Source organism: Ochlerotatus camptorhynchus, unplaced genomic scaffold (assembly GCF_037179485.1).
Source record: "Ochlerotatus camptorhynchus isolate MF236.1 unplaced genomic scaffold, CSIRO-AGI_Acam_v1.1 ptg000055l, whole genome shotgun sequence".
NCBI lineage: Eukaryota > Metazoa > Arthropoda > Insecta > Diptera > Culicidae > Ochlerotatus > Ochlerotatus camptorhynchus.
This window is the reverse complement of record NW_027040545.1, coordinates 4,782,002-4,904,712: the sequence shown is the minus strand read 5'-3', so window position 1 is coordinate 4,904,712 and position 122,711 is coordinate 4,782,002. Positions and strand designations below refer to the sequence as shown.

Sequence of the window (122,711 nt, the reverse complement as noted above, 5' to 3'; positions counted from 1 at the left end):
CGGTGTTTATTCAATCACCGCGTAGTGAGTGGTGATGTTCTCCAGTACACAACGAAAGGCTCCCCGCAAGCAGCTAAGATGAAATTAGGGCGTAACAGCTTTTGTAAACAATGACTTCTTTCGATGATGTCTTGAAAGTCAAGGCTCGCCCACGCAAATCAACATCAAAATCAGGTAGGATAAGGCTTCCCTTACCCGATGGTAATGTTGGTTTGCGTGGGCGTGCCTTGAATTCTTAAAAATCAACAAGAGAAGTCATTGTTTACAAAAGCTGTTACGCTTAATTCCAGATTTATCTAGATATGTTTAAATCTAACATACCATGTTCTTGAAGGCAACAGTGGGAGGTGCAATTTCAAAAACCAAAGTCGGTCGCGGCATGAAAGTGGTCTGATTTTGATCCAGAGAGAATGGATTTCAATACTTAATACGCCAATCGATAGGAATTTTTTCTACGAATCTGTTAAAATTAAGACTTTATCATTTTCAAAATGTCACAATTGAAAATTGCACGAATGTGCAACTGTTGTTATGATAATTAATTCCATCCGGTCTCACCGGGTGGTGAATTCCATCCGGTCTCACCGCGTGGTGAGTGGTGGCGTTCTCCAGTACACAACGAAAGGCTGCCTGCAAGCAGCGAGCTGTAGTCAACATGAGCATCCATACAAGGAGGAAGAAGCCGCACCGCTAATGATCAGAATCAGTAGATCTTCGTGAGTCGCTGCGGGCCATCTAAGTCAAGTGCGTTATACTTAAGAGTATAAACAGAGAGAACCCCGCTCAAATTCCTATTCCCACACAAAACACAAGCTTCTGCTGCAGTTAACAAATAGCCCTACGTCACCATTGCGTACAACCACATAGGGCTGTCCCTTGTAGTTTTTTTGCTTACTTCTATTGTACGAATGGTTTGGAAAAGTAGGTAGATCAGATCGGTAGAAATTTACTGCAATTAAATTCTCAATGCGCAACACAATTATGCAATTTATAATTGTGTTGCGCATTGAGAATTTAATTGCAGTAAATTTCTACCGATCTGATCTCATGGTATGCCTTTGGAACGCTAGGCATTTAAAATATTTTAAAATAATTCACTGAAGACTCAAACTTAAAGCTCGTAATTTGTTTTACCAACATGAGACATCATCATAGTATCGTAATTCGAATGCCCTCGATGATATTATAATGCTAGTATTTTCAATATTTTTTATTGCAAACACCAGGAGTTATATTCCCGGAATTCGCTATATAATTTAAAAAAACATGCTGGTTGATTCAACCAAAACAGGTTAGTCATTTCCAGCATTTCATTATTTATTTGAAGCTACAAAATAGTTGATTAAAACTTATTTTGTTTGGAACAAGTTGTGCAGTTTGTTTGAAATTATGATTATTTCTAGTTGTAAACCGAATTAAGGCTGAAAAGTGATCAAAAAGAACCTAAAATTTTAGTTATTTTCAAACAACACAATTTGCTGAAGTAAACCATAATTAATTTTTTTTATTTCTTAATTAAGAAGAAAATAAAACAGATTTTTTTATGTACAATCTTCAACATATAAATTTAGTTGAAGCATCCTAAAATATGGTTGTTTTCATGATACTTTTCTCTCCGTGTAGGTATAGATTGGCTGGTTACTCTGGGTATTTTTGCATCAATGAACCACAACGATTTTCACAATTTTACACATGACGAACACGGAGATGTCGGTAGGAATGTGCTTATTTCTAAAGGTGTTGTGTGGACAAACGATGAAGACAACGATAATTTGTGCTCAGTTAACGGTTTGATGGAGTTTATTATGCTACGATTAAAATCATCAAAGGATTATAACCCCCTAGTGTGCATGGTATTGAAAAAGAAACCCGTTTGTATCATAGGAGGATGATGCGATGTAAATGTGATCATTGATTATCATTTCCATACACGTCGAAGGGGCACAAGGATAATCCTTAGTTAGGGTTGTCTATCTAACACAACCCTTTATCTTCTTCTAGGCTTATTACGCTTCTTCTACGAATGTTTTGCTGGCTCTCAACTTAGTGTTTTTGATGCACTTCCACAGTTTTATAAGCAATAAACGCATATAAATATCTCAATTTATTGAGAGATTTATATGCATTTATTGTATAGTTGAAAATGCTAAGTTTTAAATAACAGACTTAAAGTGGTCATTTTATACGATAGATGAGGAGATGAAAGTAAAGAGTTGATATAGATTACTATCGTATAAAATGTCTGTTATTTGAAATTTAGCATCTTCAACTATGTAAAATCGTTGGCCTATGGATCTAAGATTGGGCCTATCCCTAGAAATCTGCTATTTATCAATTTTATCTAGTTGAACTGCTATTTATCAATTTTATCTAGTTGGACGGTACTAATGAATATTATGGTCGCTTATAGTCGATTGCTGAATTTATGTATGGGCCCAAATTAGGGGCATTTAGGCCAACATTACATCCATTTCCCCTATCAAAACAACATTTAGGCTTATTTTTTGCAGGGCTCTTTGATTTTACACGCATTCATTTTTTTTTAGTTCTTTGTTAAGAAGATTTTTAGACTATGGCTAGTTCATCTCCGGAGCTTACACGAATTCATTATTCCATGAGATTTTGGAGATATAGATCATTATGTTTGATAATGTAAATCTTATCTCGTTTTTTTAGGACAGTTCTTTAGAAAAAATATATGACTACCTATAACCTTTTCTGTTTAAGACAGGGCTGCCTTTCGATTGCCGTCAATAGATGGCAATCGATGTCCGTCGGTGATTGGCACTAAAATGCGGAACATAGACCGACGTTAAATAAAGGAATAACGAATAAATTATTATTTATCTTTATTAGGGAGGCTTTCAGCCTTGGGCTGGTTCGCCTTCAATAACGAATAAAGTGGATTTAGGTAATTTCAATTTTTTGTAAGTTTCCATATTGACAAATCAGGATTTGCATTACGTCCATACAAAATCTGCTTCCATACGTGTTTTTCATTCATCGCCATCATGTTCAAGAACATGGAATGTAAACACTAATAATAGTCTTTTTTCATCAATGACTGCCAGCTATACCTCAGCGAAAATTTTCATATCTACGTACAATATTTTAAAAGTTACAGTGATTTGAAGTTGTCTGGATTAATGTGGATACAGACCTTAGTCACGTTTACACTCTTGGGTCATTCGTGATTTGTCTGGGATGAGTTTTTAACACGTGACATTGGCGTTAGAATTATGGATGTTGACCGTAGTGGAGCCGTCCCCTAACTTAACTGCAAGAATTTTCATCTGCCTAAAAATGGGGACTGTTCATTAACTGCATAAACAGTTTTTAAATCTTAACCTCCTTCCCCCCCCCTCATCACCTGCGTAGACAATTTTCCATACATTTTTTTTTAAGTTAGTATGGGCCGTGGATAATTGCCAACCCCCCGCCCCTCCTAAACTGTCTACGTAGTTTATGAACAGCCCCTTGGTACTACCCATATTTTTGAACGAGGATGCACCTCTTGTAGCCTGAAATAGCATCACGATATAATGAAAGAATTCAATGTTCTCTACTATTTGAAGCAGTGTCTTTTGATTGCAGTTTTTGTTTAACATTTTATTCAAGTAACAGTAACAGTAGACAGAAAGAATCATTATAAGCCCATAATCGATCCCACATATTTGAACGTGTATGCATCTCTGCTGGATGCTAGCAAAAGCCTTTGTCGGTGCACTGCAAGGATTTTATTTATACAATTTTGAAATAGCCATGAAGATGACGCCATATGCATACTTGTCTAAAAACCTACATCAAGAAAATAGATTGAGAACTCTGCAAACTGAAAAACAATTAATAATGTATGCAAAACTAGTTTTGGTTGTGGGTTAGCCACCTCCTATTTGTATATAAACACGATCGGTTTGAATAGCTGGTTGAGTTTGATTCTATCGATTGGTTGAAACATACTTGTTGGTTTGTAATCGGTTGTGATTTTTATTTGCTCTCTAAGCGAGATGGACGTCGTAAATATGAACCTTTGGAAGATTTCGACAATACTCCGATCACTAGCTGTTGGAGTGATAGCATTGAGTTTATGTCAAGCTGCTCCTGTGGATTTGGTAGGGGAACTGATAAACGAGATCAATCCAGATGGCTATGATTTGATGTAAGTAAACTTTTCAATACATAACGTTTTTTTTTTTTTTAATAAATGTACATTGTTTCTAACTACTGTTCAACAACTCAAGCTGATTGATAAGTGAACCTGAAGTTGCGGGTCAGATCTATGAAATTATCAAAAATAAAGCACTTAGGTTGTTGAACGAATGTTCGTCCTAATAAATTTAACCCGGGCACCATCTTTATTTTATAATTAACAGAGAAAATAATGCGTCTTCAAAGAATGACTTATGCGAAAGCTTAAAATATGTCTTTGATAATATTAAATATTTTTGTTCAAATTCGTCTTAAAGCTTCATATCTATTAGATTTCCTTTATTTTGCTATGAAGGTAGACAAAATGGATTCGCTTTTTTGTTTTAAAATAGTTTGAAGGAAGAAATGTGTACGCGTGCTGCCCTGTGTTATTTGTGTGCATCGGTCATAAAATTAATGCTTGTGGATCAAATTTGCATGAATAATGCAGTCAACTCCCCATAAGTCGATATTTTCTATGGCCCGACTCTCGCACTCTCTATAAGTTGATGTTTTCACAAGCCGATGCTCTTTTGGTCGATGTTTTATGCAGCGTAATTTTGATTATACAATTCGATAGTTCAAAGGCAGAGGTTCTGCATTCCATGATTCTGATGTTCGGCCACATTCGATCATGCTGATGGTGTCTATGAAAAAATGATACCTACATACCTGTAATTCATACCAACAACTTTCCATGAGATAATCAAAGTGCTCAGGGCGATAGTGTGGTATCTAGAAATGGTTCAGATGTCCTCAAAGAAGTGATCAATGCGATAGAGCAAATCTCAATAATTTGTAATTATATTGAAAGTCTAGTACAACTGTAGACGCATTCGAAATTGTTTCAACGCCCTTGGGTTAACTCAATTCAATCAATTGTTAAGAACATTCGTAAATGTATTTGTTAAACATTTTCGAATTCTTTTGTGTAAATAAGGTCAGACAATACACTATTCGATTATTTTTAATTATGGACGAACGAATTTTGTAGTGTGCTATAAGTCGATAATTCTGTAGCTCTATACTTGCTTCAACACGGAGTTCACGGTACTATATATAGTACACGTTCTACCATACCGCCGATTTATTTTATACTTTTTTGATCTATTAATGAACTCATATTTTTAACTTATAGGTACAGTTTAACAAACGGAGTAACACGTAGCGAAGTAGGACTCTTAACAACAACACTGGATGGAACTCTTAGCATGACGGTTAAAGGAGCCTGGAGCCAACCGTACGAGAACGATTTATACTTTGACATAGAATTCAGCGCTGATGAGAATGGATTTCGACCACGACTGATACTGCAGAAAGATCTCCGAAGAAAAGTGAAAGGATGATTTTAACATTAACACAGCTTTTTTTTATAGATTTAATGAAGAATGAAATTAAACCACTTTCTTCTTTTTCTGTCGTGAAAATGTTACCACTTTCAGGAAAACACGCACTTATTCTTATATACGGTTCAATTCTTCGCATCTAAACTAGTCTTAAATAAAGAATTAAAAAAAAAGTTACCATGTGCCAAATCAGAATAGGAAATCGGATGAATGAAATTGAAAGTGAGTCTGTTATATCATATCTCAAAGAAGGTTATAGTGATCTCATCGTGGTTGGTTCAAAACAAATTTAAGAAGATATAAAAGTCAGTCAATTCTGTTGTTATGACTAATCTAGTTAGTCATTGACTATTTATTCTAATTTTCGTTCGATGATCAACATAATCTACTCTCAATGCTGTTTATAAAGTCATTTGAATAATAAACGCGACACCTTCAAAAGCAATAGCTTTATGCAAATTTCTGCAGTTCGACTTTTATTAATATAAAGCGACTTTGATTTAACGGCGTGTTTTCTTATCAATATTAAAATATATAAATTTGGTTGAATAGTCATTGATCGAGGAGCTAGCGTGAATGGAATGAATATTCTTGCACTCATATAGCAGTCTCTTTGGTATGCGTATTCATGCATGGACCCAGCGGATGGTGATGCGGTGTGATTTAGAGCAATAGATAAAGTGTATAAGCATGAGTTAACAATAATTTTCATACGTATTTGGTTGACCAACTCCTGCCTAGATAGCGTATCGGATATCGGGATACTCTTCTAATAGCTGTTTTGCCTTTGATATTACTATAACGCAGCATAGAAGGATAGGTTGCATATGAAATATCTAGAAATTAATTTTTCTTTGATGTGATTTTCGTCACGGTATTCTGACGTTGCTTAGTGAGCCGTGGAATTACTGGTTGATTATCCGTGAGGATACTTTTTACAACGACAGTGTCATTTTTATTGGTTCTGGTTGTACACCTAAAGTGCACAAAAAGGCACGACGATACGCTTTAACCCTTCATGCTTTATAACTATGCTGTTTCACAGACAACGCATACTGTTTTGCCACGGGACGATGGAAATAAAGTGAAACCGAAGACCGACCGGTGTACGGTGATTGGTGTAAATTTATGACCGCGTCCTTTGTGGGTGGTTGTGTGAATTGGTGTTCTCTTTTTCAATTTATTGATCCACCCTTGTATATACGTCGCTTTATCCAAATGGAGTATTAGCTGGACTGGGTGGTTGCTACGAAAATACACAAGATATTAGAATGTCCTCGATGTGCTACATCTGTAAACGAAATTCATGGTTGAGATGCTTCAGTTTACCCATAATGCGACTAAAACCATAATAATTAGGGTAGAGGTATCAGTTATGGTTATACGTTCCTATTATGGTGTGTTCCAATTATGGCCTATGGAAATCCCTTATGCCATAATTGGAACGTATCCCTAGCAATAGCTTTGTCACTAAACAGTTTTGATTACTTGTATTAACTTATTTCAGTCATAATCAAGTTGCAGCAAACTGTTTTGAAGAACGTGTGCTGGTTAGGATAGTCATAACTGGTACATATACCCTATGTTGCATTTGCTTACCTGGTTGCACAATACAAAAAAATCATCGTTTAAACAAAATCTCTAACAAGCGATTTAAATCTACAAAATTTTGCTGGAATTGCACTCGTGTAATAACATATTTACTGAGCCTCTTTTTTTTTTAAACTGTCGATAATAAGTTTCCAACTGATCCAGTTGGCAGAGGTCTAAACTTGCAATGTTTGACGGTATGACAATGACGGTAACTTGCAATGTTTATATAATAAAAAAAAATCTTTTCAGTTATTGGACAAATTGCAAAATGATATTGATATTCATTGAAACAGTATCTACCAGATGCATCGAAATTAAAAAAATGTTTCTTTGTATTATTAAATTTATAACAAAGAATATATATAATTAATATCGTCCATAAAATTCATACAGTGCATACAAAACAACCGGGAACATAATGCGTTTAACATTAGCTTTGGAAGTAATCAATTCAGGCGAGAGGGCGAAAAAATTACACTTCGATGAACCAACACCTTACAGCTCCTTTCGGGTGGCAAGCACGGTAGGAACAGTTTACTCACAGTCAAGTTGTGTTGATTCCAGGGACTTATTTTGATTCTTGAACATTTTCATGAACTGAATGTAATCTTTTAATGTATCTGATTGCATCAAAAACTCAAACATAATAAAACTTAGTTTTTCAGATTTCATTTTTCTATGTGGTAGCTACATCCCTGTCTTTTGTGGCTCATTATGGCGTGAGGAGATTGAATTTGTTTGAGCTCAATTATGTAGACTTGATTAATTGATACGCATGGTAGAACGTTTGAAAACGATGTATTGTATTTTTTTTCATGCAATAAATTTGTGTTAGCATACGCATCATCAAAACACTGAATCGCCTTTTGAATAAATGAGCACGCCTGATAGGTAAATAAAGTGCATATCAAAATTGGTCGTCATACCAAAAATGGAGTAGCAGACACATTTAACCAGAATGTATTCACGTTCATGCCTGATTTTTTTACAGTGTTTGTACTACACCTGAAAAATGAAAAGTAACTTTCAAATATTATTGCAGATTTGGAAGATGAGAATGTTAGCATACGAATAGGATAGATTAAATTATTTATACAGAGTCTAATGTAGCAGTTTATGAGAAGGGGTAAGTAAAGTTAGTGAATTAAAGGCTTTTCAATATATCAAATAAATGGTCGCACCGCTAAAGTACCCCACAAAAAAAGCCTCTTGTGATGCAATTTATGGGTAAAGCCATATACATTTGGCGTTTTTGAATAGACTACACGAATGCACAGCATGCCGAGCAGGAGACAATAAAATCCTTGGCTACTGGACCGATTTAGTTCAAACCACTATAAATATTGTAAATATTCCATACGTTTACAAACATAATAAAAAGGAAGTTCATCACTCCGAGGAAATAAAAAAAAATCACATTTTTTCTATTTTTTTTAAAGACAATTCACATCCAAAAACATGTTTTGTAAGTCATCATGGTATAAAGTTGGACTAAAAAAAAAACACAAAATATCGACCTTCCGGTTTTGCTGAGGGTTCCAATTTTGTTTCACAGGGCTGGTAGCAATCACTGCTGTCAGAAATAGTGATTTTAGTGACCATGTTGAGTAAATAAGCGACCAAATAGTGACTTATAGTTGTAAAAATAGTGACTAAAAAGTGACCTATCAAATAAATGTGTGATGTTTCAAACTTATTCAATTATTATCTCATAAACACTTTTGTACGATATGAACCTTTAAAACGAAATATTCAATAGAAAGTTTATAACCAAACCCACTGTTTTAGTCACGGTGTCTACTAACTTCAAAAATCTGGGAAATCGGGAATACTCAGAATTTTTTTTTTCCTTAAAATACCTGGAAGTCTAAAAGAATAAAAAAACTTACTAAGTTTGTTTTAAAGAAAACAATGAATTTTAAAATACAACCATTTAATTTTTCTCGTTATTCTCATCCACACTTTGAACTTTAAAGATTCACAAAGGATTAATCTTCAGTAGGAAACATTTTTTTTATTTTTTTTGGGTTCTGAAGACCACTGTCCTTTTGTGAAGTTTCCGAAATTTTTCTAAATATATGGAACTTTTATGCTCCCTCAATTTTCATGGAATTAGAACGAAATAATTAATATAGTCCTATGATTTTCACTGAAGTTGTCAAGATTTTTCTGAAGTTCATAAAACTTCCCTTAAATTATCGGCACGTATTTAAAACTTCTTCAATAGCCTAAAATTTCCTGGTTAGGCACAGATTACTGAATTTCTTAAAAGTTCTCTAGACTACCCTGAAGTTTTCAGTATTTTATAAGAACCAGCAACTTTACTGAAATTAATTAATTTTCATTGAAGTTCCGAAAATGTTCCTCAAGTATTATTACCATTATTAACCCTCGCTTTTCGCTGAACTTATCTATGCTTACCTAAAGTTCTCTAAATTTGTTTAAAAATTTAGCAAATTTTCTGATATATATTCATAATTCCATGACGCTTCTGACGTTTTAGGATCAATCATAGAATTCTTGTAATACCCTATAATTCCTTGCAAGTCGCTGCAAATTTGCTTAAGTCAATGGGATTATTCTGAAGCAATCTGATCGTCCTCAAAGTACTCGGAACTTCACTGAATATCATTAAACTATATAAAAATATCTAAATTGAGTTCTCTGGAATTTCTTGAACATATCGCTGCTTGCTAAAAGTTCTCGCTTTTTTATTAATGGAACTTCTTTGATGTTCTATTATCAACTCAACTAAATTTTCGATTTTTTTTAAGTTCTTGAAATCTCCATGATATAACCAACAATCAATACGAAACTAACGATTTTGAATTGGTTCACCACTTTAGTAGCCTATTGGTCCCAAGCAAACAATTAACGTACCCTATTCTAGTTGAAATTCTATTACTACACTATGTTTGTTTTGATTCGCTATGAAAGTTTGACAGATAACATCAGGGGTGTGTGAATTCATGCAGAACATGCAGGGGTGAGTGAAATAGCTTGGGACTGCTTGGGACCGTTGTTCTGGTACTGAGTGAGCCAAAAATAATAATGATTTTCTTCGGGACCCAGTGGTCTTAGAGTTACCTCTATGATATAACACCCTTAAAATACTCTCACGTTTTCCGGATGTTCATAAAATTTTCAACATTTTTCTCGGAGCTTTGCTGAAGTTTTCGGAAATTCACTGAGTTTCTCGAAACTTCTTTGAGGTTTCAAATATTTCCTTGCAATTATTTGAACTGCCCTTTGGTTCTCTAACCTGCCTTGATGTTCTCGAAGCTTCCATAAAGCTCTTAGTTCTATTGAAGATCTCGGTTCTGCTCGAAAATAAATAGAATTCCCGTAAACACCTTCAAACTTCCCTGAAACTCTGTGGACTTCTGTGAAGTTTCTGAAATATTTCTGAAGTTTTCATAAATTCTCTGAAGGTCTGTGTACTTCCCTAAAATTCGCGGAACATCTTAAGGGTTCTCGATTTGTTTTTCAGCACATCATGGAACTATCTTGAATTTATCTCAATTTACGATTATGGATTTTTAATCTATCTAGCTTTTCTTTGGTGCTAAGAACTTCTTAAAAATTTGCACAATACCCCTTAAGTTTTCCAAATTTGTCAAGTTCGCTTGACACCTGTGAAGTTCTCTGAAATTTAAGGAACTTCATAAAAGTTCCTGAAAAGTCTCGGATGCTAAAAGAACCGCTTTGAGGTTCTTATAGCTTCCAGTAAGTTTCCCATATTTTCAGCGTGTAAACTCCCCTTATGTTCTTGAAGTTTATTTATAGAGCTTCACTGAAATTCTCAGCATTTCCTTTCATTCCTCAGAACTTCTCCAAAGTCCCTGCAATTGTTGTAAAGTTAATAGGACTGCATTGAAGATCTCTAATCTATAAAGTTAATTACGAACTTGAAATAAATCTTTTTTTTACTTAATTCAGCCACTTTTATTATTTTCAATATCTTGAACTTGTACATGGAATACGAAACTTCAAAACATTGAATATTTTTAGATCTGGGACTTACTTACTTGCAAAACTCAGGTAATTGAATCCAGAAAAATGAGTAGACATCCTGTATATAGTGAAAGACGATTAAACGTCACAACGCAAAGAATAGTCAATCTTGAAATAAATTCACGCTAAAAAAAGTTGAAAATAGTGACTTATTACAAGAAAAAGTGACTTTAGTGACTTGGCCTTAAAAAAAGAGACTTTTTAGTGACTGACTTCAAAAAAGTGACCAAGTCACTAAAAAGTAACTCGCTACCAGCCCTGGTTTCATGATGAGATAGAAAAAATATGTTTATATGTAAATTTTCACAAGAATCTAGAAAATAATGTTTACCTTGGATTTTTAATATTTTTTCCCATTATTTTTTGAAAAATGCAAGCGTGTAGTGTTGTATAGAACTTTAACAGACCAAAACTGCTCAATTGAGTTTGTACTACTCAATTAAAGTAAAACAACTATCTTGAGTGTACTTTTTATCACTAATTAAATTACCTCAGTTGGCATATTGATGTTATCCCAAAACCTTTACAACATAAAATTAGTAAAGGAAAATCTGTTTGTGGATGCGATGATCTTAATTTTCAATCATTTAATGATACTTAGAACATTTGTTGATTTTACTGACTTTTAATGTGATTTGTGTAACAGAGATATCATTTTGTAACCACTTTGTATTGCTTTTTTGTTGTTTTAATAATTTTCTTTTATTGAAGGATGAGGTTTTGCGACTTTGCTTCGAGGATAACATATAAGTAATGTAAGCCCGGGAAAAAAAATTGGGGCCTGATGCTTATCCTACCAGATTTTGCTGCGTACATTTATTAATCATAACTTCTTCTTCTAAGCATTCTTCTTGCATTCTAAGCTTATTGGTAATCGCATATTAGCTTATTGCGTGCTCTCAACTTAGTGTTCCAGATGCACTTCCACAGTTATTAATTGAGAGCTTTCGATGCCTGTACCATTTATGCATTAGTTTAATGTGTGACAAGTACAATCATACTCTATTATGCCCAGAGAAGTCAAGAAATGTTCCAACCCGAAAAAAAAATGTACTGAGCAGAACCCAGCCTCATTACACAACTGACTTCATAGGGTCGCATCGTTTGCATACCATGCTCGAACTAACGATCATTTCCCTCCCTGATGACCGTAAGGACGTGGCTGGCACCGTTATTGACTTTGGAAGTATAGATACACCGGGATATATATGGTTCGCGCCGGGTGTCCGGATATGCAGCTTCCATATGAGAAACACGGTGTAGATTAGAATTAATTATATGATTTGAGTAGTAGCTATACTAAAGATCCGAGAGATGTCGCCCCTTCAGTGGTAGGGAAATATTTTTTGCAGTATGGAGAATATCAGAAAATCCACGATTTGTGACTAAGCATGCTTTCACAGAAGGAAACAAATAAACGAGTGTTTACCTTATCACCATATTAATGTACTCGTGCAATTTTTGTGCATCTAAATCTGCTCATAAAGACGATACTGAATAAAAACTGAAAATTTTCATGCATTTCCAAATGGTTTCCTACCATTTCCATACATTCGAAAGTGAATGGCCCTCTGAATGTGGATGATGTCAAAAACAACAAAACATGATTAATTCTTCACGCACGGGAGGGTTATAGCTAATTTAGCTTAAAACCTTATCTGCGGGAGGAATGGTTAGCTTTTTACTACACCGTGTTATCAAATGAAAGCTGCGTACTCGGGTACTCCGTTGCGCAAATAACGGTTAAAGCTTTTGCCAAAATACATGGCATTGCTACGGGAGCCGTGATCAATACTCTGTGGCTTTCCTTGAGCCAAGAAAAAATTAAATTAAAATTTCATATTTTTTTGCAATAATAAAACTATTTAATGATTAGGCTAGTTCATAGAACCGCGGAAACCGAGTTTTTGTTTGATAGAGTATTTTAATTCTACTAACATTGTTGTTGGGTTGTTTGCTGCTATTCTGCGGGCCGCCGGAGGTGAACCAGCCCAAGGCTGAAAACCTCCTTAATAAAGAAAACCTAACCTAACCTATTCTGCGGGTGGACACCGTCACGAGGGCCGACGGCTCATCCCATGTGGCATTCCACCGCCTGCTAAGGCTGTTGAGTACAGCCTTCCTGGCTCTTCATAGGAAGTTAAAAAGAACATTTTACATTAAACTGAACGAGACGGCACCGTGACGAGGTCCAAAGGCTCATCCCGTGCGGAACCGTTCCGACAGCCGGAAGAAAACTTACAAACAGAAGAAGACAAGGTACTGACTACCAACAAAAATCCGAACAAAACAGAGCTCAGCTGAATGGGTCCAATAGGGGGCTACCATCCAGCTAAGATGTCCCGACGGCCGAAAGAAAATCTGCTATACTAAATGGTATAAGTTTGCTTCTTTGAGGAATGTGAAGAGAGCTGCGGATGCCGGAGTGTCGTCCCCAAGCAGGTCCCTGATGCTGGAGGTGAGATCGAAGGAAACCCGAAGATCCTGGAACTCTGGACAGTTGCACAGGATGTGTTCCACTGTGTAGGGAACACCGCAGATGACACAGCTTCTCCGGAACGGAAGCCCACCGTAGTTGTAGTACAGCTTGGTGTGCCCCGTCCGCAGCCGCGATATAACCCGTTGGTCTCTCAAGCTGTCCATTTCACTCCAGGCCTCGGTTGTCGCCTTGATCTTTCGGATGAAAGTGGTCCTGGACTGGTATCACTCAGCTTACCACGCTTCTCGGAAGGTTTTTGCGATCCACCGTTGTAAATCCTGCAATGGTAAAGGGTGTCCACGATGAAATTGCCACACTATGAAATTGCTCTTACTACTTTTTAACTTTTTAACCGTTGGGTAGAATTTAATGAAAATTTGGGTGGATTTAGTTCATAGTCCATTATTTACTTCCTGCAAGTTTTAAAGTCCTGTGATCAAAACTCGCGGAAATGGAGTCGAAAGAACAGCTCGTGCGTGATAAAATCTTGCGCATTCATCACGAGAACAAGGATCTCTCGCATCGTTCCATCGCTAAAACGTTGGGAATCGCGAATTCCACGGTGTCGCGAGTGATTAAGCGGTTCGAGGAACGGTTGACCACCAATCGGAAGCCCAGAAGTGAAGGAAAAAGTATTCCGTACAACACCAAAAATCACAACCGCGTAGTTGGGGCCTTCAACCGAAATCCGAACGCCTCCGTTAGGGATGTGGCTAAGAAGCTGCACCTAAGCCGAAGTTTTGTCCAGAAGGCCAAAACTAAGGCTGGGCTTCGAACGTTCAAGGTACAAAAGGCCCCTAATCGCGACGAGAAGCAGAACAAGTCCGCCAAAACCCGTACCAGGAAGTTGTACCTCAACATGCTGACGAAAGTTGAATGCTGCATCATGGACGACGAAACATATGTGAAGGCCAACTTCAAACAGATCCCCGGCAACCTGTTTTTCACGGCCAAGGATAAGTTCAGCGTTCCGGAGCATGTCCGCACTCAGAAGATGTCCAAATTTGCGAAGAAATTCCTGGTTTGGCAAGCCATCTGCACGTGCGGGAAGCGGAGTGCACCTTTCGTGACCCAGGACACGATGAACGGACAGGTGTACATAAAAGAGTGCCTCCAGAAGCGGCTGCTTCCTCTCCTGAAGGCCCACAACGTCCCAACAATCTTCTGGCCGGATTTGGCCTCATGCCACTACTCCAAGGACGTGCTGAAGTGGTATGCGGACAATAAGGTCAATTTCGTGCCGAAAATGTTCAACCCTCCCAACACTCCGGAGCTCCGCCCCATCGAGAAGTACTGGGCGATTATGAAGCAGCACCTTCTTAAACGACCTAAGGTAGTGAAGACAGTCGAGGAACTGAAGAAAGTATGGGTTTACATGCAAAAAACGGTTGATTCACAGGTTGTGCTAAATCTTATGGCCGGGGTTAAGGCCAAGGTGCGGGCATTTGCGTATGGACTGTAAATAAAATACGAGTAAAATGGTAAAATGAAGTTTAATAGTTATTTCTCAATCCCTGAAAATTTGATGGCAATCGGATGAAAACTCGAATTTTGCGAATCAATTTTGTGTGTGGCAATTTCATCGTGGACACACTTCACCTTGTCGGAGAAACCTAGACCCGAAGGCCCTATTCCGGCAAGTTGATCTGCTGACTCATTCCCAGGAACTCCGCAATGTCCGGGTATCCATGTGTAGACCGTGTTCTGTGGTGCATATTTTATGATCGCCTGAATCCAGGGATGTTTTGGTGTTTCCGAAGCCAGAGCTTGGATGACACTGTGCGAGTCTGTAAGAATCAGGATGGGCTTGTAGGCCGGTATTGTTGCAGCTCGGAAGATAGCGGCAGCCTCAGCCGAGAATACCGAGCATTGCGGGGGAAGACTGCTGCTTTCGTTGATGTTTTCTCCGAATATTCCGATTCCAACTCCGTTTCTTGACCGTGAGCCATTAGACTGATGCAAAATTTAAAATTTTTGCTCCACAGTGCTTAAACGGTTCCAAATTGGGTCCTGCTTAGCCTCCCATAATTTGAACTACTTTAGTAAGAAACTGACTTGGCACATATATGGGAATTACTATGGGTAAACCTATTTTTTTGTTCATATCTATCTAACAATTCACCACATCACTATGCTTTTAAAAATGATTGCAGTGATTGTAGAACATTTTCTCAGCTACAACTTTGTTGAAAACTACTTTTCAATCAAATGTAAGGAACAAAAGTTATGAATGATTCAAGTCACTGATGTCTTATGATTATGCTCATTCAACTGTTCTGCAGGCAACATTGGTGTTTCTGGTGCGAAGAATAGAGCACAATATCATGGCTACTATGTCACACTGCAGAATCCAGTGTTGCCCACAAAACAGCTGCTTGATCATGCCATAAGATTATCAATCTCTTAAACAATTAATAACAATTCAATTTGACATTTGACTGAAAAACGATATTCCGCAAAGTTGTAGCTTAGAAAAGTTATAGAAATTTTTTTAAAAAGCAATATGGAAAATACGTAGAAGACAATGAACAAAAAGTTTGGTTTTCCCATAGTAATTTCCATATAAACTTCGAATAGTTTGTGGCAAGTTAGTTTCTTACCAAATGAATTTAAATTTCGGGAGGCTAATTAGGACCTGATTTGAAACCGTTTGAGCACTGTGGAGCAAAAATTTCAAATTTTGCATCAGTCTAGTGAGCCATCTGTGTATCGGTGAGTGTGATTGGCATAGTTGGTTTCAAGTAACTCCACCACTGATCGGCGGAGTACTATCGACGTATCCCCTGCTCTGAAACGTTCTTTAATTCGATTGTCCAATATAATACGCGGAGAGTGCCACCTTATCTCTTCATGCCAATGGACTTTGGCCACTGGGGGAAGGTCGGTGTTGGCGGCCGTGCGGAGGACTCTATTCCCCTCCTCGAGGAGAAAGACCCTTTGAGATCCGGAGGTCTTTGCAGAAAATGCAGTGGCTTTCGTGGCTATGTTTATGTGTAGACGGTACCGGAAAGGGAGGAGACCTGCTTCAACACAGGCAGCGTCTGCTGGAGTGGAAGGCAGGAGATCAGATACGATCCGGACGTAGTTATTGTAAACCGGCGCTAAGGTTTTTGTTAGTTTCTCCGAGGCGATACATGTGATTTCGGTCCCGTAGAATAACCTACTATCAATGGTTGTTCTCGCCACGCGGAAACGGATTTCCCGGTTGTTAGAGTGCTGGGGACGGGAGATGGTCTTGATTAGGCTCAATCTGCTGCGGCAGTCAATTTTCACCTGTTGAAAGTGCTGAGCGAAAGAAAGCGTTCGGTCAAGCAGGACACCAAGAACGCGCACGGTTTTCCTGGTCGGTACCGCTTGATCATGGATCATGATTGGGGTACTGTTGACTCGGTGTTGAGTTGGGCAGAATGTTGTTGGCATCGAATGCTTTTTCTGGCCGACAGCTGGAAACCCACTGCTTCAGTCCATCTGACGACGGCAGATACCGCCGCTTGCGCCTGCCGTTTTGTTTTCACGGGTGTGGGTCCGGTGGTTACCAACACGTCATCGGCGTACACGAATAGGTGGATTTGCCTGGCCAGCCGTTCAAATGCCCCATTCATCGCCACCAAGAAGAGGGTAACCGCTATCACGGACCCTTGCGGGACCCCGGTTTCCTTGCCAAACCTTCTCGATTGCGTGTTTCCCACCGTGACTCGGAAAGATCGGACAGTTAGGAAGTTCTGTATGAAGTGCAGGATGTGCCCCTTCAAACCCCATCCTGCTAACTTGCTGAGAACGGCTGGTGTCCAAGTGCGGTTGAAGGCTTTTGAGATGTCCAGAGAGACGACTTCAGCGTGGTGTCATTGATCGTATGCTTCTTTGAGAACGTCCCCCAAGGTTGCGAAGTATGTGGACGTTCCAAAGCCATGCCGAAAGGCGTGTTGTCGGTGATCGAGCAGGCTGTTTGACTCGAGGAAAGTCTTGAGTCGACGGTTGTCCATGCGTTCGAGGACCTTGGCCATACAGGACGTGAGGGCAATCGGACGGAACTTGGATACGTCCCTGGTTTTTTTAAAGCAATGCACGTACTAATTATAAGATTTTAAATAATTAGACAGCTGGCTACGTTGTATTAAATTGGCTGGTGCGTGCCTGTCGAACAAACAGCAATAAGCAGAGATAGATATAAATTTACATTTTTGCATTCGATAGCTTGAATGTTCGGCGGTAATCTAGGCGGTAATATTTTTTTTTTTGCTATGGGTACTCAGGTAGGTAAACATTCCTCATATTCATATCGTGTGTACGCGAAAAGTTTGTGAATGAAAAGTCAAGCTTCACACATGCATACAAACCATTGGGAATAATTGGAATAAACAAGGAGAAAATTTCAAAGTTTCTCACTACTTTTTGCAAGTTTATCTCACGGTCGTGCTGATTTCCATTCAGATGCCTGATCTGATGGAAACTTAGTTCCTCAGTTCCATTAGTGTGATGTTCAACCGCAACCCAAAATAGCATCAATTTGGGAAAATATCAAAAATATTTCAACCATTTTTCCGCATCTCATGTTTTAAACTGATGTGACAGATTGACGGCCAATAAGGAGAACGATGCATGGGCAAAGATTGCACAAAATCGAAGCTCTCTCGTTTATTGAGTCCCATACTGATTTTACCCTACGCCCATTTCACCTCATTTCGGATTTCCGATACTGTTCACTGTATTCAGACATGCGCATGGTAATTCTTTAACGAAACCACATATTTGTACCTGGATAGTGGGATATTGGATCGTATAAATAAAAAGAGTTTACCCTTCCGTGATTTTCTGGAGAGGAAAATAAACTAAACTCATTTATTCATACCACCCATTGTTTTTAAAAACGAAAAATATACTTAACAGTTTTGTACATATGCATCAATTAATGCATGAAAAAAAAAACTATATTCGTCAAAGTTTGTAAATACCTATGACGATTATTTACAAATATATAGAAAAGGGTCCTTCAAGAAAATCCGTATTTTGAACAACTTAGAATATATTTTTCCTTCAGTTCAATTTAAAGTCACTTTTCCTCTCAGTATTTTGTTTTTAATCATATTCGAATGAAAAATGAAACCTTGGCTTGCAACAAACATGCAAAATTTATTCAAATTGGATGTCTTTTTTAGTAATTTCATGAGAAAATTTACAGAATGCAATACTAGTAGGTGATTTTTTCTGTAAATTACAGAATAGTCCTAAAATTACTTTAAAAAAATGCAAGTGTTAAGGTTAACACAAACGTCGAAGAAACATTTACAAAATATTCAAAGAACCGTGTAATTAATACAAAATGTTAATCGGGATTTGTTTTTTCTTGATATTTCATTTTTTTATGAAATGTATCAAAAATTGAATGTTAAGCACTGTGCCGGTATCCTGAAGAAACATTCAGGGGAAAGTCATTTCCCCTTGCACGTTGCCGAAGTTTTCCCGAATGGTGATAAGCAGGGACATCATGTATAAACCCACCATCATTAGGTGTAAAAGCTCATTTCGCACGTGTCATCTCAGATGAACGGTCATAAGTTTTGTTCGAAGACGTGAATACATACACATTGTGATATTGAATTCTAGATGGACATTTATAGAAGGACTAACAGTGCATTGCTGTTTCTCTGCAAGTCTCTAAGAATCGTCAGTGCACTTCTAGCCAGATGCGGATTAGATTAGATTATGATTAAATATTTACTAACAAGAAAACAAAGTACAATCACCGCCAACAATTCTAAGTGAATTTTCCGAGATAGATTTTCCTAAGTGTGTGTATTGGTGAGTGAATCACGAATCCAGACCCGAGTTTGTAACGATGATTTGACGAATGTGGATGGAGAAATTCACTGGTTCACGAAATTTTCATCTACAGTTCTTTATTTGTCGTTCACAAGGTCGGAGGCAACCTGTTTGTCAGAATTGAACAAGGGCGTGAAAATTTTATAAGATTTTATGTGATTATTTCTGAAGCATAAGAAGTATCTGGGAACTTTATTTCACATATATTTGCAGTATAGTGACAAAACATTAAAAGAGACATTACTATGTAGGCAAAATGAAGAAAATTATCTGAAGTGGTTCGAAGTGAAAAAGTTTTCCCTGAAAACTTTGAGGGAAGGGCCTGATGGAAATTTTCCGTTCACTGCCCAGTTACCCGTTTGGATGTTTTAATTACGTGGTAAAAGTGTGTTCATCAATTCGTGGTTCGGGAAAAACTAAAAATTTCTTCAGCACCTATTTTGGATTGTTCCTACGTGTGCTTCTACATGCTGGAATAAAACAAGAATAAGCACCTGCATGTATAATTGATTGAAAAGTTTTTGTTTTATACGAGAGCGATTAATGTCTATGAGCTGCTGCCATTCTGCTCTGGCTAACAAAAACACCAGCTTGGTCAGATAGAGAAAGAGAGAGTGATAGAGAGAAAAAAACAAGAGTGGAAAAAGTTTTCGTTTTCCGAACAAACCAAGAGGATACAAGCAGCGTGAATGTGTGAAAATGCAAAAAGAGAGGAAAATATCTTCAACGAGAGGAAAACTTTTCATTCTTTGTGTGTTTATGCAATCCAATTTGATGTGAAAACATAGCCATAAACTATTTAATTTGGATGACGGAGGCTTTTCTCGGAACACACCTTTTTGTGGGTAAAACAAAGGCGTTAAGACAAATGAAAAGTTTCAATTACCCTAAAATGTATCAAATAGTGTGTATTCAAGAAGAACGAAATGAAATAGTATATGCGTAAGTTTTCAAAAGAAACGTTACCTAAAATGTTGAAGCATTGCAACTGTATGCTAGATACATCGGAAAATAATTAAACAAGTAAGTAAAACTTCACTGATTATTTTTATATGACTGCCTATTGATTGACTACATTAAATTCAATCGAAAGATTTGTCGACGAAACGCAAAAAGGAGATTTTAAATAAATAATGCTAATCTTATTTTATTTCTAGCCATACCCTAACTCCAATCACATGTTTAGCAAAGTCTAATAATTAAACACATTATAGACCATGCATAAATTATGTATGTTACGTTGAATTGTTAAATTGAGGACAAATTTACGACCCCTCCCCCTTTCGTCACAGTTTTCCTACACACTTCGAAAAATTCATGTAAATTTAGGTGCTCTGAGAGTGACATATACGAGCGTCAATTTTGACATAAATTTGAGTCATAACAGACGCGAAATATAGATCAATCAAACGTACTTTTCGTCGAGCAACGAATTTTTGAGTCTCGGAGCGTTTAATATTACATGACATGTTTGTTTACGTCTCAAAGATCGATTCAGTCACGTGTAAAATTAGTAATTTCTAAGTGCGTATACCTAATGCATTGCTCTCCCCTCTTAGGACATGACATAATATATGCATCACCCCTTACGTCTTCTGAGTCACACCATATTAATAATTTACATGGGTTATATCGACAGTGATATTTCATGAGGGTCTAAGTCACAATCGTAAACAATTACTTTTTTTTCGCAATCTTGTCGAGAATGAGAAGCATCATCGTAAAGGGGAAGAGTAGAAGCGACGGAAATGAGGCCTTCCGAAGATAGATTTTGATGTATGCGAAATGTTCAAAAATAACGGCACCGGTGGTGTAGTGGTAAGCGTGATTACCTCTCACCCCAGCAGGCCTGGGTTCAATCGCAGTCGGCGCCGCCGGGATGTTCTGAGGCATAACATCTCTGATCACGCCTACCTTCGGATGGGAAGTAAAGCCGTTGGTCCCCGGTTCATGAGTTGATGGGTTGATAGGTAGGGTCCAGGTGTGGGCTGCCTTCCTGGCACGTCGGTAGCATTGGTGCTCAGCACGGAAAACAAGATCGACGAAAAACAACCCAAAGGAAAAAAAAAGAAAAAGAAAAAAAAGCATATATTGTAAGCTTTCAAATGAAGATAGAGTTGTTATGCTTATACCATAGAGGTAATTCTAAGACCAGAAGGTACCGGATAAACGTCCTCAACTTTTTGGCTCTGCTCTGGTGCTCTATTCGGTCCCAAACTAATCGATGCACCCCTCCTAACATAGGAAAATCCACGAACCCCTCATTTATCTGTCAATCTTTCATAGCGAATCAAAACAAACATAGTGTAGTACTAGAATTTCGACTAGAATGGGTTACGCTTATAGATGTACTTGGGACCAATAGGCTAGTCAAGTTAGTTTCCACCGGTTGGTAATACCAACAATCAATACGAAAGTAACGATTTTAAATTGGCTCACTACTTGACTAGCCTATTGGTCCAAGCAAACGATTAACGTACCCCATTCTAGTCGAAATTCTAATACTACACAATGTTTGTTTTGATTCGCTATGAAAGTTTGACAGATAAATGAGGGGTTAGTGGATTTTCCTATGTTTCGAGGGGTGAATTGATTAGCTTGGGACCGAATAGAATACCAGAGCTGAGCCAAAAAGTTGAGCACATTTCTTCGGGACCTACTAGTGCTGTCGAGGCCGAAGTATCATTCCCGAGCAGATCGCTGATGCTGGAAGTTAGACAGAGTGACTCCCGAAGATTTTGGAACTCCGGGCAGTTGCACAGGATGTGTTCGACGGTGTAGGGTACCCCACAGATGATGCAGCTTCTGCGGAACGGCAGGCCACCATAGTTATAGTAGAGTTTGGTGTGCCCGGTTCGAAGCCGCGAAATCACGCGTTGATCCCTCAGGTTGTCCAGTTGTCCTATAGGGGTACCTTGTTGGTGAGTCTGGGACCCGATGTCCCGGCTCCGGCAAGGTGATCAGCAGACTCGTTACCTGGCACTCCGCAGTGTCCGGGAATCCATGTGTACACGGTGTTCGGTGGGGCGTACTTGATAATCGCCTGGATCCATGGGTGTTTTGGTGCTTCCGAGGTCATCGCTTGAACGACGCTGTGTGAGTCGGTTAATATAAGTATCGGTTTATTGGCAGGCGTCGTAGCGGCACGGAAGATCGCTGCAGCCTCGGCCAAGAAAACCAAGCATTGTGGAGGAAGACTGCTGCTTTCAGCAATACCGTTTCCAAAAACTCCGTTTATCGATCGGGAGCCGTCGAAGTACGTGGTCGGCATAGTTGGACCCAAGTAACTCGGCGACCGATCTGCGCAAAATCATGGATGCATGGATGCACTGGCGGGAGGTCGATGTCGGCGGCCGTGCGGAGGACTCTGTTCCCCTCGTCGTGAAGAAAGATCCTATTGTTTCCGGAGGTCTTGGCGGAAATGGCGGCGGCTTTTGTGGCAATATTTGCGTTTAAGCAGAACCGGAAAGGAAGAAGACCCGCTTCGATGCAAGCGGCGTCTGCTGGAGTGGATGGCAGGAGACCAGATATGATGCGGATGTAGCTGTTGTAGAGCAACCTACTGTCGATGATGGCTCGCGCCACCTGGAACCGAACATCGCGGTTGTTGGATCGGTGAGGCCGAGAGATCGTTTTAACGAGGTTGAGTCTACTGCGGCAGTCCTTTTTGACCTGTTGGAAATGCTGGTCGAAGGAGAGCGTTCGGTCGATCAGTACGCCGAGGACGCGAACTGTTTTCCTGTTTGGAATGGCTTGGTCGTGGATCGTAATTGGGGTGCTATTGACTCGGTGCTGAGACGGACATACGTGGCATCGGATGCTCTTCCTGGCGGACAGCTGGAAACCCATCGAGTCGGTCCATTTGACGACGGCAGAGACTGCCGCTTGCGCTTGCCGTAGGGTTCGAATTTTTGGTAACATTTTTGAACTTTTTGTTACAACGTTTTTTATATGATTTATACTCAGAAAACAATGTTTGAGACATTTGAAACATTTTCTGTGAAAAAATAAACAAAAAGCGTACTAACAAACAAAAAATACCAAAAGTTCTTGATCAACGATTTTTGTCATCATTATATTTTTTCGTAGTGTAAAATTTAAGTAAAAATTCATCAAATGGAACACAGTTTAGGTGAACCTTAGCGGGAACTGCTTGAAATTCCACTTCCTTATACACCTTGTTTTTTCAACTTATTATTTACGACGGAAAGTCACCATTTTGCTTCGGTTTGCTTTTAAATTAGAAGATGGATAGCAATTACTATTGTATGCACACACACCCTGAAAACAACCACGCAATTGGTGAACCAACATACAATATCGATCTGGTCCCACCTCATAAAAACATGAAATAGGACGTGATCCAGAGGGATTTCTTCGTTTTTATTATTCTCATCAACATCACGGGTGAGGTCCACTTTTCGTCTTTCCTCCGCTCGCCTATAATGTATTGAATCAGTAAACAGAAAGAAATGTGTTCCACTTTTCTATATTATGGTAAACTCTCCTTTAGTTGCGGTACGTTAGAAGCGTTAGGTTCCTATACTTGCGTATGGAGTCTCGTTTCTAACGAACCGCAACTATAGGAGCGTTTACCCTATTGATAAAGCTTCGAGCTGAGAAAAGTTGAACACATTTCTTCCTGTTTAGTACCGTCAAAGGATATTATTATGCCTACGAGATTTGAATACAACCATGATGGAAAATGAATTTTGTCGTTTGCTACTTCTTCTTGAATCAACTTTTTGTTACCAATGAAAAATATGTTTGATGGTAAAAGGCGGAGGGTGGACCATCACTTTTGAGCTAAGTTTGTCCCTCGTTTGTCTTGTACGTTATATGATTTGGGTTGTTAAACTGTCTCTGAACAGCAGGTCAAAGAGCGAGAGTCTTCTAGGAAGTCGAACCAATTGGAAATCACTTGCCGTATGATTGACAAATTTACTCCAACACAGCTGGGTCTTTCGTTTTGTTACTGGTTTTGTATTTTATGCTTTCGTCGTAAGCATATCCTATTGGGAAAATAGATCGATTGTGATATGGAGTTTTCCGTGGACTCCTTTGATGTGAGTCCAAAAAACTATAACATTGACAAACTAACCAAATTCATTTATTTATTGTATTTGTCATCGAACAGTTTAGACCGTTTACATTTTTTATTATTATTTTTTTTTTATTTTAGAGATTTCTAGCCGAAGACTAGTTCATCTCTTGACCGTTTTACAATTGTTGCCTTAAGTGCTATATTTTTACAAATTTTGTCTTTGTTATATAAATTATAGTATGTCTTGAGAAAAAAATACTACAACTGTCGTGACGCGAGGAAATAAAGTATTGCTTGGATTTGGTTTTTGTCATTGTTAAGTCAATGTTATCGCAGTGCTTATTGTATGTAATGCGATGTGATACTTATTGTAATCAATGCGATGTGATACTACAATTGCTACACACTATAAAAAAAAGTTACGCAAATGTCGATGCCCTGCCGCCCCCCTATTACCCACTGCTTCTTTGATCTGTGTTGAGATCCCCAATACAATTATTTAGGCCTACTGCTCCGAACAAGCTCATATAATCTTACACATATAGCACCATATAGGTATACACGAAGCACTTGTTCACTAGCTTTTTCCTCGACATCTACGACAAAGTTGTTCTGCACAATTTACCCAAGTTTCAAGATTGGTCAGAATTGAGCAATTTTTGAATTTTTGTCAAGCAAATGAAAAGTTTTGCTCCGTATCCCATACAGACTTTAAAATTCTCCCAAAAATCCAGATCGTAAGCGAATTTGTTCAAATTTAGTACAGTTGTTGGGGACCTCAATACACATCCAAAGAGTGGTGGGAAGCAGAGGTTTATGATGCGCCATACAAGCTTGACCCACCCTAATGGGCACCGTTACGATTATCAGTATATTTTATAAATAATTAATTATTCTTTACTGAACATCAAGTGTGTGCAATTTACATCTTAACATGTGAGACCGACTCATGCATGCGGCCCTAATGACACTTACTATTGACAATCAGTAAAAAGAAATGAGAAATTCAATTCAATAAAACGTACTTTACGTCGATTTGCGTATGTTTTGGTTTGGGAGCATTTAATTTAACATGACAGGTTTGTTTACGTTCCATGATTTACGTCATAGATGAATTAAACGTTACGTGCAAAATAGTTATTTTTAAGGGTGTTAATTTGATTTTCCGAACACTGCTACAGTATAATGCTCAAATAATGAAAATATGTATAATTGGACCGTACCTTTTGAAACAAGCTAACAATAACAAGTTATTGTTATAAGTTTTTATGGTGTGTTCCAATTATGACCTTTGGAATTCTCTTATGTCATGATTGGAATAATAGAAAATAGATAATAGAAACGTATAGCGATAACTGGTACACCTACCGTATGCTATGACTCATTAGTCTCATTGAAAAAAAAAATCCGTTCGCGAACACGGGTACAACTAGAGAGGGTCTAGTATACGAGAGGAGCATTGTTGCTAAAAATCACCTAGACATAGATTGACAAGGCAGTTTGTTTTGAATCCGTGCCTCTCTTATACTAGACCCTCTTTAGGTACAACGTTCCATATGTATTCATTTATTATGTTTTCCCTCCTTCTGATAAAAATAACATATTGGGAAGATTTTTTTTTTTTTTAGATAAACGTCACATTTTTTTAGACTTTATTTTTGAGATTTTTAGCCGTAGGCTAGTTCATCTCGTAGATAAACGTCACATTTTTCGGTACTCTTTTTAAAACTGCTACTTCTTGCCCTTAACGTCGATGAAATGTGTCGGTAATGTACAATGTCGTCAGCAGGGCAGTCACAAACATACTGTCGGAGCTGCAGCTAAAGTGAAGAGACGATCAGTAAACCAGCAACGCTAGCTTAAAAGGGGTACGTAAGCAGAAGACTGTCGGAACCGGGGGAATCAGAGCTACTTAGATTTGGTGCGTAAAAAAACCCACACACGGGGCACCATACATGAATGTGGGCAGTATTGCTGCTTTTGAGCAAGAAAGTAATCACTCTATGGCTTTTTGAATATTTCTAGATAGACCTGGAATTAGGGCGTAACAGCTTTTGTAAACAATGATTTTTCTCGATGATTTCTAGGAGTTCAAGGCATGCCCACGCAAACCAACAAAATCGTCGGGTAGGGGAAGTCTTCCCCTACCCGATGGTATTGTTGATTTCCGTTGACGAGCCTTGACTTTCTAGAAATCATTGTTTACAAAAGCTGTTACGACCTAATTCCAGCGCTATGCAGATTTCCCTTTACAAAAAAAAAATAAATAAAATAAAGCATCCATCACCATAATATTACATAAATTTGGACAAACCTTTAGGCTAACGGTAGCTTAGGTGTACGAGAATAAACTAAAATTGAATCACCAACTCTGTTAATAACTTTTAAATCAAACTTTGTCAATGTTCTTAACAAAAAATGAGACCGTTGTAAAACAAAACAAAAATCCTTGTTATCTGACCTGCTACCTCTTTCAAAATTCCACGAACTGAAAACTTTCTGCTATGAAGAGTGCTATTGTAGCACGCGATGCCAGAACAGCCAAACTTTAGCCGTACTAGTAACTGCCGGTAGCGATGCTTGATGATGATGATGGATCGTGCTCCAGAAATTAGTGTAAATTAATTATCTGCGCCTCAAACCTAGCCTTCTTTTATTTTACAAAGTTAAATCATCTGGCGCTGATGTATTTCCGAAAATCAAGATTGATTGAAAAAGAGGCGACGAGGAAGGTGAGATGCTCCATCACATTTGGAATTCAGATGTTCGCTCTTGTTTAAATGTTTTCGTATTAAAGCGTCAACTGAATGTCATTATTAAAGAGGCGATTTTTACTAAATGGATTTCCTTACAAGTTTATGCGCTTACACTCATAGTGCCCCATTAATTATACTGTGAGGCTGTAGCATTTAATGTGCTTTGCTTTGTAGACTTACGTGAAATTATTCGATGGCGGAAAAATCAAACTTATTATTCAAAACGTCACCCTGAATAGCTTCCCCGTTGCAGAAAATTGTTGCACCAAAACCACACAAAGTAATGTAATTGCAAAGATATTTACGAAAAAGAAAGTCAATGACGAGAATCGATCTATGCTACTTACGACTTTATTTAATTTTACTTAAATTGTCGGAAAAGACGTATTATACAAATTATTTTAAAAGACGCATTAAAGTGGGTATTAATATAAGGCGCTGTTTATACGTAGACAGTTTGTCGACTATCACGGTTCATACAAATATAAAAACGTTTGTCTACGCGGGCAGAGGGGGAAAGGGATTAAAATCGGTCTACGTAGCTTATTAACAGGCCCTAAGACCTATTATAGATTTATACCAACAAAAAGATTGATTTATTTTTATGAACAGCATTTCCGAAGAGAGTGTGCTCCTATTATTGTTCGTTATTAATCTATTGACAATTTTCGGGAGAATGGGTAGCGGTAATCTTTTCTTAGTCTTCCTAATGCATTGGGGAAAATTCTGACCTGGAATCACTGTGTAATGTTTTCCTAATGCATTAGGAATGTCAGGCAACTTAATATATGTATTCGCTATTTGCACAAATTCAAAACGATGGTTCTGACTTATGACCGGTTCCAGAAGATGAATTAGTTTTGTTTTTTGTCTATATTTCTCTTTACTTTCATTATGGATATCATAAGTCAGTTTATGCCACAATTAACAGACTTTAGTGAACAAGTCCATATAGAAAAGTGTGTTTTGGAAGCAGTGTTAGGAAAATCATTTTCAAATGTCATTAATTGAACCTCCCTGAGAGAATAAATTCGCTTGCATTTTCACACACTCACACGCAGTGCAGTGGTGGCACGATTACTGGGTTTTAACATTTTTTTTTTCTAAATATTTGACACTTTTCATTGTGGCCATAGAAAAGACGCACAAAAATAAACTGACAATCGGCAAAAGTGTCGAGACATTTTTGAACTGTTTTCTGTCAGCGACAGAATACTTTCGCACAAAAAAGCAACTAAGACCAGCGACGCGTGTGACACATATTAATGTCATGTACAATTTATCTGATTTCTGTCTCAAACCGGCTTGTATTTGAAGAATCATGGAGTGATAAGAATGAATACTCATAAGCATAGATGTTAAAATTATGTGCAAATAGTTATGAGAGTTCTAAATTTACTGTCACACGCAAGCTTGTTATGAGACTCTCGGTGACAAGAATGAGCTGCGACATTTTGTTTCTATTCTCCATCTCCGACTTCGCTTGAAACATACCCAATACCCTAAAATATAAAGCAATGATTTGGCGAATAAACTCACACATGAGCTTTGATTTTTATAGTTTTTCTGAACACTGATTGGAAGATACATACATTCATATCTGAGTGCAACAGATGGACCATGTCATAAGGTTTATACAAATAATAAAATACTTAAATTCAGAATTGAGGCCCGATTCTACGTCTTAGCCTGAAGAGATGAACTAGTCATATGGCTAACAATCTCTATAATAAAGACAAAAAAATACGTCTTAGCCTTAGTATCAATCGAATTATTGAACTCAGAAAATGGGTGATGTGAAACAGACGATTCTACAGTAGCTAAAGGCAAATTGATTGCCGTCAGACAAATCATACCAGCAACCCAGCTCATTACTACAAGTACCATTCACATATTATAGTGCTTTTTCGTGTTCAAGACAAGTTTGTTGTAATTATCCCTCAAGCAACGAGTCCAGAACAAACGTACATACTGCATACCTTTTAAGTTGTGTATACATTACGGTTACACACAAATACACACTCAAACTCCCACATAGCTTCAGGAAAGACAGTCTTAGGAGAAGAACAATGTGTGATGTATCTGCCACTTTATATTACTACGTAGAGCGTAGAGCGCAACAACAACGACAAAAAAGAGGAAGTCAAATGGGGTGCCAAGAGAGAGCGTGAACTTTTACATTTCACACAGTAGCCTATTCCAGTTATGCCCCTTACAACACCCCCCTATATACAGTACCACCCTACCATCCCATTTTAAAACATATAGAGTAGCACAGACGACAAATACACCCCGGGCAAAACGCCCGATGTGGTTTTCATAGCTATTCCACTCTTAATTCTCGGCTTTTTTATGCAGGAATGCTACTTTAAGTACCAAACTAGATGTGGCTTGTCAAATTAATGAATTAAAAACGGGAATGCTATGAAAAATCGCATCGGACTTTTTGCCACAGGGTGCATTTTGGACTGTTTTCCCCTACACGGACATGTAGTAGACCACATCAAGCGAGAATGAGTGCTACGTCTGACGGTAACATAACACCTTAATCAGCTGACAGACGTGAAACAACATTTTCCTATTATGATTTTGTTGCAGAACTTGAAAAAAAATAGAAATTTAGCGATTTTTGGCGGCTTAACACATCATAAATTTCTAGCGTTCAGAATCCTAAGGGCCAAACTGCAATAATCGTTCTCTTCATCGATTTTCACATTAAAATACTACAGTTAAGTGAACCAACTTTCCAGCTGAGTTATTAACACAAGAGAAAATCGTTTAAGAGAATCGATCATTGTAGTTTGACACTTACGATTCTGAACGCTAGAAATTTATGATGAGTTAGGCCACCAAAAAATTAAATTCCATTTCAAGTTCATTTTTTATGCCATATATTTAGCCGGCGCCGGTGGTGTAGTGGTAAGCGTGACTGCTTTCTAACACCCCGATGGGTCTGGGTTCAATCCCAGCCGAGGTCGGTGGGATTTTTCTGAGGCATAAAAATCTCTGGTCACGTCTTCCTTCGGAAGGGAAGTAAAGCCGTTGGTCCCGGCCCATGTGTGTTGAATGGGTGCGATATCCTACGCAGGTGTGGAAGCTGCCTTCCTGCACATTCGATTGCCGTCAATGGATGGCAATCGATGTCCTTCGGTGATTGGCACTAGATTGCGAAACAGAGACCGACGTTAAATAAAGGAAAGAAGAAGAAGAAGAAGCCATATATTTGACATACCTACTGGAATTTAGTTCCTATGATCACGTGTTTCTTGAGTACAGTTGTTAATTGAGAGTATTCTAACCATGATGCTCTTTTTTTTAGAACTATATTATGTGGCACAATGACATTCTAAGCCCAGGGATATTGGGAAATTTCCAACCCGAAAATATCCTCGACTGTTTGCATAGAAAGCTCTCAATTATGTGGAAGTGTTGCCTTGTAACGTGGGTAGATTCTGAACATGATTTTTCAGTAATCAAAAGAACACATCTTAGTCGCCGGCGCCGGTGGTGTAGTGATAAGCGTGACTGCTTTCTAACACCCAATGGGTCTGGGTTCAATCCCCAGCTGAGGTCGGTGGGATTTTTCTGAGGCATAAAAATCTCTGGTCACGTCTTCCTTCGGAAGGGAAGTAAAGCCGTTGGTCCCGGCCCATGTGTGTTGTGAATGGGTGCGATATCCTACGCAGGTGTGGAAACTGCCTTCCTGCACATTCGGTTGCCGTCAATGGATGGCAATCGATGTCCGTCGGTGATTGGCACAAGATTGCGGAACAGAGACCAACGTTTAATAAAGGAAAAAAAAAACACATCTTAGTCTTTGCTACTTTTTATGAACCGAGGATGATCTTGAAACAACGAAAAAAATGAGTTATGTGATTCCTAATCGTTGTTTTCTAAGTGGTTAAGGCTAAGGTTCTGATGGATGGTCATTATCGGTGTCACTGCTTAATTTCGTTGCCAAGGAATCCAATTTTGACTAACTAAGGAGCATGTCTTTGGAGGGTGCTCTCACTCTTCGAAGGGTATAAATAGCGGACGGAATCTTTCAATTGGAATCGATTCCTTGCGATGAAGGCAAAATGACAACTGTATCAAAATCGAAAAGTCATAATTTCTCAATAGTGATGGAGTAATACGACATTATTATTATTATTTAGCTTTATTTAGGAGGCTTTCAGCCTTAGGCTGGTTCGCCTCCAAAGTAATACGACATGCACTAAACTAAGGATACGCGATATACTACAATAGATCAAATTACTGGTCGCAGTGGTTTTGTGTCCCGAACAAAATGGAGTTGAGACATTGGTTGAAAAATTTATGTAAATTTATGGAATTTGGAATCAAGAATCAATATGAATACCAGGAGACGAACCAGCCCAGGGCTGAAAGTCTCCTTAATAAAGATATTGAAAAAATATGAATATCTATGGTTAATAAAATATGAACAATTTATGAAACATTATCAAGTAAGTCGCATCACATGGAAAGGCAAATGAATTAAAATTCACTTTAGTAAACACATTCCAAAACAGAAAGGAAAATCGTGGGATGTGTTTAATAGAACGGAAACTGAATCGAAGCCCTACAATGCAGCAAAATAGTATCGAAAGCCCATGAAAAGAAAGCACCACCAGACAAGCACATTGCAACAATAGGTTATGTTTAAATGAGTAGAAGAAAGAAATCAAGAGTTCTGCTGCCAAAGTGTGGGCCACGAGGGTGGAGAACAATAAAAGGTCCAACTTCCTTCGCTATTAAGTGGCATCCGATGGTTTAGTATCAATTTTATATTTTGTCTATACTGTCATATCAGACAATAGAGTCAATCTTGTGTATTTAATAAAATAAGCTACAGAAGACAAGTTTTCAAGAATACATAGAAATGAGACCCATGAATTGACCACTTTGTCAAGCAGTTTTGGCGTGACTTTCTACCAGCGATTCCACAAAACTGAACCAACTAATTTCTATTTTTTTATGAAACGCACAAATGATGGCTACTTTTCTCGTGATTCTAGAAGAAACAATCTCAAAATAATGTTTTATTTCAAAGTTCAAGTCGTAGTAAACGTCATTTTAACTGCTCGAATGAAGTGGTTAATTAAGTGTGTCCTGTGTATGATACAATCTTAATGCAATTTTTTAAATTGACTTTCTTAGTACAATCAGATAAATCCATCATCCACATTGTTTCTGCTACGCATGTATGTCATGGAAACCAAGAACCATACAAAAGTGCTGATGGCAGTTGGGGTCATGCGTTAATTATGTCACACGAAATTGAGGAATACAAATACCCTCTCCCTTTTCGTCACATTTATCCCATACCTAATTCATTGCTTGTCACATAATCTTACACTCCCCTACCCTCTTAGAGCGTGACATAATATATGCATCACAACTTGTTAGTGTTTTCCGTTAGTGTTGGAAGTAGGCAGCTTATTTTCTTTGTCTCTTCCACATTACACGTCATTCGTGGTGCATAGGCTAGCAAACCTTGTCTACATAAATTTCCTGCTGCCATGTATTTTCACTCCACATAAATGTACTTGACAACGGCAATATTCTGTTCAAGAAATTTAAAGTCAATATGTCAAATGTCCTCATTGCTGTGGTAAAAACTAGTATGAGTAAAAAAACTTGAGTTGTGTGTCTGTCCTTGAAAGGATTTTATAGAAAAATTTAAATTTATTATAGAGTTTTAACCATCATTTGGCCCTAAGTAGAGCGGTATAAAAAGTCTTATAGAATATTTAATATTAATCCACTCTTGACTATTCGATACATCTCAATGGCGACCAGTAAAATAGCTGGCATTACCTAAAGTTGTAAAGGGTAATCACCGTTCATCAAATTACAAACGAGATGAACGATTATAGAACTTATTAATACAAGAATAAAAACAAGTTATGCCCAAGAATTACATTTTGTACTTTTACATAAACATTAGTTTGAGATATCACTGTTGGTATTAAATCAAATTATACACTCAAATGCGAAAATTTCCAATGAGACACAAATTTACACCATCCTCATACAGATAAATAAATACATTAATAGATTATTTCGTCACAGAGCTACTCTCATTGCAATGGAATTGGTTTGCCAGCTACACATATTAAAGGTATTCACATAGCACATTGAACAATTCTACACCATCGTGTATGCGTAAACTCCATTGCACTTGTACTCCGATATTTTTCTACTAAACTATAACATTTCCATCAGTTTGATCAACACATATATTTTTGAGAGCAGTTTTTCCACTACCTTAAACGTTTTTAGCCAGAATATGTGTATTGTGTGTGTGTATTGTGTATTGATCCAATACAATGCTTTGAATAAGTATATCCAATTATAAGGATTGGTTTGGTGCTGTTTCTTTTGATCTTCTGTTGATGTAGATTTGAAGTTGTAAATTCAAATAGGGAGGATTGATTGGTTTGATTACATTAGATCTCGGAATGTAAGCGAACATGTATTCGTCTACTTGGCTTCCGCTAGCGTTTTGAAGAACTTCCATAGTTATTAATTGCAAGCATTATATGCCAATCAATGCATGAATTTGTAAGCAATTGATACGCTATGTCTAGAGAAGTCGAGAAAATGTCCACCACGAAAGATTTCGAAATGTATGCGTAGTGTGAAAATGTGAACACTCAATTTAGAGAGACTTGATCCCCGAAAGTTTGGACGCACTTAAACCCAGAATGTGTATCGAAATGCATGTCTTCAAAACGGAATCAATCCCTATGCGGGGATCAAGTTTACTCTGATTTTAGAAAAGTACTTTTGAGTACTATTGGAGGCTTGAGAGTATTTATTAATTTACGACAAAAATATAAACGACACCTAAAGAATGGACCTCTACTGAATGCTAATGAAGGCTTTAATGATAATCCAGCATCATAATATCTTTAAAAATAAAGGATAATTTGATAAAATCATTCAGTATATGACGATCTCAATGAGTAGATTGAAAAAAATCCCATTTGAAAACGTTAAAAATAAATTGCATGTTAAGAATAAGGGCAGCAGTCTTGTAAGCGGTCACCGCAGTTGACACATTTTCTGTGATAATCGACTGCCTTTGCTTCAGACACTTGCAAAACAAGCTATCAAATTACAGTACCAAACTAAAATGTCATACGACAGGCTCTGTCAAACGACACTGTCGCCGAAGACCGTCACAAATGTATGTATTTTAGATTATTCCGTAATAAGAGTTGCTGATGATGTGCTTGGGTGAATTCTGAAAATGCAAGCAGCGATGTCCTAGTAACAACATTTCTGATCAGAAATGGTTTGATTTATACCAAATTGAGGAATTAGAACGAAATAACACATGTCATATGATAGTTATTTGATAATTTTCTTTTTGCTCGAATGTTGTTCTACCGTTTTTATTGTGTAAGAGAGACGACGGTAGAGCATGAGAGTACGAATACAAACATACTGTCACGTACGACAACGAAGCGAGTGGAGTAAAAAACGTCAACAGTTTCAACTCCTGAAGGCCAGATAAGATAGAGATAAGGACTAATACTCTCATTTTTCACGCTCGATGTCATGGGAAAAATTCTTATCCCTGAAAGTCATGAATCACCACAACTGTATCAACGTGACTATGCAAAAAAAAAACTTAAGGGTGCTTTACTTGACTTCAAATTACAGTATGTAACTTCAATGTCATGACACAACCTTCGCAAGCTAGGGTTGCATGATTAGTGCCAAATAAAGTGTGCTACTTTTTATTGGAACTCCAAGAAAATGGATTATACCGAGAAGATAATAATCCAATTACGTTGTACATGAGATCCGGCTTTCGCGTGGGATATCCATATCACTAATATACAAAGAGCAGCATAGCCTATTTTTGGTTTTTCTCGTACACCTAACTAGGAAGACTATGTATCACTCGAAATGGATTATTGAGCTAAGGACAGAGGTGTCAAGTTCCATGTGCCAATCGACTCAATTCAAATAGTTATATATTTTGTTGAAAAGTTCACCCAAAATTGATAATTTTGGGTGAACCAGGCCATTCTATTCAGGAACTGATCATATTTGTTAAATTAATGCAAAGCAACGAAAAATGATATCAACAATCTAAAAATATCAATTTTAAGATTTTAAAGGAAATGTATATGCAAAAACATGTTTTATATATCATGATGGTAAAAAGTTCAATATTAAAAACCGCAAAACCAAACCTTACGATTTTCTTTACATTATGATGTAGATTTTTTTAAACGTAAATTTCCTCAAGAATCTCAGAAAAAAAACGATCTTTTTAAGATTTTTATACCATTTTCCAATATTTTCAATAAGTCAAGACGCAGTATTTTTTTTTTCGTGGCTGTAAGCTTTGTGTTAAGAGCAACGCTTGATGGTTTTACATGACTAGAAAGAGGAAGCATTCAACTTGAAATACAATTAAAACCCGAATCAATTAAAGTGCAATTTACTTTTTCATTCGCTTGCAAACATACTGCTTCTTTCTCGGCGATTTGACACGACCAGTGATGGAAAAGTTCGCTAAAACTCACTATGACTCACGAACTTTTCCCTTGGTGAACTTCATGAAATATCGCGAACTTTTCCAACACTGGGCACGACTACTGCTGGATTAATTTGAAAAAGTAAACTAGGGTAAATGTTGGCTTCGGCACCCATTGACTGTTTTCGGCAACAAAAATGTAAACGTTAATTTCACTATGTTTTCCCATCAACACACTTCCCTGAATGCGTCCAAACGATTGTTTAGCCTTTCAGCTTCAATCTGATTATATTTGAACGATCGAGCAATCCAGTAATGCTACATTTTTCTTCAAATAAAAAATACGCACTACAAAATGGGGTTGATTTCGAGTTGCCGAAAATAGAACAGCTGGTTAACACGCAGTTCTAATGGGAAGGTTGCCGAAGAAAAAGAGGCTGCCGACAATAGTCACACTCACCTGAGAAGTTTGGAGCGTTGTAAAAACGCATTCAAAACGTTTTGAAAAATTCTGTCGATTGGAATGGATAGAGAAGCAAGCAGCAGATGAATGTAAACAAACAGACACATCATATATGTGCGTGACGCTGAGAAAATGCTAGTAGAAGTGCAGACGCTGCTTAGATTGACGAGAATACGTAAATTCCCCTACTTAGACCGGAACAGTGATCATTTGCCCTTTGCCATTTCCTTTAAAATGTCTAACAAATAAATGAGTAATTTGCGTTTTTTTATTCTGCATGGAGAAATTTTCGATCAAAGATTGTTGAAGACTGATCGCTTGCTATTAATCATTTTAATGTTTTATTAGTATTTGACTAAGTAACCAATACTTTACAAATTCCAAAATTATTTTAAAGTATTTGAAATTGTTTTTTTTCCTATGCTCTCTGCATTACTCATCATTATGATTGCAGTGTGATTTAATATTAGGTGATTTAAGTCAGTACGGAACGAAAACTAATAAGTGCAATTTAGAGCTATTGTATCTTATCTTTCAACATATTTTAATCACCTTACAAAGAAACGTATGCATATTTCTTGTAATACTGACATTCGATCCGACGGTCAAGTGTCAAATACCACCCGAGCAAAGTCGAGCATCAAAATTAAAGCATAATGAAAGCAAGTTTTGCTTTCATCATTTTTTTTTTTGACCTTTAGGATTATCGTAGTTCGTTTTTGAAAATTTTCATGTGATTATGCCGGACGTCTATGTAATTAAATAAACACCGAGCAATTGAAAACAGCTTACAAATCCTCTTGAATTTTTTTGAGAATCAGTGTCAGTCAGTTATCTTTATCGATGTCTTTACGTTTGTCAGTGCCATTGTTATTATAACTGACTTCTCAATGTCAGTATTGTTATAAGTATCCAAGAAAGTATTTTCCACTATGTGTGTGTAAGTGTGTTTAAACCAAATGAAGTTCTTATGTTGACTTGTCCAACTTACAATCCACATTTGTCTACGTCACTAATGTAATTTTTAACTTCATGACGATAAGCTGCCTAAAATAGCAGCGCGTCTTTTGTGGATTTGTAGAAGTAAAGTTCTGCAACAAGTTAAATAGTTACCTTAAAATATCGTCCTGTCCATGGGGAGGGAAGTTTTGCTTTCAACATCAAATTGTAATCAAAATTTGACTTCAGTTTACGATTAGTACTAAATTAATGTTTTTGATTTGCTGTAAGATTGGAAAATTTAGCGATGTCTATAAGAGTTTTCATTTTACTTTCATTGAGAGCATAACTAGTATTTGATATTTACTGATTACATTCTTTCTACATCAGGTCTTGGATTTAACACTCATTGACATTTTGGTTTGGTACTTTAATTGGTAAAATAACGCGTTTTGACTTTGGACGGCAAATGGATAATATATGAATAAAAACATTAGTTTTGTTTTCAGGGTAACCCCAAACGTTTGAGCTATGACTTGAATAGCTATTATATTCTTTGGGTTTGGGTAGTTTGGGGCTGTTATGCAAGAAGTTTGATCCTGTATTGTGTACGCTGAAGATGGTCAACTTTTCCCGCGATTTTAAACGATGTATTTTAAGACACACTGCATAACTAGCATAGAACAATCATTGATTAAAACTATCAATAATAATTAATGGTAAATCATTCCCCAAACATCTTATTTTCCAGACTGAAACGCAGTGATGGCATGAACGTATTTAGAAGCAACCCAATGTGAAGGGAACCGATGCCTTCTTTGTAGTATATCATAACTTCGTAGTGGAGAAGTAAGTAGCACGACAAGACTGCGTTTTCACGGAAAAAGACAATTGCTGTCAAAAGCAGGTGCGCTAACCATTCATCATTTAAAGGACAACAAACGAAAAGTTCAAGAACGAAGCAGGAAAATAAAACAGCATAAACAAAGAAAGTCACATTAAATTCCCCACGTCGATTATCAGAACATGCGTGAAGCTTTTCCAAGTCTTCCATTTGATAGTAACATTACAGAAGAAAAACTATTACCTTCGCCATCAACGTCACCTCCAGTTCTGTTATTTGCTACAGTTCATCCAGAAGAAAGGAAACAGGAAGGACGTGAGGCACTAGAACAACAATATCCGGTAGTAGCACTACTGCCTCCACAATCTACATCACCACCCATTACAGCCACAGCTTTCAACTCGACGGCACCATCACACGAACCGGAGCAAACAATCATCACAGAAAAGATTATAATTAATCGTGAGGGTGAAATCATTAAGGAAACATTGCTGGACAACGATCCTGAGAAGAATGCTATATTTGATACTAACGGCTCACAAAGCCTCGTTGGCAATTTGCCACCAACAATCATACCAACAGCATCAGCAACAACTGGAACAGCAACGGCTAGCTCGGCGGCATTAGTTGTGTCGGCTGCAGCGGCGATACCTAGCGGGACTGGGGGAAGTGGAACTACAAGTACAAGTTCATTGGCTGCAGCAGTGACATTGTCGACGACACCATCCTTCGGTGAATTAGAAGAGCTACAGAATATTCTCCACTTTCCAGAAGAGGTTGCGTTGCGAATCACTGACACAGAATATCAATTATTCTACCAGGTAAGTTTGTTAATATATAATCAACCAACGTGTCATTGCACTTTACTATACAAAGCTGTCTTACTTATCTCGCATCCTAAGCAACACATAATATGTATATTATGTTCTATAATAGTTCATATAACCTTTGTATGACTGGATTTGGCTGTTTACTCAACATAATTACATGAATTGGTGTTACTTGAGATAGCATATAATGTTGGCAAAATTAGCCAGCTTTGAACCAATCACCAAAGCCCTTTCAGAGTCACAAATATAACTATTTTTCTACTGTGGGTAAACTTTTGTACTTATTCATCCTCCATTATCCCTACAATACCGAGTTAGGAAGAGATGGTTGTACAACATCAGAGTCAATTTGAGCGCTTGTATTTCTATGGTTAACTTTTCGCTCAATTTTTTTTGTATGAAAAATATGAAAAAAACAACGGAAATGGTGAAAAATTACTGTAATAGTCTCAAAATGCAGAGAAAAGTCTTTTCTTACAAGTCCTCGATAGTTTCTTCCAATTTCCTTTGAAAGATTTTTCAGACTTTTCACGGAAGGTTCTTCCGACTTCTTCAGGATGCTTCTTCTGATTTGTCTTGAAAGTGTCTTATAACTACCGCCAAGTTTTATGCCTTACTTTATCCATCCTCCAAGTTTCTCCAGAAGCTAATTCTTTCCACGGAAGCTACATCCAGTAACATGTTTCTTACGACTGCCGCCAGAAGGTTCGTTCCGACTAGAAGTGCTTTTTATCAAATATTCTTCGAAAGTTTCTTTTAACTACCACCGGAAGATTCTCACGATTTATCCTGGAAGCTCCTTCTGGCTTCCCTCAGATGTTTTGCTTCGAAAATGACATCCGACTTTCACTGGACGTTTCTCTAAACTTTTTCTGAAAGATGCTTCCTACTTCTCATGAAAGCACTTCCTGGATATTTATTTTACGATGGATTCGGTTAGCTTACCCAGTTTTAACCGACTACTCTGGAATTTTGTTCATCCTCCATCAGATTTCACGAGTAATTTCTCTTAATATATTGATATGTCTGTGTAGAGAAAATTTTCCTGGTCGGTATGCTCTGTTTTTTTTTTTTTTTAAATGTATAATTACCATCATGTCTTTTCAACATGTTTCCCATGTAATCGAACTAGTTTCCCTGAATTAGGGATCATGGAAATCATGGAAATCGTTTCCCAGAATGTTACTGGCAGACCAACACACAAATATTAAATTTTAATACACCCATCCAGAAAAAATAAAATTTTATTACAGATTTGCATAAAAAGTATACAGAACCAATTCTGTAATGTGATCAGCGGAAGGTGTTAAAAATAATTTTAAAATTTTAATATTAACTAAATCTTCGAACGCTTATTTTCCAAAATTAATTGTGACAATAAAATAATCTCGTGAAGGTTTTATACGAAAATATTCATTCTGGAAAAACTAGATTGTACCAAATAACATGGAACTCGACCATCAAAAATCGTCCCCACTTCAGTGATTTCAAGTGGTATTGTAGCTGTAGAATGAGAAAAGAGATCAAGGGGGTAGTCAATTATATTAAAGTAATTCTAATGAGATAACAAATGTATCCACCATTTTTTTTTTTTCATTAAATAGCTGTGGTAGAAATTCTTCTTCTTGGAATTAATACGTAAAATAGACATTAATCTCTGGATATTGTGTTTTGAGCTGACCTTGCATCTTTCCATTCGCAAGAATTTTGCAAGAAGGGCAAATGAAATCAAGCGTTTATCGATACCTGTAACACCCAAGGCTTCAACCCTCTCCTCTCTATGTTTCTCAATTGCTTACAATTGACTGTTTCTGCTCATATAAGATACTGTTAATCTTTGCATGAAAAGATAGCTGCTCGCTGGTACCATGGTGGAGTGAAGAGATAAGACAAAATCCGATAGATTTCAAGCACAGCTTGACAAATGGGATTTTATCATAGGAGTAAAGTGGACCCTACACGATTACTTTTATTGACAATAATCGTATTGTCAATACATTCTACAATATTTCTGTATTCACATCATCAATATTATTGTCAATAATTCCCCTTCACGTCAATATATTGATACGTGTGGGGTTCGCTTAAAGAGTTACAGAGCCTCTCTCAACGTCAATACACATTACACGTTATTTCAAAACTACTCAAATTTGGGTAGAATCCTCCCAGATTGGTCACAACTGAACCTACTCAAAAATGGGTAAACTATGTTGACAAATAGACAACATTGGCATGGATCCGACCGACGTTGTTCAATTGTTAACCTGTCACTCCCAACATATTACGAGATGAACTAGCCTACGGCTAAAAATCTCAAAAATAAAGTCAAAAAAAAACACTACCAACATAGTTTACCAATTGTTTGATAGGTTCAGTTTTGACCGATCGATGTCCGAGTTATACCACTGAGGCAACACAGAAAAAAAAAAGCTCAACTTATAGTCAGCAGTTGTTCATGAAGTTCCACATATGTTATGTGAGTGTGATTCATGCTATATGCTTTAAGTGAATAAATATTTTTTTATATCACGTCGTTTTTACAAACTCCCTTTCCCAGAAATCGTGGCTGCACCACTGATGTTATGTGTCACACGATAGGTTTTGGTATATGTTATGTTCTGACTACTTCCCAGGGGGCAGCCGGCACATATCCGGGTGTGGCCAACATGGATCTGGGCACTCAGTATGACCACCAATGAGCGTGGTTTGGTGGTACATACAGCATAATGGGTTTGGCAAGTTACAATCATTTTTAACTCTATACTTGCACTCAACGGAACCAGTTGATCAATTCCAAAAATATTCAATAGCGTTCTATGTGTCCATGGTTCCTTTCAATGTGGTTCAGTGGCTGCTGTGAAATACGACTTACTTCATTTAATCACAAATACACATATAGCCATTCGAAATATCACCAGTGTCATGCGTTTAATCCAATCGTATATCATTGATCCTAGTATGCTGTAATTAAAATCTTACTGACGTTAATCAAATGGGCTTGTTGGAACTCCTACCAAATACTCCAAAAAGGGGGAGCCCCTGTTATCTGTCAACATACGAGCAAGGTCCCACCAAACTCGGGATAGATAGGAAAAACCACTTTCCCAGGGATAACCGGAAGATGGGCGGATGTGACCAAAGTGGGCACTTGGTATGAGTACTATTGATCATGGTTTCGTATTCTCACGTGATTTTATGTGTCATATGGTGGGTTCAACATGTTTCAAATTGCTTCTGGCATCAAGACACATTCTCACCATGACCGATTCCACATTTGGCATTTGGTTGTAACACAAGCTAGCGGTTTTAGTTTGAAGTTTATATTGAGAATTTGTTTTAAATGTATGGTAAAAATACACCCCTTCATTCTTTCGATTATAGAACTGGTTTTTGATGAGCATGAGCATGATCATGACTGACCGTTCATAGAACTGGTTTTTTTATGCCCGATTTAGTTCAGCATTTCAGAATTTGTAGCTTAAACTGCAATGACACATTTCAATGTAACGCGACACCATGAGGAGCCAACTTGTATTGACCCTTTAGGCCTGGTCTTGGAAATAAGCGTCGTGACTAAGTGATGAAACAGGTTTTAAATTATACCTACTAAACGTACTTTCTGATGTGATAATCATTTTAAGCTTTACATGTTTAAACTTGTTAATATAACGCGTTGCCTCTCCATTTGATTTTCCCACCGAGTCATCAAATACCTTTGTTTTCCATGTATAACAGAACCTAAAATACAGAAAAAAATGTGGCTTTGTGTTTTCATAATAAACGTGTTCAAAATTAAAATTTCACTTGTATCTTGATGGAGGATCCTAGTATTTTTCAATGCGAGATGGCGATTGGCAATGGTGATTACTAGAGTGCGAAATAAAAAAATTAAAGTACATAGGGTAAATTATGGCTTCGGCACCCATTGACTGTTTTCGGCAACCGAAATTGAAACGTTTATTTCACTGTATTTTCCCATCAAAACTTTGCTGAATGTATTAAGCCGATTCCTTACCTTTTCAGCTTCAATCTGATTACATTTTTACGACTGTGAATTCCTGTTATACCATATTTTTCTTTAAATGAAATATACATACTACAAAATACGGCTGATTTCGAGTTGCCGATAATAAAACAGCTGGTTAACACGCACTTCAAATGGAAAGGGTGCCGAAGAAAAAGAGACTGCCGACAATAGTCACTCTCACCTGAGAAGTTTGGAGCGTTGTAAAAACATGTTCAACCCGTTTTGATCAATTCTGTCGATTGGAATTGGTAGAACAGCAAGCAGCAGATAAATGTCAACAAACAAACCTGTCATGTATGTGTGTGACGCTGAGAAATCGCTAATAGAAGTTCGGACGCTGCTTAGATTGACGAGAATACGTAAATTCCCCTATTTTCAACGGGTAATGGATCTATGCCTTAAAGTGAGTTATTGGAATTTTCTGAGTTTAATCGAGTTCCAGTTGGGGATTATTTATTATTATCGTGCATGTTGGGCTGAAGGGTTCCCGAATTTAATTAAATGTTCCCATCAGGTAGAGTTTATGATTATATGAACGAAAAAAAAATCTGGGCTTTTCATTTTCCTGAAAAATTTTCAATTCATAACTCAAATGTTACCCACGAAAATTTTAACGATGAAGGAGAATTGCAAGAAAATCAGAAAAAAAAATATTGTTAGGGCAATGAAAATGTGTCTAATTTATGATGTATACTTCTTTCACTGGTGAACATTTCAGAGTAGCTACCGGTTTTGAGTTTTGAGGACCTGAAAAAATTTTGACATTTAATTTGTTTGGGGCAGTCTAATACACGTTGACCTGAGTCGATTGGTACATGATACTCGAACCTCTGAGCCTGGGGTCGAAAGTTGGTTAGTCCTACTGTACAATGTAGAAATATAGTGAGAGCTCATAGTTCGTTTTTATATGTTTACGTCGTTGTAGGGCAAATCATAGCCAGCGGCAAACATTACCGATTCATAATTCCGGTGTTTTCATTTCGCATTTACCACCTCCCGTAACTATTACAAGTAGGTAGTTTCTGTATGGAGTATGGAGTATATAAGCACTAAGGCACCTAAACCCTGAAACTGCGTAATTTATGGAGGAATCAACAGCAAATAATGTCAGATCCTCTCTTAAATTCTAAATCAAACAACCGAGAGTGTCTGGAAAGGATTAATTAACGTTTTCTTCCACTTTCAAATAGAAAGTATCAAATTTAAACTTCGATTACATAGATTTGTCTCTAATCATATTTTATCTTTATTTTTCTGTTATTGACAGGTATCGCAAAATGATTTCATTAATGATTCGATTCACGAGCTGCAGAGGGAGCGAATTCTGAACTACTCGGCAAGTAGCAACCCCAGTCTTGCTACTCCCAACACAACGAGTACCAGCGGTAGTAGTTATAGTATAGCTAATGGCAGCCGAGAGCAGCCACAAACAACAACATCATCGTCAACAACCAACGTTGCCAATATTAATGCAAGCCCCAGCATTGTGGCTGCAGTTAAAACTCCAAGTGGATTTTCATCAACGCTGAATGCCATACGCAAACGCTTTGATGAGGTATCAATATTATGTTTTCATCAGAATGTGGCTTCCAAGAATTGCAATTATTGAAAAAATAATGTTGCAAAGTATGGTTGCATATGCTCATTTCGCTGTAACAATATTGTTAGGAAGAATGGAATTATTAGATGGTATTATGATAAGGAAGAGCGCTACTTCGTCGTAATCGCCCATTTACGTTCTATTGAAGAGAAAACAAAAATAATATCAATGATTTATCCATGCACATTCTGATTCTTCATCAAATCCAACAGTACCTATTGGAAGGTAAATAAATTTAGAAGTCATCTATAGTAGAATCATTTAATTTTTCTTTTTCAGTCTGCTTTAGGAATTTTTCGAGTTGGAAAATTTCTCGACTTCCCTGGGCATAATTTATAATCGTACTTGTCACACAATAACACTGGAGCAAAAATGGTACAGGCTTACAAAGCGCTCAATTAACAACTATGAAAGTGCTCAAAGAACACTTAGTTGTGAGCTGGCTTTAAGTCCCAGTGGGGACGTAATAAAGTCAGAGAAGAAGAAGATGTGTCAAACACCTCTTCTTGTTATTCATAAAATTTCATCATATAATCTGATTTCATATCTTCAATTCATAATTCAAAAGAACTGATTCTATAGCGAAATGAGTATGTGCAACCTTGATTCACAGCATTCCTTAACAACATTAAATTTCCATGATTTGCCTTTTCACCGCTCAACCACGATGCACAGCGATTGTTTCATTAGCAAGTTGTATAATAATTATGTGATTACTATTTCTCTCAATTAATGATCCATAAATGGCTATATTTAGCACAAAACGAAAACGATCAATACATTTTGAATCGTACATATGATGGTCGCGCTATGATGCTGGACGCATTTCCACATATGTGAATTATATACAATGTTTTTGTTAGTATATATGTTTGTGCATTACACAATTAACTTTAATCTGGTTATCTGAGATAGTTCAAATTGTAATTACAACTAGAACCAAAATTCAGAATGTTCAAACTTTCCAAATCCTATTGGCAAATCAAAGTTGCCACTCGTGGAGAATAGACGAACTATGAAAGTGATGATGGTTTCAAAATTTTCCACGGACAGGTATACGAGTGCAATCTTAAAATGCTTTTATTTTGAAAACTGAGCATTGAATTTAAATCTGGTTGTTGCTACAGTTGTAGAAAAGCTGAAATCTATGCATACACCTAAAAATCTGAAAAGAAATTATTTTTTCTATATTATATATCTATTGAGTAGTCCTTAAGTTTTCTACTAACGTAGCACTAACCAGATTTAAATAAAATGTTCCATTTGCAAAATAAAGGCATTTTAAGATTGAACTCGTATACCTCACCGTGTAAAATTTTGAAACCATCATCACTTTCATAGTTCATCTATTCTCCACGAGTGCCAACTTTGATTTGCCAATTGATAATCGATAAACAGAGAGGGACATTTTTTTTAATTTGAAGTCGATCTATGTTCCACAATTGAGTGCCAATCACCGTTCATTGCCAATTGGTGATTAACCACTGACCCAGCATACATATGGGCTGGGAACAACCCTTGCGAAGGACAACACCATGAGAGATTTTTTCGCCTCAGAAAAATCCCATCGACCTCGACTGGGATTGAACCCATATACATATTGGGGTGATAAGGCGGTCACTCTTACGACACAACCACCAGTACTGTCCAAATAGAAAGAAATTCAAGGACAAACGACAGCCAATTCAATTGTGCTTTGTTTGTAAACAAATTAAAACATTGCAAATGTTTTGAGTACCGCAGATAGTCTAGTTAGTAAAGGCACGGCATTATTAAGCCAGAAATGGCGGGTTCGATTCCCGGTCTCAGAGCAAATCTTTCGGGTTGAAAATTGTATCGACCTCCCTCTCCCATATAAAGTATCGAGGTGAGAGCCGGTGAAAAGCCTAGAATAATTACAAGAAGATATGTTGAGTGAGCGGTGAATGGTCACCTTATGGTATTCAACACAGAAAAAATTTCTTTTTCACGGTATATTTCAGACTAGCGCGTGGACCAACTACTTTATCCTATCACAAAATACACAAGACGAACGAAAAGCGGCCTTTGCATGTCTACTGCGTGTTGCTATTTCATGCTGGAATATCGGAAATTTCAATGGTGCTAAAGAGATAGTGGATGGTCTAAAGTGAGTGACATTCCCAACTTAGCTTGATGACTTTATAGATGTTTACACTTTAGAAGTACGTTTTATTATTTGACGAGTATCGAGGTACTAAAGTGGCGCCAGTACAGGACAAGAATAATGAACTTCGAAAATGCAACAGATGATCGTCATAAAAAAAAATAACTGGAGAAGGGGTTTCTTTCGGCCTCCAGCGGCATTGGAAAGTTGTAGGCCGGCGGAAACTACTTGCTTCCGTCGTTTAAAAAACATCGTACGATACTAGTTATTAGGCTTAGATAATCTTGTTTAATGTTTCTCTTTTTCTGGTTATTCTTTTCAATTTCTTTGAGCTATGTTCTTCAAATATATGGACACTTTTACATATTATTTAGCATTTCTTAATCATCTTGTTACAGGTCAATAAAAAAAGAATCATTTTTGACATCTACCACGGACCGAGGAAGAAATTCCGTTTACGAGTTTCTCGCTACCGTTTTTGACTCTTCAGAATACAGCAATGCTGTTTCAAGAGCATTGGTGGGTAACGAAAATTGACCAAAATAACGATGAGAACTAAAGCAGCTAATCTTTATACATACAGGCAATACCCACGTGCCGTACCATTCCTTATTTCAAAAATCACGTTGAAGAAATCAAGTGCTTATTGCGAATGGCTCCTCAGCCTGAAAAACAAAATCAATATCACAAACACACGGAAAAATATTACTTGGGAGATGCTAACCCAACTCCAGCTCCCGACGATGAGGAGATGCTGCAAAAGTTGGCCCAGGTGATATTGCCTTTAACGTACCCTACACCATTGACTGCTCCAACTACGGTAATACCAACAGATGAGTCAACTGAGCCATTATTGTCACCGGAATCGCTGGACGAACCGGATATTCACCCTTTGGCTGATGAAATCTACACGAGAGTATTACCAGCTTTGAACAGATTATCTCCATTCTTCAACCATCACGATAGCCTTTGTCGAGAGTTACCACAGAGTTTGTTAGATTTTTTAAGAGCTGCATCCAATAGTCCTCGACAAGTTAAAATACCATTATACCAGCCATCAAATCTCAAAGAGCTAGAAGAAGACTATGAAGTTGAGATAGGAAATTACAATCCAGTTCAGCCGCTAATTTTTGATCATGGAATTAGTATTGTATCACTATCTGCAAAAGACCCTAATGCCGTTGATCATCACATTTTACAGGTGAGTAGCTAAAATCATTCCTTTTTTTACTTTTTACTTTCTTTTATCAAAATATCCACATATCAGAGAGAAAACATACTTGGCTCTAACTATACACATAGGACGCAACCATTCATTTTTCCTATGAGATTACTGAATTTATCCACCTGTAGAGATTAGTGACGTTTAACGCACGCGCACTAACGGGTGTATCGCCTTGTAAAGGTGTTTATCTTTTACCTCGTGTATTGACCTCAAATTGTATGGAACACGATTTGTAAAATTGAGTTTGACTGTTTGACAGCAGTTGGTTATGTATTTTCCTCGGATTTTCAACTCTTACGCAGCGCACCAATACAACCTCAACAACAACAATAATCTCTATGGTAGGATTTGATCTTTTGACGAAGAACTACGTCTTTGTTGACTATACTGGGGTGCAAATCAAAAAATATGTGTGGTGAAATAGTGTTAGGTTTTTAACGCTTGTAACTTTGTCTTCTATAGATGAAAATAAAATCCAAATAAGCCAATCGATAGGATATTACATAGGGGAAAAGTTGGCTTCGGCAATACCTTAACCTATTATCGTCAGGGGGGTGAACAAAGTCCTAGAGCACTCCAATTTGGCCAATAGTTGCCCTGAAACACAATGTATCCACATGCCAAAATTGAGCCCTCAAGGACGTTGCTTACCCCCTGACGATAATAGGTTAAGGTATTGCCGAAGCCAACTTTTCCCCTATCTGCTGAATTAAATATTTTTTTCATTTTTTCACAAAAAAACATTTCCAAAAAGGGCCAAAGGTATCTCTGTTTTCATGAAATAAACGATTTTCCCTAACCCAGTCGTCATAATCGAGTACCATATGGAAAACAAATCACGGAGAAAAAAAAGTGAACCATAACCGAAACATTGAATTACTTGAAAATTTAAGATATAGTATAATAGTCAAAAATGCATGACATACATCAATTTTGAGTGGTTCTACGTCATACTGCGGTCGTGTATAGGACACAACCCTTTAATTTTTTGATGATGATGATGATGGGAGCGAGCTGTACTTTTTTTAGTTGAGTGTTTAGCATTGAATTTCTTATTTTCCTTTTAATATTGATTTAAAAAACAAGAGGAAAGTCTATGGGTTCGAAAAAAACATCGAAAAAAATTAATCAGCAGATATTTCAGCAATATTTATTTAATGATTTGTCTAGCAATTCAAAATTCTGACATTTGCCAGCATATTGCTGAATAAACTTAGTGAATCAAACTTGTTTTCACTGGGAGTTTGCAGCTTTAAAATCACCTGACTCTTTTTCATCTATAATTTATTAAATATTACCTTGTGTCTTTACCCACATAATGTTATTTATTTGTTTTTTTTTTCATCAGACCAGGAGCATTTTTGTGGGTATTGTTGAACACTACCTAATAAAATCCCAAATTAACTCGGACTTCAGTTGAACTACAAGTTAATGGACAACCTACCCAACTTGAATAATAACTCGTAGAAATTGCAGCGACAGTCTTAGTTCCTCCAAATTTTAAAATTTTATTCGTTCACAGACATGCTTGCCCGACTGAATTCAGACGGTAACACTGTGACAGCTCTTTACTGGTTTCCAGCGAATCGCTCGTATTTGCTGAACATTTCGATGAAAAAAATGTTGTTAGCTGAATTTCAGTAAAGCATAGGTTTGCTGATGTACATCCATGTGTATGATCTTCTATTTCGAGCACTATTAACTTTGTTAAATACATGTTATAATTTAGGTGTATCAAGATTAACCTTGAGCATACACTTTCAATCGTATTTTTCTTCGAACTCCCCTCAACTTTAATGACAAATGGGCAAAGAAGACATACGTACGCCTGTTTGTATGTACAAATCATTCAAGAGGCGAGCCTCAAGAGGATTCGCACGTCATCAATATCAATCAATGTTCCTACATAAATGTATACGACAAACAGTAAATGGTTGTGACCTATATAGATCGATTTACCACACGACCCCACTCTCACGTCAAATTATGTCTTTCCTTTCCTAAATCTACTAGCACCACGCAGAGTCGAGATGAATCAAATTACGAAAAGGATTTTCCCTTCCATTTCACTTTTACTAATTTCGCTAATACACATCCACCTATCTCATTGCCACAGATACTTCACCACGGTTCAACCGCCGTACTTTGGGAGCCAGACGTACCTGCCGAACGATCTACTTACGTATATTTAAGATTAGAGCGGTCCTGTTCTCACATTTCTTGGCAACGGACAGCATGGCGAAGGACCAAATCGCAACATGGTAAGTAGTTCAAACATACAGCTTGTAACTTATTTGGTGAGATTATGATAATATATGCGCTTTGTTTTTAAGATGTTCACTTCAATCAAAATCCGGAAGAGAGTGTGGCTTGGAGGTTTACATCGCGGTATTCTTCAAGTTCCGGCGATATGGAGATGCAATGTCAAAATTTAGAAGAAGGCATACTTGATCTCGGTACAGTCAAAGATATTTCGATGGGCTCTAGGAACCACGAATATGATCCGGATATTTTGGCAGCTGGTAAACGATTCGGGTTGACCCACGTCGAATGTTGTGTGTCATTGTTATATGGAAACTCAGCGAGCGAAAACCGAATTCTGTGTATCTTGTGTCCACCTATGCTTTGTCGCACATGGTATGTTGGTCTTCATTGGATGCTGCGGGGATTCCGACGTCAGCAGTGTTTGATAGATCGATCGATGCTTTGGTTGAAAGAACTTTACATTCAGTTGTATTTTGAAGAGGGTGCTTGTAGTGAACCTACGGTAGCTGATGCAATAAAAGCCTTCGGAGGTCAACTGTACTTGTCTTCCATAAAATCTTTATCAGGGACGCATATCAAAGATTCGACTTCTGAATTGGTATCTGTAGCTATTTCGGTCCCAAGCAAAAAGGATTCCAATGCTAAAATTCGCAAGAAACGCTCGGTTGCTAACTTACTTAATCAAAACCATGATAACAGCCACAGTAGTCCTACAATAGATCAAAATATTAGTGAAACGGAAAAAATACGCGCAAATGAACGCCGGAAAGACCGAAACGGTTCGCACGATCAGCTTTGGCTTAATATGAAAAATCTGCGAATAGGATCGGTTACTCATGATACTCAACTAGACTTCCTCAGTTTCGTTTCTTTGTATAGATCATTCAGGTAAAAAATGCACACACAGATTTGGCTCAGCATATACATTTTAAATTTGTTTTTGGAAACTTCTAGTATATTAACGAGACCTGATCTTCGCGATATCTTCAACCAACTAGCAGTGGTATCGGTTTGTCGTAAAACGTTAAACGGAGAAAAAAGTAGAAGCGCTCCCGAGCTTTCAGAGGTGGCAGTGAAAAGGAAAATCGGTGAGTAACTGCTATAAATGGTGTATATTATTTTCATTAAGTACGGTTTCAAAATGAATGTCAAATATTATAGGCCTCCTGACACGCAATTGTTCGCTAGATTTGGACCTATCGGACGTTAAACATACACGGAAAAAGCACTTTGACGCCATTGCCGCCTCCAGCATAGCTGCTAGTAGCGATTTCCTGTCATGCAACAACAAAGTGATTACGATAGCTACGTTGAAAAAGTTTCTCGAAACTCGCCAGATGGAATTGCTGAGTGACGAGGATGTGAAAGCAATTATACAAGTAAATCTCATTTCCTTCTACTATGGCTTTATTTTTTCCATAAATAGTCGCTCGACCGGATGAGTTACTCTTATCTCCTTTTTTGTTCATTTTCTCCAACTATAGCGGCACGAACCAGAAGCTGCGCACCGTATCGAAAATTGTATGAGTTTTGAGGGTTTTGCTCGGTACATGATGGATAAAGACAACTATGCATTTCTCAGCGAGTTGATGCCTGAAAGTACATACATGAACTTGCCTCTTTCGCAATATTATATTGCATCGTCTCATAACACATACTTAACTGGTCACCAACTCAAGGGTGAAAGTTCTGTTGAGCTGTACAGTCAAGTGCTGCTTACAGGTTAGTAAAACATATGCTCAATGCACCATAATTGTACATCTTTGGTTGGCTTTATAACTTCTATAATGTATTGTCAATCTTCTAGTCGAAGTTAGCTGGTTATAGGTATAATAAGCGATGCTAAAATTTACAGTCGAACATTGAATGTTCATAAATTGTATTGTTGAATTGTCTAATACAAATAGCATAATAAATATTTCAGCGATTTATTTCAAACCCATCTGCTGACCGCCACTAAAACCATCTACCTATCAAAACTGCATGCGCCATCTGCCTCTGCAAGTGCGATTTTCTGGCAACACTCACTGGTTTACATATGTCTGTTATTATATTTTTTTAAGTTTTCCATTTTGGAATTTGTAGGAACTCTAAGTCTTCAAAAGTACATTTTATGTTTGTATCTTGCGGCCTCTGCCACTACTTCACCTTATCGGTAGAGGATGAATTAGAAGCGTAATGCTGATACATACACGCGGACATACAGTTATGCTTTAAAATCATTAATTTTCTAGTGTTTATTGTTTATTTATTGTTTTGATATAGTAAAAATAAGTTATATTGTATTGAAACATAGCCATAAGACTTATTGTATGAGTTGAATTTTTTATTCGCTTAAACAAACACTTTGTATCGGTGTGTCTATAAAATGAATCGGCAAGAGATATTTTGTTACGCAGTTTCCATAAGATTCACAGTACTATAAATGTACAATTAAATTTATTGTTATAAGGTTTATATTTTTCACTTATGAAATGAACTACCCAAAGAGTTAAAAATCTTACTAATAAAAAGCTGAAAATAACGACATAGTTTAAATTAATGTACTGCGTAAGATGACAAAATTACGTACGTAAATGCCACCATGGTTAATGTTTACTTTCCATTATATTCATATTTTCACTTCCTGGATAACACCCAAAAACAAGTCTTTCTCTTACTCTTCACGCTGTTTTTCGTCATTTAGGCCGCTCTCACACGTTACATTTACATATTGTGCCCCTTTTAAAAATCACATTATGCAATTCTAACCAAATGTGGGTATCATGCGGGCGTCTTACCACCGCAAGCTCATGTGGATTGTATATAAGCGCCACCGAATAAAATGTTCTGCGCGCTTTTTGGGGGTCCACATCGTGCAGCGGCGGTAACGCGGAATTATCTTGCAAGGTACCATATAACCATGTTTTAGACATTCAGACGGTACAATGCCTATTAGGGCCAAGTGTTAGAATTTTCCAGTTAGTAAAATTTGCTGGCATCCTAAATGGTCAAATAATGTTCGGCAGTACCATATTGATCTAGTCATAGAACATTGGTAAATTTGCATTCACCCGTATTTACTCCGAATTGTAGCCGGTTCCGTGCGGCCATGATGACCAACTGTAATCCAGACTTCTGAAAATGGAAATAATCGTGCCAATCGTGCAGTTAGAATTCTTAGAATCTGAGTAAAAATGTACATGAGATACACCAAGGCAAGTTGAATAATCAATGAAATTATTTTAAATTCATTATTTTGCGATAGCGCACAATACCCCTAAAAAAATCGCAGTAAATATTCACTTCCGCTTATAAACACCCTATCCATTTCGACTTGATCCGGAGTACCTTAGCAATAAAAATTTTGGGTCTAAAAAGCCCCAGAAAGCCAGCAAACACCTCTTGTTGAATACCACCGTCAGGTAAAAAAAGTTACAAAAACTTAAATTAGCTTCTCACGAGGCCGAACAACCATTTAATAGCGTAATGCCTTGATCGCACTAGAGTGCTTGTAATTTTTTTCTTTCTTTGATTTGTTTTCCTTTGATCTTGTTTTCCGTGCTGAGTACCAATGCTACCGACGCCAGGGGACACACCTGGACCCAACCTATAGACCCATCAACTCATGGCTTTACTTCCTTTGATCAGAGATTTTTTATGCCTCAGAATATCCCGGCGGTGCCGACTGGGATTGAACCCAGGCCTTATGGTGTGAGAGGCAATCACGCTTACCACTACACCACCGGCGCCGCTATGCTTGTAAATTGCTGCCTATAATAAACATGCTATAATTCCTTTTAGTTCGACTAGTGTTTGAACATAATGAATACAAGCTAAAAGCAAATTCTTTTGTATAAACATTGTGCATAATTATAAAAATGAAAAATTTAATCATTGAATTGCAGGGGCTCGTTGTGTTGAACTGGACTGCTGGGATGGAGACGATGGAACACCAGTAATTTATCATGGACACACATTCACTACCAAGATTCCTTTTCGGGCAGTTGTAGAAGCAATAAATAAGTCGGCATTCGTACAGTCTGCGTACCCAGTTATTCTATCAATTGAAAATCACTGTTCTGTAACACAACAGCAAAGAATGGCAGCAATTTTTCAGGTATTGTTAAACTTACTTCACATTTCTGAATAATAAAATAAACAAAGTCTTGTAATTTGATTGACAGGCAATATTCGGAGAAAAACTGATAACCAGCTTTCTGTTTGATCAAGATTACACAGACGAACCATATCTCCCCACTCCTTTAGCATTGAAATACAAAATACTAATCAAGAACAAAAAATTGGTTGTTGAAGTTCCAGCAACACTATCAACAGGTTTAACGTGAGTAAATAAATACATGTTTTGGAAAACATTTATCCATGTGATCTAATATTTTTGATGTTGTTGTAGCCGACAAAACACGTACAAACAATCAAATCTGTCATGTAGGGCAAGTTCAATTATATCAAACACTAGCGGTAGCTCCCTCAACGAAGAGTTCAGTGATGACGAGTACGAAGATGATGATGATTTTGACAATATTGATGGCAAGTTACGTTCCATTTACAGACAATCTCAAATAAATTAACACATTTTAAATTTACAGAAAAAACATATCATGCAAACTGGGGATCAATAGATGATAAGTCTAGGCATAGTGTGTCCCACGCAAACGTATCAACACCGACGAGGCAACGTCTCGAGCAGCATCAAATGCACTTACAACAGCATCAACAACATATTCAACCCCAGCAACAGCACCATCAGCAGGATGATCGATCTCGCAAGCGCAGTAATCAAATTGCCCGTGAGCTATCGGATTTAGTCATATACATTCAAGCAATAAAATATCGCGGTCTCAATCCGTACAGTCCACATAACTCAATGCGTGCCAATCCAAGACAGCAGCTCAAGACCAGTGGTAGTGTAGTTACGGTTGGAAGTATCCTAAAGAACAGTTCAGGAGACACACTAAGTCTTCCATCGTCGAGTCATTTATCGGATAATCTTTCACTCAGTTACGATACGTCGAGCATTAGTGGAAGCGAAAGCCATCTACCAGCTCCAGCGCGAACTCGCAGTATGCCAAACGCTAACCATCCATGCTATCAGTGTTCATCACTAAATGAAGCTAGTGCTAAGAAGCTATGCAGAAAAGATCCCTTGGGGTTAATTGCTCACACCGAAACTCAACTAATGAGAACTTATCCAGCAGGATTGAGAATTGATTCATCAAACTTCAATCCCGTATTTTTCTGGTCTTTTGGATTTCAAATGGTCGCTTTGAATTACCAAACGGAAGACATGCCTATGCATATCAATAAGGCTATGTTTGAAGAAAACAATAGCTGTGGTTATGTCCGCAAACCTGATGTACTATGGAATAGATCACACCTGATGTACAGAAGGTTCAATCCATTAGAGAAGGAATTTGATGGATTGCACGTAACACAGCTCGTGATCAACGTAGTCTCCGGTCAGTACTTGAGTCATGTTACAAACAGTTCAGTTATTCACGTAGAAATTGAGCTCCTGGGTATTCCGATCGATTGTGGAAGAAGGCGAACAAAACCAGTGAAACACAATGTATTCAACCCAGTTTGGAATGAAACATTTTTCTTTAAAATAATGTTCCATGATTTGGCGTTCCTCAAGTTCACCGTTTATGAATCGGAATCTCTAGTTGTTGCACAGCGTGTTATATCACTTAAATGTTTTAGGCCTGGCTATCGACATGTACGTCTGCGATCGCCAACTAATCAACCGTTAAATATGGCATCGTTGTTCGTTTATACACGAGTAGAGGAAGAAGGCTTAGATAGATCGTATGGCGAAATCGACGAACAGTACCTCCAGCAGATACGGACCGCAAATAGAAAAGATCAAATTGAAGATACGGAACCCATTTTAGAGAGTAAAGTTCCTTTATTAAAGCGGAAAACTTTCTTTTGTACTATTTACGACGCGGTACCTAACAATCCTTTTACTATTCTCAAAATTACTCAAGAATGCACAACGAAAGATGTTCTCATGATGGTTTTGCAAAAAATGCGTAAACCGAGAACGGACATTGCAAACTATATTTTAATAGAGGAAGTGTACACAGGATGGGAGAAGAAAGACAAGCGATATCCGCCAACGCAGAGAGTGTTGGATATGACCGAGAATCCATTACAAGCTCAGGCATGCTGGAAAGGTGACGGTAGGTTCATATTGAAGCGAATAGGTAACGACCCAAGCAGCCGTGCGTGGGTAACGTCCATTCGACGAACGGCGGACGCAAGGCGGGCATCGATAGCAACTACTACAGCCGGTGGGGAGACAACCGGTGAACAAGGAGCTGGAGCAACAGTGGACGATCCACTATCACTGGAAAATGTAGACAATTTCCTAGTCTGTGTCTTCAACGTATCACATGACATACCATACGCAATTCTTCGGGTACCGATCAAATCTACGGCGCAAGATGTGCTCGCTCAAGCTCTCTTGAAAGCACGCCGACTTGATAACCCCAACAATTTTGTGCTAGTCGAAGAATTAAACTACAGCAACAAAAGCAATGACACAATGCAGCGAATTCTGTTAGATGATGAGAATGTCTATACAACGCAAGCTAATTGGAAATCGATCGGTCGCTTCGTTATCCATGAGCGCAGTCAACTCACGCCCTCAACGATTCGTAAAACAATACTGCCGATCGAGAAAATAAGCAGAGGCTTCAGTATCAGTCGGGGATCGTCATCTTCATCCACCTCGGTGCACTCGTTGGCCTCGAAGTCGCCTATCCAGGTGGCGCTCAGTGATCCAACGCCGTCGAGAATCAAATGCCGCTCGGCTGATGCGGCAGCTCTAGGAGCAAAACCAAAACACCCTCGAAATTCTGGTTCCGGTGGTTCTGGCAGCACAGGATCCGGTGGTCGGCATAAGTACAGTTCAGAAAAGGATACATCGTTCTCGAGTACCAGCAGCAGCAGTAATGCTACATCAAAGTCGAGTAACCGTCGAGAGGTACACTCCGAAGGTGAAACCCTAAGCGACGAGGAAGTTAAGGAAAACGACATCATGTCGACTATGTCACGCTTTAAGCGAATGTCGATAAAAAAATTGAAATCATGGAAATCGTAATTCTAGGATCAAAGTTTATTTTTATAACAATTTTGCAGTATGCCTTGACGAATTGGCTTCTAAATTTAGTGCAACATTTACATTTTTAGTCAAAGTAATTAAAAACCAATTCATTTTTTTTTAGCGTTATCCAACCTGTCCGTATTGTATTTTATTTTATTTGCTGATTGCTGGTGTAGGCGAGAAGAACAATAATAAAAGGTACTTGTTTTTCTGCACAGTAATGGAAAGATGCTGCAAAAAAGTCAAAACGGGTCATTCTATAATGATATGATGAACAAAGCACGAATCACGATAATCTAATCGGTTCTGAATTTTTCAATTGCTCTACTGCTCGTTCCGTAAGCACTTTATCGAAAATTGAATTATTCATGAAATTAATCTTCTAATATGACTCAGCTCCTAAACGTTGTTCACAACATATTTGAAAAAAAAGCCAAATAAGCTGAAATTGAAATCTTACCCATTATTTCAAGTAAAGTAAGGGTCCGATTTTGGCAACACGTTTTCACTGTCTTTAATTTGCGTATACTCTGCGCTCCAAAGTATTTCACTCTATTTAATATTTCCATAGTTTTTTTTCCGGATAATTGCGAAGCTGAATACGTCCAGATAATCAGGATCACATTCAATAAAATTTGTGAAAACTAAGAAGTTAAAAATTGTATGTTGCCAAAATTCCCTACTGTACCTCAAATTTTACAGCAATCCGATCAGAACGTACTAAGAAAGTTTCAAAAAAGTCTTGATGATGCAGATTTCAAAATTTTGCACGGCGAGGTGTGATAGAGAAATTTTAGACGCTTATATTCTTCGAATTAATTTGTTTGTTACAGTGGGAGATAAAAAGTCTAAATATACCTATTTGAACCACCCCATTTTTTATTTCAAATATTTAATATAATAAGTTCATGAAGCCCTTGAGTAACATACACACATACAGAAATGTTCTGATCTCGTCGTGCTGAGCTGAGTCGAAAGGTATATGACACTTGACTCGGATTGAAAGTCGGTTTTGCAAGCAATATGTTCTGCGGCATCAAATTTAGGGAAAAAATACCAAAACTATGTTGCCCCATTCACGAGAGCCCATAAAGAATAGAAATCTTCAATTGCGTTTTTTTCTCAGCTTGCTGTTTTAATAATTGGGACAACTCTGCTGAAAAGGAAAGTGTATACCCTACTTAAAAAAAAAGTTTGGAATGCGCAGAATTCGGTGCGGATTATTATTTATTATTCACTCTGTTTATTTTTGATTGCTTTGGATTCAAAATCACCTTTTAAACCCGTGCATTTTATTTTGACCCGGTTTACGGTTAGCAAAAATATGAATTAGATACGCACATGTGTATACTCAAAAAGTATTCAAATCTAAATGTATTAAAAGCTACGCTAAATCGCAACTCTGCTGACCGACGCATAGTTTGTTATAAAGAGATAGAATACACGCTTAGTGTAAAACTTGTTTATACATAGGATAGTATTAAGTGAGTTCATTTAGGAATTATTCGTAGAATGTGTTTGATTACTGTCATTTTCAAATTAGTTTTATTTTTTTATGTTTGATGAGGGAAAAATCGTCACTTATAAAAAACTTTTTTTTTCCAATATTACAAATTAAAAAAATGTCGGTATCTAGTTAAGTTCACCATAGGTAGATTGATTGTGTTTTTAATGCATATAAACTACGATTGATTCGAACTTTAAACCCAACATTTCATTCCTAATTGATACAACATATTTTTAAATGTCATGTCCTTCTTAAAAACTTAACCAGGATAAAAAAAAACAGTATTTCGCACTTTTTGAAAACATCGTACAATAATTTTGAAGCTATTTCATGATCATAGCCTTAGCATCCATGGAAAATGTTGAGAAGGAAATGCACAAGAAATCCCAATTGTTTTTAAAATGGAAAAAAAATAAGCATTTTTTATTTTTTCTGAAAACGACACCAATTCAACTTGTTCACAAGAACGACGTGTTGAATTCCGACTGATGTACTGACAGACATTTGTAAAGAGCATCTTCAAAGGGATATTAAGACTTCTAAAAACTTGAAATAGATAAAAACTTACTTATTTTCAAAAGACCTTCCTTAGTCGGCAAAAGCGCAAATATAAAGCAAGACTATGCTGGGTTTGATTCCCGGCTGATCTAGGTATTTTTCGAATTGTAAATTTCTCGACTTACCTGGGCCATAATACAATTCAAAAATGGTGAAGGCTTAGAAAGCTCTCAATTACAACAGTGGAAGTGCTTAAAGAACACTAAGTTGAGAGCCGGCATCAAGTCAAGCAAGCGTCAAGTAGGGACGTAACCAAAGCAGAAGAAGATACTTATTTTTCGATACAGTCCTTACCCACCTAAAGCAATCAACCAATATTTTGTAATTCTCATCATAAACACATAAATACGAGAAGACTGGTTCCAGTTCGCCAAAATGAGTTGTTGACGAAAGGACCTTGGATCAAAAATCAAGCATCAGCAGAAAACACGATCCCAACGCAATTTTTTTAACCAACTCTTTTATTCAGTTCACTTACTCATTTGAACTTGAGAACAAGCCTTTCAGTTTCACTCAGGTTTAAGTTTATTTTATTCATTATTTATAGAGGCACCTCTTGAGTTTAAGAAAAAAAAATATCTTGAGGCAATTAAAGCACTGAAGGTTTTTTTTTACAATTTATTTCAGTAGAATAACAAGAAAATCAAGAACAAAAATGCGAGCATATCTGAGCATACATATTTATTTTCAAAACTAGTTTCTGTGCAATATTTGTTATATCAGCAAAAATCAAACAGTATAAATAACAAAAAGCAAAACCATTTGAATGTCTATTGATCGTTACTTTGTTTACTAATTTTGGAAGCTTATAATTAAAGTGCAACTAACGAACAGCACAACCATATGACCCGAGAATAAAAATCCTTACAAATAAGTAAAGGCTATCTGAACAAACACGTTAAAATACAAAAGAAATATATGAAAAAAAAAACTATGTGATAACTATAAATAATAATAAATTAAAATTCAGATTGACCATCTGTTTTAATTTTATTTCTAATGTAGTTGAAGTAGCGATATAGATCAAACCTAACACTTCATATACACGGCATCAGAGCATCCCTCCAGAAACATTCATCTCATCTATCGTCATGGAATTCTATACAACCAAAGAAAAAAAAAAGATGGACTAAACACTCACTCACCCTATCTGATTCATTGAATACAATCATATCCAAAGCATTAATCAACAAGGCAGAAAAACCAAAACCACTGTAATTAAATATTAAAAGTTCCACATTTAACTGTTGTTAGTCGAAACAAAACAACTGTAACCAAAACGAACCATTGATAAACCACATTTAAAAGCCAAATTTACGTTTCATCTTCACCCAACATAACAAATGTAGCATACTTTCTTCTACAGAAAAAAAAAAACATAATGTAGACCAGGTGAAACATCAAACGTAGTGAACACATTTTATTCTCGATGTTTATAAGTGTCAATCTGAAATTTGTACGAACATTTATGAACTAAGAGATGAGCAGACAAATATAAGGGTACAGTAGGGAAACAATATAAGTAGTAAACACACATAAAGACGTGGAACGGATTTAGACAAAACTGTAGAAGGAGGATGAATCTATATACACCTTGTAATGAAATCCATCATGATACTAGGAATTTTTATAAAATGTTTTCTTATTTATCATAACAAAATCACCGCTAATAAATATGGGACTATATGAAACATTATTGAACAAATGGAGCATGTTGATAACAGATTTATTGCTAAAGAATGATAACACTATTTTTTACTATCGTCAATCATCCGCAATCAATCTAAATTGGCAAAAATCTGGATAAATAATGACTAAAGTAATAACACACCTAATGATTGAAGAAGATAAATAGTTATTAGTTACGCTATCAAAATGGCTTATTGACTTTAAAAATAAACAAAATAAACAAAAAAAAAAATGAAGCAAAAAATAAGGTAATAAAAATATGGAAAATAAAACGATGTTGACTTTTCGTAGCAAATTTAACCATTGGGAGTCATTTTTATTTCACCCCTTTAGGATTATTTCTCTGGATGTCATCTTTTCCAAAGTTGAACAAAATAATACGCTGCAGCAAAGTATTGAAATTTCAAACTACATTTGCTCTACTAAAATGAAAATGTCTACACTTTATGTGCTACTTCCAGCAATTGATCAGCTTGATTGATTATGCCATCGGCGTCTTCGCAATGCTTAACGATGTTCTCCGAAATTGCTTCCGCGCCAAGGTAGGCTCCACTAATGGTACATGCCATACTAGCAATGGTATCTGCGTCTCCACCCAGGGATATGGCATATTCAAGAGTGTCACGGAAGGAGCGCTAGATGGATAACAAACAAATTAAATTAACTCCAATGATGCTTGATGCAATGTACATACAATTACGTAACAGATTAATGTCATGAACCAGTCATGTTTCCTATGGTTAAAACTAATAAGCTCCATTGTGTATGTATGATGCAACTTTATGCAGCCGCGGACTCATTTTAATAGGAAATTTACTTTGGTGTGGTGTGTGTGTGTGTGTGTGAGTGTAGTCAATCTAACCCCCACTGGCTGGCAGTGGTATTATGGAAGAAATTTGCTTACAACAATCCTTGATGTACTAATTTAAAGCAAGTTTAGTCCGGGAGTTAGAAAGCGATAGCTCTACTGCAGATTCAGCAACCCATTTCAGAATACCTGGTAATTCACGTCCATTCCGAGGCTACTTTCACATACAATAAGCCCCGTATGTAAACACTACCGTTATCATATGAATAATGATACTGCAAACACACTTCCAGATTTCGAAATGTGATGTTTCGAAATCTGGCGCGTATTTAGTAATATATGGAAATATGCATTTATGATTGATAGTAAATCAGATGGATCTCAACAAATTCTGCATCCGAAAAAGGACCGGTTTGTTCACTCGTGGTAATCGAAAAAATCTTCCGCGTTGTTTTTACAACCCAACACGACATTTTGAATCACATTCGAAGTTTTTCATTTGCACCGAATTTTTGTTTGACATGTCATTCGCGTGCATTCTCCGGAAGGCAGAACGCCAGCACCAAGAAAAGAAAAAAAAATACCCGGTAAAACTCTTCTTGGGAGGGAGGCAAAGCACCAAAAACAAGTGAAATGAAAAACCGACCGACGCGACACCACAGCAACACAGCTACTCGGGAAATTTACTTTGGTGTGGTGCCTCTAAATTTCAACGTATAATTTCAGATTACGTAATCTTAGGTAAAATAGTTGGATGATTTGTTTTTCGTCGATCTTGTTTTCCGTGCTACCAATGCTACCGACGCCAGGGAGGCAGCTCCTATACCTGAACCCTACCTATCGACCCATCAACTCATGAACCGGGGAAGAACGGCTTTACTTCCCTTCCGAAGGAAGGCGTGATCACATATGTTATGCCTCAGAACAACCCAGGCCTGCTGGGATGAGAGGTAATCACGCTTACCACTACACCATCGGCGCCGCTATGGTTGGATGATTGGCAATGACGACTGCTTTTTGAAGTTTGTTTATTTCGTCAAGCAGAAGTAGACTACATACAATAGTTACAATGTTTTACTAATATGCTATGCATGATTTATAATATGTTTTAGTCGGTTTTTAATTTGTTCTTTTGACATAGTGATGCAAATGACTTCGTAGTGTCGATTGTAAGGTCGCATCATTCGATTTGCCATTTTTTGCGAAATTTGTTCTGTGATTTTTCTGAGAATAATCTCTTTGTTCTAAGATGCCGACAGGGTGTGTAATTGTGATAGTAATCCTGATGATTCTATGCGATGTGCAATAATGTCATTGATGAAGAAAAGCATTGCAAATTTGCGGCGTTCTTTAAGTGGTTGTAAGTTTATGAGCATGCAGCTGTGCTTCCATTAATTAACGTCCTTTTAAACGAACCACCTTGAAGAGGTGGATGAGCATGCAGCGTGCTTCATATGATGGAAGAGGAAATGCGGTCCAATTTAATTTGCGAAGGTCATATAAAAGGAATTGTTGTTGTTCCGACTCTATGCGTTCCTGGTGTATGGCAATGTACGGATTCCATACTAGGTTACAGTATTTCAGAATAGGTCTTACGTATGTAATGTATAATATTTTAATAGTGTATGGGTCCTGAACATTATAGCTGAACCTCTTAATGAAGCCCAACATAATATTTGATTTCGTTATGATGATATTATAATGTTCTACAAAAGTGAATTTGGAGTCTAGGACTACACCTACTTTTCTACTTTAGGTTGCCTAAAACATTTTCAAAATTATTTTTTCTATTTTTCTGATAAATACTATAGTGTTACATTTTTTTTACGTTGAGTTAGAGTAGACTTTTACTACACCAAGTGTTAAATAAGTTCTAGATAAAGCTGGAATTAGGGCCTAGCAGCCTTTGTAAACAAAGACTTCTCTTGTTGATTTCTCGGAATTCAAGGCACACATACACAAACCAACATATCCATCGGGTAGGAGAAGTCTTCCTCTACGCGATGGTGATGTCGATTTGCCAGGGCGAGCCATGACTTCTGAGAAACCATCAAGAGAAGTCATTGTTTACAAAAGCTGTTACGCCCTAATTCCAGCTCTACCTAGAGTTGATTTCATTCTGGAATTCTTCTGCGCCGCTAGAATTACTTATTTCTATGAAGAGTCGCATGTCGTCTGCATATATAAGTACATTTATTTTTTTAGTTATATAGGAAATGTGTGTTTAAGTACAATATAGAAAGAATGATGAAATATGAAATGCTGCGTAAAAAACATGTGTGTGTGTGTGCTTCAATTAGGAAATGCGCACCAAAGTAAATTGCCCCTTATTATTATTATTATTATTATTTGTCTTTATTAGGGAGGCTTTCAGCCTTGGGCTGGTTCGCCTCCACAAATTGCCCCTTAAGATAAAACTAATGCCACACATACTTTACAATCACTTCTTGTAACTTACAAGTACAATAAATAATTAAACATCTTATGATTTCAAAATTCCGGAAAACATGTATTATTGCAAATAAGCGGAAGCTACCTCGTTGGATTTTTTTTAATTCTTTATTATAGAGATTTTTAGCCGAAAGCTAGTTTCATCTATTCACCCTGTTGTAAATAAACTAGCTAGTGGCTAAAAATCTTGAAAAAAAAGGACACCCTGCGTAGCAAGCATTATTATCCAATTAGCCTGCTTCATCGAAACGCACCATGGCCGACGATGATAACGTACTGACTAATGGTGGAAAGAGTTTTCGCCCTTTCGTAGGACAAACGCGTTGCCCGACAATGTCCGCGATAGATGGACATAAAACGTTTTTGGTTCTATCAAAACTGGTAATTCTATAGCAAAATGGTCCGTTGAGCATCGATTTGTGGAGAGCTATGTTAAAAAATCAGTATCGCTTATCGTTAAATAGTTATGTGTACTTACATGGTCAGCCGTTCCATCTGTACACTTCAGAAAGCAAAAAATTGCGGTTGGAACTGAATGTAGAGCTGCCACACTATGTCCTAGCAAGTTGAGAACATTTTCATCACTTGCTTCAATCTTCTTGTCCAGCAACTGCCCAACCGCATCTAACTGTATTTGGTATGCATTGTGGTTTGCATCCAAGTCTGGATCATTGTCTTTCTCCACATCAATAATGTCCTGCTTAAGTGTCGCAAGGAATTTTATGGAGTCCAATTTTTCCTTTGGATTCAGCCGAAGAGAATGTGTAATGGCTAAGGCTTGTAGGAGTGCACCGTTAATCCCGAGGGGATGGCTGTGTGTTACCAAAGAAGAATCGCGCACCATTTGCAACAGTTCTTGTTTATCCCGGTTTGCACAGTAAAGAGCAATCGGTGCAACTCGCATCGCGGCACCATTTCCAAAAGACCCACTTCCACCAAACTGAGCAGCTGCAGGTCCAACAGGGTCTGAGACTTTTGTTTTACGAAGCTTTTCAAACACATTTCCTACTGCAGCACCGTAACCACGCATAGGATCTTTAAAATATTCTACGACAAAATTTTTAGCCAACAGTTTTTGTGAAAATCCAGCAGGATTCAGCAGCGTACTTGAAACACATTTAGTCAGGGCAGTATCATCCGTATACTTTTTATAGGGAGCTGAAAAAAAAACGTAAAATAGGTATTTCTATACATTCGATTTCTACAATTAGAAACATGAATACAATTATTGAAACGAGAGCAAATAAATCATTACAATGGTATTCAATCTTACTAAATAGATGTAAAGCTAAACTAAGGAATTATTTATCTTTTGGATTAAAATAACACTAGCATCAGAACCTTATTTTTTATGAAATAGTTTCTGTGCAAGTGTTATGTTCGGTTTAAGTGTTGTAATTGTAATGTATCAATCATACGTCAAATCTCCCGATTTCATAGCAATTAAAGATACGGCATACCATTGTAGGATTATTCAACGAAATTTTATTGAAAACAAAAATTTTCGACTTCCCCGGGCATTATATATCATGCACAGTGCATTCCATAGGGAACATCCATAAATGACGTCGCTTTTGAGCGGTATGGAGGAGGGAGGGGTTTCAAAAGATATGCCTCCCGATGTCGGCAGTATTGGTGCTCAGCATGGAAAACAAGATCGACGGAAAACAAATCAAGGGAAAAAATCGTCGCTAAAACACTACCGCCATCTGTTGAGTACACTGTGATTGGGCAATACACTAAACAGATGTAGTTAAACGTCAAACGCACACGGACAAATAAAGTAACTCACATACTGCGAAAAATTGTCTGAATGGCTTTCCGTAAAAACAAAATCCAATAAAAATACAATGGTTCACAAAATTGAAAATCATGCTATTTGAGAAATTTACAGAAAAAAAGCATCTTAACAATAAAAAAAAGTTATTTTACTCGAATAAATGTGATCTCATCGCACTAATTTTCATTGTTTGAGCATTGTATCGTTAAAAATCGAAATTTATATTTTCTCCCGTACAATAATTTAACAATAATTTTTATTGTACTTGAAATTCAATAGTAAAAAACATTTTAATTTCATCGTTTTATTATAATTATTTTTTTCGGGTTTTTTCGCATACAAATTTTACTCTCGTAAAAAGTAGATTTACTCACAGCTGTAAGTAAATCCATGTTTTACTAAAGTGAGTAAAATGTGTATGCGAAAAGAAAAGATTCAGTCAATCTGACTCATTCTGTGAGTTATTTTTATTGTCCGTGCAAGAGAATTGACTATGCGCGCCACATGTGGTGAAACTACTAATTTAATGTGCTGGATTAACGAGGTGAAGCAATCAGTTAATTTGTGTGAGTGAAACCACTGTACGATATAAGCGATATCACAATTATATATGGGGATTTTTTTTAAATTACCGAACAGGTTTGAGCTGAAGGGTCTTTGATTTCTATGACACTTCACCCATAGGTACACTCCAAAAAATCTTCACGTTGATGCTACGTGAAAAATCACGTAACCCCTTAAACAGCCCACTTCAATCATTTTCACGTGCCGCAGATCAATGTCAAATGGAATTTTGATAAAATTTACGTGATTTTCATGTCGGTTGATACTACGGGAATTTCACGTTAAAAGAATGTGATAAGCATGTACACTCTACAAATTATACACGTTCAACCTACGTGATAAATCAAGTAGCCATTTCGATTACTTCAACTTCCATTTTTACATAATGGTAGTGAAATTGACAAACATACCATGTAATGTTCACTGGAGCTGATGATGAAAGTGCTTACGTGAAATGGGTTTACGTGATTTACATGTATGAAAAAGTTATTCAATATGGCGTCGTCTTCATTAGAGGAAGAGTTGCTCTCAGTTTTGGATTTCCTAACACTAACACTGCATAAACTAGAAGGTGTTTTTATACTATTTACCATCATTCGAAGACCGCGCAAATAATTGTATTTATTTAGATTTCAGAGGCTGGAATCAATATCATAACTCTGAATAAGACAGTGCAAACAGATATTGCATCAGAAGGGTCCTGATCAAAGATTTGAGGCAACGAAATGTTCATTGTTTAATTTTTGAATAGCAATAGAGTAATGCTTGACGTTTAATTAAAAAAATCTAAAAATGTTTAAATATTATTTTCTTTGTATTTTTAGATCCTGTAAACGTTGCTTCAAGATTACGTAAACATTCCGTGAAAATCCATTTCAATATTAGTAAAAATCACGGAAATATCATTTAAAACCACGTAAACATTGCGTGAAAATCTATTCCAAGTTAAGTGGAAATCACGTAAAATTTACCTTACTGTTCACGTTGACCACTAAATGGGAATATTACTGGCTACATGACATTAACGTAAATGTTACGTGAAAAGTAGTATGGACGAAAGCTACCTATGTTTTCACGTAGATCGGACGTGCATATTTTTTGGAGTGTAGAGTTCATGGAGGTAATACCATAGAGGTAACTCTAAAACTCATCTCTGGTACTATCTTCGGTCCCAAACTAATCGATGCACCCCTCGAAACATTGGAAAATCCACGAACACCTCATTTTATCGGTCAAACTTTCATAGCTAATCAAAACAAACATAGTGTAGTACTAGAATTTAGACTAGAATGGGGTACGTTAATCGATTTGCTTGGGACCAATAGGCTAGTTAAGTAAAGAACCAATTTAAAATCGTTAGTTTCCACCGGTTGGTAATACGACATGCACTAATCTAAGGACACGGGATATACTACAATAGATCAAATCCACAGAAATCCTACTTACTTATTACTTATTACTCGATTTTTCACCAGAGTGAAAAATTTAATTGACAAAAATTTCACTTCGCTTGGAGTAAACATATCTAAACGATCCAGTGAAATCGAATGTTGTTTTTCGAACATGTTTACTTTTTTCTCGCGTGCTAGTGAAAAGAACAGTATCTAAAAGGGTTGCAACATTTACAGATTATTCTGTATTTTACAGATGTTCTGCTTAATTTCAGGACCAAGAATCTGTGTATACAGATGTACAGGTTTTTAGCTAAAATACAGATTATACAGATTTTACTGGAATGTAAAAATTCTCCTCATTATTTTTAAATATTCAATTATTTGAATTTGTATAGAGCATAAATTGTATTCAGAGCACACAGAATATATTACCAATTTTATGTGCATCCAATGTAATGTAATGTATTTATATAGTGAAATTTACTAAGAAGCTTTAAAAAATATTAGTTAAAGATTCCTCTCCGTAAATTTTGTGTTATAGAAATTTCAGAAAGTGTCAGACATGTAATTACATCAAAACGTGTAAGAAGGAAATTAAATATAAATGGATTACGTTTCACCTATAAGAATGCCGTTTTCTACACTGTACACAAACATCATCCTCTGATCGAATGAAACCTCAGACCATTCAAAACAAAACACCGAAATCGCTTTTTCGAATGATGGCTGCAACCGGATGACGGTTGTTTTGGAATCAGATGATTTTCCTCTCGAATACAGGATGAAAATTGTTATGAGAACGGATAGGACCTTCAGTTGAAATGCGTAATGCTCTCTGTAGAATGACTGTCTTACTAAATTGAAATGCATATGGTATTGGTTCAGCCCTATAACGCAAATCATTCAAAACGATGATGTAAATAATTCTATCGAACGTCATTTGCTGATCTGAGCTGACAAACGAGGTGGAAGCATATGCATCGCTATCAGAGCTGTTACGAACATAGGTAAAGGTTGAAAACCAATTTTTGGCTAGTTCGTGGTGGAGGAGGTTTTCTCCATCACGAAAAAATTTTGTATCCATAATGGAATGGCTTATTATGGCTTTTCAGTATGGAAATGTAGATAATCAAATTATAAATCTAAATAAAAGCACTTGTATGTCACACTATTCTTAAATGTTTGTCCTTTGAGTGCCATATGTTGTATAGCTAATTTTCAAACGAAAATCATCCTGTATTTGGATGACAGTCATATGGATGTTTATCATCTGACGACGAATTCAACCATAAGCAAATCATCCGAAATTCGAATGCATATTGTTAAAGGGCTCTAGCAATGCAATAATCATTCGGAGTATTGCGGATGTTTTGGTTCAGTGTAGGTGAAAAGGAAATATTTTGCAGTTGCAAAAAGCCTATCCAGGAAGAACTTGCATCTGTCATTGGTTCAACAGCCGCAGCAAAATGTGATTGTTAGTTGCTATGCTAATTTTTTTATGAATTGGAAATACATGCTCTTAAAAGTAAAATTCACGATAACATTCCTATGACGTCAGAAACAAATGTTAAATATAGACTTTTTGCAGCAAGATACAGATTTACAGATTTTGTTCATAAAAAAATACAGATTTAAATGTGGTAACCCTGGCAGCTAAGCGAAGAGTTGACGTTTCGAAAAGAGCGTATCGGTCAGATTTTCACTTCACCGGAGGTGTAAACTGATCGAATTCATTACACGTGAACTGTGAAAAGAGGAAATTGAAATATGTTCCACAAACATTTTCGCTTGCGAAATATCATGATTTTTCACTTGCTTCAAATTTTACTTCGCTGTGATCTGTATACTAAGCTTAACACACATAACGACCTACCTTTGAAAAACGGCCCTTCTAATCTATCTAGATTTTGACGCAACAACAATTTGGACCCACTATCCATCACCTGTCCTTCAAATGGTGCTCCGCAGCAGTCACCTATGAGAGCACCCAAAAGGCTGCCTCGGAATTTCGAACGTAGCAGCATCTTCTCCATAATTTAAAGGAAACCGGAAATAAATTTGTTAACGATAAGCTGAAACGATTGCCCGACCAAAAATTGAATCAAAGATTATACACCGGCTACGCACTAGCAGACCATCATCCAAAGATAATGTAAATTGTAAATAAACTATCTAGTAATGGGCGCAGTCACCATGATCATGAAAACAACGATGATCGATGATTGTTATCAGGGCTGCCACGAAGTTTTTCAACGAGCAACACAGCAATAACAGACCAACAATTGAAAAGGTACTATCAACTTTTATGAACAAAAAAAAAAAAAAACGTTGGTTAGGTTTTCTTTATTAAGGAGGTTTTCAGCCTTGGGCTGGTTCGCCTCCGGAAAAAAACGTTGACTATTCTTTCCTCGCCCGAACGCAAATTACCAGCATCATCGGATAGGGGAAACTTTCTCCAAGAACCAGCCTGTGGGTGAAAATCTCCTAAATAAAGAGAAAAAAAAAACTTTCCCCAACCCAAAGATGGTGTTAGATGGTGTTAGTTTGCGTAGGCGAGCCTTGAGTCACGAGAAAAGGGTTTCCAAAGTTTTGATCGCAATAGCTGATGTGCTCTTTTCTGTTGTTGGTCGTGATTTGCTCGATTGGTTCCGCTATTTGACAGCTCAATTGGTTCCCGAGATTCTATCCGCCAGACTATGAATATAGCGACTATACTCTTTACTCCTACTGAAAATCCCCTAAGAGGGAAAATCCCGTACGCATATCAGACCAAGGTGACTACATATAGGTGTTCTAATGTGTCAAATTCATGATTCAGCCATGTTGGATTTTTGTATGGGACAGCGACCAAGTTTGTTTACAATTTGCTCTAAAACCGCACTTTCCCCCCCGCGACCTCCTCGGCTATCCAGCTTTCCATGCTCGGTAATGGCGGCCTGTTTGTATGAATAAATGTATCCTTTACTGTGATTTTTGACACTATCTGGATGTTCGGGTTTTGACCCCTCCCTTTCCCTCTCCCAGGAACAGAAGAAAATGGAACAACATACGCCCTCCAGTTAGTGTCAAAAAGCACAGTGAAGGATACATTTATTCATACAAACAGGCCGCCATTACCGAGCATGGAAAGCTGCACACAAAGAACAAAAATTGTTCCTATAAAAATAATGAAATTTCAATTTAAAAGTTTCTCCAATTTCGTAGTTTTAACAACGAAAATATTCAAAATCAAAACATTTTTTTCGGATTAAAAGTGTTTCTTTCAATTTCAACTTGTAATTTCAAAAGTTAATTTTTTAAAATAAAAGTCGCAGATCTTTCAAAACTTCCTCGTCATTGCGAAGATTTTGGCATCACTTGACCTTCGTTTGCCGCCTAATTTGAAAGCGTGAAAAATAAACCATATTGCTGTGTTTTCTACGTTTCCACATTACTCTCCCGTCGGTATCTCTTTCGAACTGGAATCGGTTCCCAAAAAGTGGTACGCCACCGCTAATTCATTTTCATCGGATTGCAGGTGATCGTCAAAGCAGCCAACGGAGGGAAGCAATGTTAGATGAAACATAAACTCTATCATAACATGGAGACAATGATGGCGTGCTTCAATTGACGGTAATTTGGTATAATTTTCAATGAATTTCCGATTGTTCTAATTGAGATGTTTTAATTTTCAGCAGCCTCAGTCTTGCCGGAAAGGAAGGTTAGGGTACGGCCAGGGTAGACGCGATTCGCGACGCGACGCGACCAATTCAAAAGAACCTTATTATTTATTATTATTCCTTGCGTGAGTCGCATCGCATCGCGTCGCGTGTTGCGTCTACCCTGGCCACGGCCTTACTCCCACCTCGACTCCCACCCCCATCAAGATGCCACTTTCATTCAAGTACCCCCACACCGAGTCCGTCAGGAGTAAATTATACCAGCTTTGATCAACAATCTTTAAAATAATACAATTCATACTGTAAAAGCATCGGGAGCGTCACTTCTGCTGCTTTGTAATGGACAATATAATTATTATAAAAAATAAATTAGAATAAAAGGAATTTCCCTGGTTATTTCTTTTAAAAAATAAAAGTAATTGATTTAAGTTTTATTCAAATTTAAGATAAAAACGTATGTAATTGCGATTAAAATGCTTATCATTTCAATTAAAATTTGTTATACGTCAATTTAAAAACTATAGGTTTTCAGTTTGACAGTTCTACAATTCGATTTGAAAGTTTCAACTTTTAAAAGTAGAAAGAGAGCTACTTTTGAATTGACAGTTAGGGGACTTTAGTTTTGAATGCTAAATACTTTCTACCAAAAAGAACCAACGCTAACTTTTAATTTTACCAATGGTTTTTTTAAATTTATTAACGATTATTTTTTGTGTGTGGATATAGTGACAAAACTGTATCACCATTTGTATACCCACCATGTATCAGACTGTGCGTGAAACATGGTGACCTTTTTACTATGTCTTAACTCCACCGAAAATTCTCATAAGATACTAAATTAAGTTTTTTTTTTTAACTTCGAAAAATATATCGATTTTTATACATCATCTGATGGAGCTTCGTTTTCTGAGCTCAACGATATTTCTGTACATTCATCTCGATTTTTAAATCCATATTTATATTTTTGATCGTTGACACTAAATCTATCCAGCTTTCCATGCTCGGTAATGGCGGCCTGTTTGTATGAATAAATGTATCCTTCACTGTGCTTTTTGACACTATCTGGATGTTCGAATTTCAACTTCCCTTTCCCTCTCCCAGGAACAGAAGAAAATGGAACAACATACGCCCTCCAGTTAGTGTCAAAAAGCACAGTGAAGGATACATTTATTCATACAAACAGGCCGCCATTACCGAGCATGGAAAGCTGAATTGGCGTTGACGGCACCGTCGAAAAATATGCTTTTCCAGCAAATATAGACACACAGCAAAAAAAAAATGTAATATCGATCAATGTAATTCAAGCTGATGTATGAAATAATGATGTAATAGCAAAAAGCAGATACAATATTACATCAATAGATGTAATTTTGTTCGCAAAATCGATGTACATCGCACAACGTTATATTACACAACCAATGGATTGACCTGGTTGCAGCAGTTTGGATGTAATATTCAACAACTTTTTTTTTCTGTGCAGTTTCTTATGGGAGTGTGAAAGGGTAGTACAAAGTCCGCCATGGTTCACGCACAGTCTGACGTTTGCTTATGGATTATGCTCATAGGAGTAAAGAGCTACAGAGTCGCCGTCAACACCAATTCGTTGACTGCTCACTCACATACAAAATCCCACCAAGTGGCGCTAAGATGGAGATTTTTGCTAATGTAATCGTATTTATTTAAAATAGTTCCAGTGTACCAAAAGTGATGAAATTTTAAATTTCAATTCCATTATTAATTCAGATAACGAATATGTATTTACCTCAATACCCCTAAAGAACCCAATATAAAAACATCCATCCAAATTTACTTTCATTTATTTAAGATTATCATATAGGTAAAAAATTGTCCAAGGTACTGTTTGAAATGTTACTTCGGTCATTTGGACTGCCTAACATGATTGGTGCTCATTTTCCAAAGGCGGGCCCAATCTAAAGTTAGGTACTCTACCAAGGTTCACTTTCAGAAAACCATAATATATAAGGTTAAAACTTTATCAGACAATCTTTTATGTAAAGTTCCATAACCATTTCAGTTAAATTTTAGCAGGGATTATTAACAATTTTTAACCATTATTATTATTGGTAAGGTCAAGCAATGGTTCACATTTAAGCGGGAGCCGCTCCGTCGGTCACTTCGTTTGTGGTTTTAGCACAGACAAACAGACATAACACATTGAATATTTTTCACTGTAAAACATCATCGCTAAAACATTACCGCCATCTGTTGAGTACACTGTGGTGGGCACTACACTGAACAGATGGCGGTAGTGTGTAAACGTCAAACGCAAGGGAATGGACTATGCGCACCACATGTGGCGGTACTACCAACTACGATACTTTTAAATTGTCCGTTAAATGCTTGTTCGATGAACAACTTGCGAGTGTTATGTCTGTTTGTCTGTGGTTTTAGTGTAACTTGTATACTAAGGCTGTGAACCATTTGCCGAGTTATATTTAACTCGTGGTTAAAAGTGACATTTCGAAAGTTATTTTTGATGTTTGAAAATCCCTGTGCTGTCGATCGACCGGTTTTCGAGAAGAACTCAGCTACAGTTGTCAACATTTAACTTCTTGTCTGTCAGAAATAACCACGCTGGGATACCAGGGTTAATCGATGACTTTCCATCTGTCAAATTTGAACCAAAAGTTAAAATAATCCACCAAATGGTTCAGAGCCTAATTACACTCATAAAATTCGACACATTTTTATTGGCGAATTTCCATGCAAAATTCCACATGATATTCATGTGTCATAAACAGAATCCACTCAGAAGTACACATGAAATTTATGAGTCAAATGAATTGGGTTCTTTAATTTTGAAAAATATATCGGTTTTTATATATCATCTGAAAGAGCTTCGTTTTCTGAGCATAGCTGTATTTTTTTCGAGCCCACACGCTTTCATCTCGATTTTTAAATCAAGATTTAAAGCAAAATAATAACTTCACTGTTTGAAACTAAACTGACAAACTGACAGCTCGCTCCCATACAAAGTGACACCGAAGGGCGCTAATAAGGCGATTTTTGCAAATGTAATCGTACTTATTTAAAATAGTTCCAGTGTACCAAAATTAATGAAATTTTGGGTTTGGGTTCCATTTTTAATGAAGATTTCGAATATGCATTTACCTCAATACCCTTAAAGAACCCAATAGTATGTGTGGTTACACATGAATTTTATGTGTACACATAAGAAGTATGTGTCCAACACATTAATATCATTTGTTTACCACATTGCAAAAATTCATGTGTGGGACATATAAAAATAATCGTTGAATTTTTATTAGTGTAGATTAAATGTTTTTCTTAGTGTACTTCTTATCTCGATTTTGAGTTGTTTCGTTTTTCCGTGTAGCATGTAAAGTGTTTAATTTGGTACGTACATTGAACCTTTTCACATGTTGTGCCAGAACGGTGAAAAACTGGCGGTTTTAGCATTCAACTGAAGGAATAATAATAATTATCTATATATTATTCTTGAATTTTTTTGAACTTTTTGTGGAACAATTTGTGGAACTTTTAATAAGATGGATCCAGAAAAAGCGGAATACGAACTACAACATTTCAATTTCTGTTCGGAAGATATCATCTTTCAAAGTATGTTTCATTCATTTGATTTGAGAGAAGATTCTAAACCTAAACTGATGCTTATTTCGTTGCAGATCGGTTGTTGGTAAAGTTCCTCATTCAGAACAGTTTCGCTACGTTTACGGATGAATTTATCAAAAAGCACAACATTCCTGATAACGAGGCTATGGAAATGCGAGCCAATTGTTATACGATCAGTCTTAAGATGTTTGCCGATTGTGGTCCCATACTGGACAAACTAAGCCAGCTTTACAGGAGTACTTTTTCAATTCCTGATTCTATACTACTGCCATCGGATTTGATGCACCGAAAGGACTACACTGTGGAACAGTTTGAATCGCTACAAGCCGAGGTCAAAGAGCTGGAACAACAAATCCAAAAAGATGGTGTGTTTCTGTCGATGCTGGAGGAGGAGATCAAATTGCACGAGCGGCTAGCTGCTTCCATCGACGACGAAAAACAGCTTATGAACCTAGTTGACCGGTATCGGCAATTGGAAATCGTCCCGGCAGAGGATGGTGCGGTTGTGCAAGATCTGGCTGATATGAAGGATGTGCTGCAATGGGAGTAGGAAATGGGATAGTACTTTATTGCAAACAATGTACATATGATGTAAAACAAATTCATTTTCAACCGCGAGTACTTATTATAGTTACCTTGGACCTCTGGTAATCTGACTGTTAATCTGAACACAAATTTTAGTTTGAACCCCGCTAATCTGCACGCCGTGCAAACTAAATATTGCTCAAACGTCATTAATGGCGGTCATTAACTCGGATTAACTTTAATACCGACTCTATTTGGATTTTTTTCTTGATTAAATCAAGAAAAAAAAAACATCCAAACGATCGGTATTAAAAGTTAATCCGAGTAATGCCCGCCATTAATGACGTTTGAGCAATTTTTAGTTTGCACGGCGTGCAGATTAGCGGGGTTTTTTGTACTGAGTACCAATGTTCCCGGCGCCAGGCAGCTCCCACACCTGGACCTATCGACCAATCAACTCATGGACCGGGGTCCAACAGCTTTACATGCACCCCGTGATAACCGTGGCGCCGACTGGTATGGAACCCAGAGCCTTTGGGGTGAGAGGTAATCACGCTTACCACTACACAACCTGCTGATCCTGTTTGGTTGATCTGCAAAATGTTTGCTTTAGAGTCATGTTCATTAACTCAGTTGTTTATAACTGAACGAAACCACGATTTGAAACCTAGAATAATCTATAGACGAGTGCACGGATGGATTTGAGTTCACTCACTCGAGAAAAAGTGGCACAAACTGCGGGTAATGTTTACTAATGATGAACACTAATGGCGTTAATGAAAATTCTCAAACCTTAAGTATAATGGTTCATAATATAGTTTTCTTTCCGAAAATATGTGGAGAAAACAAGAATTTTTAATGGTAATGGTTCTTAACAACCCATTTTTTGTAAGATTCAATAAAAAAAAAAAAAAAACAATACATATGGTTGGTAAAGGCAACTGCCCCACCGACAAACCGACATGACACTTAATTCTAACGTATGATCGAAAACGGTCTATTTAAATGTGCAGTGACCCGAACTGTCAAAACCATATGAGTTTTTGATCTAGATAAAAATAATTTGTCCAGAATAGATCAGACACGAACCAATTCATAGCTTATGCATGCTCGTTCATGGCTTAGCTAAATATTTCCCGCGAACACGGAGCCAGATGTCAGTAGTGTGCTTTGGTCAGATATTTTATTGTTTTTGCTATGGTCAATCATGTCGGTTTGTCGGTGACTGCAACTCAGCAACACAAAGGCTATCGGTGAAATGGTGTTCGTGGTTACACATGAAATTTGTGTGTACAAATAAGAACTATGTGTCCGACACATATCTATCATTTGTATATCACATTGCCAACATTTCAAAGGGGCGTAATTGCTTTTATAAACAATGGCTTTTGCCGTCGATTTCTCGCAAAATAAAAACCCACCCCTCAAAATTACCAATGCTAGCTGGGACAGGAAACATTCTTCTACCTGCTGGTGTCATTCATTTTCATGAGTGAGCTTTCATTCGCAAGAAATCGAAGACGAAAGTCATTGTTTACAAATGCAATTACGCCCCTTTGAAATGTTGGCACTGAATTCATGTGTACACTGAAACAAATCGACATGTACCGTTTATTGGATCCATCTTATAACATAGCAATGTCAGCATATTTATTCATTCTATGTGATGATTGATAGATTCCATTGGATTATCACTTAAAAACTATGACTGCGATATGGAATGATTTCTATCGTAATTTCACATACTTAGTACTTGATAATACTTTGCTTCGAACGTGGTTAGCGAAGGTAAGAAGTATATGAATATTGTCTGATATATTTCATGGTGAAAAACTGTTGATATGTCATTGGTGGGAACAGACATCTAGAAACTATGAGAAAATTCAGTAAAATATACCTGTTTTCATGATGAATATTGCTCACTAAAATATATATCTTATAAGATAATCATGTATATTTTATTGGAGTTGCTTTTACTGATTTTTGACGTTTGTTGATATGTCGCGTGTAAATAGACATGTAGAAACTATTGGACTGTCATTTAACTTTGCAGTATAGGAAAACATGTATATCTCATTGTAATAGCTTGCTTTGATTTTTGACGTTTAAAGATTGTAAACAGATCTATCCCAATCATTAAATAGTCATATAGAAATGCCTTTTAAGAAATCCAACAGCAAGCATTTGTTTTTGCATGTTTTTCTGGGATGAATATCGCTCCCAATAAAATACATCTTACATGATTGTTCTTTATAAATTATTGAAACAATTTTCAACGATGTTAACGTACACTCATTCATATGATAATTGGTTCCAGAAAAGACTGTATTGAGATTGAAAAAAAAAAAATGATTCTACTGTAATATTTACTTTGCTATGATTCTAATTGTAAGCCTTCTACACGGCTAATTCAGATTCCAGCCCCAAGTAGTACTCGAACTTCATGAGCCAGTTCTATCAAATCATATAATTTAGTCGTTGATTTATTGCACACAGGTGCATTAAGAAAGATTTGAACAAACCACGCCACCGAAACGGAACATAAATTTGTCAGTGCTATTTGTCTTCACTCTAGCAAAACGAGCATAAAGTTGCACTACATTCCATGTCGGGAGAGCTGTTCTTACTTCATGCTATTTGAACGAGCTCAATCTTGAAGTCAGCCGTGGCCCAGTGGAATCGAGCACAGACACCGAAAGCATCACACCTCAACAGTTCTTGATCGAATCCCAAATCAGCTACAATAAAAAAAGGCACAACTGTGAAAGCTCCCACTGCCTGATGTTAATTTTTCGAATTTATTTTTAGAAATCGATTAAATATATGTGTCAAAAGAAGAAGTAAATTTCATGTTATTTTCACATAAACTTTACTTCGATTGATTTATGACACATATATTATATTGTGGTGAAAAGTATAGCTTATGCTTATGGGTTTCAAATCCATTTCAGTTAATTATTATAATTTAATCGATTTTCATTTATCATATGACGATCATATAAAAGTAACCAAATTATCAGCATTGTAAATGTATCAGATATTCATATAGAATTTACCTGACACATTTTCAATCATATCATTTTCAATGGATTATCTTATAGCGCAAATTTATTAGACTTCCACATAACAGGAATATGTCAAATTCGTTCAGTGTAGGACACATACAAAAAGTATTGAATTTTTATTAGTGTAGGGCCTAATGCAATGTTCAGCTTGAAATGTGCAAATGTTTATTGGGGGTTCGTATTTCATTGCAATGTTTATCTTTTTACACGAAACTGCTGTTGGTAGTGACGTAAATCTCACTGTTCGCGGTATGGAATGTTATGGTAGAGTGACGTCGTCACTTGAGTGCTCAGCAATGTTTGCAACTTTTCTGATTCTAAACCAGCAAGCTGCATGTTGGTTTGGAATGACGTTTAGGTCTGGGGCAACAGGCAGCTTGCTTGTGTTAGAAGCAAAAATATTGAAAACATTGCTGAACATACTGCGAACAGATAGAAATTAAAGCCCTACAGTAAAAGTATGGACGTCTGTCAAAAGTTGTTCCAATCGAACCGTCAAAATGCACCGCTTTGCTCGATTGGAACAGCTTTTTCCAATTTTGTGGTGACAGTCGTCCATACTTTTACTGTAGGGCTTTAATAGAAATACGTCACTGCCAACACACTACGAACAGATAGAAATACGTCACATTACGGTGCATTACAAACACCACTAAACATTTCCACATGTCACTTATGTCATAGAGATCTCCAAGCGCAATCTCACGAACACTAAAATCCAACATCCATACATAAAAATAAAGAAGAAGAAGAAACAAAAAGGTATCGCGATATCACAACTACTTAAAAAGGTAGCGCGCGGTCTCACGCACACTTTTGTGCATCTGGAGAACTCTATTAAGCCTTTTGACCCCAATGAGACAGGTGGAGGTGAAGCAGATCGTGAAATATGGTTGGATTAGTAATCCAAAAAATCAACGTAAACGCAAGTGGTGATGTCACTAATTGCTTGTATCGTACAGGGGTTTTACTCACACAACTTAGGCTGTGAACCATTTGCCGAGTTAAATTTAACTCGTGGTTAAAAGTGACATTTCGAAAGTTATTTACTATGTTCGAGAATCCCTTGTCGATCGACCGGTTTTCGACCCAAGGTTGTCAAAATTTAACTTCTTGTCTGTCAAAAGTAACCACGCTCGGATAGCAGGGTTAATCGATAACTTTCCATCTGTCAAATTTTAACCAAAAGTTAAAATAATCCACCAAATGGTTCAGAGCCTTAATAGATTGCTTTACCTCGGTAATCCAGCTCATTGTTTTGGCCCAGCCCTTGTATAAATGACATTGGTTGGCTCCAGCCAGTGACAAGGCAGTTGACTCGGACCATGCATAAACGTCATTGGGTTGCACCCAAAGAGTTTAAAAATATATTATACAGGTGATGAAAATGATGTGCCAAATAGGTCATACACGCTAACTTGAAAGTACTCATTAATGAGTAAAAAAAGACCCATTTTGAAGAAAAGTGGCTTAACTCATTAATGAATAAACAATTTTACCTATTAATGAGTATCTGTTACCCATTAATGATTAACAATTACTCATTAATGGGTAACAGATACTCATTAATGGGTAATAAATTTACTCATTTAATGAGTTAAGCCACTTTTCTTCAAAATGGGTCTTTTTCAACCATTAATGGGTACTTTCAAGTTAGCGTGTAGGGTTTGTGAAGCATACCTTACGTGACGTCAAACTCCACTTTTTTCATGTTAATATTTTGTGAGTTTTTCGTCATAACCGATTATTTACCCCTTTTCTACTACTAATACCAACAAATAACCTCTTGTGTCACCCTTGTATATAGTTCATTGGGTTGCACCAAGGAATTCCTGGCATCCCTGTTTGCAATGCGAATCATAAAAGAAGAGTATTCAAAACCGGAATGGATGTGCAAAAAAAAAACGTAAAATATTGTTTATAAATTAGTTTGGAAATTTCAGATTGTTGAAATTAAAAAGAAAATCCATAGAATGGAGTTGCCTGTATATCGTTCAACGGTATGTTTTGATCTGGGAGTTGGAAGCAACAATAATGTATTGAATATTTTTCCTTAGCTTTGTATCGTTGAGGAACATTGTACTGAGTACAGCGATGAGATAATGTGGATTGTACAGGAAGCTGAATTAAACAACAGATTAATAATACGCTACTTGTCACCTCAGCTCCAATACCGTACATTTATGGTAAACTTCATTCAAAGTGTCGGAGAGCGCCAACATCTACGGAGAAGCACTGTACATTTGGGTAAGTTTTTTATCTCAACCTTGTGGTCTTCAACCTGATTTGAAAATGCTTCTAGCGATCTACCTGATGGATGCGTTCATGGATAATCATAACATTTCTGACAACAGACTAGAACTCTTCGGTTCGTGTTGCATTTTACTGGCGTCTAAACTTGAGGAAAATGAACCAAATGTGCCTTCGTCGAAAAAGCTGAACGAATTACTCAAATGCCCTTGCGTATTGTCGGACTTTGCAGTACTCGAACTTATGTTGTTGAAGTTTTTCAAATGGCAGCTAATCATCCCAACTACTTCCGTATTTGTTGAGTTCTGGGTGTTAAATATTGTCTCAAGAATCGATTTCGCTTCGACTATAAGCGACGAACAATATTACGATAGGCGTACTCGTGCTGTTGAGTTGGTGTTGGAATTTTTGGATGTGACACTCTTGGACATTAAGATGACCAATATTCGCCCTTCTTTGTTGGCTTCTGCTTGTATGGCTGCGGCTCGGTCTTTGCTGCCTGTTGTGAAGATTTGGAATGACAACATGATTGTACTGACCAGTTATTCATACAGTGACATCAGTTTCTTGACCCGAGAGCTTCTGAATTGGAGGGCATGCTTGATCACAAATACCATAAGTCGTAAGCGAGGGTTATTGAACGCAACAGACAACGAGGAGCCTGATCTTGCATACGATGGTGATGAGGAGGACGATGTGGTAGAGACAGACGACGAAGATGTGTTGGTTATTAAGAACAAACGCGCAAAACGAGACTAGAGGTAAGTTGATTGGTAAGTTGCTATGGAATACTATTCTGATTCAAGTTTTATAATCAGATGCTTCATATCATTCCTGTTGATTTGTCATAAATAAAAATGTTCGTAGAACATTGCGGAACCATTTATGTTTGAAATTTGTAACATCATGGTCAGGGTTGTTGAAAGCCTTGTTAATATAATATAATATAATATTAATCATTATTAATATTATATTATATTATATTAACATTTTTTACTGCTTCAATTTCTTAGTTTATCTGATAAAAATCAAGGTCGATTACATCTAATGCCTTTGCAAGGATAATAAATCAATAGTCTAAGAATTAAATTGATTATTTTTGTCAAGCAAAATGTCCATGAATGGATATAAAGCTTGTAGTCTTATTACAAAACTGCTATTTTACACAAAATGCTCTAAATTAGCCATAGCATAATAATAAGCACGATATTTTGACAAACTGAAGCATGTTAAAATAATAAGTTTTTTTTTATTGCCACTGAAAAGACATGAAAGAAACTGAATTATGTTAAAACAATAAGTTTTTTTTTAGTATCAAGGTCTTTTTTATGTTAAAACAATAAGTTTTTTGTGTAACAAGGTCTCCACTACTCAAACTACATTCTCTTACTGTATACCTGTCATTTCTAGCCTATCTGAACTATTTAATGAAAGGTTGCCATTCCACTAAGCAGGCCCTTCCCATTCTATGAACCCCTCACCATCCCTCTCCAACGGGGGAGTTTGGTAAAGAGAGATGATAAAACGGATTTGTACCTTCCTGAAGTTGTCCTAGCTGGCTTTCTACTCTCTATATGCAATTTTCACACTGCCGTACTCTAACGGAACTATCAATTCTATACTTTAATCTCCTCATCTATCGTATAAAAAATATCACTTTAGTCTGTTATTTGAAATTAGCATCTTCAACAACTACATTAAATTTTAAAGTTATTTTGTAATTATATGGTTACTACTCACATGAATTGTTGTGTAAGTACCACAAGTTCAACAACGCCCAACTATGGACAGCTCAATGCTTATTCCATTTACTCTTTGAATCAGCGAACACCAACATGGCAGAGTGACACAACTCGTAGACTATTGTGCTACCTGACTTATAACGAATATACGGCCGATACTCGTATAATTGTCCCATCTTTGCTATGGGACAGTTATGCTTTTATGGGCAGTATACGTCGTATACGAGTATCCTGAATACATAATGATAGCGGAATCATTCCTCTACCTGGTCGTGTTATTAGTTTTTGAGATCGAGCTTTTTTTTTTCGCGAGAAATCGGTGATATGCGTGTATGTTTACAAAAGCAATCACGCCAAAATCTCAGATCATTCCCGAATTATCCGTTGTATTCGGGGTACTCTCTACGTATATTCGTTATAAGTCAGGTTACACAGTAGGGGGAACTTAGATTTCGTATCGAATAATAGAATAAAATTGGGGTCACTTTGTGTAAGTCAATAAATTGTACTTTTACCTTTTTTAAATAGCATTTCGACTTACACAATATGGCTCCTGATTCCAATGGTTATAGTTAATGAATTTATTATTTTGAAAATACTTTTTATTTCTGTCTTCCTTTCGATAGCTCGAAGATGATTGAGACTTTTCTTTCCTGTGATACAATCTGAATATCCGACACAACTTGTGTTATTAATGTCAGGATTCGATAATCGACCCATCCAAAAAAGGTGTTGAGTACAAGAGGAAAATCTACGTAGCTATTTGGCTCACATTTGCATTTATAAGCCGTATACTGCCGCTCTTCGCTTGTCGGTCCGATAGTCGTTCAAAACTGAGTGTTTCAATGCAAATGGTAGCTAATCACACATATTTTCGTAATACTGGCTCCGAACTCAACAACTTTGTTCAGAAACAGTTTGCAAAGACAGCGAAATTGGTTGTTCTATCACATAAAAAGCAACGGTACGAATCAAACATAAAATGCGATTTACTCGGATTAATGATTTTCGCCATGGGACGGACATGCGAAAAGCGGCAGTATAGTGAAATTGAGATATCTCATCCTATAGGAAATTGATCTGTAAGGAACGGACTTAATTGTAGAGTGCTATTCGGCAGCGCAGACTAATTTCCATGCAAAGTAACCAATATGTTGCAAATGTGTTTTGTTCAACAAGTACAATCCATTTTTTAACCATCTGCTGAAAAGTATGATCAAGGTAAAATTGCGCGGAACACAAATTTCGATACAAAATTATAGTAAAATTGTAGAACTGCATGTTTTGAACAATATCAATGTTTTGAAATCACGAGAACGGAAATAAAAGCTAATTTTTTTAGAAATGTTGTTACACATTTAAATTACTGTAACAGATGAGTCATCAACGTTCAGCTAAATTGTTCTCTATATTGGCTAGTTTGGATGAAAATTTGCGAACAGCACTGCAACCGCGTCTTCTCCGGCTCCTAATACGTTAGTTTGAAATGATGCCCACTGACAACTGTTTTTACTCCGCAAGACAAGTTTGGTGGTAACTTTGATAAAACGAACTGTGAAAAAAAAAAACAATTACAATTAGATGAAGGAAAATGCATACATACCGATGTTACAGACCTTAGGTTTCTTTTGTTTAGTTGACTGAAATCCTAAGCACATTGAATTGGTCGTATGGGCCCACAGCAAATCACCATCGGCAGTGGTAGTGTTATAAATGATTGATAACGACCCGGCGTGAATTTCGCTTTGTTTCGACAGAAATGGAGATTCAAGTAGTTTTCTCTTATAAGTTTGATGTTGCGAGGTTATGGGACAGTTGCATGTTATCAAATCATCTACTAGCTCTTTCGCAAAGAGTGTCTTCATAAGATATTCGCCATTCCCTGTAGTACAGGTGGCCGCAGACATACAAGTTGATTCATCTGTCATAGCCCAACATCCAGCACCGTATGTTGAAGCTTGTCCGACTCGTCCACCAACCTTGAGCAATAGGCCACCGGAACTACATCCAGCTACGATCGTTCCTTCGGCATCGACACAAACTGCCCCGACCGTATCCAGTGGTGACAGTTTCATTCGATTGATCTCTTCGTATTTGGCAATATTTCGTCTATAATGCTCATAGCTTTTGACTGCCTTCGCTGATACCATATGTTCTGTTGGTACTATTTGTAGCCCTATTTCTTTGGCATAGGCCGATGCACCTTTGCCCGCCAGAATCATTGGAGGTATCCTTCCGAAACTTAATAGTTTTGATTGTCTGTCGCATAGATGACGGGCTAAACTGATGGGGTTTTTCACATCTGAAACATTCGTGCATGCTCCGAATTGCAATGTTGCTCCATCCATTATACAAGCGTCACATTCCACTTGGCCATCCCATGTAAGATTTGAACCGATTCCAGCGTTAGTGGCACAAGAATTTTCCAGCGTCACTATTGCTAGCTCGCAAGCATCTAATGCACTTCCTCCATTCTTTAGTGCATTGACCCCTTGAATACATGCTTCCTTGCAAACATTTTTGTATAATGTTTCATCTATGCAGTTTCCTGCACCTTTTGTTGGCAACAAATTGTTATTTATTTTAGATGCTAGCTGATGTTTACTTACCAGTATGAACAGCAACGAATCCTGGCATGGTGCAGTGATTATTAAAAGCTGATTACTAGATGGACACCGCTTTTGTCAGAAAACGCGTAAATTTAGTTCAAAAAGATACTAAACAGATCTCATGATTAAATAAAAATGGTAAAATTCAATGTCTTTTGGGAATACATAAAGTTCAAGTTGATTATCGATGTAAATATGTTATGAGTATTAATTTTGACGTTTTGCAATGTTTGCAAGGTTGGTAAAAATCCTGGTGGAAGGTGTGTATAAGCAACGTTGCCAGTATTTCAGATTTATCTGGGTTTTACAGATTTTTAATCATCTTCCCAGTTACAGCAGGGCTTCCACGGTGTTTCGTGAAAACCCATTAATGGGTAAAAAAATACCCATTTTCAAACTATGTAAGCAACAACCACTGTGGTGTTGTTGTACTTGGTACTGATGAAGTCTGCAAGTAGTAGACGAAATACGTGTATCTGTCAAAAGATAAGCAATAACCACAGCATGTATTATTTTCACAATAGAATCTATGGTAAATGGGGAAATCTACAATAGAACAAGGGGGTTGTTATGTATCTTAACCATAGGAAAAATCACTTTTTCCCGAACAAGGATGAGCCATTTACCATTAATTGTATTGTTGTTCAATTGGGTTCTTCAAGGGTATTGAGGTAAATGCATATTCGTCATCTGCATTAAAAATGGAGCCCAAACCCAAAATTTCATCAATTTTGGTAAACTGGAACTATTTTAAATAAGTACGATTACATTTGCAACAATCACCTTATTAGCGCCCCTCTGTGTCACTTTGTATGGGAGCGAGCTGTCAGTTTGTTAGTTTAGTGTCAAACAGTGAAGTTATTATTTTGTTTTGATTTAAAAATCGAGATGAAAGCGTGTGGTTTCGAAAAAATATCGCTGTGCTCAGAAAACGAAGCTCTTTCAGATGATTTATAAAAAACGATACATTTTTCAAAATTAAAGAACCCAATTGTTGAAAATTCTTACTATATGGGACGTATTGTTAATTTATTGCAACAACAATATGTTAAAATTTCTTGTACAATAGACGTATAATAAGATTTATTTTTGGTAATAGATTTTGATGTAATTGTATTTTATGTTATGGTAATTGTATGGTTATTTTTTTTCCGGGCAAGCGCTTGCGTTTACCGTACTGATTACCGCACGTTCAGCTGTTGAAAGTTCGGTAAAAAGTATCTAAGTCTTTATTCTGATCAGCTAAACTTTTGTTTCAAGTCAGCAGTTCGCTTTGTATATGACACCAGACGCAGAATTAGCCGATGAATTAGCTTTTTTTTGTTTGCCAGGGGTGCGCTGGAACTTTTCCTCCTTATCTGCAGCAACACCTGAGAAGAGAACAGCTTGAGCGGACGCGTTGCTTTGCGATTCTCCATCACACCACATCGAAGAAGAAGAATGTGATGATCGCAGGTGCAATCATCTGGAACCCGCTCCCTCTAGGAACACGACGATCAGTGCATTCAAGGCAGCGCTCTCAACAAGATCTCAAACCTAGATTTATTAATTTAATTTATCTTTATTAGGGAGGCTTTCAGCCTGGGGCTGGTTCGCCTCCAAAACCTAGATTTAGGCTCTGAACCATTTGGTGGATTATTTTAACTTTTGGTTAAAATTTGACAGATGGAAAGTTATCGATGAACCCTGCTATCCGAGCATGGTTATTTCGGACAGACAAGAAGTTAAATTTTGACAACGGTGGGTCGAAAACCGGTCGATCGACACACGGGGATTTTCGAACATAGAAAATAACTTTCGAAATGTCACTTTTAACCACGAGTTAATTTTAACGCGGCAAATGGTTCACAGCCTTAGACTGTGTTCCATTTGATGAATTTTCACTTACATTTGGCACTTCGAAAATAAATAATAATGTTCGAAAATCTCTCTGTTGTTGATCATCTGATTTTCGAGAAGGTGTTTGTCAAAATTGATTCCTGGTCTGTCAGAAATAAGTCTGGTACAATTGCAGGTTTATTTGAAAATTTTTCATCTGCCATATTTCAGTGAAAATTCACCAAATTGAACACAGTCTTAGAACTACATACCTATTAAGAAAGCTACTTTCACTAGTGTCTTTTTATTGCTTTCTTCAAGTTTAAAAATCAAATGTTGTGTTTTCCTTGACTTGAGAAATGGTGTAACCGACATGCTTATGTTATGATAATAAATTACTATTACAATTCTGTAGAGATTAGTGATGTTTAACGCGCCCACACTAGCGGGTGCATCGCCGTGTAAAGTTGTTTATTATTATTGTTATTATCCTCTGGCTAACCTGTCAAAATGAGTTTGACAGCGATGTGTTATGTATTTTCCTCGCATTTTTACTAACACGCTCTTACATAATGACCCATAAAACCAATTTGTTCATAGGCACACAGCAAAAAAAGTTGTTGAATATTACATCGAAACTGCTGCAACCAGGTCAATCCATCGGTTGTGTAATATCACATTGTACGATGTACATCGATTTTGCGAACAAAATTACATCCATTGATGTAATATCATAGAGGTAACTCTAAGACCACTGGGTCCCGAAGAAAATCATTATTATTTTTGGCTCACTTAGTACCAGAACAACGGTTCCAAGCAGTCCCAAGCTATTTCACTCACCCCTGCATGTTCTGCATGAATCCACACCACCCCTGATGTTATCTGTCAAACTTTCATAGCGAATCAAAACAAACATAGTGTAGTAATAGAATTTCAACTAGAATAGGGTACGTTAATCGTTTGCTTGGGACCAATAGGCTACTAAAGTGGTGAGCCAATTTAAAATCGTTAGTTTCGTATTGATTGTTGGTAATATTGTATCTGCTTTTTGCTATTACATCATTATTTCATACATCAGCTTGAATTACGTTGATCGATATTACATTTTTTTTGCTGTGCATTGACCGGTAGTCAATGTTTGTAGAAACCCCTCGACTTTATCGCGTATTAGTATCCATTAAATAAATGATCGAGTAATCGTAAAACTTGATGGGAATTCATAAATAATAAATTATGCAGATATGGGTGAAATCGAGGGTGACATGGGTTGTTCTTCATTCCCGTGAACACGGCTGTTCACTTATCCCTCGAAAAGTGTATCATGGGCTTAATGTGATTGTCATGTCATTTTTGTTGTGGATGAAAGAAGAGGAGGAAAATAAGAAGACTTATAAGAAAGCTTCCAGAGTTCGGGAAAAGTCAACGAGTCATAATAAGAATATGGATAGATTTGGTTGATTATTAAGGGATCTTTTTATACTAAAAGAAGCTCAGACTGTCAAAAATATCGTGAACTAAAAGACTATTGCCGGAATGGAGCGACGGATTAAGTTAAAAACACTCAACAAACACATTACATGTGAAATTTGTAGTGGTTATTTTATAGATGCAACAACTGTCACTGAATGTCTTCATACGTGTAAGTATTGTAAAGAATACCTAGTTTAATAAATGTAATAGTTTATCCTAATACTTTAATAATATCGAGAAATCTATCGATGTTAATCAATCGGTATCATATTGCATTTTAGTTTGTAAAAGTTGTTTGGTGAAGCACTTGGAAGAAAACAACACTTGTCCTACTTGCGAAAATGTCATCCATCAATCCCACCCGCTGCAGTACATCAGTTTCGACCGGACAATGCAGGATATTGTCTACAAGTTGGTTCCCAATTTGATGGAAGGTAAGTTGCCAGAAACATACATACGCTCCTTATCAAAAGTATACGCGATCCTCTATTTGCAAGATTTTTCCAATTGCGCAAGCTAGCCACGAAGGTTCTTGATAGCATCCACTGGCAGGATATCCAAATATAATGTTGTAGAGCAGGATTGAACACACTATCAACGAGATCGTTCTTCCAAGCCGCCAGAGCTGACTGTTTTTAGTTCCTCTAAAAACGTAATCCTTTTTACTATTAGGCTTTCTTTTTGTATTCCTTTTTACATACCGCTTTACATACGCTCGATAGTATGGCTCATTTTGATTAAATGCGTTTATTTTCCGAATAATATTCTTTACTGCTCTACACTGTGTGTGTCTGATATTCATGATCGTATCGTCGCTTTCTTCTCTAGAAACAGTTATTCTTTGAGACATTTCTAAAACGACCCTTGTTCGGAAATGTCAACGTTATAAACAGGATCATCTGACGCCGATAGCTTTGATCAGTTTGTTTTCCATACTGTATATGCATCAAGCGTGTAAGCATGCGACGTACATTGTGATGAATTCGTTCAATTATCTTTTAGATGAGATGCGGAGAGAGCGTGAGTTTTATAAATCTCGGAATCTACAATGCCCGAAGGATATGCCTCAACAGCAACAAGACAGTGATGACAAGGCAAATGAGCAGGCGCATCAGGAAGCCGATTACCATCGTCAGGATGAACAAGTAAACGTTTGTCTTGAGTGCATTAGCATCAATCTGCGGCATCTGAAACGACGCTTCATCCGCTGTAGTTCTCAAGCCACCATCACTCATTTAAAGAAATTCTTAGCAAAGAAGGTGCTAAATGGTATGGAAAGATACAAAGATGTGAGTAAATTATTTGCAGCAACGAAGGTTTGCTTTTAAATTAATGCTTAACGGTTGTTCTATTTCAGATCGACATATTGTGCAATGATGAACTGCTGGGCAAGGATCATACGCTGAAGTTTGTCTACGTCACGAGATGGCGCTTTAAAGACCCTCCTCTACGATTGCAATACCGGCCTCGAGTGGATATATAATTTTATTATTTTTGTAATTCATTTATGCAAGTTAAACCAATTAACTGAATAGACAGAATATTTATAAGAAATCAATCTACGATTTTTGGTAGCGTGCGAAATGTGCTGGAAGTAACACAGATGTTGCAAATAATTCAAAACTCAATTGGAATTGTTTTGGATTAGCTTATAATCTATTGAGCAGTAGATGAATGCGATTTCTTACGAAGATAATCATTTTTAAATGATGGCATCATTAAAATAAATTAAAAATGCAACCGGTTTTATTTAAAATGAAACAATAGATATTCAGCGTGTTTTGTAATAAGTAAGCAGAGAACGAGATTGATAACTAAGATGTATAATTTAGAAGAGAATAAATCCACCTGTGAGCAGGATTATCAAGGAATCAGCGTTTCAATCATTTATAAATAATTTCCACAGTGAGCTTCATAATAAGCGATACATTTCCCAGTTATATATATACCCATTGACCATTTGTAGCACAATTTTGCCACCAGGACAAACTCCATCATGCGACATTTGACCACAAACTGGTTAAACATGTAGCTTCGAGGCGTCTATAAGTGAAAGGCGCAACCTAAAATGCTTTATATCTTACGAAGAATGATAAATAGAGCTTTGAACTGTTTTACAAAGTTGTTGGTTCTGGTATGGATGTGCGGATATCATGCGGGCGTGTTAACGCCGCAGACCAATGTGGATTTCATATAAGCGCCGCCATATCAAATGTTGAAATTCTCGTCGTGCTACTTTCCATAACCAAATCCAATAGATGTCGCCCCGCTAGATAAACCAGTTTTGCAGTATGGAGATTTTCAGAAAATCGTCGATATTACTTCTTTCGATTAGAACACTTTTACATTTTATAGATGAACTAGTCTTCGGTTGAAAATCTCTATAATAAAGAATTTAAAAAAAGCTGGATTAATATAACGGGCACAGTGCACCATTGTCGATATATTTCATTAATAGTGAATCTATCCATACATTATAAATTCGATTTTTTACCCATACGATCGAAAGCGGCTCGCCCTCTGGTGGTGAGTGCTGTTAAAAGCAGTACGAAACACCTAACTATCAATCCTATAACCACATAATGTCGATTTCCACAATTGGGGGCCGCTAGTCATTGGCGTAGCTAAAGGGGTTGCCTAGAATGCCTGGTCCCCTCCAGAATGATCTAGGCCCTCTCCAGATTTTTTTTGAAGATTTATATAGGGTCAGGTGGGGCAAGAGTGCCACCCCCAATAATTTTGAAAATAAACATATTTTCCATGCTAACTCATCCATGAAACTATCAATATAGTGTTCCTATGCAGCATTATAGCGAAGACATCATATCAAGAAGACTAGCAACTTTGCCAGAATCCAAGCGACAGATACAATAGCGCTGCGCTTGAATGAAGGTGGTAGCAACGCATAGAAAAAATGAGCAAATACACAAACCCTCCTTTTGAGGATGTAATCTTTGCTATCAAATTCGTTCAAAGCATTTACCTTTGAGCGACAGATGACGCGATTGTACCTGTCTCATAGCGTTCGTATGAGAAAATGGAAGAGTTGCCAGTCTTCTTGATTTGTTGTCTTTGATTATATAAAGTTAAAACAAGAATTTGTATGTTTTACAAAGGGAGGCGAACCAGCCTAAGGCTGAAAGCCTCCTAAATAAAGCTAAATTAATTAATTGTTTTACAAAGATGTTCATTCGAGGCCAGTTCTTCCAACGTACCGTAAAGTTTAAAGGGTTGTCCGTATTCACAACCGACGATTTGGTAGGAAGGATAAGCTATGAATTGAATTTCATCTGTGTTATCAGAATCAGTAGCTGATTTGGAATTGATTGCGCTGTGTCGAGTAAAATGGATATATTTATCCACCCTAATAAATAAAGCACTTAGATTTGAATAAACGATCTATAGTTGAATAAAATTAATTTATTTGACTATCGAAATAACATAACCTAAATGTAAACAAGGACTATATCCTAGGAATTAGTTGATCGTTCAAAGATTTACTTTTCACTTCTATTATTCTAATGCCTATATAACATCATTAATTGATAAGAGAAACACATGATAACATGTTGTTGTCAATAAGTAATTGTTCCTGTATCACTGATGTTAACAATGTCGGCTTTTTCTTCTTCAAAATCCTAATTAATAAGTAATAATCATAGAAAGGCTTCTAGCAGATTGTCATTTTTTATATACTTCTTAAGTTTTAATAAATGTAGGTGTAAACATGTTAAATAAACTACACAGTTTTATAGTATTTACACAACCTCTAGAGATCCATTCTCTTTTATAGCACTTGAAAGTTTTTTTTTGTTCCTAATGAAGAACATCAGGAATCCCATTGAATAGAATCGTTTTGTTAGTGGCACAACAAATTTGATCAATGTATACTACTCATTTGGCGTCAACACTTTGGTTTAGCTCTTTTTGGCCTTATGCTTGTTTCCAACTTCAAAATGTCTACCCACTGTTGGACCTAACTTGTAACTGAAAGCTACATTTAAACTACTGTACAACTATACAAATATTTCCACTTTCACTACCAGTAACCGCCATTTCGAATATTTCCTTCTATAAATGTACTAAGATAAATTCTATGGAGGAGCAAACTATTATTAATTCAGTTGATCTTTTTTCAAATGTTCACTGCTTCCAATTCAACAATCCATTTCACATATGGTGTTTGCTAAATACATTGATTCCTTTAAATATGCCTAAGTATATTTTCTTCAGTTGTGGATAATAATCCAGCTAAAAAGCCATTTGTTGCTAATTTACTATTAACTATTAAATATAACAGTTTAATACCCCGTTTACACTACATCTTTTGTTACGTGATATAGCCTATATCAGCATCTGTATATCTACTATCAATAAAATGTATGCGAATTGACATCTAGGCTGTTGTGTGAACGGGGTATTAGGTTTTGAAGAGGATGTTTAAGAGAGACAGAAATGTTTTAATTTAATTAAATTAAAGTTTATTCAATCCTGAAAAAAAGGTTAATCGAACCGACTCCGGGCTTAGTTGATTAGGCAATTCAGAGGCCTCATTGATGTCTATGTACCTACTTAGTCTGAATAAATTGATATTGAGCGTATTATAATTGATGAGCACTTAAAAAAAAACTATGAAAATACACAAATTATGTTGGTGTGGGCTTATTGCGCATTGTAACTTTTCTTTCTTTCGGAAATGCTGTGTGTTGAATTTAAATTGTTTATAAATTTAGAAAATTTCCATGGGTAGATGTACCCGTCATGGCTATGCCCCAATTTACATTTTTCGAAGTGTAAACGTTTTGCTAATTTAATTAATCGAGCTGTAGTCATTTTTACTCAACATACAAGTCAATCTGGCTGTTATTCTGCTGTTTAGTTGTGTGTGGACTTAAAAGGCGCTTATTCTACATTTGCTGATTATCTAATAATCGCTATTCAGCTTTGTTTTGAATCTGAGTTAAATATTTAATAATTTAATTGGGAATAAAATGTATCGCACACAACTAAATTAATATCTGCACCGGAACCTGTACTCCAACTCGTGACGACCGCTCTGGAAAGTCTTGACACTACCAACTTCGCTACGCCAATACTTAGAACTGACGTATCTACATATCCTTCTACAACGAGATCGCTGAGTAAAGGCTTTATAATAGTGCATATGCAACACTTTTAGTTGTGGAAATGCTTCCAATGAAGCTTTAATACAATTTATAAGCTGATAACAGATTGTTTAGTAGTTGAAGAAGCAGTTTTAACAGCAAGAGTTGTTAGTTGTGTAAAAACCATAAAGTGAGTAATATACTCACGTTATTGTTTTACAGCTTCAAGTTTTAAGCAGTAAACGCATGTCAAAATCATGTTGTTAGCCTCTGTCTGTAGCTATACTAGCTGCCTTTTCCAGCTGCTTTACAGCATGACGCCGGAAAAGTTGGCTTATAATACTGACAATATTACATTCCTATTTGGAACTTCCTATGGAATTCACATAGGCCTTAATTGGAATACATCGTAAGAGGAACGTATAGCCATGACTAGTACATCTACCATATATCATTATAGAATATCTCAGTTCCTTGTTCGTCAGAAGAACTTTTTGTTAGAACACATTTTTACGTTATTTTATCACAGAAAACTCAACAGTCATTTTAAACTCAAATATTGTTTCGTGTGTTAAAATCACATAAAAATACTAACAAATAGTTCAAAAATTCGACCTTAAGTTCTTGTTCTACGATTTTTTGTTAATTTTCAAGCGTCTATAGTTTTAACCATTCAAAAAATTTCCTTTTTTCATGATCTTTTTGTATTTTTTTGTTTAATTAATTGAACAAGGACATTTTAAGATAGTTGAGTTTTTAAAACATTTTTGAATTTTTACTGAAAATTACACAAAAAAGTTACCGTGTACATTTTTCTCAAAAAGACATTATTTTCTCTACAACTTTGTCTCAGGCGTCATTTTGATCAGAAGTGACGTTTGCGTGATTGCGTGCTACAATATATTGAAAAATATCAGATGCCATTTTGAAAAACATTTTGAAAAAAAATACCAGGTCCAAAATGGCCGAATTTTAGCAAAATTGTGAATGATTGTTCATAACAAACAATAATGCAAACTTTCATGCAAATCGGAACAGGTCGAGTTATTCCGATTCGTCATTTGGCGTGGAACTTGTCCAATTTGGGCATAAATCGGTATATCTAACAACGCTGTTACTATCTGTGGATGGCTATCTACTTAGGGGAAGGAGAGTGGAGTCTAAAATCTCTCAAAAATTGTTCATGTGGATTGTCGATAGTTCGTAAATAAATGCTCAGCTCCGGAAAACGGAAATCAGGGATAATTTTAAACTGTTCAAATCACATTTAGAGCTTTCTTCGTTCCGATATAATTCGGAGAATCTCGCATGATTCGGATTTCCTCACTGCATCGTAATTATCGCCTTGAACGGTTAGAAGATCATAAGAATGATCATCGCCCGAAGCGGTCGCGTTGGATGCCGAAGGTAAAAGTAGTGAATTTTCATTGGTCTCATTTTCCTCATCCAGGGCTACCTGTTTGAATAATTGCTTCGTGCTACCGGATCGACTTTTGGGTTGTAGTTTCGGTACGGATAAAAATGATTTCGTTCCACCTAGGGTATTAAGGGCATTGGAGGTATTTGAAAAGTTTGCTGAACTACCAGGAACAATTGCAATATTGTCATGCATAATGTTCATTTTGGCGTCATGGTCAAGACTTAATTGACGATAGTCGGTTTTGCTGTTTTTAGCTAACGGTTTGCTAGACGAAATGATTGTCGGGCATGACAGTTTAATATTATTTTCAGATTCTTTCAGTGCTTGTTCTGATTGATTTTCCCTCCAGTTGTTGGCACTTTTCGTTGAGCTGATTTTGTCGTCTTTTTCCAGCTCTTCAACAATCTTGTGCGGTTTATTAAATTCATCTAAAGATGCCCGCTTGTCAGCATTGTTCTTGCTGAAAAAGGATTTATTAATATGAATTTTCTTGTTCGTATTCTTTGCACTGGAGCTTTCATTCACAGAATTGAATGATTCATCATCTTCGTTTGGGATGTCGTTTTCTGCAGTTTCGTCATACGAATTACTGTTTGTATAAGAATGTTGTATGTTTATATTCTGATTGATATACTGAATAGTTTGTCGTCGATGAATGTTTGATTTTTTCTCCGCTATTGGAGTGCTATAAGTAAAGTTTGATGGCAATGAAGACACTTTAGTGAGAGGCCGTTTTTGCAATTGCTTTTGATCATCATCAAGTTGCATACATAATGCTTGTTCCTCTTCGAATTCCTGTTCACGTTCGAATTCCCTTTCCAGCTCTGTTTCAATGTCTAAATCATCTTCCATTTGTTTGTGACTTTCCTCTAAATGTTTCATAAGAACTGCTACAACCACATTGACTAACACAAACTGAGCCATCAATACAAATATAACGAAAAATATTGGAGCAATTATTGTACTAACACAGCAATTTTTCACACAGTCTGCGGCATCGTCACAGTCATCTCGGAGAGTGTCCTTCATGATTCCATTCCAGTTATCGCCAGTCGCCACTCGGAACAAAGTTAAAAAGGCCATTCCGAAGTTTGCAAAATGAGCATGCTCGCCCAGTCCTTGGCATGGTATCTCTTCGGAGCATTCTAATCTGCCAAACAGTTCGACTCCTAACGCCGCAAAAATGAAGAACAACAGGAAGAATAGTAAACCCAAATTTCCGACCTAAAATGAAACCAAGTGGTACAATTTAATATAATTAATGTATAATTTTCACATGTCTACCTGTGGTAATGCCTGCATGACCGTGTCCAGCAACGCTCTGATTCCTTTAGCCATTTTCAGCAATTTCAAAACACGTGCTATTCTAAGCACCCGCATGACTCGTATGATGGTAGGATTTATAGGAATGATGTTAGTTTCAAGTTCTTCTAAAACTATACCCACGATCGATAGAATAACGATAGCAACATCTAACTGGTTCCATTTATCTTTCATGTATATTTTGATACCCAATGCCACTAGCTTCATGATGGCTTCCAATATGAACACTGCTGTGAAGAAATAGTTGAATATTTTCAATGCGTACTCCAAAGCTAAGGGCATCATGTAATATTCCATGGCCATCGTTACTACGTTCAATCCTATGACGGCTGCTATTGCTAAGTCGAAGTATTTCGATGTTACTACGTTGTGGACAAACAATCGCAATGGTGAATAATTTGTATAATATGGTGGTTCGTGCATTCCTGAGTGATGATAAGACAGATAAAATATATGTAATGCTTAAACAAACTAGCTGCATAATCTACTGTGAATCATGATGAATGTAGAATACCTATATTGAGAAAGAGAAAAGGATTACTCATTTCCATTTAATTCCACTAGCTTAAGGTGGAAGTGACTGTTGTATACGTGCACATTTCACGAGATGCGAAACGTCAATTGACGCAACTATGATTATAAACCTTAAACTGGCAGCACGGCCAGCTGCATAGAAACACATTGAATACATAGAGCTGAGCTCAGTTTACTCTGGAAGTACAACAAAAACGGTAACCTTTTATTTCGGTTCTGCAGTCCGCCTAGCTTGCACTTTGCTTCGTTTGGACGTACATAAAAGTGACGACGATAGTAAAAAAAAGAACATTCGCGTGCAATAGTGGGGTCACGAAAATGAAAGTGAAGTTTAGGAGGAAAAAAACTTTGTTGTGCGAGGTGTGTGTGCAACAGCAGTTAGCTGTCATACGCAGGCATGGAAAATCATTTGCATTCATTTCGTGCATTCATTTGCGGAATGCTGTTGATGAAAAAAGTTAGAGGCAAATGAATGTAAATGAATGTATGAAATGAATGCAAATGATTTTCCATGTCTGGTCATACGGCGACGGCGACAGTGCCCACCTACACCAGGATTATTCCTCCGTTTGGGTTACTGCGCTCACGGTCAAACTTGTTGGTAACTTTCCGGGTATCGACGGCAGGAAGGAAAATCGTCCAGCGAAAATTGCTCCGGGTGGCAGCCGATTAGTTTATCCCTAGTGTTTATATCACAGAGTGTGATTATACGGAGGACAAATTACGGAGGCCGCTAATTTTTTTTTTTTTTTCCTTTATTTACAAGGCTTTCAGCCATTGGCTGGTTCGCCTTGGCTGGCCGCTAAATTAATCAAGGAGGAAGCAACGGCTTTTAGTGGTGTAAAAGCTCCACTTGTGCGCAGCAGGAAATTCTGCAAACCCGTTCCGTTGGTGGCATACTCGGAACGTGGAAGTCAGCTGAAGGTTAGCGGGGACATTTTGGATTCGTTTGGTACAAATTGGAAGCGTAAGCGCGATGGCGCACCGTTCTCAGCTTGGGCCGTACCGGGAGGTTGTCTGGGACTTCCCGAACTTGGTAGTGACGGTGAATACACCACGAACGGACACGAACTGTGAACCCGACAGTACTACGATAGAGGAAGCTAGTGATAGAAGAGCAGGAGACGACAGATCCGACGAGGTTAGGGCCCCAAAGGGGGGAAGAAAAAGGAAGCAGCTGGGGACAATGGAGGAGGAACCAAGAAGGTCAAAGAGGGCTAGAAAAGAAAAAAAGCTAGAAGATTATTACTACGACTAAGGAATTGTATAAATTGAATGTTTGACAATGGTCAATTTTTTAATATAGAATTTGTTAACTTTCGAAAGGGGAAGAATTGTTGTATACGTGCACATTTCACGAGATACGAAACGTCAATTGACGAAACTATGATTATAAACCTTAAACTGGCAGCACGGCCAGCTGCATAGAAACACATTGAATACATAGAGCTGAGCTCAGTTTACTCTAGAAGCACAACAAAAACAGTGACCTTTTATTTCGGTTCCACAGTCCGCCTAACTTGCCCTTTGCTTGGACGTACATAAAAGTGACCTTGTGAGTAAATAAAAAAATCAAAAATGTTTTTCTCTTAGGCATCACTTCAGATTGCACAAAACGACGAGAGCTTTTTTCAATCTATTTTTTTAATTCTCCTTTATTCTTTAAGGAGATTTTCAGCCTTTGGCTAGTTCATCTTTGTTTCCTATCTAAAGTAATGTCTCAGAGAAAAAAAATGAAATATCCTTGACAGATACGCGTATTTTGTCTACAATGTGCATACTTCTTCAATGCCTTGTACTAATATTGGACTGAAGAAATTATCGCAACAAACCAAATAAATAATAAATTAAATGCAAATTATGAATCTCTCTTTTGTTTTATACTACATACAGTTTATCTATCAAATCTCCCTATCCTTGGGTGAAATTCTCCTTAGTAAAGAAACAACAACAACAACAATCTATCCAATCCCAACTTTGAAATGGAAATTGAATATGTTTCGAATCGGACCATCATTCTGTGGCACACCCGTAATATGCCTAACGACGCAGATAACTGCTCGATCACGGGGCCTGAAATTGTGTACACTCAAAAAATCTATCACATATTTAATGGAACTATGGGAACTATATGCCAAAGTCGTGCTGCACAATATATTGGCTCTTCAGTCGTTTCAGTCTAATTGGGATCATTCTTAACACTCGATGGCAAGTATTTTATCTTCAAATAACTACAAAATGTGCATGCGATGTTCACGATAGACGCGAGTGGCACGATCTTCAGGAAGTCCATCCAGCTTCTTGGCTTCGCCGATGACATCGACATCATGGCACGGAACTTTGAGACCATGGCAAAAACGTACATCAGACTGAAGCCAGGCCGATTGGATTTGCCATCAACGCATCAAAGCCGAAATACATGAGAGGTAGAGGTTCTAGGGAAGACAATGTTAGCCTCCCACCCCGAGTTCAGATCGACGGTGACGAAATGGTGGTCGCCCCGTAACGTGGGTAGATCACCTTTTCGTGGTACGTTACGGGATGTAAGATTAACCACCGATTCCTAGTCCTGACTACTTTAAACTAGGGGAGCAGGATTTTTCAGTAATCCAAGGAACACATCTTAGTCCTTGTTACTTTTTATGCCTTGTTGATAGTGACTCGGCTTTGTCCACCGAGGATGATCTTGAAGCAAGGAAAACACGAGTTAGTTAGTCTTCATCTATGTGATTCCTAATCTTCTATTCGTTGTTCCCTAGTTTGAAGTGATTAAGACTAGGGTTCTGATGCATGGTCATTATCGGTATCATTCCTTAATTTTGTTGCTAAGGAATCCAATTTTGACTGACAAAGGGACGCGCCTTTGGATGGTGTTTCAACACAAGTATAGTATACCCTATGCCCGTGGACATATCCTCGACCGGACCGGGAATTGAACCCGGTTTGGTAATACCGTATCTTTACTGACTAGAATATCTGAGGCCCGTAGTCAAATAGTTAGAGTTAGATTGCATGAAATTTTCAAAATTATTTGAAAAGCGACGGCCACATTACAGAATCTGTTCAACATTGAAAAATTCTGTATATATTTTTTATTCAAATCTACTGATCGAATTTTTCCTTTTCCTGGGTGCAGCACATTTGTTATGCATCTTTTTTAAGACTGAAGAGTACTGTAGTAGGAGTTCTACAAGCTGTGCTGCAGCTTAAAATGTTTGTTGGTTTACTTACTTCGTCTTTTCTTTTCCATCTGCAGCGCACGTTTGGCCGCTCTGATTATTTTTTCTTCCTTTTCCTGTTCTTCACGGCATCTGTGAAAATTTTCGACTACGACTCCAACAAACATGTTTAGGACAAAGAATCCTACCAATAGTATAAATGCTATAAAGTAAAGTAATCGCCACTCGTTGTAATTCACGACCGGCTGAAAATAAAATATGATTATAAAAAATTAAACCTCCAAATCCAAAACTGATATAGGAAAAAAAGGCATCACCTGTTGATCTACCCCCACAGCGTCAAGTCCCGTGTACATGATGTTGACCCAGCCATCCCTTGACGATAGCACAAAAAGAGACATAAGAGCCTTGCCTAGGTCATCAAAATTGTACTTTCTATTAAGCCAAACGTTTCCTTCAATCGATAAGCATTCCGTTTTGTTCTTGACTCCTTTAATATTTTCTCCTTCACAGTAGAAGAAAGTTCCCTTGAACAACTAAGAAGTGAAATAAGTACTTCGGCGTCCGTAGTTAGTGTAAGTAGTAAATGATTTGTTACCTGCACTCCAAGAATACCAAAGATTATGAAAAAAGTGCAGCATATCAGTACTATGTTTCCGATTGGCCTTAAAGATGACAGTAGCGTTTGAACAACCAATTTCAATCCAGGAGCTCTGTTGATGACTCTCAGGGGTCTCAGCGATCGTAACAATCTAAACACCTGGTTATGGAAACAGGGAAATAGTGATTATTGCAATGATTAAAGCAAGCTATGACAATTACCCGGAGAATACCAAAAATTCTTGGGCTTGATTCACTAATCAAGGACATCAGTAGATCGATTATGGATATTGTAACAAGAGAGCCATCCATTATATTCCAGCCAGAAGTAAAATACGCATCTGGGCCATAGAACATTCCCGTGGCGACAACCTACGATTAGATAAAACATTTCGTATATATTGTGATCCTTATCCTTCAAACAAGCAAGCGCACCTTGATGAACATTTCAACTGCAAATACAACTGTGAACACGTAGTTCGCTGTCGACAGGAAATACCTTTCGGAACATGATGGTGGGATGTTTGGCCTCTCCATGGCCAAAGTAATGCAATTTAATGCAATAAACAGCAATATTACATTGTCGAACCATTTCTGATTCACGAACCAGCTGCACATTTGACGAAATCTGAATGAAGTTTTTAAATGTTAGGATATACACAAAAGTTATTTTTTTTACAATGCACTGCACTGAAACATACCGATTATCTTCCGGGAATATGTATAGTGTATACAGATCATGGTCATCAACAAAGTTCTTCGGAGTAACGTAGCGAAAGAATTGTTTTAGGCGACCTTTAGATTTTGTCTTCATTTTTGTATTTAGTGAATCCGGTAGCATATCCTGCTCTGAGGGGACCGACTCGTTATTGAGCTTATTTTTTGTAAGCTCTTCCTGGATTTTCATCAATTCCAAGTTGTGTATACTTATTCTAGAATGCTTGTGGTACGGGTGTTCTATTGACGACATGCGGCGTGCATTGTTCGGTGACTTGATATCGCTCAACCGCAATGAACTTTTTCTGTCGATGTAGTATTTATTCTTATCATTGTACACGTACTTCGAATAAGAGGGAGCGCTTATATTGCTTGCAATACTTCCTGGACCACTGTCGATCTTGACGGACGAAGATCTCCTAACGGAACTCCTTCTCGAAGAATGACATCTATCCTTTTGAGTATCATTTTGTATCCTGATGCTTTTCTGTGACAATGGGTCAATTTTGCGTGCCTCAAATAGAGTTGATCCTAGAAGGATTTTTTTTTATTAAATGTGTAATCGATTAAGTTGTAGCTATGGAAATTTAACATAAGAAGAGTTTGCCAAATTTTCCGTATGTCATAATGGCGAAGAGCAGAATGAGTTTGCATCCAAATGAGCTCAAATTTTGAGGAGTGGAGCAAAATCTATACCATTCACATAAAACTAACGTTTTAAGCGCAAACATTTTTGTCTTCCTAAATATGACTTTAGGACACATTGTGCATTGCCGTATATGTATTTAGCATTTTGCACCAAAGTAGACTCCTGTGGTGAACATAACATCCTCAGACTTTGTTTCGCTCAGACATTAACATTAATTATAAAACTTTTAGAATGTAATGAAGCACTACATTTTACAATAGAATATCATATCGACATATCAGCGTTAATTTAACTTTGAAATTTGTTTTTTGTGTGGCCTGAGCGAAAAAAGTTCTGAGAGATTATTTTCATAACAGGAGTCTAGTTTGGTGCAAAATGCTTGTCAACTTTCAGTGTGTTCTTGGCTGTCGACAGCAGCAACTGTGTTTATCGGTGCGGACCACGCGATAGTCTTTTTATGCGATATCAACTATTGTTCCGGTGCTTGTTCAGTGCCTGCAGATCTTTGGATATTGTAATTTTCCGTTGAAATCGGTGGTCTAAATAAAAAAAAGTTTCGCCCTGACTTTCTTGTTATTTTGACTTTTGTTTTCTTCAAATTAGTTATATTTGTCGTATTAGTTATTTTTGTCGTTTCTGTGTTTATTATAACAGTATTACGAACACGATTGCCATCAATTTAAAAATTAAAATAAGGTGGTGTAAAATGCACTGTTTAATGTCTGAACTAGCAATGCTGCATGATAAATCCACAAAAATATATTGAAAATTGAGAAAATTGTGTTTAACATTTTCAAACGAGAATTAAATAAATTTAACAACTCTGTATCATAAAAATACAGATTTAAATTTACTGTCTAATTTTCTTATGAAAACAGTACTTGATCGCGCACGGGTGGGATCCCTACGTTGTGTTTTAATACGGATAAGTACGGAGACGAATAAATGAAATAAGACACACCGATGTGCTTGGCCGTCCTGCCATGGCGGAGGCATACGAACTACTGGTCTATTGTTTATTTGTATTTGCTTGTATAGTAGCTACAGTGGGTAGGGTAGTTGTACATGTAGATGACGTTGCACAAACAGTACTTAATGTTATTTGTAGCTTTATTCGCTCCGGTGACATTAACAAAAAAAAGTAGTGCTTTCTTGAAAATCCCGAAAAGAATATGCTTCCTTAGACCGAGGGGTGTTCCAATGAGCACAAAAAATTGGATTTTTAAAAGTTGGTTTGATAAAAGTATCTCCTCCACATTTCGTAAAAATCGAAAGGGTCAATTTCACTTTTGCAGTTTTGCTCGGTCACTTGGTGCGGGATGACCTGTAAGCTGTTTTTAACCTTATCACTATACTTATAGTGATATATATATATAAATATATATGACGTAAATCTTTGGTACTGCAAATTTAAATAAAATGTGAAACCCGAGCTTTGTGTAACATACCTCCAACACGTGGTACACATTTACCATTGTTGAGCACTTCATCCTCTTTTGAAACTTCTTTACGATATTTTAGACTAGACTTCCGCGTGGTTTCAGACTTCCGTACCACAGATTGCGAATGCTGTTGTTGTTTGTCACTCTGGGATGATTTGAATTCACCATAAGAACTTGTATACTTTTCCGATTTCCTCCGCATTTCATTCAGCACTGGCATTCCCTCGAAATAGGAACGATCGTCTAATGCTTTCAGTGATCCAAGCACTGGCGGAGGCTTAAGAAGCGTTGAGTTTGTACTTTTTTCAAGCTGTTCAAAGTCAATATTTTCCCAATCTTTGAAATTTGCTCCTTCCTCGAGCGTTGCACTTGGTGAGTCTTGTGGTGTCGCGGAAGTAGTTGTAATGATTGGCGGATCCGTAACATGAATGTTGTATAGCTTTAAGGGCTCACACTTTTTCTGCTAAATATGTATATGTAAGTAAAATGACTACATTTTATGCTGTACGGAATATACCTTTCTGCTGGAATATTGATCGATGGAGTTTATGGCGTCCTTCTCGGAATTTAGTTTTGGGATCGATAAATTGATATCATCATATCCAGGTTGCAGAAGCCTCTGTTTTTGAATATTACATTTTATATCCCTTATCTAGAATTGAATATAGTTAAGAAATGAACGGCGGCAAAATCAGCTATATATGAGAGCATGCATTAAGTACGTCACGCGAAATTTAGGGATAATCAACCCCTCTCCCGCTTTGGTCACATGTAATAGGGCGTTCAAAACAATCGATTCTAAATCAGGTCCTGATCATTCTGTCAACATTTGAGTTTATTTGGATGCGAACTGATACTGCACTGTCCCTTGGATATTTATTTGGGAATTACCTACTGTAGGAAACGTGAACTTCGCAATAATAATTTACGGGTTTTTTTCCGTGTTGGGTGTATTCATCACTGCGACCATTACTTTGATCTATTGTGATATTCCCCGTTTTTATATTGCTTTATCAGTTATGTCGTATCACTATTTTGTGAAGCGACCGACATAGACTGACCAAAAGCATTTTCCCAGCCAGGTATTACATTTCGAATGAAATGTACTACTTTACTGGGACCTGCATTTCAAATATCAAAGGGTTCTGCCAGCCCCTTATCCAGAAAAATACGCCTTTTATTGAAGATTGCTGCACAAGAGCATAGCAGGTGTTCAGAGTCTTCCTTTTCTATACCACAAAATCGACACATATCCTCTTGAAGTTTTCCTATTAGCTTCAAATGATATTTACATGGACAATGTCCTGTTATCAAACCAGTATAGACACTGAGATCTTTCTTTCATAATTCAAGAATTTTGCTAGTCATTGAAATGTTCGGAATTATGAACCGTTTCGACTGCCTAGCGCAATGGAAGTGTTGTTCCAATTGGTCTCCACTTTCATTTTTTTTTCCATTTCTTGATCTCCATTTTAAGAGAACAAGTAGAAACTCCACAGAATGGTTCTGATCCTATGAGTTGCTGAGATGATCCTAGCCTGGCTAACGTATCGGCTTTTTCATTCCCTTCAATTCCACAGTGGCCAGGAACCCAATATAAGTTTACTTGGTTTTGACAGGCCCATCAACTCATGAACTGGGGACCAACGGCTTTACTTCCCTTCCGAAGAAAGACGTGAGCATAGATTTTATGCCTCAGAAAATCACGGCGGCGCCGACTAGGATTGAATCCAGGCCTTTTGGGGTGAAAGCAGGCATGGAAAATCATTTGCATTCATTTCATACATTCATTTACATTCATTTGCCTCTAACTTTTTTTTCATCAACAGCATTCCGCAAAATGATGTATAGAGCTTTTGTAGGTTTTGTTATTAACTACAATTTTTGCTCATAACTCAAATCTGTATCTCTTATGCATCACGAACTAGAGCGCGCAGAACTTGTTACTGTTTTTCAGTGAATGTAAAATACATTCACTGAAAAACAGCAGTGGCTTCTAATCGCTCTGGTTCGTTATGCATAAGAGATACGGATTTTACTTGTTAACAAAAGTTGTAGCTAATACATCATTTTGCGGAATGGCGTTGAACAAAAAATTTAGAGGCAAATGAATGTAAATGAATGCACGAAATGAATGCAAATGATTTTCCATCCCTTGGTGAGAGGCAATCACCACTACATTACCGGCGCCGCTCTTGCTATCTGCTCTTATGTGAAATTTTATCAGCTACAACTTTGGTCAGCACAATTTTTGATAAAACTTCAAGATATGTATTTAGTTATTAATAGATTTCGTAGCCGATAACATTCTGATATGATTACCCGACTGCTTTGAGGGCAACACTGTATATTGTGTAATTATGACAAAGTAGCCTGGATTTTGTGCCCTATTCTTCGCGCAATGTTGCCTGCTGAGCAGTTGACGAAGAATGTCAAAAGAACATCATCTTCGTAATAAACTAATCGGTAAATATCCTGACGTTCATTTAAAATGCGGACTTCAGTAAAGTTGTAGCTGGGAAAATATATTTCAAAGGGTCAGTGCAGTATGAGGTCACATCCATATGAGCTCAATTTTTTGGAGAATTATCAGGGCTTGATTTGAAACCGATTGAGCTTGGTGGAGCAAAATCGATATTTTGAACCACTCTAATACCTAAATACCTAAATACCCCCTTAGAGTGTGACGTACTTAATGGATGCTTCCTAATGTTTCTTTAATGCAAATAGCGATTGATTGTACAAAGCAAAATCTAACCTTTCGTAGCTCCTCAGCACTAAACCATTTTCCTTTGGATTCGTTATAGCTGTCGCTTGTTGTAGATTCTGAGAAACTCTTAGGATCATCGTAGATATCGCTTCCTTGCTCTTGCGCCGCCAAAGACTCAGCGTTTAGTTTTGCTTTCACGAGTTCTCTTTGTTCACGTTCTCTTCGCTCGTTGCGCTAGTTTTTGTTGTATGAAATAGGAATGGTTCATTAAGAATTTGTGCCTCATTTTACTATGTGATAATTTTCGAATTTACCTCTGAGCTAAAGCCTTCAACTAAAATAGCAACCAACAAATTGAACAATACATAATTCCCAAAAGTCATTAGTGTTACGAAGTATAGAGCAGCCCAATGACTAGTCTTCTCCATTCCATTGAATAGGACCACGTTCCAATCTTCTTGCGTAAGGATCTGCATAGTTGAAACATATTTAAGGTTTGTGCAACGTAATAAGGTGTTGTGATATTTCATTCAAAAACATACAATGATTCAAGTTATTACGAGATCTACTTCATGCGTATTATGCGTATTATACGATGCACGTTCGACCTGTACAAACTACGCCAAAAAAACATTCAAGCTACAGAAATGTGTTTCCAACTAGATGCATAAACACACCGAAAGACAATACAGAAGTGCTACGAATGTACAGAAGTACTTCTTTAATGTATTTGAAGCGTTTTCTTTCTTTGCTTATTGGATGAGTAAAAAGGGAGGACATAATTCAACAATTGAGAAAGTAAACAAATGCTCTGATTGTAACCGATTATTCAACAGTTAACAGTGTAAGTGCTCAGAGCCCATGTTTACTGTAAAACTAAAATCCATTGAACAAACAATTCTTACGAAGTATAACACAAGATGAAATACTGAGTAATTAATAACAACAGCGTATTATTTGTTGTTGCCATATAATAGCAAATGATAGTGAATTGAAAACAAAAAAAAAATTAATCAATTATAAAACCTTAAACTTACGATGCTAAAAAATATTATTTCAAAGAGTATTGCACAATATAAGTACTGAAACATACTGTTTTCCTTCTGCCTTAGAGATAGAATGGAAGTTGGAAATTGTTTCAAAAAGTTTACACAGGTTTTAAAGAGCAACTACACAATTGTACACTTTAGGCTCTAATTAAAATTACCATGGGCAGGACAGTAAATCGGAGTAGGTAGCTACGCTGAGCGCTCCGAGTTTTCCGTTTCAATGGCTGAATTAGGCTTTCAGAATCCGTGTTGAGCATGAGCATGAGCTTTAACGGCCATACATTTCGTAATTGCTGCTACGTGATTGACCAGATGCAACGAAATTTGCGGAAAGAACTAAGAATGAGGCTTGGGATAAGTAATTCATTTCCAGCCTATCAACTCAGTAATATAAAGGGGCTTGAGTTCTAATCCATGATCTTCTGCTCAGTAAACAAAAACAGTCGCTCCAAGGCCACCATGCCCCTTACATCAAAACAAACTACGATCGTTCAAGCCCGGGTAAAAGAAGCTATTCAAATGAAATGGCGTCCTCGAAAGCATTTAACAATGTTCGGATCAAGCGTACGCCATAGTTTTATAAATTTAATAAAAAATAATTTTTTTTTCAATAATTCTTCAAAGGTTCGATCGCGACTGCGGTATCTATTTTTCGAAGAGCATCAAATGAGTAAACGTGGCAATTCGTGGCACATCGCGTTACAAGTGAGAATATATAATGACACATTCCAGCGTAACAGGACACATGAGGAGTCGACTTTCATTACCTTTTAAATCCGCTGTCGGGAAGCTTTTTGACGAGCTTTGTGACCAAGTTCAAGACACAGCAAAAACATAATTATAATATCACATCAAAGTGGATGCACTTCAATCGTTTCGATAATATGGTGTAATATTACTTGCCAAAAAGGACAAAACTATCAAAAGTACAGTCCATGAACTGACATCACGCTGCTTTTACTGCATTTGTCTATTTTTGTGGCCATAAACATTACATGGGATTTTCGACATGATTAAAGTGCATCCTCTTGGATGTAATATTAAAATTTATTTTTGTTATGTTGTTTTCCAGTGGATACAATGTATTCAACTGTCTATATTTAATAAAATAAGGCATGTTATACATTGACATCCCTCCCTCATGTGCGACGTACTTTTATCATTTTCCAGACATCTTTCAAGTACTGACTGTGTATGTGTAGACTATACTTGTTTAGACAAACAAACACGCCAAATGTGTGCGTGACGCTGAGAAAATGCTAATAGAAACACGGACGCTGCTTAGACTGTCAAGAATACGTAAATTCCTCTAGTTAAAACAAAATCAAAAAAATTAAATTTTGAAGGGTCCAGGGCTCATTTGGTTGCAGCATGAGCTGCCTATGGGTTTGATGATTTGGATGGAATTCGGACTAAAATATAATGCAAATTTTATCAGCTTCATTCTATCAACTAACATAGCAGGGAAGTCAAGCATATTTTCCATTTTAAATGAGGCATAGGGTTACTATTTCTGACATTTGCATTTGGATATTTACATATAAGTAAGTATGGGGAAAAAGGGAATACTAGAGTACGTGGTACCAAGGTATTGAAAAGTGTATTAAGTCAATGTTTAAAGTTTGCATTAAAAAAGTTTACATTAATCGATACGAGCTTGAAAAAAAAACTACGCTAAATAAACCAAATGATTATTTTCATTAGCAAACAATGGCTTTTGTTTAACTAGAAAAAAAATAGTTCAAGCTTTTTTTTTCAAGCTAGGTTTTGAATCAATTTTTCACGTTTATTGTCGCAATAATATTGTGTTAGATTTTGAGCAGAAAGTTTCAAATGGATGCAGTTGAGGAACAGATGGGGGTTGGAACCTGGAGTACTAGAGGTATCGATAAGCGCTATCGTCCTTCTTGCATCATAAAACGATGCTAGGTTTGGCCAAACTATGCATACCAGCAAAAGATCATCCAACGGTTTTCTACACTAATAAAGCGCCCATAATGGGAAATTGTTTTTTTCTTCTTAATAAAGTTATTGTACAGAAATACGAAAAACACAATCAGATACAACTACTAGAGGCATGTAAAAATGAATGGCAGTCGCATTTATTTTCAAGGTTTTCTGATTAAGATTGCAATTACGAAGGTTCAGAGCTACTGTATGTGAACTAGGAAATCTCTAGTTGGATGAAAGGTTGTTTACTTAACACATACATATAGTTCGATTTTTCTTCGAAAAATGATTGCTGATTTTACTATTTTCCGTTCAAGTTGTTTCAAGTTTGATTCCATCAGTGATTTATCAGGTATCATTCAAGTTTATAACCTTGTTGATCATTCGCTTACTTTGTTATATGTTCATCATTTAATACACATTTGTTTCAATTCCTGTATGGGATTAGTGGGTTAAAACTCAAAATATTGTCTGTTCTTTCCCATCGCTTTGAGCATGGTATGCTTCACCACTGTTCCTATAATGGCTAGGCAGACGGGAGAGGCCTTTTAACCAACATACGGTGATAATATTTAGAAAACATAAGAATTCTTTAACTGTAGTTTTCATGAGTTTGTATCAAATTTATATTGGAATTAATAATGACCAATATTATTTAATCACATAATTGCTAGATTTTGTTTATATTATCAATACATTAAACTTAATATTATCAAGCTTAATGCTTGCTCCAATCGTCACAATATCTTGACTACTGTTTCAAGTTTGAAATACGCATATAGTGAATTTCATGCAAAAGCAGTATTACTCAAGTTTGTAGCATTTTGGTGACATCGAATCGGTTAGAATGATAAAACAACGATGACTTACTACATCTAAACATTGTTGCCGCAGATATGAGATGAGCTTGTCTTTTGGTACTTACTTGAAACACTGTAACCGTGGCCCATAGAATGTTGTTGAAATGTTTGCGGTCACATTCACACAGAGGATGCTTGGAGACTATTTCGGGACAAGTGCATTCCCTCTCTTGTCCAGTTTCATCGACAAATTTACAAAACTTACCTCCGAACAAGTACATGCCAAGTATGCTATAAATTATTTTGGAATATAATGCTGATTGTATTGTGTAAAAGTTTCTATGTTGTAGTAAGTAAGATAATGTTTTTTTATGGATTGTTTTTATGGCAGTGGTTTTTAATGTCAGTAGATTTACTAGAATTTCCTATTTAATCAAACACGCTCCGAGGGAAAAATCCAATAAATGTGTGACCTTCTTCAATAAATTTTCAATCAACGACCGACCATTATCATTATGTGAATTCAGTTTTAATTGCAATAGCTTTGTAGATTTATGTGCTAGGAACGCAAGTCGTGGTATGGTCAAATCTTATGTGTGTGTGCTAAAATCGAAAATCTAAAAATCTTGCTTTTCGAAAACATCACCTACTAATAACCTTTTGCTTCTACTAATGTGATTGTGGGGAATAATACAAAATTAACAATAATGATTAAAGTAGCCTGATGCTACACACTTCGGAATACCTAATCTTACACGTGACGGAATCCATCTTTGACATAAAGGGTGAGACGTAAACAAACATGTCATGTAAAATTCAGTGCTGCGAGATTGAAAACTTCGAAAGTACGTTTGATTGAGCTGAATTTCACGTCTAAAGGGTGTCCACGATGAAATTGCCACACTATGAAATTGCTCTAACTTTTTAACCGTTGGGTAGAATTTAATGAAAATTTGGGTGGATTTAGTTCATAGTGCATTATTTACATCCTGCAAGTTTTAAAGTACTGTGATCTAAACTCGCGGAAATGGAGTCGAAAGAACAGCTCGTGCGTGATAAAATCTTGCGCATTCATCACGAGAACAAGGATCTCTCGCATCGTTCCATCGCTAAAACGTTGGGAATCGCGAATTCCACGGTGTCGCGAGTGATTAAGCTGTTCGAGGAACGGTTGACCACCGATCGGAAGCCCAGAAGTGAAGGAAAAAGTATTCCGTACAACACCAAAAATCACAACCGCGTAGTTGGGGCCTTCAACCGAAATCCGAACGCCTCCGTTAGGGATGTGGCTAAGAAGCTGCACCTAAGCCGAAGTTTTGTCCAGAAGGCCAAAACTAAGGCTGGGCTTCGAACGTTCAAGGTACAAAAGGCCCCTAATCGCGACGAGAAGCAGAACAAGTCCGCCAAAACCCGTGCCAGGAAGTTGTACCTCAACATGCTGACGAAAGTTGAATGCTGCATCATGGACGACGAAACATATGTGAAGGCCGACTTCAAACAGATCCCCGGCAACCTGTTTTTCACGGCCAAGGATAAGTTCAGCGTTCCGGAGCATGTCCGCACTCAGAAGATGTCCAAATTTGCGAAGAAATTCCTGGTTTGGCAAGCCATCTGCACGTGCGGGAAGCGGAGTGCACCTTTCGTGACCCAGGACACGATGAACGGACAGGTTTACATAAAAGAGTGCCTCCAGAAGCGGCTGCTTCCTCTCCTGAAGGCCCACAACGTCCTAACAATCTTCTGGCCGGATTTGGCCTCATGCCACTACTCCAAGGACGTGCTGAAGTGGTATGCGGACAATAAGGTCAATTTTGTGCCGAAAATGTTCAACCCTCTCAACACTCCGGAGCTCCGCCCCATCGAGAAGTACTGGGCGATTATGAAGCAGCACCTTCTTAAACGACCTAAGGTAGTGAAGACAGTCGAGGAACTGAAGAAAGTATGGGTTTACATGCAAAAAACGGTTGATTCACAGGTTGTGCAGAATCTTATGGCCGGGGTTAAGGCCAAGGTGCGGGCATTTGCGTATGGACTGTAAATAAAATACGAGTAAAATGGTAAAATGAAGTTTAATAGTTATTTCTCAATCCCTGAAAATTTGATGGCAATCGGATGAAAACTCGAATTTTGCGAATCAATTTTGTGTGTGGCAATTTCATCGTGGACACCCTTTATTATGCCTAAATTGTATGTCAAAATTGACGCTCGTATATGTCAGTCTCAGAGCACCTAAATTTACATAAATTTTTCTAAGTGTGTAGTTCATCTCTAATGTGTTAAAGTGACTATATTGCAAGAAAACCCGTCACCCTTTCGTCACGTTTCTTCTATGCAGTATGCATTGCATGTCACCAGGAAATCTAAAATATCTCTATCATGACATAAAATGACATACGATAATCGAGCCAAATAATAATGCGTGGTCTCAACTAGATGCACTTCCACATTTATTAATTGAGAGCTTTCGATGCCTGTACCATTTTTGCAGCAAGTCCAATCATACTTCTATGCCCAGGGAAGTCGAGAAATTTTCCAACCCGAAAAATTCCTAGACCGGATCGGGAATCGAACCCAGCCACCTCCAGCATGGTCTTGCTTTATAGCTGCGCCTTTACCGACTGAGCTAAGGGAGGCCCCCTATACTGCATAGAATTCTTGTAATAAAATCATGATAAAAGATTGCAATCTTTCTTGATTCTAGAAAGTTGGTTTAAGTTTGAGGTAATAAGTAGCATGAACCTTAAAGTGTAATAAAGTTCATTGAATGATATTATGTATGACATACATACACATTAGCAAAGTATCATACATGTGTTTAAACATATTAATAAGAGTTAAATCTATGCACCGAAAAAGCGAATTAAATTAATTCATGATTTTTATTTAAATGAAGAGATGCATGGATAAACCATTGTTTTGCGTGTACCATGTAATATAAATACAATGTTAGTTTTCATGACTGAGGTAAAATGTGTTAATACAAACATATTGAGCGATGTAGTTTCTAAATATATGATACAAAAATGAGCCAGCTTTTTGATTTATTTTTTCAAATCAGTCTCATACTATTAGTTGCATCGATGACAAATAGAAGCTTCTGCGAACCGTCGCTTAGCTTTAAATGTTAAAATAGTTTTCTGTTATTTTAAATATCCTGTAAGTATTTTATTACAGCTCAAAACTTGCATAAAGAATCGAAAAGTCAGATGAGTAGTTGAATCAACATATATACAATTAAAACCTATGAAATAGATTAGATGTTGAAATTGACTTACTTAACCGCTTCATCCTTTATTTATTCTGATCAAGTCAATTGATTGTTCTTATTTTTTTTCTTGGCTATAACGTTCCAACTGGATCTTTACGAATGCCCTCAACTTATTGTTCATTGAACACTTTCACCGCTTTTTAAGTCAGCACCATTTATGCATTCGTATATTGTGTCAAATGCACACTAATTCTATAGCATAGAATTTATGTCTAAAACATTTAAATCCCGAACAATTCTAAGATCGCACCGGGAATCGAAAGCTTTCTTTACTGATAAAGCTATCAGTAAGTGTCACATAGTGAATGCTTATTTTTAGACTGAACCATTCTTCTGTTCAGAAATTTGGTCTAACAGTTGATCGTTTTTTTTTGCTGACAAGGTGAATTCTATTTCACACACATGCATAAAATAATAAAATTTGCTTGTTCAGCTGATAGTATCAATGTTGGCTGTTTTGTGAAGACTGTTTAAGCAGATAAAAAATCCATCATCACCGTGATTCAATGGATAAATTTGTAGAAAGTATGTGATTTGAGAATTGTTTAGAATTGAATGATTAACGGCTGTATCGATAACTTACCTTTACAATATATTTCACTTTGAAATAATCTTAATTTATAAGAATTGTATCGCAAATTCATAGAGATTAGTAAACAGTAAATAAAGTTTAATTTTGAGAAGCCAATTTCGCAATAATATATCAAACGTATGCGCTCCCATTCATTTTAGTCAGATAAACATTAAAAAACGAGACAGTAACGAAGCATTTCCCATATGATGAATATTACAAACAACCGTAAATGATTAGGAATAAATAATTATAAGGAAAAACAAGCACTTAAAACTAAAGATTAATCCATCACAAAACACAAGGAATATGGATATGTGATTCCAAACGTCACACATTGTATAAAAACGCAACTTTTCTATGCAAGGTAATGAATTGAATTTGTTAAATATTTCATAGCTACAATTTTGAATTGGGAAGACAACATAACATAATGCATCGAAATAAGGAGTGAGCATACTGTAAATGATTGGAATGTAACAGAACTCTTCAACCATGGAATTGTTTAATTGAACTGGTGCATTTCAATAAGAATTGTTATATAATACATGAGCATGTACAATGGAAGCGAAACATATCTGGATAAAATTGGAAATCTCATTGCTATACCTGAAAAACTGTCACCAAGGCCCATAATAAGCTGTCAAAATTTTTCCTATCACACTCGACTTCACCACCGGCCGCCTCATTTTGTTCGCAGAATTTGCAGCCAAATAGGTTCATTCCAAGGATACTTAGGAAATATTGATAGAAATGTAGTGTTTGAAAAATTCGTTGTCATTTTAAACAGACACTCATGGAATAAAAATGTTTTTTTTCGGTCGGTTATCAATTGCATTGTTATATGGGAATGCACAAAAGTGTTTGAATTTTGTATTCTGGATGTGTTTAGATTTCAATCGAAATTGAACCTGACACCTGTTTGACAGCAATCATTAAGTTCTCAGTTCTTTTTTTTTTTATTTTTGTGTGTAACCAAATCTGAATAGTGTTCTTCGACACATTTGGAACCGATTTAACTGGTTTTGTTTTAGTACGGAATTTTATCTGTTTAAAGGTTCATTCAGAGAAAATATATCTATAATCTTACCTGAATATAAAAATAAATAATATCAGCAATGAGAAAAATATGGCAACATTGTCCATTGTTCGCAGCATCACAAACAGTTGGCGCCGTAGGTTCGGCATAAAGCGTACCAGTTTTAGTATACGCAACAAACGGAATGTCCTCAGTACACTCAATCCGGAATTTCCTTGCCCTTCGCCTAAGTACGCCTGACCAAGTTCAATAACACTGTTGGGAAAAGGGTGTTATTACTTTGTTCAAATTTACTATAATGTAATATTTTCCATCTCATGTACCTCAATATGACGATGACTCCGTCAAACACGTTGAATCCATTTGCAACATATCCAAATGGTCCTTCAGCAATCACTTTCAGCACCATTTCGACAGCAAATATTCCCGAAAACACTATATTACTTGTCTCGACGATTGCAGTCAATTCCTCCGGCTGATTGTGGTATTCTATTCCCATCGAGAGGGTATTGATTAAAATTGCTAATAGTATACCTTGCTGAAAATATTTGTGCTCCACTATCTTTTTGATAAACATTCTACTACAGTGTAGAGAGTTTTTGACTATCTTGTACATCCCTACCACACATTGATATGGTTTTGAATGTTTTTTCCTAGGCTCCTCTATTCCAATGTTTTGATATAATTCATAGCAACAAGAGAATTCTTCATTGTTGATGTGATTTATGTTGGAGACATTTTGTGACAAATTTTTAGCAGCATTTGGTGAAGATTTGTGTGTGACATTCTCGGTGCTATATCCACGTGTGTTTAAAATTGACGAGTTTTTGTTATTGCTATGGTTTGTTCGATTTCTCGTAAGCGTCGAATAGAATGATTCCAGCGTCGTTTGGCCGGTGGGTAATGCCGCTGAGAATGCTACAGAGAACGCCAGCAACTCCTGGCATGTCATGGCGTCCGTCATGCATAGATCTGAGTAATCGTTGAAAACGGTTGCCATGGTGTGAATGGATTGCGGAAGGCTGACCTGCAACGTTATTTTTTTTCCACAAAATTAGATACATTTCCATAGCTGGGATTTTACTGTTACTGTTGTTACCTGCCAAATTCCACTATCACTTGTTTGGGTCATTTTTTCTAAACAATACACATTTTTATCTGTTGTTGGTGCTGGAATAGTTGGAGGCGTATGATGTATAACATATTCATTAAACATAACAGATGATCTTCTTCTACCTGAGGACGTTGGGCTCAAGGAATTTGAAGAGGACTGATTCTGAAAAGTAAAATATTCAAATAAATACTCATCAAACTCTATCCTGTACTTACGTTCTCGCTATTGGGAATCTTCAATAGTACAATTTTCTGCTTGTCATCCATATTGGCGTAATTTGTGCAATTATTTAGAGCATTATTTTTTATGTTCTCCACAGAAACCATCTCGGAAACATCGGGTGAAGACATTTGTTTGTCGGTTCCAACTGTGCTTGTCGTGTTCTTAGGTAGTCTTGGGATGATGGCACATGACGCAATAGCATCTTGATTGTTTTTATGAACACCACTGGTGACAAGAGTGTTGAGTTTAGGACATTTTGGATGATGCACCTTGATTTTGTTCGGCGATAACGTAAGAGTTTCCGGAGTATGTGGCAGCAGTCCTTCCCTTCGATGTTGATATTGATATCTGGAAATGGAATATTTGAGAAAGTGTTGTAGTTAGTACAATCATTATTTATGGCAAACAGTGCATACACGAGGATTTTAGGATTAACGAGAAAAATATTAAGTTTGCATGACCTGATTTAAGCTTTGTATATGAATTTAAATACGGCTGACCAATAGAATACCAGTAAAAATATTGCTGTCTCATGGCCAAAAATATTTAATTTTTCATTTAAAAATGTGTTATGTAGTTTGTGTTAATTAAATTGTAGGATTAACTAGCGTTTTGTTGATGCTACAATATGTATTGTTGATATAATCGTATAATATTATTGAATCAATAATTAAATAGTGTTGATCTTGCGTGGGTTAACAATATTTTTGTCAGTAGTTGACAGCTGACAGTTTACTGTAATCTTATTGCATAAATTTGAGTATATATTCAGAAATTAATTACAATAATGACCCGATTTTGTCAGCCATCAGATTTTTATCCTTGAACTGTAATTCAAAATCTTCCTCATTCATGTCCAATTCAAGATGGATGTTTAAGGTATACTTTGGCGCAATAAAACTACTAAAAAATGCACATGGGTTTCGTAGAACATTAGAAAAGATTTGGCTGACAAAATCGGGTCATTACTGCATTCTTCAAATAGGATCCATCACAGAACGAGTAAACTTATGTTCCGTTAAACTATGTTATGATATCGATGGAATAGTTCAAATATTCAAAATTGTCATTTTTCACCTTGTTATGCGGATTATGACGACATTTAGTATTTTTTTGCTAGTAATTTCTTCTGTTTAGGTAATAATGCTATAATTTATTGAATACTTCACACAAGTGTTGATTTTTTAAGGCTTTTGACTGCCATCGGGATGAGTGTTATAAAGTTATTTTCTTAACACAGTTTAAAATCAACGAATATGAAACATAGATATGTGAGACGTGCCATGCAAAAAATCAATTGATTCTATAATGAGGAGTGCTTAAGAAAAGGTGAGTGAAATAGAATAACAACGAGACATTCATACTTATACAGTCGTAACTTCTTAATGATTCGGCGTTTTAATCTTCGGTACAGGTGTCCAATGTACTTGACAATTTCGGCATAACATGTGGTCGGTTCTGAATTGTTCGTACTTGATGCCAAGGTAGAAGTCGAAGTGAATCGAGCCCTTTCCTGACGCATACGTTCCATTTCTCGTTTCTTGGTTTCCGAAAATTGCGTTGCGATTACGACGAGGCAAAGGTTGATCATGAAGAAGGATCCAATCTGCAAGGGAAATTATTTAGAGGAAATGTTCTCTGTCGTTTTGTTTTGAATTAGAGAAGCGCTAACGAGTACAAGCTGAGTTTCTGCTTTGAGTTCAACATCAGTAATGCTAGGATTTTAGAAATATATATATCTTTTTCTTCACTGCACACTGGCTCCAAAACCGTATTTAGGAAGACGGAAATGTTTGTGCTTAAAAAATGACGCCATTTAAAGTACTAAAAGTGTTATGATGAATTATTTACAGAAAATCAATGTTCAAAAAGACAATTTAAAAAATCGATTTTTCAAGTTACTTATCAAATACCAGTATAAAAGGAAAACCTTTAGAGGTAGAAACTTTGTTTCTTGGGCAAAGTTGCTTCAAATAAACTGTTGTGCCAATCTATCTATAATAATATAAATAAAAAAAAACTTTTTCGACAAAATACTAGTTACCTAAAACTAACGGTTCATACGTAATATTTTGTGGCTTCCTAAATACGGCTTCGGGACCATTATTGTGCGCTGCACAATTTTCTGCTATACACTCGAGATTCAAATTCAGCCTCTTTATACTTACCACAATGAGAAGCACGAAATATATCCAATCCCAGAAACTGTGTGCATCTTGAATATAGTACATTATATCGGTCCATCCCTCTAGTGAAATTACCTGTAGCGATGGAAAAAGTTTACAGTTTAAGATGTATAGAAGTGCTACTAAATTCCGTACCAAAAATATGGCAACCCACGCCAATCCAATATTGTCGAAGGATATTGTTCCCTGGAATGGATTATTTCCCAGCTGTGTGCAGTTGGTATAGTACTGATTCCAATTTACACAAGAACGAGATGTAGGTACGTTATTTGAAAACGGTACTGCAGAGGCTGAAATGTATTAAAACTCACAATTAGCTTATAAATAACTAGTTATTAAATAAACATTTATTTACCATTGCAAAGGAGTGGTCCTATTCTATATGGTGGTAGATTGTTACAGAGATGCATTCCAGAGTCAGCTGGTTTTGAACAAATGTAGTCTTGTTCTTTCGAAAATTCGTAGTAGAATGATATGCTGTTGAGGGGAATTTGCAAGGGGAAACATAAATTTCGTATTTCAACATTTTTTTACAGATCTTATAACACCTATACACAAACGTCCCTGTTAAGCATGCATCTGCGTAGAATTAGGTTACTTGATAGTTTTACTGCTTCTAATTAGGATTAATTTAATAGCAGTTAATTACACGTATTAATAAAACAGATAGAGTGTTAGTAAATTCGAGGTAAAATGGTAAGTTAATTGGCAACGGAAAGGGTTACTGCTCAGGGATGTTACACGATTTCAGACCAAGTTTCATTATTTTTAAAATGGCAACCCCATGCTAAATCCTATGAATTTTTATAAATTTTTCTGCTGAATGAAGTGCTGCTATTCGCATAACAGTTCCATGTATTGTATGTTTTTTGTAGCTTTATTAAGGAGACCTATCTAAATGGGACTGCTATGCCAGCAGCGGCAGGGTTTTACTAAAATAATATAGTATTAAAGCAATTCAAACTGTGTTCAAAGCAAAGAGACTACGAAGATTGTTCTTCAGCGACTAGCATAGCTTTTAGAAAAAAACATTGCTTTTGAAAAAATAATTATGCGTGGACTGAAATTATTTTTCATCCCTGCTACCTTTTTGCTGTGGGTTACAGTTTTACTTTCAGACATGTCTTGGAAGTATTGCAATTTAATATATCAAAGTCGTCTATGTGACAAAATTACGATCGTAAAACATGGATTATATTAATTGCTTAAGCGATGCAATATGCCTTGCTTATAACTTGTAACAGCATTAATGTACTGTATGTTTAAGAGAACGTCGGCTGCTGTCAACTATTATGAAGATGCGTTTGACGCGGGAACAAATTATGGTGTCTAATGGCGTCATCAGTATTTCCCAGCGGACGGTTTTTCCAGGTAAAATGATCCTAAAACTAGACAAACACAAACTAGCTGTCATTTAAAACAAATATAGTTTTAAGCATCTTCTACAAGAATTATTAAATCACTACAGGAAATTATATACCTGCTCTCATTAGCATGGATAAACACACGTATAACCATGATGAACTGAATTGATTGTATTTAATTAAGGCTTCTTTTATATTTTCGTACAGTTCATATTTTTGCCCATGCATAAATTAAAACATGTTGAGAATCGAATTTTGACTCAATCCTCCATAAACGTTAACTCAAATGTTATGTTCTTTCAAATAAGAATTTATGCCTTCGAGTAGCAACGAAAGTCTTTCGACAACATATGACGAACGACCATTGATGACCAAAAGACTTGTTACCTACAGTCATTGATGCAATAAGTGAATAAAATTATTGTTCCTGAAACGACCTGAAGTTGCAATATTACCTATATTGAACAAACATTGTACGAAATCTAATATTGAGTGAATGAGTGTTTCAATAGTATAAAATATGAGTAGAAAATAGTTGACACATGAATAATTTGTCAGTGTATTTGAAAGTGTTACCATGCGTGAGCCATCCTTGTTGTACCTTAAACAGGAATAAAACACAGCAAGAAATAATAATATCAAAAAACACCATTCCGATATCCTATTACGGAACGCGAAACGAACATACTAGCAGAACATCAGAACATGTATGAGTGTAAATTTAAATCATTGAACATGAGTTCATCTTATTTCAGTAGATCTGTAAAAAAGATGTTACGTTATCTTGGCGTGATGATTCAAAATTTTATTTTTTTTTTATTATTATTTTTTGCTGTGTATTTTCCATTTTAATTGAAATTTCAAATCAAAATAGTAACTAAATATGCAACCGAATTCGGAATTTTACCTGTTTGAAATATATCTAAACAACAAGTTCTTATTTCACAACATGAATACATTTACTGTTTCTACTCTAGTTGAGTGCTTTCTGTAGAATTTGAATTCGAAAAAGCTACTTTAGAGATGAGAATTATGATAGTTGGTAGAAGACATCTAAACATTGTATCTAGGAAGACACCGTTACAAACAAAATGTCACCGTCGAATCGAATAGTAAACTCTTACGAATTAAGACGAACTCGAACTCTGTATTCATCTGGAATAGCCCTGCAATAGATGGCAATGATTGGAAGTTTGCGATAAATTTGGGTAATACTAAAAGATTGTGTTCAATCCGGATAGCACGCACGAGGAAACCAAAGTTCGAAAATAGAACACAGTTTTCGGTTGAAATCAAGACGAAAAAAGCTCATGGAAACAGAAGCATACAAATTATAAGTATAAGATTATCATCAGAAGTATATCCTGCCTGAATGATGTATTTTCTGGCAGAGGGCATCATTAGTTGAAAAGAAAGGTTCAACAAGTTTCACTTCGAATATGGCTTTCTGTAATTGATTAGTATGTGCTGTTTGTGTTACATGTTGGAATTAAATTTTGTTCAGAGATGTTATTTATGTGTATTCACTAGGCATATGTTAGAATATATGCGTCATGAGTATATATATAATTCATTGTTAGTTCTGACTGGAGCTTCCCAAAAGTAATCAACGTGGAAATAATTGTAGTAGTGGCACCTAGTTATCAAGTAGTATTTACAATACGCTGTGAGAATTATATTCGGGCTTCATTACTCTTGAATTTCACTGCTACTACGGATCTTAAGAAGATGACTCTGATAAGAAGTGATCCTAATATTGGGTTAATGCAAACTGATTTTGTATTGCTTTTTTTATAGTAGCAACCATTTGTGCCGTTCAGATTACGCGTGGTTGTTGAAAAATAGGAATATAGAAGATATTTTTCGACGGTCACAACTTTTCGATCCAGAGGTCAACATTAGAGTCGTTTCCTTTATAAATATTTCAACAGTTATTTTCAGCACATTCCGCTGATAAGTTTGTCCGTATGATACATTTTCAAACTATTTCCTAGTCAACAGAATGCTGAAAATTGCACTGCTGGATTCTATTTCCACAAAAATTAATGTTTCACTACAGCATCAAGTTGTCACCAATTATTCACAACGATAAACACAATAGCAGTAGCCTATGTCCAGGCGTCGACAGATTGTAGCGATGGGGATTGCTGCGATGCTTTTCTAGGTTAACAATAAATCGGTGATGACTACAATAATTATTAGGGAAAGTCGGTAAAGACTGACAGCAGGAAAGTAGGACACTTGCTGCTTTTAAATCGAAAAACATGTTAAAATTAATTTCTCGATGCATACTTTTTACATGAACAAACCTCTTCATTTAGTTTATGTTATAGGCTGAGGTTTCAATTTATTCAATACAGATTTTTTGATTTAATTCAGCAAGTGTCCACCTTTCCTGCTGTTTTCATCTTCACCGAACTTCCCCTACAGCGTTCCAGAATTAGATACGATTGGCGATGAGTGCGAGCATTGGGTTACGCTTTGAAAATGTTACATCCCATCATTATACTATTGTTAGTCGTATCCACTTAGTGCTACAGATGTTAGATAACTAAGCAACGGTTAGTGTTAACGGGCTTGAAACGAATCGTTACTCAGATTTCCTTTGCTTTTGGGTCACAATTCTATAGTAAAGGTTACGTTGTGTAAATGTGCTACAAAGAAATTTCAAGAATACAAACTATTTACAAAATTTAATATAAGGTAGAGATGTTTAGCAGACAATATATTAGTCGAGCATGAATAAATTATATTTGCTTGTTTCTCATGAACCCTAATTTATTGAAGCTAACGTGGTTA

At 36.8% G+C, this 122,711-nt stretch overlaps 8 protein-coding genes across 20 annotated transcripts in view; 4 read left to right on the top strand and 4 right to left on the bottom strand.

Annotated features, from left to right (window-relative positions):
- Positions 1-19,159: 19,159 nt before the first annotated feature.
- On the top strand, positions 19,160-60,359 carry LOC135717360 (1-phosphatidylinositol 4,5-bisphosphate phosphodiesterase epsilon-1-like). Of its 3 annotated transcripts, none has more exons than XM_065239384.1 (16): positions 19,160-19,419; positions 19,654-20,463; positions 37,894-38,807; positions 44,111-44,398; positions 46,426-46,571; positions 46,967-47,087; positions 47,152-47,769; positions 49,910-50,054; positions 50,127-50,946; positions 51,013-51,146; positions 51,220-51,437; positions 51,543-51,780; positions 53,946-54,157; positions 54,225-54,382; positions 54,452-54,588; positions 54,648-60,359. In XM_065239384.1, exons 3-16 carry the CDS (start codon positions 38,169-38,171, stop codon positions 57,164-57,166), a joined length of 6,393 nt encoding a protein of 2,130 aa, XP_065095456.1. In that variant the 5' UTR covers positions 19,160-19,419; positions 19,654-20,463; positions 37,894-38,168; the 3' UTR covers positions 57,167-60,359. The 3 variants fall into 3 exon arrangements, with proteins under 3 accessions (XP_065095456.1, XP_065095455.1, XP_065095454.1); XM_065239383.1 differs by having other exon boundaries at positions 19,536-20,463; XM_065239382.1 differs by lacking the exon at positions 19,160-19,419 and having other exon boundaries at positions 19,439-20,463.
- Positions 60,360-61,320: 961 nt separating this feature from the next.
- Positions 61,321-70,047, bottom strand: LOC135717414 (ADP-ribosylhydrolase ARH3-like). Its single transcript, XM_065239494.1, has 3 exons — positions 69,794-70,047; positions 64,661-65,340; positions 61,321-61,558 (listed from the first exon to the last, which is right to left on the bottom strand). The coding sequence occupies exons 1-3, from the start codon at positions 69,951-69,953 to the stop codon at positions 61,361-61,363; spliced, it is 1,038 nt and encodes a 345-aa protein (XP_065095566.1). The 5' UTR covers positions 69,954-70,047; the 3' UTR covers positions 61,321-61,360.
- Positions 70,048-75,004: 4,957 nt separating this feature from the next.
- Positions 75,005-75,858, top strand: LOC135717329 (uncharacterized). The gene is made up of 2 exons (XM_065239328.1): positions 75,005-75,179; positions 75,245-75,858. Exons 1-2 carry the CDS (start codon positions 75,110-75,112, stop codon positions 75,739-75,741), a joined length of 567 nt encoding a protein of 188 aa, XP_065095400.1. The 5' UTR covers positions 75,005-75,109; the 3' UTR covers positions 75,742-75,858.
- Positions 75,859-80,669: 4,811 nt separating this feature from the next.
- Positions 80,670-82,046, top strand: CycJ (Cyclin J). The gene is made up of 4 exons (XM_065239327.1): positions 80,670-80,781; positions 80,839-81,028; positions 81,084-81,792; positions 81,850-82,046. The coding sequence occupies exons 1-3, from the start codon at positions 80,755-80,757 to the stop codon at positions 81,788-81,790; spliced, it is 924 nt and encodes a 307-aa protein (XP_065095399.1). The 5' UTR covers positions 80,670-80,754; the 3' UTR covers positions 81,791-81,792; positions 81,850-82,046.
- Positions 82,047-83,373: 1,327 nt separating this feature from the next.
- On the bottom strand, positions 83,374-85,531 carry Tasp1 (Taspase 1). The gene is made up of 3 exons (XM_065239326.1): positions 85,383-85,531; positions 84,390-85,327; positions 83,374-84,325 (listed from the first exon to the last, which is right to left on the bottom strand). Exons 1-3 carry the CDS (start codon positions 85,408-85,410, stop codon positions 84,242-84,244), a joined length of 1,050 nt encoding a protein of 349 aa, XP_065095398.1. The 5' UTR covers positions 85,411-85,531; the 3' UTR covers positions 83,374-84,241.
- A 3,093-nt stretch (positions 85,532-88,624) lies between these two features.
- Positions 88,625-90,541, top strand: l(3)73Ah (lethal (3) 73Ah). The gene is made up of 4 exons (XM_065239324.1): positions 88,625-88,839; positions 88,952-89,104; positions 89,673-89,959; positions 90,028-90,541. The coding sequence occupies exons 1-4, from the start codon at positions 88,734-88,736 to the stop codon at positions 90,151-90,153; spliced, it is 672 nt and encodes a 223-aa protein (XP_065095396.1). The 5' UTR covers positions 88,625-88,733; the 3' UTR covers positions 90,154-90,541.
- On the bottom strand, positions 89,122-89,520 carry LOC135717435 (uncharacterized). The gene is made up of 2 exons (XM_065239525.1): positions 89,372-89,520; positions 89,122-89,314 (listed from the first exon to the last, which is right to left on the bottom strand). Exons 1-2 carry the CDS (start codon positions 89,518-89,520, stop codon positions 89,137-89,139), a joined length of 327 nt encoding a protein of 108 aa, XP_065095597.1. The 3' UTR covers positions 89,122-89,136.
- Positions 90,542-92,083: 1,542 nt separating the features above from the next.
- Ca-alpha1T (Ca[2+]-channel protein alpha[[1]] subunit T) overlaps positions 92,084-122,711 on the bottom strand; it is a 39,018-nt gene continuing 8,390 nt past the window's right edge. For 2 of the 11 annotated variants that reach the window (XM_065239387.1, XM_065239386.1), the window contains exons 6-27: positions 122,507-122,566; positions 118,904-119,025; positions 118,684-118,838; positions 118,531-118,623; positions 117,727-117,968; positions 116,356-116,710; positions 116,126-116,302; positions 115,350-116,053; positions 115,078-115,281; positions 110,274-110,439; positions 106,664-106,819; positions 106,398-106,583; positions 104,157-104,291; positions 103,646-104,102; positions 101,533-102,079; positions 101,267-101,459; positions 101,054-101,203; positions 100,830-100,991; positions 100,549-100,767; positions 100,284-100,476; positions 96,480-96,943; positions 92,084-96,419 (exon numbers count right to left, since the gene is read on the bottom strand). In XM_065239387.1, coding sequence (XP_065095459.1) covers positions 95,043-96,419; positions 96,480-96,943; positions 100,284-100,476; positions 100,549-100,767; positions 100,830-100,991; positions 101,054-101,203; positions 101,267-101,459; positions 101,533-102,079; positions 103,646-104,102; positions 104,157-104,291; positions 106,398-106,583; positions 106,664-106,819; positions 110,274-110,439; positions 115,078-115,281; positions 115,350-116,053; positions 116,126-116,302; positions 116,356-116,710; positions 117,727-117,968; positions 118,531-118,623; positions 118,684-118,838; positions 118,904-119,025; positions 122,507-122,566 — 6,517 coding nt within the window. In that variant the 3' untranslated portion in view covers positions 92,084-95,042. Of the gene's footprint in view, positions 96,420-96,479; positions 96,944-100,283; positions 100,477-100,548; positions 100,768-100,829; positions 100,992-101,053; positions 101,204-101,266; positions 101,460-101,532; positions 102,080-103,645; positions 104,103-104,156; positions 104,292-106,397; positions 106,584-106,663; positions 106,820-110,273; positions 110,440-114,596; positions 114,721-115,077; positions 115,282-115,349; positions 116,054-116,125; positions 116,303-116,355; positions 116,711-117,726; positions 117,969-118,530; positions 118,624-118,683; positions 118,839-118,903; positions 119,026-121,036; positions 121,079-122,506; positions 122,567-122,711 lie in introns of all 11 variants that reach the window. The other 9 variants (XM_065239396.1, XM_065239397.1, XM_065239393.1 and 6 more) reach the window with 9 other exon arrangements.

Coding starts and splice junctions, on each gene's coding strand:
- LOC135717360 (XM_065239384.1), top strand. CDS start 38,169: ATGCGTGAAGCTTTTCCAAGTCTTCCATTTGATAGTAACATTACAGAA. Junction 38,808..44,110: donor AATATCAATTATTCTACCAG/GTAAGTTTGTTA, acceptor TGTTATTGACAG/GTATCGCAAAATGATTTCAT. Junction 46,572..46,966: donor GAGATAGTGGATGGTCTAAA/GTGAGTGACATT, acceptor ATCTTGTTACAG/GTCAATAAAAAAAGAATCAT.
- LOC135717414 (XM_065239494.1), bottom strand. CDS start 69,953: ATGGAGAAGATGCTGCTACGTTCGAAATTCCGAGGCAGCCTTTTGGGT. Junction 65,341..69,793: donor AGAAGGGCCGTTTTTCAAAG/GTAGGTCGTTAT, acceptor TTTTTTTTTCAG/CTCCCTATAAAAAGTATACG. Junction 61,559..64,660: donor CAGATGGAACGGCTGACCAT/GTAAGTACACAT, acceptor TTATCCATCTAG/CGCTCCTTCCGTGACACTCT.
- LOC135717329 (XM_065239328.1), top strand. CDS start 75,110: ATGGATCCAGAAAAAGCGGAATACGAACTACAACATTTCAATTTCTGT. Junction 75,180..75,244: donor GGAAGATATCATCTTTCAAA/GTATGTTTCATT, acceptor ATTTCGTTGCAG/ATCGGTTGTTGGTAAAGTTC.
- CycJ (XM_065239327.1), top strand. CDS start 80,755: ATGGAGTTGCCTGTATATCGTTCAACG. Junction 80,782..80,838: donor TGCCTGTATATCGTTCAACG/GTATGTTTTGAT, acceptor ATTTTTCCTTAG/CTTTGTATCGTTGAGGAACA. Junction 81,029..81,083: donor GAGAAGCACTGTACATTTGG/GTAAGTTTTTTA, acceptor AAATGCTTCTAG/CGATCTACCTGATGGATGCG.
- Tasp1 (XM_065239326.1), bottom strand. CDS start 85,410: ATGCCAGGATTCGTTGCTGTTCATACTG. Junction 85,328..85,382: donor ATTCGTTGCTGTTCATACTG/GTAAGTAAACAT, acceptor TGCCAACAAAAG/GTGCAGGAAACTGCATAGAT. Junction 84,326..84,389: donor CTAAACAAAAGAAACCTAAG/GTCTGTAACATC, acceptor TTTTTTTCACAG/TTCGTTTTATCAAAGTTACC.
- LOC135717435 (XM_065239525.1), bottom strand. CDS start 89,520: ATGTCTCAAAGAATAACTGTTTCTAGAGAAGAAAGCGACGATACGATC. Junction 89,315..89,371: donor TATCGAGCGTATGTAAAGCG/GTATGTAAAAAG, acceptor TTACGTTTTTAG/AGGAACTAAAAACAGTCAGC.